This window comes from Schistocerca nitens, chromosome 9 (genome assembly GCF_023898315.1).
Source record: "Schistocerca nitens isolate TAMUIC-IGC-003100 chromosome 9, iqSchNite1.1, whole genome shotgun sequence".
NCBI classification, from domain to species: Eukaryota; Metazoa; Arthropoda; class Insecta; order Orthoptera; family Acrididae; genus Schistocerca; species Schistocerca nitens.
The window spans coordinates 329,807,165-329,929,060 of NC_064622.1; the positions used below are offsets into that span (position 1 = coordinate 329,807,165).

Genomic DNA, 121,896 nt, shown 5'->3' on the forward strand with positions numbered 1-121,896 from the left:
GTTCTATAAAGTTTCCTAGGTGGAGCGTAATGTTCGGTTAGAGGTAACATATCCCACATAAAACGCCACTTCGAGTTATACGATAAGACAGTTGGGAATAATTGTTTAACGTGGACGATCTCTAATTCAAGGGCAAAACTTATCATCATCAACATCATCATCATCATCATCATCATCAGTTCTCTGCTACATTAGCAGATTCTTTGCCTCTCAATTTTCTGTGATCCATTCCTTCCTTCTTAAGGCTGCTGTATGTTGTACCGTCCCTCACGTCATCCAGTATCTGAAATCTCTTCCTTCCTCGCATCCTTTTCTCTTCTACGTAACCATCTAAAACTGTTTTTATCAGTTTGTCATTCTTTCTTAATATATACCTAATCCAGTTTCTTTTTCTTCTTTTTATTACATCTAGCAAAACTTATATGAGATATTTATATGTAAAATCACAAGATTAGGAGTGAGCATAATTATTGGTATCCACGTTAAGATTTTACAAACTGTCTAGACATGAGACTACGATAAACTTTAACGTCTTTCTTGGATAAATAAAATGGTATTAGCAGACTGGAAACCACTACCGAGTGGATCGCGTGCATGATCATTGTGGAGGACTCTTTAGATATATAGGCTATGAGTTGTATCTTCCTTTTCAACTACTCTGTTATGGGATATAACTACATTACTTCGACAGTTACTGGTAATTCTCTATAGCTATTGCTGCTGTAATCATATTATTTCGTGCCTGTTTTCTATCTATTATGACGTCGATATTTTCGTCTGTGCAAACCGACAATGTCATGCTGACACACTGCAATACTGAAGTAATATACCTCGTATTATATACAGCCATTTTGTTTAAGCTTTGCTTATTGGATGCCTGTACACGAATGATGTGGTTGAAGACTTGATATTAAGAGTATATTTCGGTTAGAGCTGCATTAACGGTTGATAGGATTTCTGACGTTGTCTTCGGTAGCGACCGTCTGAATTTTGGAACACAATTACTTCCGTATCTACATCTACGTATCTGTACGTTATAGACATAGAAGCATTTTAAAACACGTTGCGGCATTTGTTTACCATTTAGAGCAATGGAGGGTGGTCATAAAACGGCGAACCTACAGAGAATGTCTTGCATTGTGTGGTGAGCTTATCAGATGCAACGTCAGAAATTCTATCAATCGTTAATGCATAATGAAAGATTATTTTTGCTCGAATTTTTCTAGAGTCTTGCTTCTATTAAGATTAGCAGGTATATTAATGTGTTACACAGATAATTTAGAGGCAACTATTTAATTTTTGGATCTTCAGTGTGCTCTGTGAGTCATCACACTTTACTTATTTTCCTGATATATACTCTGACACTGCCTGTGGAAATGTTGCATCTGTCACTGTTACCATCTTTGGTCAGCTCTCTCGTGAGTATGTGTTAACAAACAATTCCTTTCACTGTGCAGTTTAGCTGATATATCATAATAGAGCACGTTATTCCTTCCTTCCGTTATAAGACAACTGTGTTGAGCATGGGTGTGTGGTGTAGTTGATCCCACATTTTATTATTTTCACGGGCTTTAGTTTCCCGAACTGTAGCTACACAGACTGAATACTCAGTTTAGATACACTATGTGATCAAAAGTAATTGGACACCTGGCTGAAAATCACTTACAAGTTCGTGGGGTCCTCCTTCGGTTATGCTGGAATTTAATATATTGTTGGTCCACCCTTAGCCTTGATGACAGCTTCCACTCTCGCAGGCATACGTTCAATCAGGTGCTAGAAGGTTTCCTAGGAATGGCAGCCCATTCTTCACGGAGTGCTGCATTGAGGAGAGGTATAGTTGTCGGTCGGTGAGGCCTGGCACGACGTCAGCGTTCCAAAACATCCCAAAGGTGTTCCATAGGATTGAGGTCAGGACTCTGTCCACGCCAGTCCACTACAGGGATGCTATTGTCTTGTAACCACTTCACCACAGTCCGTGCATTATGACCAGGTGCTTGATCGTATTGAAAGATTCAATCGCCTTCCCCAATTGCTCAGTGGGAAGTGGGAAGTAAGAAGTTGCTTAAAACATCAATGTACGCCTGTGCTGTGATAGTACCACGCAAAACAACAAAGGGTGCAAGCTCCCTCCATGAAAAACACGACCACACCATAACACCATCGCATCCGAATTTTACTGTTGGTAGTACATACGCTGGCAGATGACGTTCACCGGCCATTCGAAATACCCACACCCTGCCTTCGGATCGCCACATTGTGTACCGTGATTCGTCACTCCACACAATGTTTTTCCACTGTTCAGTCGTTCAATGTTTACGCTCCTTACACCAAGTAAGACGTCGTTTGGCATTTACCAGAGTGATGTGTGGCTTCTGAGCAGCTGCTCGACCATTAAATCCAAGTTTTCTCACCTCCCGCCTCACTGTCATAGTACTTGCAGTGGATCCTGATGCAGTTAGGAAAACCTGTGTGATGGTCTGGATAGATGTCTGCCTATTACACATTACGACCCTCCAGAGCTGTTGTCGGTCTCTGTCAGTCAACAGACGGGGTCGTTCTGTACGCTTTTGAGCTGTACGTATCCCTTATCGTTTCCACTATCATGTCCGAAACAATGGATCCAGGAATGTTTAGCAGTGTGGAGATCTCACGTACAGACGTATGACACAAGTGACACTCAATCACCTGACCACGTTCGAAGTCCGTGAGTTCCGTGGAGCACCCCATTCTGCTCTCTCACGATGTCTAGTGATTACTGAGGTCGCTGATATGTAGTACCTGGCAGTAGATGGCAGCACAATGCACCTAATATGAAAAACGTATGTTTTTGGGGGTGCCCGTATACTTTTGATCACATACTATACTTAGATACTGATGCAACGTAAGCATTAAATTTTTCTGACGCATTTTAAAAACATTGTGACATCATAAACGTGGTAAAGTAATTTAGAGCTTATAGTGCATTTAACCTCAACTACATCTCAGATAATGATTTGAACATCGCATTTTTCGCATTACCATACTTCACAGACATTTTAGAATATTGTGGTATCATAGTTGTGGAAGATAATACTGTCAATAAAGCTTTTAGAGAGCCATGGCACCATTGATTTGGTTACTAACTTCGTCGAAACTAGGTCTGGATCATTTGTAATAACAGGAATAACTGGCAATCAATATCACCGATTATACTTCTTTTAGTTAATAACATAATGTCTGTGTCCCTCCATACTTGGTGCTTCAGAACAATATAAATACGGAAATATTTAATCTGAGGGTGTATTGTGACTTCCATCAAGGGTAGGCCTAATTAATTAGATACAGGCTGCCAATTTTGTTGCATGCCTGTATGCTTAGCGAGCACGTATGTTTCCCACAGTGATAAGCCTGGTCGGGTCAATTTCAGTTGCGACATTGGTTCCCTAGGCCTACCTCCTAAAGTGTCAACTGTTATTAGGTATAGAAAAGTAGCATTTCAGTATATACTTCGATATTCTGGATGTTAATTTGATGACTTCTCCACTGCACTGCAAACAGCTGACTGCTGAGCACGATCATGCGGGGGGTGGTAGTGGGCGTCCTCTCCCTGCCCCTTCCCCTCCATTGGACTTTATACACTCCTGGAAATGGAAAAAAGAACACATTGACACCGGTGTGTCAGACCCACCATACTTGCTCCGGACACTGCGAGAGGGCTGTACAAGCAATGATCACACGCACGGCACAGCGGACACACCAGGAACCGCGGTGTTGGCCGTCGAATGGCGCTAGCTGCGCAGCACTTGTGCACCGCCGCCGTCAGTGTCAGCCAGTTTGCCGTGGCATACGGAGCTCCATCGCAGTCTTTAACACTGGTAGCATGCCGCGACAGCGTGGACGTGAACCGTATGTGCAGTTGACGGACTTTGAGCGAGGGCGTATAGTGGGCATGCGGGAGGCCGGGTGGACGTACCGCCGAATTGCTCAACACGTGGGGCGTGAGGTCTCCACAGTACATCGATGTTGTCGCCAGTGGTCGGCGGAAGGTGCACGTGCCCGTCGACCTGGGACCGGACCGCAGCGACGCACGGATGCACGCCAAGACCGTAGGATCCTACGCAGTGCCGTAGGGGACCGCACCGCCACTTCCCAGCAAATTAGGGACACTGTTGCTCCTGGGGTATCGGCGAGGACCATTCGCAACCGTCTCCATGAAGCTGGGCTACGGTCCCGCACACCGTTAGGCCGTCTTCCGCTCACGCCCCAACATCGTGCAGCCCGCCTCCAGTGGTGTCGCGACAGGCGTGAATGGAGGGACGAATGGAGACGTGTCGTCTTCAGCGATGAGAGTCGCTTCTGCCTTGGTGCCAATGATGGTCGTATGCGTGTTTGGCGCCGTGCAGGTGAGCGCCACAATCAGGACTGCATACGACCGAGGCACACAGGGCCAACACCCGGCATCATGGTGTGGGGAGCGATCTCCTACACTGGCCGTACACCACTGGTGATCGTCGAGGGGACACTGAATAGTGCACGGTACATCCAAACCGTCATCGAACCCATCGTTCTACCATTCCTAGACCGGCAAGGGAACTTGCTGTTCCAACAGGACAATGCACGTCCGCATGTATCCCGTGCCACCCAACGTGCTCTAGAAGGTGTAAGTCAACTACCCTGGCCAGCAAGATCTCCGGATCTGTCCCCCATTGAGCATGTTTGGGACTGGATGAAGCGTCGTCTCACGCGGTCTGCACGTCCAGCACGAACGCTGGTCCAACTGAGGCGCCAGGTGGAAATGGCATGGCAAGCCGTTCCACAGGACTACATCCAGCATCTCTACGATCGTCTCCATGGGAGAATAGCAGCCTGCATTGCTGCGAAAGGTGGATATACACTGTACTAGTGCCGACATTGTGCATGCTCTGTTGCCTGTGTCTATGTGCCTGTGGTTCTGTCAGTGTGATCATGTGATGTATCTGACCCCAGGAATGTTTCAATAAAGTTTCCCCTTCCTGGGACAATGAATTCACGGTGTTCTTATTTAAATTTCCAGGAGTGTAGTTTTCAGAGTGTTTACCAAGGCAAAATATTTTGTTTTGATGACATTAAATTCCAGTTAAGGCCCTCTGAGGGCTTAAATTAACTCCTGGGAGAGAGATAATTTTTTATTGCTTCTGCGAAGAACCATATCATCAGTGAAAGGTAATACTGGATTTATAATTTTTAATGTCATGTCCCTATTTCGTTTGCTAATGTGTTGTTTATTTTTTATTGCTTCCTCTATTATATACTAGAACAGGTAGTAAAATAATATGTAAGTAATTTTTTAATTTTGCTCATAAAAGTGGCATTTTCTATGAATATTATATTTCGACACACATGGAGGAACTAAATTGGTGAACACATAAGAGACCCATTTTAATAAATTATTAAATGATCGAAATATTTATACAAGAACACAACAACTGAATACCAAACCACTGAACTCTATGTAGAGGCTACAGCCAGTGATAAAGTTTAGCATAAAAAATTAAAGAACAAGTATAGATGCAGTTTCTTCATTCCATCAGAAACTGTAAACTAAGAACTCCCCAGCGTTTCAAATCTCTGTCAAGCCATCTAAGTGTACGTTTCCAGTGGTTTCCATAAATTTCTTAAGACAAATGTGGAGTGGAAGTTGGTTGAGGAGACATGGAGCTCTGTTTAACAATAATTTATGTAGCATACAAACATATCAATTAATAAAGCTGACAACACTTAACAGTAAACACAATAATTCTCTTTAGCCTGAAAGAAATTAACTAGGCTAGAAAAACAGCAAATGGATTTGACTCCACCCAAAATTGGCTTCTACCATCTCACTCCAGAAATTAGTACACCACTGTCTCTCCAAGCACATTCTGAGGCACAAGCTTTGGCTGCCGTCACGGGCCTTCCTCACCTTAAGTGCTGACTATTGTCTATACGCCACCGATCATTGACGCTGCGCTAGTATTCGGGAGACGTTCGTAGTCCCGATTTCTGTAGCTGACTCCACCCTTTCCCAAACAAAGGCTGAACCGCTATCTTCGGCTGCCGCCATAGGCCCTCCGCACCTTGCCCTAACTGCCGATGATGAGACACAAGTATCAGCCGTGGACAATGACACTTGTTTCCAGGAAATATTGCTCGTTACAGTGGCTCCAGACAGTTGCCCACCACCGCCTATGCCTGCCACTAGCTCGGCTGTGGGGCACTCTCGTCCATAACATGAACCACTCCATCGAACCTCCTGTGGCACAAATATACCATGACTTGACAGGAAGTTCTCGAAGTGGGGAATATCAACCGTGTTGTTCTACAGAGCACGAGTGCTGGATAGTTCTTTCAAAACGACGTGGCTGATTTCCTTCTCCATGCTTCCCCAGTCGGACCTTGTGCTCCATCTGTAATGACCACTTCATCGACAGGATGGTAAACTCTAATCTTCCTCTATTATAGAAAATCAGACCTGGATCAAATACCTGATTGGCAGAAAGTACTCATATGCCCAATTTATAAATAAAAAGATGTTTCTATACAAGTTTACTCAGACATGCCTCTCAGGATTCAGAAGACAACTACGCGGAAACTACAAGCCATACCGAGAAATGGCACACATCAACTGATAGAACATCTCTCCAACATTTTAACCCACATTATAGGTGCTCAGTATGGGCACCATTTCTGAAGCGACAAGTGTCAATATTTGTTTGCAGGCCACATTGAAGTATTCACTGCTGGTGCAACGTCTGCAGCCCCTGTTGAATATCTTATCTTTGGGTTGCATACAAGCAGCCATGAACTAATTCGATGCAACAATAAGGAGCGGGTGCTTTGTCTACATCTTCTGACATGACTGCCCCTAGCGGTGAGCTCTGCAGCTACACCTTAGCCCTTATTACGAATCAGAAATTTACCTTTCATACATATCTGTCAAGCACCACACATGTAGTAAAAAACATTCAAGAACACCTGAATGTGTAATATAAATTGCCCATCGCCAATCTACTTAACCTCCTGGAATAATTAGAAATTTATTTTCATAGAAAAATGGCCCTGGAGTACTGCTTAACGAGTAAAGTGAATTCAGTTATTGTTCTTATTTTAGTATCTTTCAAGACTTGCTCGTATAAGGATGACAGGCGAAGTCGATAAGCTATGGAGGTAGAAAATGGTGTGTGGTTGTGGGCTGTGGGTTCCAGTGTATGCCGCATACTACACGGAAGTGAAGAAAACAGCATGACATAGGCTATTTGATAAAAATAACGTTCCCAAGCACCACAAGACGAAGCTCAGGTAACAACATGGAAAAAGAAATTGAAACTAAACAATTAATAATATTTTTAAAAGAAAATATGTGTAATCAAACATTCTTGAATTAATTTTGAACCATAGGGCTTGTTTCACCTTTTTCCACTATTTTAATAAAAACGTGTTAGTATGCATTCTCTTCACTATTTTACTTTTTTTTTAATTTTGCTGTATTGTAGTGAGAGAGAACGAGTCACTGCCTCACTATTTTTCATACTCAAGGCTACTATTTAATGTTACTTTTACACCAAAGACATCATTTTTGTGAAGCGACAGGAGTTATCAACGTGAGCAGTCATTGATGGGACGATATACTTCGTTAATGCATGCAGGTTCTTTATGTTGAGTCCCCTTCCAATAGTATTTTCTGGAGCTGAGAACAAGCAGGCAATTTGGTCACTTAACACAAAATTTTGCGGTGGACATTTGGGACTTGAAAGCCACGTGCAGCTATCAGGAAAAGGAACAATGCGAAGCACTTACTAGGGACAGAACACTGGTCCCAAAAATTTCTCGCAGCAGTTTGCCGACAATGATTTCGGCTGAAGAGACGAAAAAACTGCCTACCTGTATCTACCAGTCAGGCGCCTGTAGCAATGATAGGGGCAGAGACGTAAGAGACGTGTAGGTCGCCCAGCCAAGATGTACCAACAGTGTCATAAATGCCCTTTGTGAACATAGATGGCGGCCATAAAAATTCGCGTGTTTCCATATTCACCTTTCTCCAGACGCTATCAAGGGACCAATCAGGTTGTGTCGTTCCTCCGCCTGCCGAGATTTTTAGGAAGCCTCAGACCTTCCAAAAATTTCTAGAACATAACATTTGTGGTACCTCTGGAATGGTCTATGTTGGGACACAAAAGTACTTCTCTTAGTTTAGTCGAGGCCCCTGATTAGACATGCTGTAATGTTCAGCCCATCCAGACAATGATCTCTGTGATAAATTTGTTGTGCACTTTAGGCTTAAACGAAAACTCAAAACATGCTGCTTAAAGTGGCCATGGGAAAAAACAATTCAGGAGCACATCTTCTCCTCTCTGCATGGAAATTTATCAATCAGAGATTGGCTGTTTCTCCAGAAAAGACAAAAATATTATCAACTTTGATTAGAAATGGCTGTTGGGTAGAGCAGGTGAGTTAGAGGGGAGACATGTAGCTTGTAGAGTCTTGTGATTGGCATGAAACCCCTGTTGGGAGGGGGGGAGGGGTTGCATAAGCGCTTTTGGGCATGACTTTGCACTGGCATTGGTCTTGAGTGGGGAGCCTATGGTGAGGACTAAGCTGCACTGACAGTTTAAACCTCATTCATCTCAGACAACTCACTGTACTTTGTGTCAGGTCTGCCGCCTTGATATTTGATCTCCTTGTGCACACTGCTGGATAAGTGAGTCAAATTGGTACATGGTAAGACTGGCGAACGGTAATGTCTCACGCTGGAATCTGCAGAGATTTCAGGGCTCCATTACAGAGTAATTGCGATTCATCTAACAGAATGCCAGCAACGACTTTGCATATTTCATGCCTGTGATAACGAATTACAGGCACCGCACATCGCTACTCTTTGGATGTTTGCACGACTACCGTCACCTGAGACAGTGCTGCGCATCCAGAAAGGGATGTAGAACTGCTAATCCAGCTTGTCAGGGTAAAAATAATCACAGTCTCGCCACTTGTTCTCAGCTGCACCAACGTAGTATGACTTCTGTGAAAGATAAGCCCATCAACATCTAATCAGCGTTACATAATTTCAGATTGTGTTATCCATGTTCTGAGCCAGAGTAAATAGATTAATCAGACAAACACTAGTCTTTGCCAACCTATCCCCACCTATTGGAGTGTTTAGTATTTGTTGCGTCTCTTTGTGTTGCCAAGAGTTCATGATTTATTTGTCATCTCGCTTAACTTGTATTGTTTTTGCTGCTTTATGATCAACAAACTTTTGCCATAACTTTTTTTATAAAAGATCAATCCCATGTTGATATATTAATCATCCATAAGTAATTGACTACAATAATGACATATCTCCCATTTTATTAACTTATTTCAGCATTCAAGTTTATTTAGATCCTGATAAAATTGATAACCTGTAATGCACGCTTACAACAACAAGTTCAAATCAATTCAGCAGACACATGGACCAGGTAGGCAAGTGCAAATCTTACTAGTTCAAGTGAATGGTGTCAGGGTGTAAACTCCTAATCGCTTGTAGTCTTTCAAACCATACCACAAGACCAGTGTAGTCTTACAATAATTATAATATAGGGAAAAGCATATGGAGAAGAAATGAAAACTGTGAGTTGTGCCGACGAGATGATGATTCTGGCAGAAATAGCAAATCACCTTGAAGATCAGTATTTGAAAAGAGGTTGTAAAATGAACATCAATGAATGTAACACAAGTGTAACGAAATGTAGTCGAATAAATCAGGTGATACTGAAGGAATTAGAGTAGAAAATGAGACACTAGAAGTAATAGATGATTTTTGCTATGTGGATAGCAAATTAACTGATGATAGACGAAATAGAGAGAATAGAAAATGCAGACTGACTGCAGCACGAAAAGCACTTTGAAAAATAGAAATTTTTATGATCTAATATAAATTTAGGAGTCAGGAAATCTTTTCAGGAGGCACCTGCATGAAGTGTAGCCTTGTACAGAAGTGAAATACGGGTTGTAAGAGTTTGAACAAGAACAGAGTAGAGGATTTTGAACTGTGATGCCATAGAAGAATGCAGAAGACTGGATGGGTAGATCGAGTAAGTAATGAGGAGATACTGAAACAAAGTGAGGAAAAAAGGAACTTGAGTAAAATAAGGTACTGGTTGACAAGACACATTGAGACATGAAAGAATCATCATTTGGTAATGGAGGAAAGTGGGGCGAGTTAAAATTATAGAGGAGACCAAGAGATGAATACAGTAAGCAGTTTCAAATATATGTAGGTTGCAGCAGTTGTTTGGAGATGAAGAGGCTTGAACAGGGTAGAGTAGCCGTGATAACTGTCTGATGTTCGTAGCAACAACAGTTGTAAAACATAAATCAATGAAAGTGTATGCAATTTTTAAACAATTGTTTATTTTAAAGTTATGTAATTCAGTATACCAGACATTTTGAAATGCACCACCTCTCTTCTCAATGCGTAATTATATAAAGATGTCAATATTATTGTCTATGTATGTAAAGATGCAACTCTCATTCACCTGCAGCAGTTGTAAGTGGTAATATGTATATGTAGTAGAGAAAAACTTTGAGCAGTGGGGGATACTGGTATGTTTTGACACTGTAGCTCCAATACTGGTAGAGGCTATACAACTGTGGCTTGTAGTTTATTGTATTTGTTGTGATGGCAAAAGTTTGTTGATAATAAAGCAGCAAAAACAATACAGCCGGCCCTGGTGGCCGAGCGGTTCTAGGCGCTTCAGTCTGGGACCGCGCGACCGCTACGGTCGCAGGTTCGAATCTGCCTCGGGCATGGGTGTGTGTGATGTCCTTAGGTTGGTTAGGTTTAAGTAGTTCTAAGTTCTAGGGGACTGATGACCTGAGATGTTAAGTCCCATAGTGCTCAAGCCATTTGAACCAAAAACAATACAAGTTATTTAAAATGTTTGTTTTATATTTGCTGTAATAGACCTGTTAATGCCAGAATTAATAATCATAATGAAGTACATATGCGTTCAATGACTGAAAATAATTGTACTAATATGTTTTTCGCACGTAGGGTCCAAACTGTAAATTTGGAGAAACGAAAATATTTCTAGTGCAAAGTAGACATAGTACATAATCTGCTTTTTAAGCGATACGCAGTTAATTAGTTTCGTAGTTTCTAAGAGGCGCAATTTGTTTCGTTGAATATTTATTATTACTGGCCTACAAGTATTGGTCTGCGTGCTATCTATGCTCACTTGCGGTTCTACGATAACAGATCACACGAAAACGAGCAAATAAACGAATCTTCGTGGGAAGAGTTGTTACAAGATCTGCAGGCACACAGAAATTATCATTCAGTTTTTCGTTTTGAAGCAATAGATATATCGACAAAACTTTCAGTGCTTTTAGGAGGAATTTAGTACACTATTGAATGTTAAAATTCATTTATCCGTTTGTAATTTATATTCGTTTGGAAGATGGGGACTAATAGCTCTCCACATAGGGTCACAAGCAGTATCGATAAGTTTTTGATACTTGAGACAGAAAACTTTAAATGAAAAAGAAACATCTGTTCTTGCATTTGCCGGTAGCTCGCTCAGAAGATAATGGGGTGGAAGCGTATCCTGCGGTCTTCCAAATCCTCCGTGGGAGGTTTGGCGCCCACTGCAGTCTGTATCCTCTCCTGGTAGCTGACGTCTCCGCTAGGCAGCACTGGTCGCGGCACCTCTACAGAATCGTGTGGCATCGCGGCCACCACCTGCAGATACAGGAATAAGTCGTTATTGAAACTAGCACTGCTGAAAGGAAAAGTAAGATGAGGGTTCAACATTCTGGCCGTTACTTTTGGAAAGGAACCATCCCGCAGGACACTTTCAAGCGATTTAGAGAACTTGCGAAAAACTAAGTATGGGTGATCAATTTCAATCGCTGTCATCGCAAATTCGAGTCCAGAGTGTTACCACTGCATAGCTCCAAGTAGTATAACTGACAATATAGTGGAGTATTGTTTTCATCATCTTCTATCATGCCTCAAGACAACTGGAATCAAGGCACAATCAATTACTTTAATAATTCTAGACATTTCTACATCTTTACACTACATCTATATCTTGTAAACGACTGTGAAGAACATAGCAGAGTGTATTTCCCCTAAAAAATTTATTAGGATTTCTCCATGTTCTTTTCACGCATGGAGTGAGGGAAGAATTTTTGCTTAAATGCCTCGGTGCACTCTGCAATGAGTCTAATTTTATCTCTGTTGTCTCCGTGGGGTATTAGTAGCAGAGAAAACTATTATTTGTACAAAATGTACCGTGTGGCTATTCGTCATACTGTGGCAGATGGAGGAGAAGACAGTGACAGGTTGCTCTTTCAGTAGAACCATATAGCTTCATCAGCTTTTGTACAACGCACACAGTTTCGCCAACACACACACACATACATTTTTCTCTCTTAGTCGCAGCCCACTATTTTCCCAGCCATTAGAACGTAACAGCGACTCAATGTATACCCCAGAGTCGACTACCTTCTTCTCAGCAACCCACTTGGTTTCCATACAGGACTGGCTTTGGTCTTTGTAGCGACTTGGTAGAAGACGCAATAGGCCCTCAAATTAAGTGCCACGATGTTATTTTCACGAATGAGTTCGCTGTATTTAATATGAAAATACGTACAGAATTGATCTATAACACATGCACGGCTTGCTTATTTGTATTAGTGATGTACCTCACAAGTATATTGTCGACATTGTCGACAAGATCATCAGTACATAACATGAACCGCGAAGGGCCAAGACACTTCCCTGTGAGATACCTGAAGTAACTTTCTTATCCATACATAACATACTGTCATAGATAACTTGCTGTGTCCTTCCTACAAAGAAATCCTCAGCCAAGTCATAACTTTCGTTTGATACCACATTTGATTGCGTTTTCGTTAACAAGTGAAGGTGTGATGATTAGTCAAATGCTTTTCGGAAGTAAAGAAATACTCCATTTATTCGATTGCTTGGTGCATGCTTTCCAGGATCTCATGTGACGCAAGCGCGAATTGGGGTCCAAGTGACCAATGTTTTCGGAAACCATGCTGGGCGATAGCATGGGAAGGCACAGTCCGGTGCAGGCCTTAACGATTTTTCTACCCAGTAACAGCTCCTGGCACCTGGTACAAGCGATGGATAAAGTCATTTGAAACGGGGATAACGGAAGACTTACCGTGAAGACCAAGCAGAGAAGCACAATATTTCTGGCAGAGGCAGCCATCTCGAATCATACAGCAGGACGTCTGCCTACGGCTTATATTTCTCCCCAGTTCTGCGCGTTTGCTGCGGCACAAAGTGGCTGCGTGTTATATCCTGTGTTGCACCGCCGCGTCTGTCGTGACTGCTGCTTGTTTTGCATGTCACTGCTTCAGGGAAAACACATGTGGTAAAGCAGTATCTTGCATACCGATTGATTCGTTATACTATAGATCTACTTTCGGTTTAATGGTAGCTAATTCAGGATTACCAGTAACTCCCCTCCCACACATTCCATTCTTAAAAAATCGAACTCACATGTACAAATCACACCAGTTTCATGAATCTCAGAGTTCACATCGTATCTCCTGAACTATCTGTTGTACGGCGATATGACTTTGCAGGTACATTCAGTGCTATATCTGGATACTGTCAGTAAAGTGTTTTCAGAATTGGGTCATACCTGATGTTGAAGTTTTAGTGCATGAACTGCTAAAATGTAGTAAGCGGTAAACGTTATCCTTGTTTTGTAGTGGTATCAGCGAGAAAAAGTTTCGAAAAGGTTTGAAATTATGAGCAAAGTTTGTTAGAAGTCGCTGAGTGCCGTCATTCTCAAATACTGGTTGAATATAGCCTGGGTAATTTGCGCGCCGTGAGTTACCCTGCCCCAAGAAGTACACAGTTTCTTACTTCCACTATTTTGTCCAAATTTTAACGTAAAACCATAGCTCTTAATGAGCAGATTAAGACAGCATTTTGTATTTTTAAATTTGGCCAACAGTCATCTGAGATACTGAAAACGAAATTTTTGTAACCCCTAGAGAGCATTAGGAAGGCAATCTGCGACTGTTTCTGCCGCTTTGTAATGTTCAGGGTGTCTGAAACCTTCTGGGTCCAAGTGAAACAGGTGAAAATGGGTCCACAATCTATTATATTCAGATAGGACACCATTGGTTGGAAATCCACATTTATTGTGTGTGTTACAAACATACACGGAGTACACCGCATAACAACGTAGAGCATAATAATTGTTCCAAGCGACGACTGCCAGTCTCAAAGCACGCATGAAAACGGCGTATGAAGTTCTGCTGCACTCTCTCAATGATCTCTGGTGTACCAGGACACTGGCGGCTTGGACCCTAGCAAGCGGGTCTTAATCCGTTTCTACGGGGGCTTCACACACCAACGTCTTGATGTAACCACAGATGAACACGTTCTGAGGTGTGAGGTGCGAAGATCGCTTTGGCCATGGGATAGGACCTTCCCTTCCAAATCAACGATGAGGGTACGTGTTGTTTAACTCCTCGTGGACATTAACATCCAAGAAGGCTGGTGTACCATCTGTTGAAAACACATCTTTTTGCGGACAGCAGGGGGTATAGTCTCCAATAACTGTGGCAACACATCTCGCAAAGACACCACATAACATGGACCAATTGTGTGATTGGATTGAGTAGTTCCTAGATAACAGAACGCAGCATGTCATTCTCAATGGAGAGAAGTCTTCCGAAATAAGAGTGATTTCAGGTGTGCCGCAGGGGAGTGTCATAGGACCGTTGCTATTCACAATATACATAAATGACCTGGTGGATGACATCGGAAGTTCACTGAGGCTTTTTGCAGATGATGCTGTGGTGTATCGAGAGGTTGTAATAATGGAAAATTGTACTGAAATGCAGGAGGATCTGCAGCGAATTGACGCATGGTGCAGGGAATGGCAATTGAATCTCAATGTAGACAAGTGTAATGTGCTGCGAATACATAGAAAGATATATCCCTTATAATTTAGCTACAAAATAGCAGGTCAGCAACTGGAAGCAGTTAATTCCATAAATTATCTAGGAGTACGCATTAGGAGTGATTTAAAATAGAATGATCATATAAAGATGATCGTCGGTAAAGCAGATGCCAGACTGAGGTTCATTGGAAGAATCCTAAGGAAATGCAATCCGAAAACAAAGGAAGTAGGGCACAGTACGCTTGTTCGCCCACTGCTTGAATACTGCTCAGCAGTGTGGGATCCGTACCAGATAGGGTTGATAGAAGAGATACAGAAGATCCAACGGAGAGCAGCACGCTTCGTTACAGGATCATTTAGTAATCGCGAAAGCGTTACAGAGATGATAGATAAACTCCAGTGGAAGACTCTGCAGGAGAGACGCTCAGTAGCTCGGTACGGGCTTTTGTTAAAGTTTCGAGAACATACCTTCACCGAAGAGTCAAGCAGTATATTGCTCCCTGCTACGTATATCTCGCGAAGAGACCATGAGGATAGAATCAGAGAGATTAGAGCCCACACAGAAGCATACCGACAATCCTTCTTTCCACGAACAATACGAGACTGGAATAGAAGGGAGAACCGATAGAGGTACTCAGGGTACCCTCCGCCACACACCGTCAGATGGCTTGCGGAGTATGGATGTAGATGTAGATGTAGATGTAGACCAGTCAAACGGGGAGGCAGCAGATAAGGTCCTGTTAGGAGACCCACACTGAGGAGAGTCGTTGTTGGGGGCCATCGATGTAGGTGGCGTGGGTATTGTCCTCGCTCCAGACGTGGCTGTTGAAAACACCATCACGGATGAATGAGGCCTCATCCATGAACAGTACAAACCGAACGAATTTCAGTACTACAGCACTTCAGTGGGAAATCCATTGACAGAAGTGAACGTGGTGCACAAAGTCCGTTGGTCTTAATGCTTCTTTCTTTGTGATTGAGGCGCAATACCAGTTCCACGAGTACTCTCCACACTCTATGCGTTCCACGTGCAAGTTGACAGAAGCTTATTGCTGGGTAGTCGGCCATGCGATCCAATAGCACCTCCTCGAAATCTCATACTCGGATATGTCTTTGGCGGTTTCCTTGGTAGGTTCTCTGTGGCGTGAAGACCTGGTGTCTCGTAAGTTGATATTCACAGAGATAAACATCTTCTAGGCAGAATGACGTTTGTTGGGAAAGCGTTCTCTATACATTCGTGCTGCTTTACGGGCACCACATCCTGCCGCACCGTACGTTAAATGCATGTCTGCCAACTCTCGTGACGAGTGACGATCCACCTTCGACTACGTGAGGTACACTGTACACAATAACACACCTCGTCATGGACACATCACAAGCTGCCTGAACAATGCACAACTGTCACCAGGGATACTTGTGTGCGTGCGCCACGGTTTGATGCGCCGATGCGGTGCCTGCAGTCGTCACATGACACACGTGGTACGGCTATGTCGTGTACAGTATGCCTGGTGGTCAGGTGCGTGCGCTATTTATCACCCGCTGCCTGTTCCAGTGTACAACAGACATCCGGGAACTTTGCGAGAGTACGGTAGAACTGCGTGCGCCGTTGCAACACATGGATTGAGACTGGCGATCGTCCTTTGAACAATTACTATGAGTTACGTTGTCGTTTTACGGTGCACTCCGTGTGTGTCCATAACACAATAAAAATGTATTTTTGACCTTTGGTTCTTGATCTCAATATAATCGGTTGTAGACCCACTGTTATCTGTTATAGTCTGACCCAGAAGGTTTAAGACGCCCTGTCGATTCCCATTAATGGGCAGGCTGCTAAGGACTTTGTGTTGATTTTCTGTTGATGCAGATTTATATATTCGACTATTTTATTTCGATATTATTTTCATTGCTCCACTTGGATCTCTGAACTCATCAAAGAAAGCATGGAATTTTTCAGATGTATGACTTTTTTACGACCCATTTCCCAGCAGTCTCCAACAGTACTGAAGTTAGCTCCTTAATGTTTTTCGCATTAAACGCGCCTGTCATAGTTCGAAAAATTGAAATGCACACGACTGTAAACTTTCTGTTTAGACTCAGCGGAAGCTAAATTTTAGAAAATCCATTTTGTTTACCAAGAGCACTCCAAACAATTTTTTTCTTCTATCCACTTCTGCTGTGGTCCTTACAGTCACCTCTTCAACTACAGTTGCGGTACTTCCTTTAGAACAATGTAATATTCGACGCAGACTTAAGTAAGAATCTAGGAGAAGGATAGGACTTCAGTTAAGGTAAATAATGTAGTGCACACGTAACACTGGAGATCACCCTTTATTGTTTGCGTCTTAATTATTCGTTAATCTTACAACAATATTGTGTTGAGTCAGACATTTCAGAAAATCTCGTCGGCTCCTTTATCCTTCATAAGGTCCTTTTTGGTTTTTTGTGTCTTGGCTTCTTTCAACGATATTTACGACAAAGGCCAAAATAAGCAATTACTCTGCCGTATCGCTCGATCCGAATACAAAAATAGTCATGTAGAAAAACTAAAAAATATATTATTTTTTATTAAGATTAAATTACAATGGTATTTTATGCGGTTGTCGAGAATTTTATTGATTATCTTATACACTACGGAAAATAAGTAGATAAGTTATAGTTATTGATATCTTATGTGACTCCTTTCTTGCCACATAGAATAATTCCAGTTTTGGGGAGTTGTCTTCGTCAGATACTGTGTGAACACTTTTGCAAAAAGCTTTCTGCATTAGCTTTCCTGCACCTTTAATCATAGCTGTTGACAGGGTCTCAGCCCTAGATGTTTATCTTTTCTAGACGATTTGTTTTTATAACTCCGTCTTCTGTCTTCTCACCTATTTCTTGTGCAGACAAATTTCGTTGAGGGCCATCTTATGTGGGTCATCTTCATTACCGTAAAAATACAGTACTGTTTTAAGCTGTTTGTAATATCATTATGATTGACTCAAATGATGCGATTACGTGTATTTTTGTTGTTGTTGGTTACCTTATAGCGTCCCACTTATATTTCAGTTATGAAAGGATGAATTTCTTAGTTAGAATATGCGTTGACACCACGTTATCTCGAAATAAAGGATGGAATAATCGGTTCTTCTGCTCAGTTTTTTTTTTTTTATGTTTCGTTTGGAAAGGCTAATGGTAGTGTCCGTATCATAGGTGCACTTGATGGCTTCTTTTTATTCTGTGGTATGTGCCGCATTTTGTAAATATTATTTTTTCACACCTGTAGACATTTCGTTGTTACCTTGGTTTCCTTATTGTAAGTTTATAAATCTGTAAAGAAACCTTAGGAGACAAAGCTCGAAGTGAGACGATGTTTTGCTGCTTCCACTGTTTACTTGCGTCGCCATCTTCAGTTTTTTTTTCAATATTTTTACCGAAATAGATGAAGTAAGACTAGCATTCCCCCAGTTATGATAACAGATGTCTTTTGCGCAGTGCCCAGCTACACAGACATGAAAAAATATACCTAATCTTCCAATGCTTTCAAACAAATCAAAATGAATAGGACTCATTAGGGACAGATAGGATACGAATTTTATACAGACGAGTGGAAAAACTGGTAGAAGCCGACCTTGGGGAAGATCAGTTTGGATTTCGTAGAAATGTTGGAACACGACTCATCTTAGAAAATAGATTGAGGAAAGGCAAATCTACGTTTCTAGCATAGAGAAATGTGGTGCTACAAAAGAATGCTGAAGATTAGTTGGGTAGATCACATAACTAATGAGGATGTATTGAATAGAATTGGGGAGGATTTTGTGGCACAACTTGACTCGAAGAAGGGATCGGTTGGTAGGGCATATTCTGAGGCATCAAGGGATCACCAATTTAGTATTGGAGGGCAGCGTGGAGGGTAAAAATCATAAAGGGAGACCAAGAGAGGAATACACTAAACAGATTCAGAAGGATGTAGGTTGCAGTAGGTACTGGGATGAAGAATCTTACACAGGGTAGAGTAGCCTGGAGAGCTGCATCAAACCACTCTCTGGAATGAAGACTACAACAACAACAGGATTCGATACCAGCTTGTATGACAAATGGTTCAAATGGCTCTGAGCACTATGGGACTTAACATCTATGGTCATCAGTCCCCTAGAACTTAGAACTACTTAAACCTAACTAACCTAAGGAAAGCACACAACACCCAGCCATCACGAGGCAGAGAAAATCCCTGACCCCGCCGGGAATCGAACTCGGGAACCCGGGCGTGGGAAGCGAGAACGCTACCGCACGACCACGAGATGCGGGCGCTTGTATGACAATGATGCATGACATGACATGACAGTGATTCTAAGTACTTCAAGCAGTATAATAAACTTCATTAATAACACTTGCCACTCACATGACCTTGCTTATCACATAATTTAAAGGCTCTATAATAAAGCTGGAAACTAAATGAAGTCGAATTTACTAGTGACAATGACATTTTCATCAAGTAACTCCAGTGATCGACATAACCGACACAGGTCGTAGAGGCATTAAACGGAGCAGGAGAATATAAACACAAAGGCGAAAGGGGAGATCGTAAGATTTTTGGGACTGTCTCGGACGAGAAGACGGATGACGGTAGATGAAATCGTTGCAGAGGTTACATGTAGTGTTTTCCCCACGAACAGTCGGGTATTAATTACTTGAAACAGGGTTGATTTCAAGAGCTGCCACGGTCGGTTGCCCCGACAGACATCAGAGACTAACATGGTGTAGAGCCACTGTGATCTGGGAAGCGAGTGTCATACTTGGGTGTTCAGTGAGGAGTCTCATTTCGTTACGTGGCTGTGAGACCAAAACCAACATTGACGAAATGATCAGAAGTCACTAGATGCATCGATTCTGGCGACCCACACCTCTCCACCACCTGTAATAGTGATGTGTTGAGCTGTTAGATATGAGCTGTTAGTGATGACAACATTGAATTGGAAATTGTTGAAGGGAGCTGAATGAACTCCATTATTTGGCGAGAATGGTAAACCCTTCTGTCATACCCATAATGACCTGGATGCCAAATGGCATATTCCATTGAAGTAATCCAAGACCTCACAAAAGTTCACACCACAAGCATTTTGAGTTATTTAAGGATCCTTAACTGGCGTGCCCATTCACTCGATTTACCACCCACAGATCACGTCTGGGGTGCGATGGAAAGACATTCATTTTTATACCAGCAATCTGACACAGCGTAGGTTTCGAGCCAAGCTGAAAATTCCTTAACACAGCACTCACAGGCTGTTGGTTTCCATCCCATAATGAACACTAGAGCATATTTGTACCTGTGGTTGTCACACGTCATAACGATGTTGTCCGCAGCTCGTAGTCTAGTTACTAGCATTGATGCCTCTGGATCACGAGGTCCCGGGTTCGATTCCCGGCCGGATTGGGGATTTTCTATGCCCAGGGACTGGGTGTAGACAGTGGCTAGATTGGGTTGTGTAAAACATTGGACTGTGTAAAAATTGTGACTTTGTACGGGCGCTGGTGACCGTGCAGTTGAGCGCCCCACAAACCAAAACATCATCACAACGATGTTGATGATGGACATGGATTCCAAATGGGATAAATGTTATGTCATTTAATATCCCTTATGTGATGAACATCTCCGGAAATACTGATGAATGTCAGGCTTGTGCATCATGGTGTAACGTTTTCTACCCCCATCAGTGAATGCTTAGCGTTATGTACCGCCTCTACTGTCATCTAGGAGGAGACCAGACGAAAACCAGAAAATAAGCAGAGTTGTGTAGCAAACATTATTCTAAAATTTGCTTCTGTGTTGAAAATTATCTTTCATTTTACTCTAGGGATAGCAGTTAAATTGCCAAAATTGAAAAATCGCATGAAATCAGCGGGAGAAAACTCTCGATTTCCAAAATACTACCAGCAGTCCAGCTAGAACAATGACTGTGTGTTGGGAGTTAAAAATAAGGGGTACAGTGGTAGAGTAGCTCGTCATGAGCCGCACATTTCTGGAGTCAGACGACTGAGGTGAGTCAAGAGCGGCGCCAGTGGGCAGTGGATGACTGAAAATGAGCGATCTGCAGTGATGAATCACGCTATACCCTGTAGCAATCCGACGGAAGGATTTAGTTTTGCCTGATGCCTGATAACATTACCTGCCTCGTGTGTAGTGTCAACAGTGAACTACTGTTGGAGGTTCTGTTATGTTATAGACGTACTATCCGTGCTTGGGGTGAGTAGGAACATGCTAAACGCGGAAAGAACTGAACGCATTTTATAGCTTTGTGGATTGCGTATAATAGAGAAACAGTTAGGGAGCGGTGATTATATTAGTATGAGAATATACACTGTCACAGATCAGCATCTGTGAGGCAGTGGTCTGACAATAACATTAGTGAAATGGAATGGCATGCCCAGAGTGACGACATCAAGTCGATGGAAATTTTCGGGTGAGTTAGACATCGACTTATTTCCAGACTCCTCACTATCTTCCCTGGTTCCTGCTCTCGAGCAAGAAAGGGCTGCCATTCCTCCATATTCACACGTCTCGATGAAAGTGTCCACAGCGGAATTCATGCCGTCATAATGGCGAAGGATGGACACACTCCATATTAATGTCCACTAATATTGTATGTGGCCTGATACTATTGTTCATGTACTGTAGGTGGTTGGCTAGATCGGTTCAAAAGTCATAGGAATTCAACAGCATACCACCTCCAATAGGGCTATGACTACTGAGACACTGTGGGGTCAAAACCAAATTTCCAGTTGATGACAGGTTTACATTTTTATGTGGTATAATCAATGGCCGTAACTTTGAAAACTGTATCGATATTCCACTATTTCTTATTACTAGACATGAAAATTCTGTTATCAAATTCATGCCTCGTATTTCAACTGTAATACAGTGAATTTTATCCTTAGTGGATGCTGTTGAACTCCGTGACTGTTCCTTTGTAGGGTGTAGAAAAATTTCCGCTATTAGTCGCAATAAGAGATTATTTATTCGTCACACAGCCGGTTCTGGGCTTTTGCCCATCCTTAAGTGTTTATACATTCCTGTACATGCTTATATTGCTTCGTCTTTATTGATCTCCAGCAATATAAACACGTACTTGAATGTATAAACTCCTTAGGATGGGCATAAGCCCGAAGTCGGCCGTGTGACGAATAAATAATCTTCTATTGCGACTGATAGCGGAAATTTTTCTACACCGCGTAACAGAGTTTTTGTTACCAGGAGTAATAAGATTCTTACCGCAAAGGCCAAGCAAAGAAGGAGAATGGTTCTGGTGGAGATAGCCATCTTCAGTGATACAGTAAGACGTCTGCCTACGGCTTATATTGGTCCGCAGAGCTGCGCATTTTCTGCCGCACAAAGAACATGCGTGTTATGTTCTCTGTTGAACTGAAACACTGCATCTGTAGTGACATCTGTTTAACTTGGAGGCCATTTCTTCTGGGAATAGAACAGGAAATGAGACTAGTCTCCACACCTGCGACAAACAGTCGTAGACAATAGCACTAGGTAACATCTATAGTGTGTTTGCATTTGTTATATCGAAGATCTATTTTCAGCTTGAGGACTTTATTACTGTCAACAGTTGGCAAGGCCCATAGAAACTGCATCGCATCTAACTTGATTCGCGTCTAATGAGCTGCAGATATCATTTCGAAAGATGGTTTTGTTTTACAAGTGGCTTATCAGAATTATTGAGACAACTGCAAATTCTTCCACGAGTTTGACGTCTACTCGCAGCTATGGCACTTAACTGATGAGCAGACTAAAATAGTGAGGGTACGTTTTGAAACATTTGGCTGGATAGATCAACATATTCAGCTGAGAGAATTCTTAAATGATAGACGAAACATCCCGTAGACTCTTTGCATCAAGTAAGGCAAGTTTGGTAGAGAGGTTATATCTCGACGTAAGCCTTAAAATATTGAGATCTTTATCGCCATCGCCTACTTTTGCCGTCCAGCTGTCAACCCTATGGTCTGTACAGCTTTCTAGTTTTAATCCATTGCATCCACCTTCTGTTTCATTTACCAACATATCGTCTTACTCCTGTGAGATTGTAGCTATTGTCTGGTATGGCAATAAGTGAACAGTTTGTTGCGGAACAGACAAGGGCATTACAAACTCCAGAAATCTCTTATACTTCTTATCAGCTGTGACAGCAAATCATATGCCCGTACTCAGGAAATCAAAGCCATAGAATTTCTGCACAATGCCCATTCTTGAGTGTAGTCATGTGGAGAGGGTAAATGGCGACTTTCTGGAACTTTAAATCTAAGGAAGGTAATGCTGACAGTAATCAGACAGGTCTAGACGCTCCAAGATTGTGGTCTCAGCACTTGACTTTCTTATCACGGGCTACATATTCTTTTTTGTGAGAGGCGAAAAAGAAAGCTTGTAAGCTTCAGGCCGGTAATGGAAATGAGCTGTTTTTTCTAGCATTGTCTCTGTCTCTCTTTTCCTTTCCGAATGTTTGATAGACACAAGAAGTCAGGTGTGTGAATTATGTATGATATTATTGCAGTGATAATTAATAATGCTGTTGTTAGAGGAACGTGACCTAAATTGCACGCCCTCCACTAAAGCGAACCCCCTGGTTCTTGGTTCTGTATTCTCCAAAACTCTAGTGGGACCAATTGTAAATTGTAGTTTAGGCTTTCACCACTCCGCAGTGGAGTGCAAAAGTCACACGTTTCTAATTTTACTTATAAATTAGCCATTACGTGTTTTGACAAAAAAGGTTTTACACTCTCTTGGCTGTTAGTAGGCAAGCCTTTCAAAATAAAAAATTATTTAGTTAACAAAGTATAGGCCACAGTTGCGTAAACTGGCTCCTTGTAGTTTCTTAAAGTGGATCCCTTACTTTTTCATGTTTAAAGTCTGCCTGTATTAGTAAGCTCTCTTATTCTCTTGTAATTCTGCGCAGATTCGAAGAGAATAATAAGGAACATTGATCAAAGAAAGTGTTCTCAAATAACTAAAGTTATTGTTGTAGTTTATAAGAATAAGATGTGTTGGAAAAAGGAAAGTAAACGGTTTAATGTTTCAAAACCACCATTTCTGAGGTTGTCCAACAAAAAGTATGGTATATATGAGGAAGTAGAAAAATCAAAGAGAGGCAGACCTACAATTTCGGGCAAATATTTTGAAGACGAGCTTCTTTAGTACTGTTATAGAAGTGTCTTTCTTTGGGATTACACATAATGAGTTGTGAAGAATGGCCGTACAATTTCAACACAGAAATAATATCGAACACCTGAGAAGCATATAGCAAAAGAAGGGGAGTGGGGGGGGGAGGGGGGGAAGTGACTCCAAGCAGTCCGGAACACGCAGTCACCTAAACGACATTACGCACGACCTACTTCCGTTAGCGAAATTGAAATATATTTTGATTTTCGGTAATATAACGAAAAACGGATATGCACCATCGATAGTCAGCAAGGCCACCGATAGATTTGAAAAAAAAAAAAAATGGCTCTGAGCACTATGCGACTTAACTTCTGAGGTCATCAATCACCTAGAACTTTGAACTAATTAAACCTAACCAACCTAAGGACATCACACACATCCATGCCCGAGGCAGGATTCGAACCTGCGACCGTAGCGGTCGCTCGGGTGCAGACTGTAGCGCCTAGAACCGCACGGCTACTACGGCCGGCGATAGATTTGAACTACACTCATGCTCATAAATTAAGAATAACGCTGAAACATGGTGAAACAACGCTCTGGTGGGCGGTTTGCGAAGTATGACCATGCAGAGCATGGTCATACAAATCTAAACGCTGTACATTCAACTAAATACTTAGAGATTACAATTACGAATAACTTAAGTTGGGATGACCACATAGATGTGGGTGAAGAAAATCAAAGACTGCGATTTATTGGCAGAATACTGAAAAAAAAATGCATCAGATCTACATAAGAACTGTCTACACCACGCTTGAATATCCTATCGTGCTGTGACTTAACTTCTGAGGTCATCAGTCCCCTACAACTTAGAACTACTTAAACCTAACTAACCTAAGGACATCACACACATCCATGCCCGACCGTAGCAGTAGCGCGGTTCCGGACTGAAGCGCCTAGAACCACTCGGCCATGACCATGGTCGCACGATGGCGCTGGCAGCAGTTCACATACGCAGAGGTGTGTTGGTGCATGTCAGAGTGCGGTGCAGCGAGTAAGTGTGCAGACGTTTTCAGACGTGCTAATGGTGACTGTTTGTTGAAAATGGCTCAAAGAACACATGTTAATGACGTTATGAGGGGTAGAATACTAGGGCTACTGGTCAAACACAGCAGGACGTAGCACGGGCCCTCCGTGTGCCACAAAGTGTGATCTCAAGATTATAGTAACGATTCCAGCAGGCAGGAAACGTGTCCAGGCGCTACAGTACGGGACGTCCACAGTGTACAACATCACAAGAAGACCAATATCTCACCATCAGTGCCCGCAGACGGCCACAGAGTACTGCAGGTAACCTTACTCGGGACCTTACCGCAGCCACTGGAACAGTTGTCTCCAGACACACAGTCTACAGACGACTGAAGAGACATGGTTTATTCGCCCAAAGACCTGCAGGGTGCATTCCACTGACTGCTGGTCACAGGAGAGCCCGTAAAGCAGTACATGGTCACTGGAACAGTGGTCCAAGGTTATGTTCACAGACGAGTCCAGGTATAGACTTAACTGTGATTCTCCCAGGATTTTCATCTGGCGTGAACCAGGAACCAGATACCAACCCCTTAAAGTTCTTGAAAGGTACCTGTATGGAGGTTGTGGTTTGATGGTGTGGGGTGGGATTATCATTGGTGCACGTACACTCCTGCATGTCTTTGACAGAGGAACGGTAGCACGTCAGGTGTAGTGGGACGTCATTTTGCACCAGTATGTCCGCCTTTTCAGGGGTACAGTGGGTCCCACCTCCCTGTTGATGGATGATAGCGCACAGTCCCATCGAGCTGCCATCGTGGAGGAATACCTTGAAACAGAAGATATCAGGTGAATGGAGTGGCCTGCCTGTTCTCTAGACCTAAACCCCATCGAGCATGTCTGGGATGCTCTCGCTCGACGTATCGCTACGCGTCTTCAAACCCTTATGACACTTCAGGAGCTCCGACAGGCACTGGTGCAAGAATGGGACGCTATACCCCAGCAGCTGCTCGACCACCTGATCCACAGTATGCCAGCCCGTTGTGCGTTCCGTGTACGTGTGCATGGTGATCATATCCCATGTTGATGTCGGGATACATGTGCAGGAAACAGTGGCGTTTGGTAGCACATGTGTTTCGGGGAGGGGGGGGGGGGGTTCTCAACTTATCAACAATACCGTGGACTTACAGATCTGTGTCGTGTGTGTTCCCTATGTGCCTATGATATTAGCACCAGTTTTGTGTAGTGCCACGTTTTGTGGTACCACATTCTGCAATTATTTATCTTTAACTTATGAGCATGAGTGTAGAATCCAGTTAACAGGCAAGCTTTAGAAGCCTTTGATACTGTGTTGCTTTTCTGTTGTTTTAGTTAGTTGCTTACTTACATGTTCCATGGATCATTTTGCACAATAGATCGTAATGGTGGGTAATAAGCCATTTTACATTCACATCGCAAATTACACACGGTTACACCATGACCATTTCTAAGATTTTTTTTTTTTACCAAACGAAAAGAGATAGATATGAGTTATTAATTCCTAACCACCACCTTTTACACATTACAGTAATAGAAATTCTTCTGTGAAACAGGAGTTGTCAAGGAAAAACTTTCTCAGTTTGTTACCAAATTTTTCTTTACTGCTTGTCAGACCTTTTGTATCAGTTATCACATAACATTATTCCATATGAAATTATTGACTGAAAAAATTGGAAAACATGTCATCTACTGATTTGTCTCTCTCCAAGATTTGCAATGATCCTAAGCGCAAATGTGGCTGAACCAAGTTGTTTTAGGAGTTCCAAAAGATGTTTTTTCCCAATTTAAATTTTCATCAGTACAAACCCCTAAGAATTTTGAAGTTTCTGCTCAACTTTTTATTTCCTCACCTTGTGTTTCACTCATCATTGGTGTAGTATATCTAGATGTACAGAACCGAATACGTTGTGTCTTTTTAAAAACATTTACAGAAAATGATGCAATGATACTTTTAAGAACTTTGTTTACCATTTCTTCTGTTTCTGTGCATATGCTTGGATTGATTACAATAGTAGTGTCATCTGCAAAAAGAACAAATTCTGCTTGTTGTATACTAGATGGAAGATCGTTTACACACATGAGGAACAGTAACGGACCTAAGACTGAACCTCGGAGAATCCCAGACATGATTTCTTCCCAGTCTGAATTATGTCCCTGGACTGTATTGCTTAAATTACTGAGTACAACTTTCTGCTTTATTTTGGTCAGATATGACAGTATCCAATAGTTGGCTATACAATCATTCCCATAAACATCAGCTTATCTAGGAGAATAGTGTGATTCATACAGTCATATGCCTTAGAGAGGTCAGAGAAAATTCCACCCGGCGATATCTTACTATCTAATGATTGTTAGATCTGTTGAGTGTTTAAAAGGAATTCTCAGTCGAGTAACCCTTCTGAAACCCAAACTGTGATTTGCTAAGGATGCTATTGTTGCTTAAGTGAAATACTATTGTAGAATACGTCATCTTCTCAAAAAATTTTGTGAATAATGTTAGCAGTGAAACAGATCGGTACTTATTGACATTCTCTCACTACCTTTCTTAAAGACGGGTTTAACAATGGCACATTTCAATCTCTCTGGAAAAATATCTTGAGTTAGTGATGCATTACATATTTCGGATAAATCTGGGCTTATTACATGTGAATAAATTTTCAGTGCTCTATTGGAAACAGCATCAAAACCAGATGAGTTTTTAATTTTTGAGGCAATGTATAATTTTCTTAATTTCAGAAGGAGAAGTTGGTGATACGTTCTTTTGCTCTTGAACTGTATGTCCATATGCTTTGTACTATCTTTAAGAAATGATTGTTAGACACATTTGATACCTGTGACTCATTATTTATAGCCCTTTCATTCAGTTCAACGGTGATGTTTTCTTGCTCTGTGGCTGTTTGTCCTAATTCTCGTTTCACTGTATTCCATGTAGCCTTAAGTCTGTTGTCAAAAGTACTGATTTCTGACATTATGTACATGTTCTTCGATTTTTCCAATAACTTTTCTTAGTAACTTCGAGCAGCTTCTGTAGTGTGCAAATACTGCAGGTCCCTACTTGTTGGCCGGCCGGGGTGGCCGAGCGGTTGCAGGCGCTACAGTCTGGAACCGCGCGACCGCTACGGTCGCAGGTTCGAATCCTGCCTTGGGCATGGGTGTGTGTGATGTCCTTAGGTTAGTTAGGTTTAAGTAGTTCTAGGGGACTGATGACCTCAGAAGTTAAGTCCCATAGTGCTCAGAGCCATTTTTGAACCCTACTTGTTCTTGCCAAAAGATACATTTCCCTTTTCCTTTCACAAGATACTTTAATCCCTCTAGTGCTCCATGATTTTTATGTGGCTATTTAGTGTCCTTTCTGATTAGATTACGTGGCAAATTATTTTCAGATAATGACTTGAAACTATCATGGAATAGGTTAAATTTTATGCCAGCATTTGTTTCATTATAATTTACATCATATGTCCTCTCCAGTGAACTATCCTTAAAAACATTTGTTCTGGAGCCATTAATTATTCTGATTTTCACTGAGGAGTATCCATACTGTAAGGCGCTGTGCTACGTATTTATCCCAACTAAGTGTAGATCGTGGTCATAAAGAGCATCTGTTACTCATGAAATTACACAATTTCAGAGACTTTACTGGTCTAATACAGATATTATTTTATGTATCCGGACTGAAGCTGCGAGTGGAAATTTATACCAAAGTCAGGAATCGAAGCCAGGTCTGCTCCTTCCGACTATTGTGGCGGCAGTGAGAATTTGGATCAAGGAGGGAGGCGTGCCAGGATAATCCATGCAGTTACCTGAACCGCAGTGACAAGGTGGCTTAGTGGCTAAAGTATCTGCCTAGTAAGCAGCAGACCTCGATTCGATTCCTGCCTTTGGATAAAATCATTTGTTATTGGGTAAACAGTTATTTTCTTATTGTGAGCTTCATCAAAGAAAACATTATCAGTTACCGCCCTACCGTCTTTATCCACTCGTGTTGGAAAATTAATTACTGGGACGAAATTGTAGGATCCAAAAAAAGTTTTGCAGGTCATTTTTCCTATGAGAATCTTTTAGAAGTTCTACATTGAAGTCTCCACAGACAATTAACTGCTCTCTGATGTCTGACAGATAGCACAGCAAAAAATCAGATTCCTTATAAATAGTTCAGGACTACACAGTGGGGTTTATATACAGTTTCTGTTAAAAGTGAACTATTTTTCAGTATTAATTCACAAACACACACTTCTAGGTGCTGATCATTGCAAAATCTACTTGTCTCATTGTTTTTGAATTTGTGTTCTGTCTTAATGTATGTAACAACTCGTCCTTCTCCCATGTTATTTCTGCACGAGTAAGTTGCAACACTGTATTCTTTTATATGTAACGTATCTAACCCTGTGGTTATGTGGTGCTCATACAGGTACAGGGTGTCTTTCTTTTCAGAGTTCTGTAAATTTTTCAAACAGACAAGAAGCTCTTCTACCTTATTACTGAATCCTCTAATATTTTGATGAAATAAGCTAAATTTATTTTTGTGTTCTTAATTAAGCATTTCGTGGGGCTGTTCTGTTATTTTTACTTCTTTCAAATCAGGGCGCCTGAAACGTGATTCTGACCTAAAAAAGGTCCTCTCCGACACCAGTAACCACAGGGAACTTGCTGTATGTGATGGTGGACCCCTGTACATTACCTGCAAGAAGCTCAGCCAAACTATTTTTCCCTCTCATATTCAGGTGTAGGCCTCATCTCCCAATTGCAACACGTATTGCACTCACATGGGATTTCGCATCAGTCAGCAGCGGCCTGCTCAAGTCTGTTCACACAGCTGACGGCAATGTTTACCCATAGCTGGTCATGGCGCTACAGGACTTCCACAAAACTCACATTTCTGTCTGTAGTTGATACTCCTATTTCATCCAAGTCACCTCTAATGTTTGGAATACTGTTGTTAGCCAGGCTGCTCCCTGCTCCACCAATTATAAAACCATGGTCCTCTTTGTCAAAACCTTTGCACATATTTCGTATGTCCTCTGTCATCAGCCGGCCGTTGTGGCCGAGCGGTTCTAGGCGCTTCAGTCCGGAACCGCGCTACTGCTACGGTCGCAGGTTCGAATCCTGCCTCGGGCATGGATGTGTGTGATGTCCTTAGGTTAGTTAGGTTTAAGTAGTTCTAAGTTGTAGGGGACTGATGACCTCAGAAGTTAAGTCACAGCACGATAGGATATTCAAGCGTGGCGTAGACAGTTCTTATGTAGATCTGTTGCATTTTTTTTTTCAGTATTCTGCCAATAAATCGCAGTCTTTGATTTTCTTCACCCACATCTATGTGGTCATCCCAACTTAAGTTATTCGTAATTGTAATCTCTAAGTATTTAGTTGAATGTACAGCGTTTAGATTTGTATGATTTATCGTGTAACCGAAATTTAGCAGATTCCTTTTGGTCCTCATGTGGACGACAGCACACTTAATTACTTAGAGACAATTGCCACTGTTCGCACTAGACGGATATCTAGTCTAAATCGTTTTGCAATTTGGTTTGACCATCTGATAGCAGTCTAAGACGGAAAATGAGTGCATTATCTTGAAAAAATCTATGACTGTTATTCAGATTGTCTCCTAAATCTTTTATCTAGATTAGGAACAGCAGAGTGCCTGTAACACTTTCTTGGGGAACGCTAGATATTGTTTCGGTTTCACTCTATGACTTTCCGTCAATTACCCACACGTTGTTACCTTTCTGACAGGAAATCATGAATCCAGTCGCACAACAGGGGATAGTCCATAAGCATGCAGTTTGATAAGAAGTAGCTTGTGAGGTACTGTGACAAAAGCCTTCTGGAAATCTAAAAATATGGTGTCAATTTGACATTCCCTGTCAATAGCACTCATTACTTCCTGCGAATGAAGAGCTAATTATGTTTCACAAGAACAGTATTTTCTGAATCCGTATTGGTTGGTTGTCAGTAAATCGTTTTCTTGGAGATGACTCATAATGTAACTATAACTCATAGTATTTGTTACAAAATCCTACTGCAAATCGACGTTAGAGGATTACTCCTTTTTCTGTTGGTGTGATTTGTGCTACTTTCCAGTCTTTAGGTACGGATCTTTCAACGAGCAATCGATTGTATATAATTGCTTAATATGGAGCTATTGTATCAGCATATTCAGAGAGGAACCTGACTTGTCTACAGTCAGGACCGGTGGCCTTGTCTTTATTAACTTGTTGATCCTGCTTTGCTACCCCGAGGGTATCTGCTTCTAAGTTACTCATGTTGGCAGTTGTTCTTGGTTCGAATTCTGGAATATTTAATTCGCCTTCTTTGGTGAAGGAATTTCGGAAGACGGTAGTTACTAACTCTGCTTTAGTGACACTGTCATCAGTAATATCACCATTGTTATCGAACAGTGAAGATATTGGTTGTGTCTTTCCACTGGGGTATTTAACATAGAACCAGAATCTCTCAGAATTTTCTGCCAGATTTCCAGAGAGAGAGTTTAGTTGTGGAAACTGTTCGAGCTTCTGTAAAACATCGAGAGTCTTCAGGGTTTTGCATGCTTTTAAATATGGCTTGCTTTTTTCTTTGCTTCTGTAGCGGTATTCTGACATATTTAGTGTGCCATGAGGGGTCAGTACCCTCTCTAATTAATTTGTTTGGTATCCGGAATGGACAGTGTTTTGAAAGGAGGACATAAGGTGAACATCAACAAAATCAAAACGAGGATAATGGAATGTAGTCGAATTAAGTCGGGTGATGCTGAGGGAATTAGATTAGGAAATGAGACACTTAAAGCAGTAAAGGAGTTTTGCTATTTGGGGAGCAAAATATGATGGTCGAAGTAGAGAGAATATAAAATGTAGACTGTCAATGGCAAGGAAAGCGTTTCTGAAGAAGAGAAATTTGTTAACATCGAGTATAGATTTAAGTGTAAGGAAGTCGTTCCTGAAAGTATTTGTATGGAGTGTAGCCATGTATGGGATTGAAACATGGACGATAAATAGTTTGGACAAGAAGAGAATAGAAGCTTTCGAAATGTGGCGCTACAGAAGAATGCTGAAGATTAGCTGGGTAGATCACATAACTAATGAGGAGGTATTGAATAGAACTGGGGAGAAGAGAAGTTTGTGGCACAACTTGACTAGAAGAAGGGATCGGTTGGTAGGACATGTTCTGAGGCATCAAGGGATCACCAATTTAGTATTGGAGGGCAGCGTGGAGGGTAAAAATCGTAGAGGGAGACCAAGAGATGAATATACACTAAGCAGATTCAGAGGGATGTAGGTTGCAGTAGGTACTGGGAGATGGAGAAGCTTGCACTGCATGGAGTAGCATGGAGAGCTGCATCAAACCTGTCTCAGGACTGAAGACCACAACAACAACAACAACAATGTCTCTCAACAGCCATCGACAGTGTTTCTTTGAACTTAAACACCTTACATATTCATATTTGAAGGAGTGGAGTGTGCCGCTTAGGAAGGCCTGAAGCGAATTTTTATCTGGTTTTATAAATAGGTGTATTTTGCTTTTATCTTTGGTGAATTTGGACATTACGGTAGTCAGTCGCGCTACAATAACCTCGTGGTCACTAATCCCGGTATCAGTTTGTTGTATCATCAAAGAAAGTAGGGAATTAATAAAGGAAATGAATTTCCTGTATGTGTCCGCGATCGTTGAGACTCTGAACTTCGTTCTGCAAGCTATAAACCTTTTGGTATCTGATGATGACAGTAGCATAAACAGCCTTTTAACTCACTGGCAGATATTTTTTTCTTTTGTTTTATTCTTCCTCTTCACACCTGCAGATATTCCACTGTTACCTTAGTTTCATTATTGCACGTTAGAAACCTGCGAAAGACATTAGGACACAAGGCTCGAAGAAGTTTGATTTTAACTGTTGTCGCTGTTCACTTGTCCCGTGGTTGAGTATTTACTACCAAAATGATTTCTTCCATGTTGTACTTCATACATTATAGTATAAAAAATAAAGAAGAAAGAAAGAAAGTAATTATGTTCTGCAGAATACGAAGCTAGAGGAAACCACATTTCTTTCGTAAGCATGAATTAGGAAAGGAGTTTCAGTGTTCTTCGATATGATTATTGTACCATCATTCCAAAAGTATACAGGGTGTTACAAAAAGGTACGGCCAAACTTTCAGGAAACATTCCTCACACACAAAGAAAGAAAATATGTTATGTGGACATGTGTCCGGAAACGCTTACTTTCCATGTTAGAGCTCATTTTATTACTTCTCTTCAAATCACATTAATCATGGAATGGAAACACACAGCAACATAACGTACCAGCGTGACTTCAAACACTTTGTTACAGGAAATGTTCAAAATGTCCTCCGTAAGCGAGGATACATGCATCCACCCTCCGTCGCATGGAATCCCTGATGCGCTGATGCAGCCCTGGAGAATGGCGTATTGTGTCACAGCAGTCCACAATACGAGCACGAAGAGTCTCTACATTTGGTACCGGGGTTGCGTAGACAAGAGCTTTCAAATGCCCCCATAAATGAAAGTCAAGAGGGTTGAAGTCAGGAGAGCGTGGAGGCCATGGAATTGGTCCACCTCTACCAATCCATCGGTTACCGAATCTGTTGTTGAGAAGCGTACGAACACTTCGACTGAAATGTGCAGGAGCTCCATCGTGCATGAACCACATGTTGTGTCGTACTTGTAAAGGCACATGTTCTAGCAGCACAGGTAGAGTATCCCGTATGAAATCATGATTACGTGCTCCATTGAGTGTAGTTGGAAGGACATGGGGCCCAATCAAGACATCACCAACATGCCTGCCCAAACGTTCACAGAAAATCTGTGTTGATGACGTGATTGCACAATTGCGTGCGGATTCTCGTCAGTCCACACATGTTGATTGTGAAAATTTACAAGTTGATCACGTTGGAATGAAGCCTCATCCGTAAAGAGAACATTTGCACTGAAATGAGGATTGACACATTGTTGGATGAACCATTCGCAGCAGTGTACCCGTGGAGGCCAATCAGCTGCAGATAGTGCCTTCACACGCTATACACGGTACGGAAACAACTGGTTCTCCCGTAGCACTCACCATACAGTGACGTGGTCAACGTTACCTTGTACAGCAGCAACTTCTCTGACGCTGACATTAGGGTTATCGTCAACAACACGAAGAATTGCCTCGTCCATTGCAGGTGTCCTCGTCGTTCTAGGTCTTCCCCAGTCGCGAGTCATAGGCTGGAATGTTCCGTGCTCCCTAAGACGCCGATCAATTGCTTCGAACGTCTTCCTGTCCGGACACCTTCGTTCTGGAAATCTGTCTCGATACAAACGTACCGCGCCACGGCTATTGCCCCGTTCTAATCCATACATCAAATGGGCATCTGCCAACTCCGCATTTGTAAACATTGCACTGACTGCAAAACCACGTTCGTGATGAACACTAACCTGTTGATGCTACGTACTGATGTGCTTGATGCTAGTACTGTAGAGCAATGAGTCGCATGTCAACACAAGTACCGAAGTCAACATTACCTTCCTTCAATTGGGCCAACTGGCGGTGAATCGAGGAAGTACAGTACATACTGACGAAACTAAAATGAGCTCTAACATGGAAATTAAGCGTTTCCGGACACATGTCCACATAACATCTTTTCTTTATTTGTGTGTGAGGAATGTTTCCTGAAAGTTTGGCCGTACCTTTTTGTAACACCCTGCATAGGACGTTTTTCAACACGAGAGGAATACACTGACGTTCGTGTCGCAATGTGAAGTATCTGATAAAGGCTGTATCTGTTTTCCCAACAGAGTTTCTTATTCGTCATCACATATTATTAGTCTTCCTGTTATGCTGCGCTGTGCTTTTCACTGGATATGTTCGCGTGTCTAATAAACAGAGTGGCTGTTCTCTTCGAGCAGGTGGCCCAAATGAGTCATCTTCGCGGCAACACGTGACGGATGAATGGCGTCACCGTAGAGGAAGACAACAAGTAAGCTTCGGCCTGAGGTTCTGTCGACATCGACGTCATTGGAGAAGGAGCACTAGCTCCTCTGCAGCCCTGCTGGAAAAGTCATTCTAGCATTCATGTCAAGTAATTTAGGGGAACTTCAGGAAACTAAGATCAGAGTTTCCAGATTCAAATATGTCATACTCTTCTGTTTGTTGTCTTATAAGTGCGATGTTCCCGGTCTACGAAACAGAAGCAGAACAGAAAATAATTTCGAAATAATAATTCTGTACTGTCCATGCAAACTATTTTATAATACCATAATATTATTGAAACCTCAGTGAACAGAAAAGAACCAGTGAGTATTACGCAGTACGTAACAGCGACACCAAGAGCTTTAAAACATATTAGGTCGTAGTTTAGCTACCTATACAACAACCAGAATCCATAATCATCGTAAAAACAAACGGATCTACTAATTTATCCAAAGACTGGAAAGTTGCACAGATCACATCAGTATTCAAGAAAGGTAATAGGAATAATCCACTGAAGTACAGGTTGAAACTTCCCCTTAAAAAAATTTATGAATGATTGTGCTGATAAACCCCTTACGTTATTTGTTTTCAAACTGCTGACCAAAACTGAACGTACTCAGACATTTCTCTCTTTACTTATTCTGAACAACACTAAACTGACACACAATATTTTTAGCGCAACGCAATCTGACTTTCAATAATCCCTACAAAAGAATGGCCCTGACTAACAATAACCTATACCTTTCATGAATCACTTACCTCACAAAAATCTTCGTTACTCGAACTACCGTAATACAGCGAGCGCCAATACTGCCAGCTAAATAAAAGATCCTAACTACTGAAGTCACTAACTACTGATAGGCATAGTTAGCAAATGAAAGATTTTGAAAGAGAACAAACAATGTATTTACCTTAATAGTGTTTAAAAGTCATAATATATATATATATATATATATATATATATATATATATATATATCAGTTCATGACATCCAGTCTTGCAAATTTACTGTCTCTGATGGACACACGTCCAGATCATCCTCTCTCAAAACTCTGCCATCTCTCTCCCAACATCCACCACTGCTGGCGGCTCACCTCCAACTGCGCAACGCTACGCGCTGTTCACATCCAACTGCCCAACACTACAATAGCGAGTATTACAACAATGCCAACCAGCAAAAGACTGCACACTGCACAGCCAGTGATTTTCATACAGAGCGCTAGGTGGCGCTACCAATATAAAAACCTAAACAGCCTACTTACAAGGTACATATCATTAACGTCGATATGCAGCAGGATTCTGGAACATACGTTGTGTTCGAACATTATGAATTACCTCGAAGAGAACGGTCTATTGACACAGTTAACAAGGATTTAGAAAATATCTCTCTTGTGAAACACAACTACCTCTTTACAGAGGAAGTTTTGAGTGCTATTGACAAGGGATTTCAAATTGATTCCGTATTTCTAGACTTCTAAAAGGCTTTTGACATTATGCCGCATAAGCGGCTTGTAGTGAAATTGCGTGCTTATGGAATATCGTGTCAGTTATGTGACTGAATTCGAGATTTCCTGTCAGATCACAGTTCGTAGTAACAGATGTAAAATCATCGAGTAAAACAGAAGTGATTCCTGGTGTTCCCCGAGGTAGTGTTATAGGCCAACTGCTGTTCCTTTTCGATATAAACGGTATAGGAGACAATTTGAGCAGCCGTCTTAGGTTGTTTGCAGATGTTTCTGTCGTTTATCGTCTAGTTAACTCATCAGAAGATCAAAACAAATTGCAAAACGACTTATAAAAAATATATGTATGGTACGAAAATTGACAACTGACCCTAAATAATGAAAAATGTGAGGTCATCCACGTAAATGCTGAAAGAAATCTGTTAAATTTCGGTTACACAATTAATCAGTCTATCTAAAGGCCGCAAATTCAACTAAATACCCAGAAATTACAATTACGAATGATTTAAACTGGAAGGCACACACAGAATTGTTGAGGGGAAGGCAAATCAAAGATTGCGTTTTATTAGCAGAACTGTTAGAAAATGTAACAGATCTATTAAGGAGACTGCCTACACTACGCTTGTCTGTCCTCATTTGGAGTACTGCTGCGCGCTGTGGGATCCTTACCAGTGTGTCCTTGTGTTGCTGTAATGCAAAAATTTCCTAATTTCGACATAAATTATGCTCATTAAAATTTAAAATTTGATCCGGACACCGCTGTTTCTGCACTCAACTGGTTTTTACAGACAGCTGAAAACTTGGAAAAAGGTAATCATTCATTTAAAGTTTATATTTTTTCACATTATATCAAAAATGAAGTTACAGTATTGCAAAGTTATCAAAAAACAGGAATATAACAAAGTAAAACGCTCTTAAAATAGATCATTCTCGGCCATTGTATCATTTTCGTGTGCAGTGGTTGGCCAGATAAATAGTTCATCAAAAGAACACTTTGAAGTTTTCAGGAATATGAATTACCGTCTTCTTGATGTCTTCCATTTTCTTGATGTTGATTGGAACTTTCCCTGATAGGTAGGCTGGAATACTTGAAAGAAAATCAATATCTACCTTCAGGGAAGCAGGTTTCAGCAGCTGCCAGCTGTGCTTTTGTAATCCATCAATGAAAGTGTATGCTGCGATTACCCCTTTTTCTTTAGAGTTATAGCGCAACTCTGTCTATCGAGTGAAAGCAAACTTGAATTTTGCTTCTTTTGGCACGGTCCTCCCTCGACATTCTCTGGCTAAATGGTTTTTTGTGTAATATTCCTTCCACCAACTATCAAAATATTTTGCGTCAATGGCTTGACGATGTGAAAGTTGAAACTTCCTGGCAGATTAAAACTGTGTGCCGGACCGAGTCTCGAGCTCGGGACCTTTGCCTTTTGCGGGCAAGTGCTCTACCGTCTGAGCTACCCAAGCACGACTCACGCCCCCTCCTCACAGCTTTACTTCTGCCAGTATCTCGTCTCCTACCTTCCAAACTTCACAGAAGCTCTTCTGCGAACCTGTGGCGAAGTCATGTCTCCTCAATATCCTTTCTTCCGGGAGTGCTAGTCCTGCAGGTTCGCAGAAGAGCTTCTGTGAAGTTTGGAAGGTAGGAGACGAGATACTAGCAGAAGTAAAGCTGTGAGGACAGGGCGAGAGTCGTGGTTGGGTAGCTCAGACGGTAGAGCACTTGCCCGCGAAAGGCAAAGGTCCCGAGTTCGAATGTCGGTCCGGTACACAGTTTTAATCTGCCAGGAAGTTTCATATCAGCGCACACTCCGCTGCAGAGTGAATATCTAATTCTGGATGTGAAAGTTGTTATTGGACTGAGGACACAATTCATCATATTCATCAGGTGTATATATCCGATCATTTTTACGTATCATCCTCTTAAAAGTACCAAAATTGCGATCGTTTGGAAGATATGTGAGCCGTGGCTGGCTCATGCTATGCGCTGGATTAAACCTTCATTGCGATTCTGTCTTTAGGCTCTCGCGGTTATCGCGATTCTGCTGTTATCCTCTCCTTCCGCGGCTTGCAACAGCGGTGTGTATCGATATTCGCACCTTGCACCATCTTTGACCTGGCGCTTATAGTTTCCGGCTGGGCGGTGTGCAAGTAGAAGGTCGGTTGGCGTGGAGGAATTCTCCCCGGGTCGGAGAGTGTGGCGCTGTTCCCATTGCTGTGAGGTCCGTGGCTCACCGCCCCTGGATACGAAAGTTGAGTTTTGATTTAACCTACCAGCAAGTCAAGACTGTTCACATTGTGTCGTTTGAAGTTCGTTGTCGGCTGTTGGGATATTACCGCGCACAATAACGTGGTTTTCAAGTTAGAAAATTCTAGCTACCCTCCGGTGGAGTTTCACTGTATTTGGTTATTTGAATTGAAGTGCGCCAGCGGAATCTTCTGCCTTGTGGCCGTTAACGTTCCGGTTACCTGCCCTGGGCGTTGACGTAAATTTCCGGCAGTGTAGTTTCCTCATCGTGTTGTTGCTGTCCAGTACGGTGTGTAGTTTGACAGCTCCGTGTATGATTTGTTGTGGGCGCCAATATCTGCAACGTTGTTCCGTTGTACTCTCTGTTGTGCCCTGGTCGGGTGAAGTGAAAGTTATCTTGTCGGTGGGTCCGCTGACTGTCGGTCGGTTGGGTTGTCGTCGGATCGTGAATGGTTGGCCCGACTGCTTGTCTCACCTAAGCGAGCGTTAGTGTTTGAATTACAAGCCGACCCACAAACATCTGTGCGGACTGCCTTTTTTTTTTTTTTTTAATTTGTTCTTGTTGGTGGTACTTGTATGGCTTCTAGCCGGTTTTGTGTTTTAAATTAGAGTTGGTTCACTCTTAAGGCTTCAGCCTAGTTTCAAGTACTGTTTCACGTAAGCCCTTCGGCATTTTAAATTTTTTTTGAATTTTTAAGTTTTCGGCCTCCAGCCGATTTGAATTTAACTTGTTTACTTCAGCCTAACTAAAGAACTGTTTTAAAATACGGCTTAAATTTTAAATTTCTGATCATGCTTGCGTTTTAAGTTATTGGCCTTCAGTCGTTTTAAAATTAAAGTGGCTTTCAGTTGGTAATTAAGTCCCAAAGATTAACGCTGTGTGTTTAAAAATTTTATTTTGGTCTCTTGAAAATCAAATAATGAAGTTGTATGTTCGAGTGTAACTGACAGCCCCTTATTTTGGCCCCTTTCCACAATTTATTCTATCCGTCCTGTCCTGCGGGTTAAGCAGGGCATGAATGCCCTCGAACCGGAAAGAAATGGAAAAATTTGTTCAAAACGTCCTGTATCCGCAAGAGCAAGGCAGAATCATCTTATGGTGTGATTCCGATTCTGTCTGCAGGTACCATCGGAAAAGTAATACAGATTTTTAACATTTGATGGAATGTTAGTGTCAATGTATTTCAATAGCATGCTGCATATCTCATTGGCTCCTTTGGTGGTACAATAATATTTCAGATTTCATAGCTTTTAGGTTTTTTATCCCAATACAGTGCACTAAAAGGTGCCTCATGTAAAACATATCCTCAACTAGGATTGTTGGAAGGGGGAGATTTTGCATAAAATCAAATGAAAGTACGACTGTGTCTTCACATTGTGCACATAATTTGGAGATGCTTTGAAGTTTATTGTAAACTTTCTTGGCCCGTCTTTTGGAGATAAGTTCAGCAAGAGCGGGTATCTACCTGTGGACGTACGAACCGTAATGAAAAGTTGTCTTGAAAATATGAAATATTCAGTTTTTACTCCAAATTTGGGTACTTTTCTTTAAACAAGGAACGCATTTTTTTAACATCAAGGCGGGCACCAAGATAACTGATATCTTTGGTGCCATAGTGGGTAATCTTGGTGGAGAATGATGAAATGTGCTCATATATTTTAGAACAAACTTCGGCAAAAATCGTGTTCTTCTTGAGCTTTTTACGTCGTTTATCTCGAGGTGATTTATCCTCTATTATGAGATCAGTAAGCCTTCGAACCTTGCCCTCAGTAATGCCATAGAATGAAATAAACGCTTTCTTAAATACCCTTTTCCATATATTCAGAACTGGCTGCTGTTCTTCTAGGCTGTTCAGAACGAGGCCTACAGTGCTTAATGGCACGTTTTTCAATCAGTTGTTGTAAGAAAATATCTTGCTCGTCTTTTGATTTCAACTAATTAAACTAGCAACAAATTCAGATTTTTAATCATCACTAAACTTAGTAAAGCATTGTAATTTACAGTTACAAGCAGCAACCGTTCTAGATGAGATGAGACGCCCATTCCAGTTGATGTGTTCAACTCCACGAACTTAGAGGTTCTAATGACGTTTCTTCGATGTTTTTCTTCATTTCTTCTCCTTTTCTTAGGAGCTGTTTAACGGTCACTTTCACTGCTTCTGGTACTCAGACATATTGAACATAGAACAGGAAACGTTAAGCACAAACTTGGGACACGTTGAAAACAATCAACAAAACAGACTTCGATAAGAGCAGCTGTTTAGACTGCTCAACACATGGCGCATGGTGGAGAAAAGGCGCAAGACTGGTCATGTGATCAAGCCATGGGAGCAGAAACCACACCATGTTATTTCTGGGCCCAGCGTTCGAAAAAGATACCCTGTATCCATGGATCTACTCAAGACTGACGTGGTTCTTGCACTCAGCACGCATCTGGTCTTTCTAAGCATCTTTTCATCGAAAATTATTTTTCGCTTTTTTGTGACTAAATTGGTTTCTGCATTAACCAATGCAATTATTCGGTTGTCACACAACTGTCGTTGGAAAAAGTTAGTGATTTACTGTCATTCTGATGAGTGCTACGTTGGAAACAACTTTACTAATGCATTAGACAGTAGACTTCTTTCTACTAACATTAGGTTCAAATGGTACAAATGGCTCTGAGCATTAAGGGACTTAACATCTGAGGTCATCAGTCCCCTAGAACTTAGAACTACTTAAACCTAACTAACCTAAGAACATCACACACATCCATGTCGGAGGCAGCATGCGAATCTGCGACCGTAGCGGACGCGCGGTTCCAGACTGTAGCGCCTAGAACCGCTCGGCCACTTAGGCCGGATTAGGTTCGATCGGGCTTACACAGTTACGTAGTGGCGATGGAGGAATGACGCTCTACGCCTCTGTATGCGACTATATCTCTTTCTTATTCCCATGATCACTACGCAATGAAAGTAAGTCTGCCTCGAACACTTGCTTTTAAATTTACTCTATTCCCTATGTTTTTTAATTCGCACAAAGATCAAGCAGTAATTAAGACAAGAGATTTTGAAAAGTAATTAAAGTTCTTGGCGAATAAGAAAACTAAGTTGTTTTAAAAAACATCTGACTGTAAAAATGTTTATTCATAAAATTCGCTATAGCTATGGGGTCATTATCAAGTAGAGTACTTCGATAATTGTGCTTCAAAATGTGTCATAACTTTAACAAGTATCGAGCAAGTAAAAATGTCACCTCCATACGCTGAGATTTAGCATTTTTGTCATCTTTTCGTAAATAACATCAAAATACTACACATGCTCATTACATTAATCGCAAATGAATAAATATTTCAGACAAGAGCAACCAGGTACCACTGAAAAAATTATTTGACTGTGAACACCCATGAAATGCCAACAAACCTACGGTTTGCTAATGAAGCTGTAATTCTATCAAAGGCGGCAAACGACTTTGGAGATTATTTGAACAAAGATAGAAAACATATTATTAGATGACCATCCAGCAATGTAAACCAATGGTAATGGTGTCTAATAGAATTATACAGGGAGATTTAGAGGAAATTAGGTCAGGATATGAATCATTAAAAGTAGTTGTCGAGTTATATTATTTGAGAAGCAAAATAACTGACTGTAGCCGAAGAAACGAGAATATTAAATACAATCTGATAATAGCTGAAAAGCTTTGCTGAGGAAGAGGAATGTGTTAACATTTAATAAATTGAAGGTATTAAGAAATTCGGCTCGAGCATAGCAATATGCGGAAGTGAAACTTAGGAACCAACGAGAAATCTGAATCAGCCCGGAGCACATAGCGGAGGCTGCCATTTGTCAGAAGAACATCTAGTTAGCAGGTCCGGTTAACTTGAGAGTAAATTTTAGCTTCCTACTGGTGCATCCTTTCCGGTTACTTAGTATGCTATGATAGGAAGTGGTGAGTAACGAATGATCGGTCACTTACGAAAGGCAGTAGATAGACTTTGACACTATATTTTAGTATACTTTATATAACATACAGAGAACAGGTCCTTCAAATTTATAAGTAGTGTTAGTCTTCCTACGAAAAGCCGGCCGCTGTGGACGAGCGGTTCTAGGCGCTTCAGTCTGGAACCGCGCGACCCTTACGGTCGCAGGTTCGAACCCTGCCTCGGGCATGGATGTGTATGATGTCCTTAGGTTTGTTAGGTTTAAGTAGTTCTAAGTTCTAGGGGACTGATGACCTCAGATGTTAAGTCCCATAGTGTTCAGAGCCATTTGAACCATTTTCTTCCTACCATTTTTTGGTAGGTCAAAATGGATATCTGATGCGCAGTATTTTTTCTTTTTTTAAGGAGAGAACCAAACACCCAAACACAAGCAGTTTGTAGCTTGTGTGAGTGGTTCTAGGCCATAGTCACTTAAAACTATGCTACAAACGTTATTGTAATAATCTGGGGAAAAAATTGAATCAACTCTAGAAATATGAAAAGGAAAGCGGGTATGGGACTACACCAGCGTCGGCACAGCCCTTTAACTAAATGAGCCATCCCAGTATTAGCAAGGGTCATAGGCTGCACGTCGCAGTACAGGTCGGCACAAATCATGGGCTAAACGCGTCAGTCCAATATCGACACGAGCCAGAGGAGAAACGGGTCAGTCCAGTGTCAGTATGATTCATGGGCCAAACGGGCCGGCCTGGCAATGGCACAACCCAAGGGCTAAATGGGCCAACCAGGTTTCCAAATTGTTAACTTAGAAAATGGAGTGCTTTCCTGTACTGTCGCACATGACATATGTGGATTTTGGTAATACTGTTATAAAGCAGTACGCTCTAGAAAATGTTGTAGCAGATATTGAGACATGAGATGCAGATATACGCAAAAAGTTCACAAATTATTGGCTCAGCATGGACCAGAAACTAATAGCTTCTTGGAAACTAAACCACGACGCCTCTGTATCAATTTTTCCCGCCAAACACATTTTTCCTTGAACTATGCTGTTTGTCATGAATTTATTTAATAAAAACGGTAATGCGACAATGGTGGCAGCTGTTATGGGTTTTAAGCACGACATTAATAACTTCCACTTGTCTATTTCACTACGTGACTCTGCTGGAAACACTTCTCAGGTACATGCAGCAAGTTCCTGAAATTGATTTACTCACTTCAGATACCACACTTATAAAAACATGGTCCAGTCACACTAATGTGACCACTGCCTACGTCCGACGACAGCGTGCAAGCACCACTCACAGATGGTAGGTATCAATAGCAGTTGAGAATACATAAAGCTTGTTAGGGGGACGCACAAAACTGAGCAGTCGTCACCATAACGCGGAAACGGAGCGATTTATCTAACATCCTAAAAGGAATGACCATTGGCTTTCGGGTCCAGTGTGGAAGCATTTCTGAGCCTGCTAAGTTTGTAAACTGTTTGAATGCCTCTGTTGTCGAAGTATACCATGCATGGCGAAATCGCGCTATCCAAAACCGACGCCGATGTAGCTGTGGTACACCACAGGCCATAGAATACAGGGGTGTGGAGATGTGTATGGGCGAATAGAAGTGGAACTGTCAAGCAACTAAGCAACTGATGACCCAGGTGAACCAAGGGGCTACCAACAGTATCTTCTCAACGACCGTTCAGCGAATGTTGCTGTATATGTACGTCTGCTGCAGCCTGCTGGTTCGTGCACCATGCTGACCGATGTTAATTGGCGACGAGAGCTGAAATTTACTCGACAATACTGCATGTGGACGTCTACTAAGTGGCAACAGGTGGCCTTTAAACAGATGAGAGATGGTAGTTGGCGTGCGTGGCTTTAAACGTCTGAAAGCAAACAGCCTGAACCAACAGGGTCCAGGCTCGAGGAGCGAGCGTTATGGTCTTGGGAATGTTTTTGTGGCATTCCCTGGTTAATCATTTGGTTCCTGGAAGCTCAATGGATCAACACAAGCGTGCATCTACCCTTGGGTACTATGTCTATCCCTAGATGCACCTATCAGCAGGACAATGCATGTGTCACATAACTCACTGAGTATGAGCACCAGGACGAGTTTAATGTACTCATCTGACCAACCAAACTCCCCGGATTTAAACCCAATCTAGAATATGTAGGATCAACTCCATCAGACTGTTTGCATCGTTGATCCTCATCCGAGAAAACTTTCACCGGTGACCATGGCACTTGAGTCAGCATGGCTCCACATCCCAGTCGGTACCTTCTGGAACCTCCTTGACTCTCTTCGTACATTTCTCACAGAGGTCTGCGCTGCAGAAGGTGGTTATTGAGGCTTTTGAAAAGTGGTCACGTTAATGTGACTCGACAGTATATATGTGCCTCGATGGCAATTAAAGATCGTACTGAGCAGCTGCACTCTTCATCTGATCTCTTCCGTGAGGGTACGAACAGTGGGGAGAATGGTCAGGAGACACTGTGTATGTTGTGTACGACAAGTTGAGAATTTAGGTTGGACGGGAAATGTGGTCGAGTAGCCGAAGCGGCTGAGGCGACCACTAACGTAAGGCAAGAAATTGGGGTTCGAGTCAGAGTCTGGCACAAATTTTTTGCTTGTCGCTGTCCAATTCATTTCAATGCCCAACCGAGTGACGTGGCGTAGTTGTTAGCACACTAGATTCGCTTCCGGGAGGACGACGGTTCGAACTCGCATCCGGCTATCCTGATTTAAGTTTTCCATGTTTTTTCTAAATCGCTTCAGGCAAATGCTGGGATGGTTCCTTTGAACGGGTAAGGCCAATTTTTATCCTCATCCGATGGGACCGGAGGCATGGCTATTTGGCCCCGTCCCCCAAATCCAACCAACCAATTTACATCTACAACTACATTTAAACTCCGCAAGCCACCCAACGGTGTGTGGTGGAGGGCACTTTACGTGCCACTGTCATTACCTCCCTTTCCTGTTCCGGTCGCGTATGGTTCGCGGGAAGAACGACTGCCGGAAAGACCCCATGCGCGCTCGAATCTCTAATTTCACATTCGTGATTTCCTCTGGAGGTATAAGTAGGGGGAAGCAATATATTTGACACCTCGTCCAGAAACGCACCCTCTCGAAACCTGGACAGCAAGCTACACCGCGATGCAGAGCACCTCTCTTGCAGAGTCTGCCACTTCAGTTTGCTAAACATCCCCGTAACGCTATCACGGTTACCAAATAACCCTGTGACGAAACGCGCCGCTCTTCTTTGGATCTTCTCTATCTCCTCCGTCAACCCGATCTGGTACGGATCCCACACTGATGAGCAATACTCAAGTATAGGTCGAACGAGTGTTTTGTAAGCCACCTCCTTTGTTGATGGACTACATTTTCTAAGGACTCTCCCAATGAATCTCAACCTGGTACCTGCCTTACCAACAATTAATTTTATATGATCATTCCTTCAAATCGTTCCGTACGCATACTCCCAGATATTTTACAGAAGTAACTGCTACCAGTGTTTGTTCCGCTATCATATAATCATACAATAATGGATCCTTCTTTCTATGTATTCGCAATACCTTACATTTGTCTATGTTAAGGGTCAGTTGCCACTCCCTGCACCAAGTGCCTATTCGCTGCAGATCTTCCTGCATTTCGTTGCAGTTTTCTAATGCTGCAACTTCTCTGTATACTACAGCATCATCCGCGAAAAACCGCATGGAACTTCCGATACTATCTACTAGGTCATTTATATATATTGTGAAAAGCAATGGTCCCATAACACTCCCGTGTGGCACGCCAGAGATTACTTTAATGTCTGTAGACGTCTCTCCATTAAGAACAACATGCTGTGTTCTGTTTGCTAAAAACTCTTCAATCCAGCCACACAGATGGTCTGATATTCCGTAGGCTCTTACTTTGTTTATCAGGCGACAGTGCGGAACTGTGTCGAACGCCTTTCTGAAGTCAAGGAAAATGGCATCTACCTGGGAGCCTGTATCTAATATTTTCTGGGTCTCATGAACAAATAAAGCGAGTTGGGTCTCACACGATCGCTGTTTCCGGAATCCATGTTGAATCCTACAGAGTAGATTCTGGGTTTCCAGAAACGACATGATACGCGAACAAAAAACATATTCTAAAATTCTACAACAGACCGACGTCAGATATGTAGGTCTATAGTTTTGCGCATCTGCTCGACGACCCTTCTTGAAGACTGGGACTACATGTGCTCTTTTCCAATCATTTGGAACCTTCCGTTCCTGTATAGACTTCCGGTACACGGCTGTTAGAAGGGGGGCAAGTTCTTTCACGTATTCTGTGTAGAATCGAATTGGTATTTCGTCAGGTCCAGTGGACTTTCCTCTGTGTGATTTCAGTTGCTTTTCTATTCCTTGGACACTTATTTCGATGTCAGCCATTTCTTCGTTTGTGCGAGGATTTAGAGAAGGAACTGCAGTACGGTCTTCCTCTGTGAAACAGCTTTGGAAAAAGGTGTTTAATATTTCAGCTTCACGTGTGTCATCCTCTGTTTCAATGCCATCATCATCCCAGAGTGTCTGGATATGCTGTTTCGATCCACTTACTGATTTAACGTAAGACCAGAACTTCCTAGGATTTTCTGTCAAGTCGGTAAATAGAATTTTACTTTCGAATTCACTGAACGCTTCACGCATAGCCCTCCTTACGCTAACTTTGACATCGTTTAGCTTCTGTTTGTCTGAGAGGTTTTGGCTGCGTTTAAACTTGCAGTGAAGCTCTATTTGCTTTCGCAGTAGTTTCCTAACTTTGTTGTTGAACCACGGTGGGTTTTTCCCGTCCCTCACAGTTTTACTCGGCACGTACCTGTCTAAAACGCATTTTACGATTGCCTTGAACTTTTTCCATAAACACTCAACATTGTCAGTGTCGGCACAGAAATTTTCGTTTTGATCTGTTGTGGCTAATGTAGGAATTTCTGTTTCATCACCTAAGCAAGTGCATGCAGAAGTTTCTTGCGCAAGTTACTTGATGGTTGAGATTCATCGTAACGAGCTGCTTCTTTAGTTGGACGTCTAGAATCGCTACCTCTGTGTACAGACGCGCGGGGTAGCCGCCTGGGAACCGCGAGACCGCTACGGTCGCAGGTTCGAATCCTGCCTCGGGCATGGATGTGTGTGATGTCGTTAGGTTAGTTAGGTTTAAGTAGTTCTAAGTTCTAGGGGACTAATGACCTCAGAAGTTGAGTCCCATAGTGCTCAGAGCCATTTAGCCGCCCGGTCTAGACATGTTGTCACGGTCCACGCGGCTTCCCCTGACGGAGGTTCGAGTCTTCCCTCGGGCATGGGTGTCTATGTCGTTCTTAGCGTAAGTTACTTTAAGTTAAATTAAATAGTGTGTAAGCTTAGGAACCGATGACCTCTGCACTTTCGTCCCATAAGACCTTACCACCAATTTTTTCTGTGTGGGACCCAGACTGGAGACACATCTATTGGTACATTCGTTAGTTCAGAGTGTAAGATGTCGTGGTCTCCTGACCTTCATTGCGTACATATTCCGGCCTCACAGTCATATTCCGCACATCAAGACGCTTCATTCGAACCAAACCTCGATAAGATAAAGTCAACGTTGTATGAATTCATGTAAACGATATGCAAATAACAAGTAAGCGCACCCGTGGAGCAGACAGCGTTTGCTCGAGTGAAAGGAAGAATGACCCCGTGTTCAGCTTAAAAGCAAATTCCGCTACATTGTGTGGGAGCGCCCAGCGTACGCATTCTTTACAAACAGAGCATGCAGTTTCAGAGGTTTTCACAGGGAGACAGCAAACGCCAAACGCCAATGCTACAGATTTCCGGATTGGTCGCCTTAAACGAAACGTCATCCTTTCGTTTTAGAAGAGCAATGCTAATTGGCCGACGATATTCCTGACGCCTTGAGCTGAAGAAGTAATGGAAGAGACCGAAATATATACCCCTTCATGTCTGGCGTGGAGAGGGGCCGTTCCGTTGTTGCTCTTGGAGCGAGAACATGTAACGAGGGCGTGTGCGCTCGTACGTGTACTCAAAGAGCGAGGAACAAGTCTCTCCTCAGTACTTCACTGGGAGAGCACCTGTGTCGAGAGCGAATCGGAGTGCGACTCTATATTGAGTCCTTGTGATTAAGTGTTGTTCACTGTGTCGGCCGCCACACTTATTGTGCGGTGTGAATGGACAGAGTTATAGTTAAACGCCTGCCAGCGAATTTTGAGTGGCATCGCGGTGGACTGGTTATTTGACCGGTGTACTACGCCAATAGACTAGGGGCGAATAGGAGTCCTTGACTTCATCAAGGCGTAGGGAGAGTTTGATTGGCGAAGGTCAATCCAGATAGAACGAGAGTTATCTTATTTGTCAGCAGCGAGCGGCACAGACAGCAGTCATCGCAGCTTACGGTATTGTGCGCTACAGCTCTTGCGAGCCCCATATTTCCTCCACAACAGTACACTTCACTGCATTTCACATGCGACAGCCTCGACCGTACCTAGCAACATTCTAACGGATAATTTTTCAAGTTGAGGAGGCGCGGCTCTCAGCCATTCTGTCAAGTCAATAACTATCTTAAACTTTGTATAGAAATTTCATTAGCGAATCCTATCCTTAAGAGGTAACTTCACATCCCGAAAAGAACCCGGAAATAATTTGTTCAGTTCATAACTAAAATTGCCATTGTGATTTCTCAGAATTTTTGCAAAATAAATAATAATTTTCGTTAGTTTAATGTTTTTCTTACACTAACTAGCACTACTCCAGTACCCAAGTATCCCACTCGTTACGTAAGAAATTTTGTGAATTTTTGTGTCATTTCCTTACAGCAGACGACTCCAGAAGATATTTATTGCTGAAAGTTTTTCAGGCATTTCTCTTTAGAACGTTAGGAGCGCCTGTCTGACTTCTGTAGTAGTGTGGGGGTGGAAATTGCATCTTGCAGGAGCCACAGGGTAAAGGGTACATCTCAGATTAATCTGTTGCGCAGAATGACACTCACAAGGATAAAGCTCTATTTACGATCACCCACAGATGCACCAGCAGCAGCAGCAGCAGCACGCTACGCTGGCAGAGGTGGAGGCGACTCTGCAGCCGTATGTAGGCGGCCTGCGGCTGCTGGGCCAGTGGTCTCTGCCCGGTGGCGGCCGGCGCCTCGCCTCGCTGTGTGCAGTGCTGCTGGCGCACGGGCTCCTCATCACCACCTCCTGCCTCAACCTCCTCATGGACCCCCCGCGGGACCTGCAGGTGCTCACCGTCAACGCACACTCCACGCTCACCGTACTGGGCCTCGCTGTCAAGGTACGCTCAGTCCGAGAAAGCCCGCACTGCATGAGGTGACAAAATTTTCTGAACTCCCCATATATCGACGTATTAATCAACAAATTGAGTGACATCGATACTCGCCATGCATAATAGATAAAATAATAATGGTTCCGAAATCTCGATAGATTGTATACAGGGTGTTACAAAAAGGTACGGCCAAACTTTCAGGAAACATTCCTCACACATAAATAAAGAAAAGATTATATGTGGACATGTGTCCGGAAACGCTTAATTTCCATGTTAGAGCTCATTTTAGTTTCGTCAGTATGTACTGTACTTCCTCGATTCACCGCCAGTTGGCCCAATTGAAGGAAGTTACAGTTGACTTCGGTGCTTGTGTTGACATGCGACTCATTGCTCTACAGTACTAGCATCGAGCACATCAGTACGTAGCATCAACAGGTTAGTGTTCATCGCGAACATGGTTTTGCAGTCAGTGCAATGTTTACAAATTCGGAGTTGGCAGATGCCCATTTGATGTATGGATTAGCGCGGGGCAATAGCCGTGGCGCGGTACCTTTGTATCGAGACAGATTTCCAGAACGAAGGTGTCCCGACAGGAAGACGTTCGAAGCAATTGACCGGCGTCTTAGGGAGCACGGAACATTCAAGCCTATGACTCGCGACTGGGGAAGACCTAGAACGACGAAGACACCTGCAATGGACGAGGCAATTCTTCGTGCAGTTGGCGATAACCCTAATGTCAGCGTCAGAGAAGTTGCTGCCGTACAAGGTAACGTTGACCACGTCACTGTATGGAGAGTGCTACGGGAGAACCAGTTGTTTCCGTACCATGTACAGCGTGTGCAGGCACTATCAGCAGCTGATTGGCCTCCACGGGTACACTTCTGCGAATGGTTCATCCAACAATGGGTCAATCCTCATTTTAGTGCAAATGCTCTCTTTACGGATGAGGCTTCATTCCAACGTGATCAAATTGTAAATTTTCACAATCATCATGTGTGGGCTGACGAGAATCCGCACGCAATTGTGCAATCACGTCATCAACACAGATTTTCTGTGAACGTTTGGGCAGGCATTGTTGGTGATGTCTTGATTGGGCCCCATGTCCTTCCACCTACGCTCAATGGAGCACGTTATCATGATTTCATACGGGATACTCTACCTGTGCTGCTAGAACATGTGCCTTTACAAGTACGACACAACATGTGGTTCATGCACGATGGAGCTCCTACACATTTCAGTCGAAGTGTTCGTATGCTTCTCAACAACAGATTCGGTGACCGATGGATTGGTAGAGGCGGACCAATTCCATGGCCTCCACGCTCTCCTGACTTCAACCCTCTTGACTTTCATTTATGGGGGCATTTGAAAGCTCTTGTCTACGCAACCCCGGTACCAAACTCTTCGTGCTCGTATTGTGGACGGCTGTGATACAATACGCCATTCTCCAGGACTGCATCAGCGCATCAGGGATTCCATGCGACGGAGGGTCGATGCATGTATCCTCGCTAACGGAGGACATTTTGAACATTTTCTGTAACAGTGTTTGAAGTCACGCTGGTACGTTCTGTTGCTGTGTGTTTCCATTCCATGATTAATGTGATTTGAAGAGAAGTAATAAAATGAGCTCTAACATGGAAAGTAAGCGTTTCCGGACGCATGTCCACATATTTTCTTTCTTTGTGTGTGAGGAATGTTTCCTGAAAGTTTGGCCGTACCTTTTTGTAACACCCTGTATACTAAGATGGTATCTGTTCTTTCGGACATGTCCATGCAGCTCGTTAGAATGAAATTACAATTAAATGTACACCCTTAGCTGCTTACAGGCGTTGACATACGTAAACGGGGACAGATGAAAATGTGTACCCCGACCGGGACTCGAACCCGGGATCTCCTGCTTTCATGGCAGACGCTCTATCCATCTGAGCCATCGAGGATAGCGCCACTGCAGGGATACCATCTTAGTATACATAGAGTTAAGGCTTACCGGCCGTTTGACCATCTTCTTCTGTGTGAATGCACAAACAGTGCCCGAACTCTTACAGGAATCGGCAACGCGCCGCGAGTAATGAGTGTAATGGGCGGGGGCACTACGAATGTAGTGCGGGACAATACGTTGAGAATGTGTGTTTCGCGGGAGGCGTGCCAGAGATAAATCCCTACCGTCACACTATCCTCTGTGTCCTCGATGGCTCAGATACAGCGTCTGCCATGTAAGCAAGAGATCCCGGGTTCGAGTCCTGGTCGGGGCACACATTTTCATATGTCCCCGTTGACGTATGTCAACGCCGTAAGCAGCTAAGGGTGTTCATTTAAATAGTAATTTCGATAGATTGTACTTTCGATAAACACTGTCTGATCAAAAGTATCCGGACACGCCTATGTGATGCGCAAGTGACGCTAGATGACACGAGATGCGGACCCGACAGTAAAAAAATGGCGAGGGGCGGGTAGGAGGCACAATCAGAGTGTTCTGTACAAACTTAATTACGTACACAGACAGTTAATGCACCCCAGAAATTGACAGGCTCGACGATTTTTACCTGTTACCGATGCTTACACTGGCAGGATATCGGTCCTGGGAATTCCAAGTCTTTTTTGAGAATGTCTTAAGATTGAAGTCGAATAAGAAATGACGAAGAAAATAGCTTTTTGTGTTATATAATTACCACTTCACAATTTTCGGATTTATTTTTTCCTTTACTTCTACTGTAAATCCTTGATTCTTTGCGGCTGGTCCCGGCGGAGGTTCGAGTCCTCCCTCGGGCATGAGTGTGTGTGTGTGTCCTTAGAAGAATTTAGGGTAAGTAGTGTGTTAGCTTAGGGACTGATGACCTTAGCAGTTAAGTCCCATAAGATTTCACACACATTTGAACATTTGATTCTTCCCAATTTCCATGATTCTAGGTCAACGGGAGGTACTCGATAGGTTTTAGTGAGAGAGTTTGCGAGTATCAAAATATGGTACATAAATGGCCATATATTTCGATTGCATTGATTTAGAAGCTTAACGTTTTTACACAGTCAAGGGACCATAGGCCGTAGTATGTCACAAATTTCAACCTGATACGTCTACCCGTTTCCCAGAAAAGAGGTCTTAACAGACGGACAGGCAGTCGGATAGCAAATGACAAAAAACTTTCATTCGTGTGATATAATTACAAACTAGCGCTTTCGGATTTTTTTCCTTTACTTGTAGTGTGAAATCCTATTTACTGCCAAATTTAAAGTTTCTCGGTCAACGGGAAGTATCCTACAGGTTTTGACAAATGAGTTCTCGGGCCGTATATTTTGACAGCATTGACTTAGATGCTTCAGTTTTCACCACCACCAAGGGACCGTAGCTCTTGGTATGTGACATGAAATTCAACTTAGTACGTCAATCAGTTACTGAGAAAAAAGTATTTTAACAGGCTGACGGGTAGTCCGACTGACAGATAATATAGTAGATCTATAATCCTCCCGTTTTTACCAGTTGAGGTTTGAAACCCTATAAAGGAGATGGGGAGTATTGTGGTGTTAGTGGAGAACCAGTAACAGCAGAATAGGTCAGTCTGGAGAGAAGTGTTTTCGAATGAAGACTAGTAATTTGGATGTTACCTAAGTAACAAATACAGCAGTGACATTTCAGCTCTTCGAAAGCTGCTCAAGTCGAATGATGGTGATGTGATAACGACGAAGGAACAACCGCAGCTAAACCGAGGGCAAGCAGATCTCATTTGCTGTCGGACAGGGACCGTCGAGTATTCTGCAAGATGACTGTCAAGGTAGCATTAAATGAGCGGAAGGAATCAGTTGTGAGTTGCAAAGTGCTACTAGCAGTGCACCTAGCATAATGAGTGTGCACAGGGAGTTAAGAGCAATGTGATACAATGATCGAGCAACTTCTCATAAGTCGCATATTTCGGTAGCCAGAGGTAAACGACGCCTCATCTGGTATAAAAAGCCGTCATTGATCAGTGTATGACAGCAACCAGTGATTTAGAATGAGAAATAATATTATACCATGCGACAATGCGATGGAAGGGTTTGAGTGTGGTGAATGCAGGATAACATTACTGTCATCACGCCATCCATGAAATACGGAGGTGGTGTTACTACATGGGGGTGTTTGTCGCGGTTAGGATGTAGCCCCCTTATTGCGCTTAAGAAAACTCTAAATACCGAAGGATATGAACACATTTCACAGCACTGTGTGCCACGTAAAGTGGAGGAACAGTTCGGAGACAATGACTGGTTGTATTTAATATGACAATTTCCCTGTCATAAAGCAGCATCTGTAAGCCGATGGTTTGTGAACAATGAGGATTTTGAAATGATCTGCCATGCCCAGGATCCCAAACTGCACCGAATGGAACACCTTTGTGATGAATCATTGCGTTGACTTCACTCCAGACGACAGTGTCATAAATCATTACCATATCTAATTCTGGCTCTTGATGAAGAATTATCAGCCATTTCACCAGTGAAGACACCTCACTGAAAGTATCCCCAGAGAGTTCATGTCGCCATAAAGACGAAGAGTGTACACACCACATATTAATGCCCACTAATAGAAGCCCGAAAACTTTATATCAGATAGTGTATTTTCTTTTTATACAAAAACACATTTTAACGTTTTTATTGCTCTCATATTAAAGAAATTTTAATGAGCTAGCTGATTACACTAAACTAGCTGTAGCATAGGTATCTGAGAGACAACAGTTTCTCTAAACTGACAGTAGCACAGGTGGAGGTAATTTAAAATGTAAATTCACAACAACAATAAAACCGTTCCCGAAAAGGAGAAATATTTAACTTTGGATGTCAATTTCAATGTTAGGTATTTGCCTCGAGTGTATTCTTACAGGGCAATGGGCCGTGGACGATAAACATTTCACACAAGAAGAGCATAGAAACTTTTGAACGCAATGCTACACAATGATAATGAAGGTTAAATGGGTATAACAAACAACTATGAGGTACTGAATCGAACTGGGCAAAAAATACATTTATAGCACAATCTGACTGAAAGTGTGGATCGGTTGATCGGACACATTCTAAGGCATTAAGCGATGGACAACTTAGTACTGGAGGGAAATATGGGGACGTAAAAACTGTTGCGGGAGACCAAGCTGTAAGCTGGTTCCCTGTAGTGACGAAAGTCATGGGGTACCTCCCAATATCGTGCCGGACCTCCTTTTGCCCGGCGCGGCGCGGCGCGGCGCGGCGCGGCGCGGCGCAGCAGCTCCACGTGGCATGGACTTGACAAGTAGTCGAAAGTCCCCTGCAGAAATATTGAGCCAAACTGCCTCTCTGGCAATCGATAACTGTGAAAGTGATGTCGGTGCAGGATTTTGTGCACGAAATGTCGTCTCGATAACCTCCCACAAATGTTCGATGGAATTCATCTCGGGCGATATGGTTGGCCAAAACATTCCCTCCAGTTGTCCAGAATGTTCTTCGAACCAATGGCGAACAATTGTGGCCCGGTGACATGAGGTCGTTGTTTGGAAACGTAAAGTCCATGAGTGGCTGCAAATGGTCTACTCCAGTCAATGATCTGTTCAGTCTGACCAGAGGACCCAGTCCATGTAAACACCAGCCCATATCCTTATGAAGCCACGACCAGCTTGCATAGCGCCTTGTTGAAAACTTGAGTCCATGGCATCGTGGGGTCTGCGCCACGCTCAAACCCATCAGCTCTTACCTAATGAAATCGGGACTTATATGACCAGGTGACAGTTTTCCAGTCGTCAAGGGTCCAACCGATATGATCATGAATCCAGGAGAGGCTCTGCAGGCGATGTCATGCTGTTAGCAGTCAGTCATCTGCAGCCATAGCCCTTTAATGCCAGATTTCGCAGCACTGTCAAAACGGATACGTCCGTCGTACATCCCACATTGATTTCTACGGCTATTTCACGCTGAGTTTGCTTGTCTGTTAGCACTCTACGCAAACGCAGCTATTCTCGGTCATTAAGTGAAGACCAGCAGCTCCTGCATTGGAGCCGGCTAGTGTGGCGGAGCGGTTCTAGGCGCTTCAGTTTGGAACCGCGCGACCGCTACGGTCGCAGGTTCGAATCCTGCCTCGGGCATGGAATTGCGTGATGTCCTTAGGTTAGTTAGGTTTAAGTAGTTCTAAGTTCTAGTGGACTGATGACATCTGATGTTAAGTTCCATAGTGCTCAGAACCATTTGAACCATTTTTGAATCTGCATTGGAGTATCTAATTCCCTAACGATTTCCGAAATGGTGTAATGTGTATAGCTCCAACTACCATTCCGCGTCCAAAGTCTGTTAATTCCTTTCACATGAATCACCTGAATACAGTCCGCCCCCGGTAGCTGAGTGGTCAGCGCGACAGCCTGTCAATCTAAAGGGCCCGGGTTCGATTCCCGGCTGGGTCGGAGATTTTCTCCGCTCAGGGACTGGGTGTTGTGTTGTCCGAATCATCATCGTTTCATCCCCATCGACGCACAAGTCGCCGAAGTGGCGTCAAAATCGAAAGACTTGCACCTGGCGAACAGTCTACCCGATGGGAGGCCCTAGTCACACGACCCGAATACAAATGACAGCTGCGCCAATTCACTGCCATTTTATATCTTGTGTACGCGATATTACCGCCATCTGTGTATGTGCATATCGCTTTCCCATGACTTCTACCACCACAGTGAGGGTTGCAGTAGCTCTGCAGACATGGAGAGCCTTGCAGTGCATAGACCACAGTAGACGGTTGAATCAAACCAGTCTGAAGATTACAGCAATAAATAATCACACCAAACAATGTGTTAATCACCCCCAGAAGACATAATGTTAACACCGTATAACTGCCTCTGGCCTCGATAACTAACTCATGGTTTTTGAAGCCATTTTGACTATTTTTCGGCTGTGACAGTCTCAAGAAATATGTAAAGGTTTTTTTTTTTTTAAAATTACCGCTACCAGTCACACGCTTTATCAACTATTGTATTACATATTTATTTAGCGGCATGTTTCGAGGGAATACCTCATCTTCAGGCTAAATGACATTACAAAAACAACTTTTACAATAAGGTCATACTGACTTCACTTAAAACTTCCGGGCTGATAGGCCGTGGTCGAAGTATAAAACTGTCTCCTAACGTTTCGTCTCCGACTGCGGGAGACATCATCGGAGGTAAAACGGCGAACTGCAGTTCGCCGTTTTACCTCCGATGTTGTCTCCCGCAGTCGGAGACGAAACGTTAGGAGACAGTTTTATACTTCGACCACGGCCTATCAGCCCGGAAGTTTTAAGTGAAGTCAATACCGGCCGTGAAAGTTTACATTGTAAGGTCATACTGATGTTACACAATCTTTTCGTAAATGCTGTGGTCATCCTGTAGAAGAAGAGAAAACTTAGTAAGAGGCGATGTCACTGTGGAAGCTGGACTGATGTTTGCGGGAAAATGTTTTGTAACGGTCGCTCACTTTGTTCTTCTGGCGTGGCAGTCTCGTTGTGATGCGCTGAAGTGTTTCCATTTCCGTGGCTCCATTGGTCACTGCTCACAAATTGTTACTAACATAGCAGTAACTTGGAAACACGATCACAAACAGTTCTGTAGTGCAGTGGACAAGATGGCGGTCGAAATACAGCTGGTTTCGATGTGACTATCGATTTGTCGATCTATGTTGTATCAGATGTTTACACATGTCTTCTGCACGTCTTGTTATCGTGTTACAGATGTAGGTTGACGAAATACATTACAAATTGAGCACCTGTTACAATATTATTGAACACATCATGATATAAACTATTTATTTTACATACTTCTAAGCTACTGCTGGGGCTAGAGTCAAACCACTGTAATGTTATGTATCTTTTATTCTAGGAGTACTGTAGTGACATTGGAAAAGAAATGTGTGTTTTTGAAGTCTGTCATTTCATTCAGGATCTCGTTATTCCCCATGTGGCCATGGATGAATATTTCCATATCTTGCAAGATGTCCATTTTCCAGCTCTTTTCTAAATTATGTGGTGCTTTGAGATCGTTGTCTATTGTAACGCTGCGTCCTGTTTCTTTTATATGTTTCGCTATAGCTGATTTATTCGGTCCGCCAAGTCTGAAACAGTCAATATTGACATGCCGCTAAATAAATAATAGAATAGTTGTCAAAGTTTGTAACTTGTAGCGGTAATTTAAAAAAAAAACTTTACGTATAACTCATGGTTATCTGAATAATGAGGCCAGCGTCATTGTATGGAAACAAACCAAAACATCACAGAAACATTTACAACCTGAACTACATCTTCCATACACTTTGCGTTGAACGCCTCAGGTGACTTTCCTTATTTGCGAAGAGGCAAAGTCGCGACTCCTAGGATCAAGCCAAACGCCTCCATTTAACTACTATGGAGTTTCTATGTCATCTCGCCGATTGAAAAAAAAATCCAGTTTTATGTGCTACTATGACCAATGGTTCAAATGGCTCTGAGCACTATGGGACTCAACTGCTGAGGCCATTAGTCCCCTAGAACTTAGAACTAGTTAAACCTAACTAACCTAAGGACATCACAAACACCCATGCCCGAGGCAGGATTCGAACCTGCGACCGTAGCGGTCTTGCGGTTCCAGACTGCAGCGCCTTTAACCGCACGGCCACTTCGGCCGGCACCAATGGTTTTACGTGAGTTACCAGACTCCAAATATTCGCTGTACACAGCATGTTTACTCGCAGACTATAAGGTTTGAAACCTGCTGTCATTGACATTCTGTGTTAGTCGTCTCCGGCCCCTGATGTATAGGATCTTTTAATGACCACTGATTGTACGTCGTGTTAGATGGTTGCGAGTCGAACGCCATTTCTTGTAGACCCGTCGGAAAGTCTGCGGCGATACACCAACAAATCGGACAGCTTCATTCGCCACGTGGTTTTGGTACTTCCAAACACGATAGCTCCTTTCTGCCACCGTCTCACGTCTCTGCATCGACTAATCATACTATGCTAATTCCATACAGCAGACTGGCACATTTACACCATTTCACAACCATAACTTACGTAAGCGACGGACAGCCACATGATCGCCTAGTGCCAGTTGTACACGATCTACGGCACTCCAGAGAGACTATTATGTTTTTAAGTAGAAAACTATTTCGTGTGGCGGAATTATTTGGGAATCAGCAACATTAACATTGTTCCAATTTCGACTTAATATGTCAGTCCAGCGTTGCCTCAAAGTATCTATCTTCAAATGTGATGTCAGTTTACACACACACACACACACACACACACACACACACACACACACACACACACACACACACACACTATTGTTGACAACTGACGTACTCTTAAAAATTTGGAAATGTGTATATCATCGTATCATACATCAAAACCGAGAAAAGTAAGTTTTTGCGCCTTCACAGGAGGCCCATGGCTCTCTGTTATAAAAATGTGTGTGACATCGTTCTTGTTCATATTTCGCGATTTACACTAAGAAATAAAAAATATTTACTTCCAATATTTTTGAGGGACCCGATTTAAAAGAAGGAAATTCGATAAGACCCTTCACACAGTTCACTTTTCTTCTCAGTGACGACGCTGCCAGCATTTTTAAAATAGCCTGTCAGCTCAACCAAACTCAAGTACTGTTTTCATAAAACAGAGTGTCGGGCACACATATCTGAGATTTTTTCCCGTATCTCTTCAGAATCCGCTTTGCAACTGACAGCTACAGGTGCTGCCAAGTGATACCTCTATTGAGCCAGGGTTCACAGTACTGGACAAAGGCGCCCCCATTTTCTTGGTAGTGTTCAGTCCGAACACCTTGTAATGTGAGATTAGGCTACGTCTGAAGAAACTGTCATTGTATCCACACCAACCTCTCCCTCCGTTATCGTCGTCATGTAACACGAAGGTGACACTACATTATACACGCGTCTATGATACTCAACTACAGAAAAACAGATAGGTGGTGTGTTAGATGTGAACGAACGGTTACAACTCTGTTCTTGCACATTTGACTCACCACCTCTTGAGTATTTTTTTATTCTTTTGATGTTCAGTAGTTCCGATGGGACTGTATTAATGTGTGTGTGAAATCTTATGGGACTTAACTGCTAAGGTCATCAGTCCCTAAGCTTACACACTACTTAACCTAAATTATCCTAAGGACAAACACATACACGCATGCTCGAGGGAGGACTCGAACCTCCGCCGGGACCAGCTGCACAGTCCATGACTGCAGCGCCTTGGACCGCTCGGCTAATCCCGCGCGGCTGGGACTGTATTAATAACATTCCCTTATTGATAGGAGATGACAAAATACGTAAATAATACACGAACTTTTATACTGTGACGCTGGTTACTAACCAAAACCATTAATGATAAAAAAAGACACAGACCGCTGCGTGTCATGCATTTCATAAAATATATAGCAGCTTTCGGCAATCATTTTAGAAACTGTCAATAGAAAATTAAGAGGCATTGGAGAAACTGTTTCACGAAAATGTCCGATAATCAGCTTTCGATGTAAGATGATGACCTCCGACTTCTTAGAGTTTAGTTCAAGACCCAGGTTTGGTGGCATGTATATGTGGATTGAGCTTTGTTTTTAATGTGTACAGTGTCCTTCTAGAAGTGATGCAAGAATGAATAGAACCCAGTACGTAGTCCTCGATGGGAGTGTTCATCAGAGACAAGAGTTTCATCAGGAGTGCTCCAGGAAAGTGTGATAGAACCGCTTCTATTCTCTATACACATAAATGACGTCACGGACAGGGTGATCAGCAATGTAAGGCTGTTTCCAAATAACGCTGTGGTTCACGGGAAGGAGTCGTCGTTGAGTAGCTATAGGAATATACAACATGACTTAAAGCGTGTGAGTAGGCAAAAACAGTCCTGTAACGTTCGAAAACAGCAGTAATTGGGTGCAGCTTTACACGGTCACTTCGATAAAATATGTAGGCGTACGTTCCAAAGCGATATGACATGCAGTGAGCCCGTCAGGTTGGTAGTAGAGAAGGCGAATGCTCGACTTCGTTTTGCAGGGAGAGTATTGGGAAAGTGTAGCTCATCCACAAAGGAGACGGCGCATAGGACGCTAGTGCGATCCATTCTTGAGTACTGTTCAAATGTTTTGGGTTCCAACCAGTTCGGATTAAACGAGGACATCGAAGTAACTCAAAAGCAGGCTGCTAGATTTGTTACCGATAGGTTCGATCAGAAGGCAAGTATAACGGAGATGCCTTGTGAACTCAAACGGGAATGCCTGGAAAGAGGACACTACTTTCCGCAGCTCACTATTGCTCTATTACAGAATCTGCATTTTAAGCTGAGTGCAGAACGGTTCTACTGTAGAGATGGGTCGTTCGCGAACTATCGGGTCCAAAGGAACGGTTCATAAAGATGAACGGAACGAGCGATGAACGAATTCTAAGGAACGGTCTTTCATAGTTCACTTCGGTCGCGGCTTTCTGCTTATAGTTCCCGGGAGCGGGAAACAGTCGGTCTCGTTCCCGCAACGGCACGCCGGCCGGTCTCGTTCCAGCCTCGGTCCCGTTCCCGTCTATCTCGGTCTCGGTCTCGGTCTCGCCCGGCCGGACTCGTCCTTCTTCGCGTGGCCACTCGTCACAGTTCCACTGCCGACTGCTCATAGTTCAGTATAGAATTGTTCGTTTCGTCCGCTGCACACGCCCATTCTAGATATGTTTCAAACCTTTTTTGGACTCTGAACTTCTGGTTCTTTTCGTATTCTATTCAGCGTCCATGACAGGTAATTAAAATGTATTTTATAATTACGTAAATTACATAAAATTACGTGGTATGTAATACATACATCTTTTCAGGTAACAATACGGCATATCAGCTTACTTTCGTATTTCGATAAACAGCAGAAGAAATACTTGTAAAAATGCAATATTTTTGTTGTTGTTACACATGCAAAGGAAGTCGGCACGCCACACACGTGTGACCTTTTCGTATTTTTTGGATCCAAGGTAAAAGAGAATGTTCATTGTTATGGAAGGCAGACCGACTCACAACCGAATGAAGTCCGCGTTCCATAATAGTGTATGGTGTCACATTTTGTAAAGAGAATATGATAACTCATACAATATTATTTCAGTGGTACAGGGTGGCGCACGAAATATCGGCCCCGAGTACTAGACTGCTCATCGTCGCCTACCAATCGTCATCTATTGTTTCGAAGTTGTTTGCATTAGCTTATTTGTTATTTATTCACTGCCTAATTATTAGATGCTTATCTATTCTGCTCCGAGCGGTCAACAAATCCTGCGTAATTGGCGAGCAGTCTGTACTCGGGGCCGGTTTTTCGTGCGTCACCTTATATTATTTTACTGCGATCAGCCACATAACGCTGCCGTTGGCTAAAATAGAGGTTTTGCAGAATCACGAAAATTACAAGAGTGTGAGAATTCTGTTATGAATAAAAACTCTGTACTCCAGGGTGGAGGCAAGTGCCCCTCTTGGCGCCTTCCATCTTCAGTCACCTATGCTACTAATTTTCAGTTTTTCGTATACCAAGCACAAATGAACGGTGAACGAGTAAAAATGACCAGTGAACTAGTTCCCAAGGAAGAACGAGTGGTTCAAATGGCTCTAAGCACTATGGGACTTAACATCTGAGGTCATCAATCCCGTAGACTTAGAACTACTTAAACCTAACTAACCTAATGACTTAGGAGAGACAGCATTGCTCGTATTTTTTTTGTTTTATTAACCGCAAAGCTCTAAGCTTGTTGACTCCAGTGCCTATCAATTTAAATTGTATATTTCAGCACTGAGGATGGTCACTAAGTGACCGAAAATAGATTTTGCGGTTAATAAAACAAAAAAATACGACCAATGCTGTCTCTCCTTCTAAGTATATCCATTATCTGGTCGTGGTGCACAGGACACTCCATGGAGTCGCCAATCAATAACCTAATGACATCACACATATCCATGCCCGAGTCAGGATTCGAACCTGCGACCGTAGCAGCAGCGCGGTTCCGGACTAAAGCGCCTAGAACCGCTCGGCCACAGCGGCCGGCTAAGATGAAAGAGTTTGCCCATCTCTATTCTACTGGCGCCACTGTAGTTTTCGCCTAAGGACAAGTCTAGTGGCTAGCGTTGCTGTCTCTGGATCACGGGGTCCCAGCTTCGATTAGCGGCCGGATTGGGAATTTTCTCTGACCTGGAACTGGGTGTTGTCCTCATCATTTCATCCTCATGATCATCATTCTTGACGGTGGCTAAATTGGAATGTGTAAAAATTAGACTGCGTAAAAACTGGGACTTTGTGTGGGCGCTGATGACCGTGCAGTTGAGCGCCGCACAAACCAGTCATCCTCATCGCGTAAGGACAATGAAGATAAGACGTGAGAAATTAGGGCTCCTAGGGAGCGAGTGGAATACAACCGGAAATGAGTAGTCGTGGTACAAGGTATTCCCCGTCACTCACGTACTGCGATCTGCGGACTGTGTATGTAGATGTAAAATAAAACAGGTACTAGTGACTAGTGAGTACAGTGTGTACATGCATTTCCGGCAGGTGGTGTCGTTCTCGCTGGACGGGGCGCGCCTGCGCAAACTGCTGCAGCTTCTGGCGGAGGCGCGCGCAGCCTTTCCGGACTCGGCGGCGAGGCGCCGTCGCTATGGCGACGTCGGGTTCCGGCTCTACATCTTCCTGCAGGTGCCGCACCACTACCTACAGCAGTGCTTCCCAATCACACCACCGAGCAAGATCAGATACTGCACAGTTGTTGTTCTTGTTATAGTCTTCTGTCCGAAGAATGGTTTGTTGCAGCTCCCCACGCAAGGCATTCCTGTGTGAGTCTCTTCGTCTATGAATAACTGCTCTACCTTACATCTGCATCAACCTGAATACTGTGCTCGAACCTCCGTTCCCCCTCTACATCCCTCCACTTCATCACTCAACTCACGGTTCCATAAATAAATAAATGTCGTGTGACTAGGGCCTCCCTTCGGGTAGGCCGCTCGCCGGGTGCAAGTCTTTCGATTTGACGCCACTTGCGCGTCGATGGGGATGAAATGATGATGATTAGGACAACACAACACCCAGTCCCTGAGCGGAGAAAATCTCCGACCCAGCAGGGAATCGAACCCGGGCTCTTAGGACTGACATTCTGTAGCGCTGACCACTCAGCTACCGGGGGCGGGACGGATCCATCATTCCTCTGGATGCGTACTGTCAGCCAATCCTCCTTTTAGTCAAGATGCGCCATAAATTTCTTTTCTCCTTAATTCGAGTCAGTACCTCCTCACTAATTACTCGATCTACCCATCTAATATTCAGCATTCTTCTACAGCACCACATTTCAAAAGAGTCTGTTCTGGGCTCTTCAGGGTCAAGGTTTCACTCCCATACAAGGATACACTCTGCTGTGTTCAACAAATACGCTTGGCGTCCAACATAAAGGTGGCAAGGAGAGAACCCTCAACCACAAAATGTAATTGCTACACTGAGTTGGCTTGCTAAGTACGCAGCGACTAATCAGTTCCGTCACAGTGCAAAATGAGACTACAACAAAAAAATTTTGGCTACACAGATAAAAATACAAATAACAATGATTTACAGAAAGGTTATGTACATTATGTGCCTTCAGTATGTTGGTGATGATGAGGCGTGGCAACGTGATTAACATTCTGAAAACTAGTCTGTTCCCGAATACAGTGAATGTTGACTAAGTAATTCAGTAGTACGTAGGTTGGAACTTAAATACTGGCAACACTATGCAGTGGGATCTACTATTTGAAGATGGTATGTGTTCTTTCGGACATGTCCGAAAGAACAGATACCATCTTCATATAGTTAAGGCTAAGCGGCCATACACCTTCTTCTTCTGTGTGGATGCACACTTATTGCCCGAACTTTTGCGGGACTTGGTAAGATTGTCTGCCGCGAGCAATGAGTGTAACGGGCAGGGGCACTACGAATGTAGTGTGTGGACATTAAGTTGGGAATGTGGGTCTCACGGGGAGCGGGCAAGGAATATTTCCCTGCAGTCGCACTATCCTCTGTGCCCTCGGTGGCTCAGATGGATAGAGCGTTTGCCATGTAAGCAGGAGATCCCGGGTTCGAGTCCCTGTCGGGGCACACGTTTTCAACTGTCCCCGTTGATGTATATCAACGCCTGTCGACAGCGTAGGGTCTTGATTTCATTATCATTGTGGCTGATAGCACACGTTGTTGACATACCTACCTTACCTCCGTGCAAATGGACTCGCCCGTCCCACGTCACCGGCGAGCGCACAATCGAGGGAAACACAGTCACTTGTCAGCGAGCGCTCCAACGTAACGGTGTTCCTATGTTTTCGAAACAGGAACAGTGGAGTTGGATCAAGATTGAATGTAGCAGAGGTCGTACAGCACGTACAGTGTCATCAAGAGGCTTGCGGGCAATCGGCATTGCCGTACAGAACAGTGGCACGTTGGATAATTGTGCAGAAGGTCGGCAGACTGTGGCAAATATGCATGGGGTAGGTCGTCCTAGCGTCTCTGAAGAAGAAATGCATGCTGTTGCCGCGTTAGTGGACAGTGATCGACGCGATACGATTCGTGATCTCGACCACGAAACCGGATTAGCGCCTACGACTGTGCTTCACATCCTGAGGGAACGGCTGGGCATGCGAAAATTTGCATCACGATTGGTTCCACATGACTTGACGGAAAGCCGGCCGCGGTGGTCTCGCGGTTCTAGGCGCGCAGTCCGGAACCGCGCGACTGCTACGGTCGCAGGTTCGAATCCTGCCTCGGGCATGGATGTTTGTGATGTCCTTAGGTTAGTTAGGTTTAAGTAGTTCTAAGTTCTAGGGGACTGATCACCACAGATGTTAAGTCCCATAGTGCTCAGAGCCAGCAACTTGACGGAAATGCGGAAATGGATGCGTTACGACGCTGCTCAGAAGCAGCTGGAGCGCTATGAGCGCGAAGGAGAGGCTTTCTTTCGCCGTGTCGTAACACTGGATAAGACATGGGCCACATTGTACGAACCAAAACTGAAACGCCAGTCCAACGAGTGGTGTCATTATGGGTCGCCACGAAAGTCGAAAGTGCGTCAGAGCCCCAATATGGTGAAAGTTATGGTGTTACTCGTGTACGACTGTGATGGTGTCCATCCTAACGCAATACGTTCCTCCACGGCAGACCTTCAATGGACAGTATTACTGTTCGTTTTTGGAGCATCACCTGCGACCGGCTTTGCGAAAGGAGCGGCGATACTTTCTGCGCTACCCACTCATCATTTTTCACGACAATGTGCGGGCACATACAGCGCAAGCTGTGCCTGCTCTGTCGGTCGATGGGACTGGGAAGTACTGTATCATCCACCATTTAAGTCATTGTGACCGATGTGAATCCGAAGATGAAGGAACCACTTCGTGACATTCGCTTCAGAACTGTTCCAGAGATTCGACAGGCAGTGGACCGCTCCATTCGCACCATCAACAGAACAGGCTCTGTTATCGGTATACTACGCCTTCCACATCGTTGGCATCGGGATCTACACAACGCTGGTGATTACTTTGGAGGATAGTAACAGGTGCAAACATGTAATTCTTTTGGATCGGTTGTGAATGAATGGTTGCCACTATTTAAGTTCTAACCCTAGTATGTCCAGTCTGGCTCTGCTGACAGTGACAATATGTATGTCACCGCGGCATCCGAAAGAGACTGCGACACTGTGAGACTATGTACATGAAACGTATTGGCAGTTGCGAATACGAACGGTCATCAGCTTTATAAGCGAATAAAAATGAAAATTATTGTCGAACCAGGACTCGAACTCAGATTTCTCGCTTTACGCGAACGGTCGCCTTAACCGCTTTGGGTGTTCGTGTACGATTCACGGCCAGACCCAAACTTCCATATGTCGACGTTCATGTGTCACAACCTGCACTCGCACACACACATTATGTAATTCCCGCACAAGGGTCAAGACTTTAATTGAAAGTCTCTGCCCGGTATGGGCGGATAAATACGATATTGCAGTGCCTGTTTGGTTAAGAACAACACGCTTTTCCGAAGGAACGTTGTGTCGTATTTCTTAACAAAACAGCACTGCTATATCGAGTTGTGAGACACTGGAAATCCTCTGCTACACCTGACTGAGTAGAGCCATTTGTTCGTTTCATTTGCGTTAGGTGCGAGCAGGATATAGTCCCTGTTAGTTGAGCCCTCTCTGACGGCTGACCAGAACTATTGCAGATTCATTGAACTATTTTAATGACGTATGGCGGAAGCGTAACATAGTCCGTTATGTGCGCCCTCTAAGACGTCTGACCATAACTATAAGAGGCAGTCAAATGAAAAGGAGATAAATGGAAAAAAAGTAAGTAAACTCTGTATTATTTCTAAAGTAATCGCCATAAATACCAATAAATTTATCTAATTGTGAGTCAAGGCGGTCAATGCCTTCATGGAAAATCTTTGCAGTTGCCTACGGATCATGACTGTACTCAGGTGCAAAAATGGCTCTAAGCACTATGGGACTTTAGAACTACTTAAAGCTCATTAACCTAAGGACATCACACACATCCAAGCCCGAGAGCCGGCCGGAGTGGCCGAGCGGTTCTAGACGCTACAGTCTGGAACTGCGCGACCGCTACGGTCGCAAGTTCGAATCCTGCCTCGGGCATGGATGTTTGTGATGTCTTTAGGTTAGTTAGGTTGAAGTAGTTCTAAGTTCTATGGGACTAATGACCTCAGAAGTTAAGTCCCATAGTGCTCAGAGCCATTTGAACCAAGCCCGAGGCAAGATTCGAACCTGTGACCGTAGCAGCCGCGCGGTTCCGGACTGAAGAGCCCAGAACCGCTCGGTCACAGCGGCCGGCTGTACCCCGGTGAACACCTCCTCGTCCGAAGCAAATTGACGGCCACGAATGTCTTTCTTAAGGGATCCAAAAATATGGGAATCGCATGAGGAGACATCGGCACTGTGCGGAGGATGTGTAACGGCTTCCCAGAGAAACTTCTGCATCGTACTCGAAACAACCTATGTGCGTGCAACGGAAACATTTTTCCATGAGGGCATTGACTTCCTTGTCTCACAGAGGGATAAACGTATTAACAGTTATGGCTACTGCTTTCGAAATAATAAATAGTTACTTACTTTTCTTCCATCTGTCTCATTTGACTGGTCCTTATATGTGACACCATAGTGGTGACTAGTCTTGCTGTGTAGCGTCTTCTGTGTGTAGTTGTGTACCGTCTCTACCGGTGGGCACAACACACTCCAAACAAATATCTTCAGAAAAGACCTCGATCTTAATATATTTCTCTTTTTCAGAATGTCCGTACAACCTGGGACGTCTAGCAGCTCGGACTCTGAGATTTTTCGTAACATCATCTGGCAGACAGGAATTCTTCAATAGCTCCATGGTTTTTCTGCTGTACATCAAAGTTCCGGTCTGTCCGAGCTCCTAGACCTCCCAGGCTGTACGGACTACCGAAGATCCACAAGGGTAATGTTCCATTGAGACCTATTGTCAGTGAAATTGGTTCTCCTTCCTACAAGCTGGCCAAATACCTAACAAAGTTGATGACTCCTATAGTCGGCCGGTGTGAATATCACATCAAAAATTCCCAGATGTTCATTGAGAAAATTAAACAGATTAGAGTTGGTCCAAATGACATTTTAGTCCGCGCGGATGTGGTATCGCTGTTCACCAAAGTTCCTGTGGAGGACACTTTGAAAATGCTGGCGGATCTTTTTCCTCCAGAAACTAGAAAGTCTTTCCGACATGTGATGACGATCACCTTCTTCTTGTATGGTAATAAATTTTGTGAAATGACGGATGGTATGGCGATGGGCTCTCCTTTGTCTCCATCACTGGTTAAAATGTTTTTGAGGAACGTGCATTAGATTCGGCTCCCCTCCGTCCATCCTTATTTTATCGTTATGTTGACGATACATTTATGATCTGGCCACACGGCGCAGAAGCTCTCGAACAATTAATGGAACACATGAACAGCATACATTCGAACATCCGGCTCACTGTCGAGATGGAGAAGGAAGGAAGGTTGCCATTCTTAGACGTATTAGTACAACGACAGGGGAACGGGCGTCTCGGCCACTCTGTGTACCGTAAGCCGACGAATACCGATTTATACCTCAATGCACAGAGTTTCCACCACCTTGTTCAGAAGAGAGCCGTTTTGAACACGTTGGTACATAGAGCAAAAACTGTTTCTGACGAGGACCACTTGAAGTCCGAAATTAACCATCTGAAGTACTTGTTCCGAAATAATGGGTATGGTGCATGCGATATAAAGGCAGCGTTCTCCAAGAAAAGGAAACGTGAAAATGCTGCATACTCACAGGATGAAACACCGATTGCAGTTCTTCCTTTTTGTGGCGCTATATCCAGCAAAATCGGAAGAGTCCTGGGTAGACGGAGTATAAGACCGATTTTTCGTCCTCCTAAGAAAATTAAGGAGATGATGATCACTGTTAAGGACAGTCTCGACCTCAGGGTCCCTGGATTTTGTAATATCCGCTGCGAGTGTGGAAGCAAGTATATTGCTCAGACCATTCTTACCGTTTCCGACCGTTGTGAAGAACACCAACGGCATATTAAAAATAAAGAACTGGAGAAATCGGCAATTGCGATGCACAGCCTCACTAACAATCATAAAATACTGTTCTATGAAACAAAAATTTCGTTCCAGGCCTCCACATACTGGGATTCTGTTATTAAGGACGCTGTTGAAATAAGAATGAGCGAGAAGAATTTTAACCGTGATAGCGAATACTGTCTGAGCGGTGCATGGAAACGAGCGCTCGATGCAGAGAAGCAGCAGAGGCATTCCTTCCAAGGTTTACGTTCCAACGGAATTGGTGGCGCCACCAGCGCACATATTGACACCGTCTGCGACAGCAATACGTAATCGCCGACCAATCACAAGCCGACGATTCAGAAGCCATCCACGGGCTATATAATGGCCACAACAGGAGCAGTGAAGACAGTCAGCTGCTGCTGACGATGACGATGGAGGCTATCATCGATAGCTTGAGATTTTATCCCGAATTGACGCGGCAAGAAAACTGAATGTTTTACATACATACCTCTGCTGTCACAAATGGTTGTTGTACACTACCGGCCATTAAAATTGCTACACCTCGAAGATGACGTGCTACAGACGCGACATTTAACCGACAGGAAGAAGATGCTGTGATATGCAAATGATTAGCTTTTCAGAGCATTCACACAAGGTTGGCGCCGGTGGCGACACCTACAACGTGCTGACATGAGGAAAGTTTCCAACCGATTTCTCACACACAAACAGCAGTTGACCGGCGTTGCCTGGTGAAACGTTGTTGTGATGCCTCGAGTAAGGAGGAGAAATGCGTACCATCACGTTTCCGACTTTGATAAAGGTCGGATTGTAGCCTATCACGATTGCGGTTTGTCGTATCGCGACATTGCTGCTCGCGTTGGTCGAGATCCAACGACTGTTAGCAGAATATGGAATCGGTGGGTTCAGGAGGGTAATACGGACGCCGTGCTGGGTCCCAACGGCCTCGTATCACTAGCAGTCGAGATGACAGGCATCTTATCCGCATGGCTGTAACGGATCGTGCAGCCACGTCTCGATCCCTCAGTCAACAGATGGGGACGTTTGAAAGACAGCAACCATCTGCACGAACAGTTCGACGACGTTTGCAGCAGCATGGACTATCAGCTCGGAGACCATGGCTGCGGTTACCCTTGACGCTCCATCACAGACAGGAGCGCCTGCGATGGTGTACTCAACGACAAACCTGGGTCCACGAATGGCAAAACGTCATTTTTTCGGATGAGTCCATGTTCTGTTTACAGCATCATGATGGTCGCATCCGTGTTTGGCGACATCTCGGTGAACGCACATTGAAAGCGTGTATTCGTCATCGCTATACTGGCGTATCACCCGGCGTGATGGTATGGGGTGCCATTGGTTACACGTCTAGGTCACCTCTTGATCGCATTGACGGCACTTTGAACAGTGGACGTTACATTTCAGATGTGTTACGACCCGTGGCTCTACCCTTCATTCGATCCCTGCGAAACCCTACATTTCTGCAGGATAATGCACGACGGCATGTTGCAGGTCCTGTACGGGCCTTTCTGGATTCAGAAAATGTTCGACTGCTGCCCTGGCCAGCACATTCTCCAGATCTCTCACCAATTGAAAAAGTCTGGTCAATGGTGGCCGAGCAACTGCCTCGTCACAATACGCCAGTCAGTACTCCTCATGAACTGTGGTATCGTGTTGAAGCTGCATGGACAGTTGTACGTGTACACGCCATCCAAGTTCTATTTGATCCAATGCCCAGGCGTGTCAAGGTCGTTATTACGGTCAGAGGTGGTTGTTCTGGGTAGTGATTTCTCAGGATCTATGCACCCAAATTGCGTGAAAATGTAATCACGTGTCAGTTCTAGTATAATATATTTGTCCAATGAATACCCGTTTATCATCTGCATTTCCTCTTGGTGGCCAGTAGTGTAAATAGCATAGGTGTCTAAAGAAGTTCATACAAGCTGCACGGTAGCATCACAACGTCAGCATGGGTACGTTACCACGTCTTGGAAGAGTCATAAACGTTTCCAGAGTTACAGGTTTTGTCTGTTACAATTGAACGACACCTATACGTATATGTACATGGAAAACTGTAAGATTTCTTCACATATGATACACAGTATCGTCATGTCACCAGCTCAGCTACACTACCGTGTCGAGACAAAGTCATAAATGTTTGCAGCGTTACAGTATTTGTCTGTGTCTAACTTGAACAGCCGTTATATGTATGTGTAAAAACTGTAAGATATTAGGTCTGATGTAAGAGAGATGTCGAATGTTGAAATCTGGACAGGATAAACAAGAATAAACAAATAAAAAATGTAGTTTTACGCAGGTAATAGGTTGGCAACACTGCTGTGTGTCGGCAGGTGTCGCACGTGGTTTGCTACATCTCGTGGGGCGTGGCGCCGCTACTCAGCTCTGCTGTGGCCCCAGCGACCAATGGCAGCTCCTACGAGAACCGGGGCTTCCCCGTGGCCGCGTGGTTACCGGGAGTGGACGTGAGGGCCTCCCCCACCTAGAGGTAGTCTACGGCCTGCAGCTGGTGTTCACAACCCTGACCACGCAGTCCACAGTCTTTCTGGACAGCACCCTGCTGGCACTCATGCTGCACCTCACTGCAGAGCTGGAGGTCCTCAACGACAACATGGCTGCAGTCCAAGTTTCTGCCGAGGTGGCAATAAACAGTTATCGACACGGCAATGACGGTGGTACCAAAACAAGTAAAATGAACAGACAGATCAAAACAAGTGGAGGTGGCAGCACAGAGGCGTAGATGTATGAGAAGATAGTGGAAAATGTCAGACACCGTCAAATAACTATAGCGTGAGTACTACAGGTAACTGCACCAAGCTGCACTATTAGTCATGGCTCCTATTGAGATGATACGATATGCCATACGACACGTCGTAATAAAGGTCTTGTGATGTTTATCCATACGACTTTCGTGTTCCCATTGGAGCGATACAACAAGAACAAGACTGCACAATTCATGTTTCTTCCTTAGCTGCAATCAGAAGCTCTTCTGAAGACAGCATTGTTGTGGTTTACCATTACTTCAAGCTCAGGAAACTGAAATAAAAGGAAGTACAGGGTCCACCAGCACAGTGCTGTAAATACCAAATATAGCTCACCTGTGATTTCTCATGAGCTCTCACAACAGAAACACAATTTCCATTAATTACACAGCTCTACAAAATAAAATTTTTTTTTCGTTGCCAGGGAAGTTTGAACGAAAATGGGATATTGTTATGATACTCATTCCGAGTATATTTGTACTTTTTCCAAATTGGCTCTGGTTTTTGAGATATAGGTTATTTGTGGAAATGAGAGTTTCATGTGGATAATATAGACTGCAGGGTCCATATATGGTGTAATGTATTTGCTACCTGTTTTTTAATTAGTGATATTGTACTATCTTTATTAAACAATTGTGCTCAGGGAGTGCATCTGTGTGGTTGAGGATTACATCATGCAAACATCACACTGTCAGCATGTGTTCAGTCCTGTTGTGCGGTGCGTGTGTTGAAGATATTGAGGGTTGTGCAGATTTGAATTCGGCGGTACTCGACATTCATTTGTTGGCCGAGGTAATCCCCGCAACAGCCGATAGGTAGCGTTCAGTGTAAACAAGAAAAATGGCGATGGTCGAAAGTCACACACATGTGCAGTGCAGCTTCAAGGAGATAGAACCTTTTCATCGTGACGTAGCAAATAAGAGGTGAGTATTCATTTCACACAAAACAATTAATGATGTTTGTTGGATGTGATTGACATGCAAATACAAGAAAGTTCTGCATAATATGTAGTATTTGTGCAATTTTGTTTTAGGAAAACATGAGTTCTTCACGCCGTCTTTGCGTGAACCATCCAGATGAGTTCTGCTACATTTGTGGTGAATACGTTCTTCAAAAGAACAGGAAGAATATCACTCCTTTTGTGAAGGAAGCGTATCTGGCATATTTCGGAATTAAACTTGGAGATCAAGACAAGGCGTGGGCACCCCATAAAGTTTGTAAATGCTGTGTGGAGTGCTTACGGCAGTGGACAAAACGAAAAAGGAAAAGCTTAAACTTCGGAGTGCCTATGGTATGGCGAGAGCAGAAGAACCATACAGATGATTGCTATTTTTGCATTGTTAATGTGAAAGGTTTTAATAGGTTCAAAAAACGAAAGTGGGAATATCCCGATTTGGAGTCAACAAGAAGACCGGTGGTGCACAGCAACGATGTTCCTGTACCAACCTTCACAACATTACCCACGCTAACATCATCAGATGACGATGTGCACGGCGAGGAATGTACAAGTAGTGGTTCGGAATACGAAGGACGTGAGACACAACCCCAGCAGTTCGACCAGAAGGAGCTCAGTGACTTGATACGAGAACTCAATCTTTCAAAGCAAGCATCAGAACTCTTAGCATCCAGGCATAAGGAAAAGAACTGTCTTCATCCAAGTGTTAAAATAACACCTTACCGGACGAGAGAAGAAAACCTTCTTCCATACTTCAACCAAGAAGAGGTTATAGTGTATTGCAGCAATATACCTGGACTTTTACTTGAATTGGGGCTGCCGGAATATAGACCAGAGGACTGGCGTCTCTTCATAGACAGTTCCACTAGAAGTTTAAAATGTGTTCTCCTACACAATGGCAATCGTTACGCATCTATTCCAATTGCCCACTCAACAAAACTTTGTGAAGCATATGCTAACATCAAGATGGTTCTGCAGAAAATTCAGTATATGCAGCACCAGTGGTTGATTTGTGTTGATTTGAAAATGGTGAACTTCTTGCTTGGACAACAAAGTGGATACACAAAGCACCCATGTTTTATCTGCATGTGGGATAGTAGGGCAAAGCACGAACATTGGAAGCAGAAAACATGGCCTCCAAGGGAACAAATGGCTGTTGGTGAAGCAAACATCATTAATGAACCTCTGGTTAGTAGGGACAAGATTGTTCTTCCACCATTACATATTAAGTTAGGACTAATGAAGCAATTCACCAAAGCTTTAGACAGAAATGGTAATTGCTTCACATACATCTGCAATACGTTCCCTGGACTCAGTAGTGAAAAACTTAAGGCAGGAATATTTGATGGTCCTCAAATTCGCAGGCTCATCAACGATACCAATTTTACAAGTGTCATGACTGTCACTGAAGCATCGGCCTGGAACAGTTTTGTCGCTGTTGTAAAATGTTTTTGGGCAATCATAAAGCTCCCAATTACGAGGAACTGGTCAAAAACATGCTCACTAACTTTCAAAACTTAGGAGCTAACATGAGCATAAAATTGCACTTCCTTCACAGCCACTTGGATCGATTTCCTCGTAATCTAGGTGATTTCAGTGAGGAACAAGGAGAGCGGTTCCATCAAGATATGAAAGGAATAGAGGAAAGATATAAAGGAAGATGGGACAGGCATATGATGGCAGATTATTGCTGGAATCTGCAACGTGACTGTTCTGAAGAGACCTATAAAAGGAAAGCGTGCAGGAAGCGGTTCGTCATGGACGGAAAATGATATACTTATAGAGAAACTTTTCAATTATGTTTTATACGTGGACAAATGCCTATCAGGTTTTCATAGAAGCTATTTATAAAGATTATTTTCTTTTTTCATTGTAGTTTGTAGCGCTCGAGTTCAGTATTAGCAATTTTTTCTAATTTTTTGAATAAATCATGCATTATCTCAAAAACTAGAGCCAAACTGCATAAATGGTTGCTATATTCGTCCTCAGCACCACTAACCCATCCTAAAGCCACTCAAATATCCTTGGCAAGAAAATGAGTGTTGACCAGTGTTATTAGTTCTACTTAATGAGTCCAGATAGTTTACACTTTTTGGTGAAAGTAGTATTGGCTACTCCGATAAAGTAGGGCTGTGTCAGACTTTTCGTCTTGATATTTTTCCTGCTGAGTAGCTACTTGTTACGAGAAAGTAAGTCAGTGCAAGTGTTTCAGTGACGTTAAAAATGCCACTATAAAAAGTTTAGATTTGGTAGGACCACCTAGTATGGTAGTTAATGCAATATCGTAAATGTATAAATAATGGATACAAACTAATACATTTGAGATAGAATTTCCACGGCTCATCAGTTGATCAAGCTGGTATACGATTCGGTTTTAGATGCGTTCAGAAGAAACATTACTGGGTTTGAAGTGAAATCAATCACCGCTGATTGTTTAGCAGTGAACTCTGCACAAGTGCTGATGTCCTTCCAGACTGTAAGCACATGTGAAGGTCTACGGTTCTTTGCTTTGAATCGACAGCGTAAGAAGAAAAGTAACACAAGATATCTCCGCATAGCAGACAACAGCTTCATGCATGGCGACCTCATCACAAGCAACAGTATGCATCACGCAGTTTATTTGAGATTGAAAAGAGAGGTGTCTTTCCTTCCGGAATTAAAAACTATTTCATTATTTTAGCTACATTTCGTGTACATCAGTGTATGACCGCAAACCGTAAAGTCTTCAGCTGCTACATATTTCACTGCAAAGTTTTCAGAATATGCGCAGTGATATACTTAATGTCGAAGTATCACAATAACTGTGGGCAGTTCATTATCAAGCTGTGATACGATAGTATAGGGTGCAAAAGAATTAATTTCTTTTACTGAATAGTTTCCTTGGAATCGAATGAGAAAGACTGCATAGCGCACATGCGGATCTAAAAACGGAAGTTTTTAATTTTTTTACACAAAAAATGAAAGATTTACTGAGAAACCAGAGAGAGAGATACCGGTGCAGCTTTGCTTTATTTACATAAAGCAGTTTTTTTCGAAGCACATCAGATGACTTGAAATTTAGCTTTCCTCCCCCCTGTATCGTAAGAGACTGTTGTGTGAAGTAACCGGCATTCTGTGTTGCGCCGGGCGATACAATAGAGGTATGGGTGGATGTGATATCGCTTTCATCCATAGTGTGAATCAGTTAACTCGATTCCACTACGTTCCCATGCGCCCTACCAGTGTGGGTCGTTTCTGCGTCGTATCACAAGTCGCATATCGTATCGTCTCAGTGAAAACCGCGCTTTCGAAATAGTGCGCTGCAAAATAACAATACCGAACAAAAAATTTAGTCACCTCCAGAAGACGACATGCTAATGCCGTGTATTACCGTCTCTGACCTAGCTAATGACTTCAATTCGAAGAGAAAATGAGTCCAGTAGTCTCTTCGAGTATGCCACTTCCAACAGAACCTGCTCATCGATGATTAGATCCGACATACCTATTAATCTGGGGAGATGTTGATTGATACGTTTTATTCAGTGTTCCTACTAGCGACAGAAATTTGCTATACGATGACGACTGCGTGATTTAGCAGGTTAGTAGAGCTTCGATAGGTTGCCTGAGTAAAACCAGGAATGTAAGCATGCAGCCCATCTGTTGCCATCTTGGAAAACGGCAGTAAGGATAATGAAGATATAGAAGAAACGGCAATACTTGGCATCCGAGAATGTTAAAATAAACACCCTGGTTCACGGTCATAGCAATTTAAACGAGTAGGGCATCAAGTCATCAAACGAAAGAAAGCAAAAAGAGAAACATCACAGAACCACCTCTTGCGTAAGCTATACTCCCCACAGACTGCCCGTTAAAAGCCTAATTGGCCTTCGGTGCATTCACCACCTTCCATCAGCTGAAAAGTAGCAAAATCGCGACTTGTCGAACCACAGTAGATGCCTCCAGTCATATACCAAATCTTTTCCGTGTTGTTTATTCACTGAAGACGTACAGGCTTATGTCCTGTGTGAGTAATCACGCATGTCGAATTGCCCGACTGCAAACTCCACAGCATGCAATTCCCTTCGCAACGTTCTGTGGGAAATTGGTTGAGATGGACCTGTATTCACAAGCAGCATTAATCCGTGTCTAGTTTGAAATCGACTGTCACTGACAAGGCGTTACACTCGGCTCTGGTACTAGTAGATCACGACCTTTTCTTACGCCATGTTATTTGACCGAGTGGTACATCATTCCTTGCAGTAAAGTTCTGCAGTCCTCGTTGACACACTAACTAATCGGGTCCTTTCTGCTAATAATAGCAAATGTCCCATTTTACTGCAAGTTACATACAAAAGACAGACAAATACACTCACTTTACTGCCGTGATCTACTCCACGATGGAAGGTCAAATGACCACAACGTACCGGCTCTTCGCCGTCCACACTGCTCAAATGCGACTTGCATGGTATTTTAAAGGTTAGGCTAATATTTTGTCCGGTGAAATATACAGGGTGGTCCATTGATAGTGACGGGGCCAAATATCTCACAAAATAAGCATCATACGAAAAAACTACAAAGAACGAAACTCGTCTAGCCTGAAGGGGGCAACCAGATGGCTCTATGGTTGGCCTGCTAGATGGCGCTGCCATAGGTCAAACGGATATCAACTGCGTTTTTTTAGAATAGGAACCCCCCATTTTTATTGCATATTCGTGTACTACGTAAAGAAATATTAATGTTTTAGTTGGACCACTTTTTTCGCTTTGTGATAGATGGCGCTGTAATAATCACAAACCTATAAGTACGTGGTATCACGTATGCTGCTCGGTATTCTGGACCACATCATCCAAGTGTCCGGACCGTTCGCCAGATAGTTACGTTATTTAAGGAAACAGGAAGTGTTCAGCCACATGTGAAACGTCAACCACGACCTGCAACAAATGATAATGCCCAAGTAGGTGTTTTAGCTGCTGTCGCGGCTAATCCGCACATCAGTAGCAGACAAATTGAGCGAGAATCTGGAATCTCATAAACGTCGGTGTTGAGAAAGCTACATCAACATCCATTGCACCCGTACCGTATTTCTATGCACCAGGAATTGCATGGCGACGACTTTGAACGTCACGTACAGTTCTGCCACTGGGCACAAGAGAAATTACGGGACGATGACAGAATTTTGCACGCGTTCTATTTAGCGACGAAGCGTCATTCACCAACAGCGGTAACGTAAGCCAGCATGATATGCACTATTGGGCAACGGAAAATCCACGATGGCTGCGACAACTGGAGCATCAGCGACCTTGGCGGCTTAATGTTTGGTGCGGCATTATGGGAGGAAGGATAATTGGCCTCCATTTTATCGATGTCAATCTAAATGGTGCAATGTATGCTGATTTCCTACGTAATATTCTACCGATGTTACTACAAGATGTTTGACTGCATGACAGAATGGCGATGTACTTCCAGCATGATGGATGTCCGGCACATAGCTCGCGTGCGGTTGAAGCGGTATTGAATAGCACATTTCATGACAGGTGGATTGATCGTCGAAGCACCATACCACGTCCCGCACGTTCATCTGATCTGACTTCCTCGGATTTCTTTCTGTGAGGAAAGTTGAAGGATATTTGCCATCGTGAGCCACCGACAACGCCTGACAACATGCGTCAGCGCATTGTCAATGCATGTGTGAATATTACGGAAGGCGAACTACTCGCTGTTGAGAGGAATGTCGTTACACGTATTGCCAAATGCATTGAGGTTGACGGACATCATTTTGAGTATTTATTGCATTAATGTGGTATTTACACGTAATCACGCTGCAACAGCATGCGTTCTCAGAAATGATGAGTTCACAAAGGTACATGTATCACATTGGAACAACCGAAATAAAATGTTCAAACGTACCTACGTTCTGTATTTTAATTTAAAAAACCTACCTGTTATCAACTATTCGTCTAAAATTGTGAGCCGTATGTTTGTGACTATTACTGCGCCATCTACCACAAAGCGAAAAAAGTAGTCCAACTAAAACATTAATATTTCTTAACATAGTACACGAATATGTAATAAAAAATGGGATTCCTATTTTTAAAAAACGCAGTTGATATCAGTTTGTCCTATGCCAGCGCCATCTAGAGGGGGGGCAACCATAGCGCCATCTGGTTTCCCCCTTCAAGCTAGACGAGTTTCGTTCTTTGTAGTTTTTTCGTTTGATGCTTATTTCGTGAGATATTTGGCCCGGTCACTATCAATGGACCACTCTGAATATATATATATATATATATATATATATATATATATATATATATATATATATATAGAGAGAGAGAGAGAGAGAGAGAGAGAGAGAGAGAGAGAGAGGTAACAAAAGTCATGTGATGGCGATGTGCACATATACAGATGACAGTAGTTCCACGTTCACAAGGTATAAAAGGACAATACATTGGCAGAGCTGTTTTCGTGCTCAGTAAATTCATATGATAAGGTTTACGGCGTGATTATAGCCCCACGACGCGAATTAATAGACTTTGCACGTGGAACATTCCGTTTCAGACACCATTAGGTAATTCGATATTCTGAGATCCACAGTGTCAAAATTGTGACCACAATACCAAATTTCAGGCATTACCTCTCTGCAAGGATAATGCAGTGGCCAACAGCCTTCACTTAACGACCAATAGCAGTGGCGTTTGCGTGAAGTTTTCAGTGTTAACAGGCAAGCAACACTGCATGATATAAAGGCAGAAATCAATGTGGTACGTACGACGAACGTACCCGTTCGGAGAGTGCGGCTAAATTTGTCGTTAATGGGCCGTGGCAGACAACCGACGCAAGTGCCATTACTAACAGCAGAGCCTCTCCTGGGCTCCTGACGATATCAGTTGGATCCTAACAATTGGAAAACCGTGACCTGATCAGGTGAGTCCCGATTTTAGTTGGTAAGAGCTGATGCTAGGGTTCTAGCGTGGCACAGATCCCACGAAGCCATAGACCCAAGTTGTCAACAAGGCACTGTGCGAGTTGGAGGTGACATCAGAATGGTGTGGACTGTATTTACATGGTCCTCTGCCCCAACTGGACCGATCACTGGCTAGAAATAGTTATGTCCGGCTAATTGGAGACCATTTACAAAACACCGATGGAATTTTTACGAATGACAATGGGCCATTTCACCGGCCGACAATTGCTCGCGATTAGTTTGAAGAACATTCTCGATAATTCGAGCGAATGATTTGGCCACCCATAACGCCCGACGTGGATCCCGTCGAACATATATGGGACATAACCGAGAGGTCAGTTCGTGCACGAAATCCTGGACCGGCAACACTTTCGCAGTTATGGACGGCTATAGAGGCAGCATGGCTCAATGTTTCCGCACGGGACTTCCAACGACTTGTTGAGTCCATGACACTCCCAGTTGCTGCAGTACGCCCGGAAAAAGGAGGCCCGACACGATATTAGGAGATATCGCACGACTATTGTCACCTGTGTGTCATGTTAATAAAATAGCGTCATTGAATCGTTCCGGTCACTCACACCACTAAAAATATCTAGGTTCACTGACAAGTGGCGCAAATGCATTACGTCACAGGCTCACCAGATCTTTATACGCAAATACTGTACTTCTTTAGCGGAAATTACCTACCTCAGCCCAAATACCATCCAACAAACTGTGATCAAAACTGATATCTTATCACTTGTTTGACGAAATTAAAAACCCTACGTTTGAGTTCAGCTACTTATGCAGTAAGGGTCATTGCAAATTTTGGTGATAAACATCTTAGTAAATTAGCTTACTACGCCTATTTTCACTCATTGCTTTCATATGGCATCATATTTTGGGGTAATTCATCACTGAGGAATAAAGTATTTATTGCACAAAAGCGTGTAATCAGAATAATAGCTGCAGTCCACCCAAGATCATCCTGCAGACATTTATTTAAGGATCTAGGGATATTCACAGTAGCTTCTCAGTATATATACTCTCTTATGAAATTTGTTATTAACAACCAAACCCAATTCAAAAGTAATAGCAGTGTGCATAACTACAATACTAGGAGAAAGGATGATCTTCACTATTCAAGATTAAATCCAGCTTTGGCACAGAAAGGGGTGAATTATACTGGCACTAAAGTCTTTGGTCACTTACCAAATAGTATCAAAAGTCTGACAGATAACCAACAAGTATTTAAGAAGAAATTAAAAGAATTTCTGAATGACAACTCCTTCTACTCCATAGAGGAATTTTTAGATATAAATTAAGAAAAAAATACACAATAAAATAAAGTTGTTATATTAACTTAAGTATGTTGTTAAATTAACCTAATTATGTCATGTATTGGAAAATTCGACTCGTTCCACATCATTACGAAATATCGTATTCATGATCCATGGAACTAGTATTAATCTAATCTGTCACCTACGGAATTTGGACGTACGTGGAGGAATTTACTAGGACATAAGTGTATATGATAGAATACTGGGTTTAGGAGGAGCAATATAAAACGGAAATCATAGAAGCAGACAAAAATTAGAATATTCAAATCAGATTTTTGAGAATGTTGTGTATAGTGAATATTCAGAGAAAAGGTTTGTACAATACAGTATAATAGGAATCGGATGTCGGACAGCAGTCATGCAGGCGAACGAATGAGGATATATACGAGGTGTCTTTCTTAAGATACATTAGGCGCAGATTCTCTGGTGATACGGCTGATATTTGCAATTTTGATTTTTTGATGTGCAGTTAAAGTTAACTCATACCAACCGTGTTTCCTATGATACTCAATGAAAGCCGTAGACGTCGGTTTGTTTCTCGTTACACAAAAAATTATTCTTTAAACACTTAGTAGAACGGTGCCAGATTATTCTTGTGCGATGTTCAATTTGACGATATGTTTTAACAAGGACAGCAAAACTCGAACAACCAGTTCTCCAGCAGCAACGGAGTTGCGTTGCGACCCTCTACTTACTTGAGCAGAATGTCTACTGTTCCTGCCAGTGAACTTCACTAATTCCCTTATATCTAACTTCGACCTCTCCGTTTCTCTTTTTAAGTTCTCTAACCAAACTGTCTGATTACTCCTCGAACGCCAGATTTGTTTTTCTCGATGACAGCATCCTCTTGAATAGCCCCCGCTCAGAGATAAGAATAGTGACTTCGTTTCCAGAATGCTTTACCTAAGAGGATTCAATCATTACAGTGGAGTTACATATCCTCGGGAAATATTAAAATAGAAGACGAATAGGTAACTTTCTAAAAATAGATATGGAAGGCAGCAGAGGATCACATTGGTAAAATGACAAGGCCTAGTAGATATTAATGGATAACGTAGGTGATATTGAATTTGCTTGACGACCGGAAAAAAATACGCAAATGCAACAAACGAAGCAGGAAAAACGGATTACAGACATCTAAAACACGAGATTCACTGGAAGCGCAAAATGGGAAACAGGAATGGCTGGAGGACATATGCAAAGCTGTAGCAACATACATGACTTGGGGAAAGACAGACACCGCCTACAGCAAAGATAAAGAGACCTTTGGAGAAAAGAGAAGCGAGCGTACCAGCATCAAGCGCTCAGATGGCAAGTCAGATTTAAGCAAAAAAGTGAAAGCTGAATGGTGAAAGGAATATACAGGATGGTTATAATTAAACTTTCCTTACTTCAACCAGTGTAGACGGAAAACTATTTCCGGTATGGGTACCCAACTTTATAGGAATGATGTTCGGGCTATATGCCGCAGGATTTGCGTTTTTAGTAGTGTTAGTGTCATGACTTGCCATTAGACACCGGTACTGGTTCGGTGATATATGGTTGAAACGCATGCATCATTGTGCATTACAGTTGCAGACAGTCAACAGGGGGGGAGGGGGCTCTACAAGGTGGAGAGGCCTCTCGTAAATAAGGCTGTTTAATCAAAAAAACAGTAATAGCGCAGCTGCTCGTCACGATTATCGACCCATTAAAGGAATATGGAGAGGTCCTCTTTCAGCACCGGAGAAAAAAAAAAAAACGTGATTCGGAGTTTCGAATTAACTGGTGATTTGGGGAACTGTTATTGGCAAAGGTCGATGGCTCATTGTGCCACGAATTGTTGAAGAAATTACTGTTGCCATGGCTCAGAATGATGGCCGCAATGTGCTATCCTGAAGCAGTGCAAGAGCTGTGTCATGCCTGTTGAACGTTCCATGCCGCCCCCCGTTCGAAAATCGCTGCGACAGCTGTAAAATGGAATTTTTAGTGTAGTTTCAGGCTGTTGTAAATGCAGGTGGTTGTCAAACTATGTGACGTTTTTAACCTGGAACGTAAACTTAGTACGTAATCAACAAATGTTATCCTGTCATGTGGAAATTAAAACGTGTTTGTTTCAATGTTTTATTCGTTATTTCTCAAGCCCTCTCAAGTAGCGGGCCTTCTCAAGTAGTGAAAGTTTAATTATAACCATCCAACATAGGAAGTTCATATAAGCGGAACAACTCTGAGAACAATGCTATAGACAGAGAAGGGGAAATACGTAAATATGAGATGGGAGCCTTGATACTGCGAGAAAATTTGGCAGAATACTCAGACCTATACGGAAATAAGGCCCCTGGCGTGGAGGACATATCTTCAGAATGCACTTGTGACAGCCAAAATGGTTCAAATGGCTCTAAGCTGGTCTGAGGTCATCAGTCCCCTAGACTTAGAACTGCTTAAACCTAACTAACCTAAGGACACCACACACATCCATGCTCGAGGCAGGATTCGAACCTACGACCGTAGCAGCAGCGCGGTTCCGGACTGAAGCGCCTAGAACCGCTCGTCCACAGCGGCCTGCAGCTTGGGACACAGTCATGACGAAACTGTTCTACCCGGTGTGAATTATACAAAATGAACTAGAATTCCATCGACAATGTTTCGGAGCTTGTTCATAAACATTTTCTGAATATTTTTATATAAGGGAGCTGGGGGTCTCCTGTGTCTCATTACATAGTGATAATGTAATTATGATTTATTCTGCTTCGTTAACAGACTTCTCTTTGTTTCTGCGAAAATACTTTTAAAACAGTGGAAAAGCCTGTAATACGCAATCAGCAAAACACAGTAGCACAAATGGATACGATTATTGATGGGTGCTTATGTACAGATGCAAAACCACTGTGATGTGGCTGCATTCACTGTGGGAACAGATAAGCATAATGTCGTCGTACGGCTTTTCCATCGTATCCAGTGAACGCGTACACGAGGCGCATATCTATCAACCCCTCATCACTTATTTACATGCTACTGTGTGTCATTGTTAAAATACAACTAACACTGTCAGAAATACGAAGCCGAGACAGAAGCGAGTGGTACTGAACGCAAGTTCGAGGGGGAAAAGTAAAGTTGGCTTTACTGTTGTACGTGAATGGATCAAGTTTGTTACCAAACAAGACACACAGCGCATATCTTCGACATTTGCAGTGTTGTGCAGAGATTTTCAGTGCAATACCAATACAAGCGATAAGAAATCAAACGAAATGTTATTAAAGATAGCATTAAGAGTAAATGATACGTTGGTAGCAGATTTGTGCAGTGTTGCAAAACTTTTTAACAAGCATTTCACAACTGTTACTACAAAGGCTCGGTTGTCAGATTCAGTAGGAGATGCTGCCATGGAGTACCTCAGCCCAATCATTACAAATAATTTCACTTATGTAAATATGATCCTCACTACACCAGTAGAAGTAATGTCCACCATAAAATCTTTAAAATCAAAAAAGTCTAGTGGTTAAGATAAAATATCTACAAAGTTAATTAAAGAGTGTGCTTCTGAGTTCAGTAACTATTTAAGTAACCAGTCGTTTATAAGTTGGACATTTCCTAAACGGTTAAAATATCCTGAGGTTAAGCCTTTGTTTAAGAAAGAAGATAAGGAAATACCGCCAAATTTCCGTACAGTTTTACTTTTTCGAGTATTTTAGAAAATTGTAGGAAGGTGACGTATAATCGGATTCTTATCCATCTGACAACAAATAAATTATTGTCAAAGTCGGTGTTCGAATTTCTAAAGGGTTCTGATACTGGGAAGGTTCAAATGGCTCTGAGCACTATGAGACTCAACTGCTGAGGTCATTAGTCCCCTAGAACTTAGAACTAGTTAAACCTAACTAACCTAAGGACATCACAAACATCCATGCCCGAGGCAGGATTCGAACCTGCGACCGTAGCGGTCCTGCGGTTCCAGACCGCAGCGCCTTTAACCGCACGGCCACTTCGGCCGGCTATACTGGGAAGGCTTTATACACATATTGGAGAATGTACCGGGCGGTTATGATAAAACTGACGGTGTTCCCAGTGCTGAAGTGCAGGCTTTATACCTCCCATGACGCTGAAACAACTACATCTACATTTACATAGTCCAAAAGCCAACGTACGTTGCGTGGCGGAGGTACCCTGTATCACTACTCGTCACTTTCTTTCCTGTTCCACTCGCATACAGAGCGAGGGAAAAACCACTATCTGTAAGCCTCCGTGTGAGCCTTAATTTCTCGTATCTTATCTTCGTGGTCTTTACGCACAGTGTATGTTGGCGGCATTAAAATCGTTCAGCAGTCAGCTTCAAATGCCGGTTCTCCAAATTTTCTTAATAGTGATTCTCTAAAAGAAAGTCTCCTTCCATCCAGGGATTCCCATTTGAGTTCTCGAAGCATATCCGTAACACTTACGCGTTGTTCGAACGTACAGGTAACAAATCTAGCAGCCCGCGTCTGAATTACTTCGATGTCCTCATTCAATCCTACCTGGTACAGATCCCGTAACACTAGAGCAGTACTCACACCAGCGTCCTATATGCGGTCTGCTTTACAATATACCGCACCTTCCTAAGACTCTCCCAATAAACTGAAGTCGACCATTCCCCTTCCCTACGGCACTTCTCACACGCTCGTTCCATTTCATATCGCTTTGTAACGCTACGCCTAGATATTTCAACGACTTGACTGTGTCAAGCAAGACACTAGTAATATTACAACCGAACATTGCAGGTTTGTTCTTCCTATTCATCCGCATTAACTTAAATCTTTCCACATTTAGAGCTAGGTGCCACTCAACACACAAAACAGAAATTTTGTCTAAGGCATCTTCTATCTTCCCTACAGTCACTAAACTTCGACACCCTACCGAACACTACGGCATCATCAGCAAACAACCGCAGATTGTTGCCCATCCTGTCCGCCAAACCATTTACGTATATAGAGAACGACAACAGTCCTATCACACTTTCCTAGGTCACTCTTGACGATACCCTTGCCTCTGGTGAATGCTCGCCGTAGAGAACACACTGGGTTCTATTACTTAAGAAGTCTTCGAGCCACTCATTATCTGTGAACTTATTCCATTTGCTCGTACGTTCGTTAACAGACTGCAATTAGACATCGTGTCAAATGCTTTCCGGAAAGCTAGAAATATAGACTTTGCTTGTTGTCCTTCATCCATAGTTCGCAGCACATCATGTGAGAAAAGGGCAAGTTGAGTTTCGCTCGAGCGATCCTTTCTAGAACCATGCTGACTAGTGGACATAAGCTTCTCATTCTCAAGATGATGTTCAATGATTCTGCAGCAAACCGAAGTTACGGATATCGGTCTGTAATTCTGCGAGGCCGTTTATTTACCTCTCTTATATACTGGAGTCACCTGCGCTTTTTTCCGGTCGCTTGGGACTTTTCGCTGGGCGAGAGATTCACGATAAATGCAAGCTAGGTAAGGGGCCAATGCTGTAGAGTACTAACTGTAAAATCGAATTGGGATTCCATCCGGACCTAGTGATTTAGTTGCTTTCAAATCTTTCAGTTGTTTCTCTACGCCAGGTATGCTTATTACTATGCTGTGTTTACGAGAGTGTGTCTAGTGGTCAAATGACGGTATGTTTGTACGATTGTCCTGTTTGAATGATTTCATGAACATGAAATTTAAAACTTTGGCTTTCGTTTTGCTATCTTCAGCTGTCACAACAGACTGGTCAACAAGGGACCGAATGGAAGCCTTAGACCCGCTTAGAAATTTTACATAAGAGTAGAATTTTCTCGAGTTCTTTGCTAGATCTTTTGCTAAGGTGTGACGGTGGTAGCTGTTTGCTTCGCGCACGAATCTCTACTAATCATTACCTGTCATGTTTGTGCGCTGGCTTTTGAACCGAGAGTGCAACAGTCTCTGCCTCCTCAGCATCTTCCCAATTTAGTCATTAACCCATGGTGGTTCTTTTCCATCCTTTATCCACTTGCCAGACACATAACTCTCCAGACTATGAATTACAATTTGCTTAAACTTTGCTCATAATTCCTCTACGTCCATATTACTGGCAGTAAGTTATGACAATTCACTGTCTAAGTGAGATGCTAACAACTATTTATCTGCTTTATCTAGCAGAAACGCTCTCCTGGCTTTCTTGACTGATTTATTAACTTTCGTAATCATAGTTGCTATAATGACCTCATAATCGATAATTCCCGTTTTTGTACGGACATTGTCGATACATCCGGCCTACACGTAGCTCCGATATCTAAGATATTTCCATATCGTGTGATCTGCCGAGCTGTATGCTCAAGACAGTTTTCAGAACACGTGTTCAAAAGTATTTCGCGTGATTGTCTGTATGTACCCCCTGCAATGAATCCATAGACATCCCAATCTATACTCGGTAGGTTAAAGTCGCCTTCAACTAGTTCTGCATGATCTGGGTATTTCGGCGCTACTGACCGTAGACTTCCTTTGAATGGCTCTAGAACTGTCACAGCGGAGTCAGGTGGCAGGTAAAACCATACAACAACTAATTTGTTTTCAATTAGACCTGCTATACGCTACCAGACAACTTCACTGTCACCTTCGACTTCTTCTTCAATAGAGACAATATTTTTGTCAATTTTGACATTCGAAGTGTTGTTACTCTGAACCTCGTCTTGCTTGCTCCGTATCGATACTACCGTCAAGCCTAAAAAACCCTCATGTGCACTACACTACGCTACCCGTAGATTTGTTCATTAATAGATGCGCTCGTGGAGTATGCTGAAAAAAATAATACTTCCACTGGCTGTCACGAGGTGAAAATATGGCGCTGAAAGCAGTCAGAATGTGAAATGTTTCCTATCTTGACCGGAGTATGCTGTTTGTCGCTTGACAACGCGTTCTAATTTCTTTTGTGAAGTGACTGTTGGCGCAAAAGGTTAGGAAGGTTGAAATTTTTCGCAAGAACGACCGTGCACTGCTGGTAAAGTCGTTTTACCAAAAGATCTTCAATAGCACAGAAACATCTGCAAAGAGACCCCATCTCAACGAAAGGGCTAATGAATATGATGAAGAAATTTGAAGAAACAGGTGAATGAGGTGATGCAGCAGGGAGAGGGAGGCGCTCCATTCCCATGGCAGTTGTCGATGACGCTGTTTGTAGCTGTAGCCGACAGCGCAGCACATGGCGCAAAAACTGCAGCCAGTACTGGAGCTGCGTCACGGGAATTGTCTCTCCAATGGTCAACAATTCAAAAGATTTTGCGGCGCATCTTACACTTGTGTCTCTGCAAGATTCAGAACGTGCACCAAATGAAGCGCTGAGATAGTCTACAACGCTGTGCCTTTGCCCTTTGTTTTTTTTGGCACGCATGGGAATGGATGACATGTGGCCGGGAATATTCTTGGATAAACGAGCCACGTTTTACTTTGAACAACGCCGTGAATGTACAGAACTGTCGCATGTTAGGTTCCACTCCGCCACATGTGCAGGAACATCTATTGCATTCAGCTTACGTGACTATGTGGTGTGTTTTCACAAGCTTCTTCATCCTCGCTCCGCTTTTCTTCGATGAGATGGCACCTCACCAGCTTGTTAGGTCTACAGTGACGCATGCACGTTGTAAGGACCTCTTTGTGCAACATCTGCACGTTGTAAGGATCTTCTTGTGCAACACGTGATTCCAGTTTTCCAAGAAGGCAACTGGGTCCACGCAATTATTTACAAGCAAGATGAAGCTACACCACATGTCGCTTGTGAAGTGAAAGATTTGTTTCGAGGATCCTTCAGTAACGATTACGTCTTCCCTAGGCGATTTGAAGATGGGTGGTCTTCCAGATCACCAAACCAAATCCTTGTGACTTCTGATTGTGGGAATGTCTGAAAGATCACGTCTATCAGGGATGTTTCCGGACACTTACCGACCTGAAGGACAGCAAACGATGACATAGCCCTCTTATTACACCAGATATGCAGCGAGCAACTGTCGACTATTCCGTATTACGGATGCAGCATGTTGCGGAGTCAGGAGACCATATTGAACATATGTTGCAGCTCGTGACAATATCCTAACAAACGTGACAGAATCATCGTTATCCGGCACCAAAACCAAATTTTGATTGCTTACGGCACCATGATTTCCCCTGGTGGCAGAAAGTGGAACTATCATTTTTTCAGCGTACTACGCGAGAGCACCAATTAATGAACACACCTACGATGTTTCAGCGACCTGTGATGTATACCGTCCGCAACGCAGCACTCGGAACACCACCAGTTTAATTGTAAACACCCGGTACTTAATTCATTAGACAGTAAATTATAGGCAACTGGTATATCTTGCGATTTGAAAAAAAGTTGACTGTGTAATGGTAATATATTTTTAAGTAAATTAGAATTTTACAGTGTAACAGGAAATGCTGCCAAATAGTTCAAATCCTATATCTCTGGCCGGAAACAAGGCTGTTATTCGCAAAGGGACATGTATTAAGCTATCGATCATCATCCAAATGGAAATTAATTACATGTGGCGTACCATGAAGTTTCGTCGTAGGGCCTTTACTTTTTCTTATCGATTACCTTTCACCTCAAACATTGCAAGATGCCAAGTCTGTTTTGTTTGCAGGTGACACAAACAATGCAATAAATAGAAAATCAACTGTAATCTCAGAAATATCTGTTAATGAAATCTTCTTTGTCACTGAACTTCAAATAACAGTCTGCATGCAGTCCAGAACTTGGAAGAGGCTTCCTGCGAGTATACACGTATAATATGACGACACATAGACAGAAGAATCTGACAGCGTTAAACCATTGGGAAAAACAGCCTAATAATAAATTCCACTGGCAGGAGTATTCTAAAGAAATCCAAACAAATCCCTATTTTCAATGCAAACTCTCTCATACATAGGCGATATAAAAATAAAAAAGCTAACATAATTGCTCACTTTCATTCCAAAATATCATACAGGATAATTTTTTATGTAACTCATCAAGTCAAGCTAAAGTTAATCACGTCCAAATAGGCGTAATAAGAATTATTTCTTGTGTGAACTGAAGGACGTCTCGCCAAGGACTGTTTAGGTAACTAGGGCTACTAGCTACTGATCTACTACTAGTTATCGTTTACTTAATTAAGTTCAAAACATCTCTTTTTGAAACCAACAACTCATTTCATGGAAGAAAAACTAGAAATTAGAATAATCTTCACAAAGATACAAAGTCAAATGGCTCTGAGCACTATGGGACTCAACTGCTGTGGTCATAAGTCCCCTAGAACTTAGAACTACTTAAACCTAACTAACCTAAGGACATCACACACATCCATGCCCGAGGCAGGATTCGAACCTGCGACCGTAGCAGTAGCACGGTTCCGGACTGCGCGCCTAGAACCGCGAGACCACCGCGGCCGGCGATACAAAGTCACTTTGGTCCAGAAAGAAATCTGTTATTCACGGACACACATTTTCAATAACTTGCCAGCAGTCATAAAATGTTTAGCCACAAATAAACTTCATTTTAACAGAAGCCTAAAGGATTTATTAGTGGCCATCTCCTTCTACTCCACTGACGAAATTTTTCACTAGAACCAACTTATGTATATATGTTACTAATAATAAAGTGAGTATTAGTAGAATCTGACCTGTACAAATTCACTACAGTAAAGCTATGATTGTAAATAAGTGTGATAAAACGATATTTCTAGTTGGTAATGCACGCCTACATAGAGCCTAAGAATTATGATCACAAATTCAGTGCAGTAATGCAATGACTGTAAATAAGTGTTATAAAAAGATATTTCTATTTGACGATGCACAGCTACACTGTGTGACAAAAGTATTCGGAGACTTGGCTAAAAATGATTTACAAGTTCGTGGCGCCCTCCATCGGTGATGCTGGGATTCAGTATGGTGTTGGCCCACCCTTAGCCTTGATGATAGCTTCCACTCTCGTCGGCATACGTTCAATCAGCTGCTGGAAGGTTTCGTGGGGAATGGCAGCCCATTCCTCACGAAGGGCTTCACTGAGGAGAAGTATCGATGTCGGTCGAAGTCGGCGTTCCAAAACTTCCCAAAGGTGTTCTATAGGATTCAGGTCAGGACTCTGCACAGGCCAGGCCATTACAGGGATGTTATTGTCGTGTAACCACTCCGCTACAGGCCGCGTATTATAGACAGGTGCTCGATCGTGTTGAAAGATGCAGTCTCCATTCCCGAATTGCTCGTCAACAGTAGGAAGTATGAAGGTGCTTAAAACATCAGTGTAGGCCTGTGCTGTGATAGTGCCACGCAAAACAACAAGGGGTGCAAACCCCCTCCATGAAAAATACGACCAAACAATGACACCACCGCCTCCGAATTTTACTTTTGGCACTACACACTCTGGCAGATGACGTTCACAGGGCATTCGCCATACTCACACCCTGGCATCGGGTCGCCACATTGTGTACCGTGATTCATCACTCCACACAACGTTTCTCCACTGCTCAATGGTGCAATGTTTACGCTTCTTACACCAAGCGAGGCGTCGCTTGGCATTTACCGGCCTTATGTGTGACTTATAAGCAGCCGCTCGACCATGGAATCCAAATTTTCTCACCTCCCGTCTAACTGTCATAGACTTGCAGTGGATCCTGATGCAGTTAAAAATTCCTGTGTGATGGTCTGGGTAGATGTCAGCCTATTACACAGTACGACCCTTTTCAACTGTCGACGGTCTCTGTCAGTCAACAGACGAGGTCAGCATGTCCCTTCACGTTTCAACTTCACTATCACATCGAAAACAATGGACCTATGGATGTTTTGGAGTGTGGAAATCTCACGTACAGACGTATGACACAAGTGACACCCAATCACCTGACCACGTTCGAAGTCCGTGAGTTCCGCGGAGAGCCACATTCTGCTCTCTCACGATGTATAATGACTACTGAGGTCGCTGATATGGAGTATCTGGCTGTAGATGGCAGCACAAAGCACCTAATATGAAAAACGCGTGTTTTGGGGGGTGTCCGGGTACTTTTAATCGCATAGTGTACATATAGCCTAAAAATAATCGTATGCACTTCAGTATATTAAACATTTATATGTTTTGTGACAAGTTATTTATTAACTCTTTAAATTAAAACATGTTTAAGATTTCTTTTTACTTATTCCAAATCCATGAGGACTATTGCAGTCTTTGAAAGGTATTTCATTTTTCTGACTTGTTCTGAATCCTGGAGGGTCTCCTCACTGTAGGTTTATAGAAACGAAAATAACATCTAATCTAATCTTTAACGAGCCACCAGAGATCCATTATACCAAAATACACATAAATTATCCCCGAAAAGCCTCAGAAATTTTGCCGGCCGCTGTGGCCGAGCGGTTCTAGGCGCTTCAGTCCGAAAACGCGCTATTGCTACGGTCGCAGGTTCGAATCCTGCCTCGGGCATGGATGTGTATGATGTCCTTAGGTTTGTTAGGTTTAAGTAGTTCTAAGTCTAGGGGACTGATGACCTCAGATGTTAAGTCCCATAGCGCTTAGAACCATTTGAACCTCAGAAATTTTATTGTTAGAGTTCTGGTTCACGCTGTATATGAGACAGAGGAAACTTCTCGGGGAAGTTCAATTTGAGTTCCAGAGAAATATAGGAACATATAGGTCAATGTTGACCCTACGTATTATCTGAAAAGATTGTTTGATAATAGGCAAACCTACATTTATATACCATTTGTAGATTTAGAGAAAGTTTTTTAGGATATTGACTGGAATACACCCTTGGAAACTTTAAAGGTAACAGGGATAAAGAACGGGTAACGATAGATTCTTCACAATTTACACAGAAGCCAGACTGCAATCATAAGAGTCGAATGACATAAAAATGAAGCGGCAGTTGAAATGGGAGTGAGCCTCAGTAGTAGCGTATCCCCGAAGCTATTCAATCTGTAGATTGAGAAAGTAATAAAGAAAACTGAGAAGAAATTTGGAACGGGAATTAAAATTCAAGGACAAGAAATAAAATAAAACAACTTTGAAGTTAGCCGATGACACTGTAACTCTGTCAGAGAGGCCAAAGGACCTGAAAGAGCTGTTGAACAGAATGGAGACTGTCTTGAAAAGAGACTGTAAGATGAACATTAATAAAAGTAAAAAGATGATAATTGAATATAATCGATTTAAACGAGGCGACCTTGAGGGAACTAGTTTGGGAAATGAAACAGTAAAAATAGTCATGAGTTTTGTTATCTGGGCAATAAAATAACTGATGATGGCTGAAGGAGAGAGGACCTAAGATGCAAACGAGAAATAGCAAGAAAAAGGACTTCTGAAAAAGAGGAATTTATTAACATCAGACGTAAATTTAAATGTTAGGAAGTCAGGAAGTCATATATGGAGATATTTTTATGTTGTGTAGCCTTGTACGGAAGTGAAACATGGACAATAAGCAGTCCAGACAAGAAGAGAATAGAAGCTTTTGAAAAGTGGTGCTGCAGAAGATGGATAGATTGAATGACTAATGAGGAGATATTCAAATGAACTGAGGAGAAAAGAAATATATGGCACAACTTGACTAAAAGAAAGGATCGGTTGATAGGACATGTCCTGAGGCATCAAGAAAAAGTCAGTTTGCTAATGTAGGGAAGTGCGTGTGTGGAGAGGCGGGGCGGGGCGGGCGGGGGGGGGGGGGGGGTTAAAATTGTAGAGGGAGACCAAGGGATAATACAGTAAGCATTGATCCAGGTTTTAATAGTTATTAAGAGATGGTGGGCTTGTATAGGACACATTATCTTGGAGGGCAGCATCAAACCAGTTTTCAAACTGAAGACCACAATAACAACTTCATCAAGAAATATAATGGCTGTTGTTGCCCCCTTGCTTTCAGTAGTTTGCTGGACTAAGATATTAGGGTTATGTTTTCTCATTTTACAAGTCTGTCATCTATATTGCGCCTACGTTACGGTTATCCGTAACATCGAGGCAAGGGAGCTATCACTACAGCAGCAAGCTGAATGGTTTGTGGAGACAAAGAAATAGTTAAAGTTAAAATTATTACATTCTTATAGTAATAATATCAGTTTATAGTTGTACTGCACCTGTGACTTACCTTGTGTGGTATAGGCCTACATTGCCGTTATTGAGGTTAGTGAGACCTATACAAGCTGTGCTTTTTGTGACGCAGAAGTGTTAACTACTATAACTATTTTGCAATTAAATTACCTTACTAATAGCTACGATGAACTATTGGTATGAAATTTCATATTTCACCTTACAGTAAACTCATATTTCCTTGAACATGTGCTCAAATTAGCGTAAACACATAATACGTAAGTTCTCTAATACAAAACAATATTTCTTAGCAATCGTCTAATCGGAGGAGTGTGTGTGTCATACATGTAGTGCTTATGTCTATAATTTTTATGAAAGAGTGTGCTCAACTGTTTCTTATTATACGAATAGTTGATAGTAGTTTCGTTTTGCTCTGCAGATGTATCAGACTGTTGGAAGAGCTGATGAGTCGGGCTGTTTTCGTTCTTCTTCTCTGCAATGTGCTTTGCATCTGCCTGCACATCTTCTCGACAATTGTGGTAAGAACTACGTCCACTTTTGTTGCAGATGTCGTCAGTTGTAAGGCCCATTACCTCTCACGTACTCACCCCTAGATGTTAATGAGGTGAATATGGTGAACCTATCAGAAAATGAGAGGGCAAGAGAGATTTTAGTAAATTCCGCCAGATAAGGATTGTTTTCGTAGTTCAAGCTTTGTTTTATTCCAAGAAACAGATCTTACAAAATTAGCTCCTATTCAGTTGTACCACGTATAAAGATAAACTCGCAGATTCAGCAGGTGCCACTACGCCAAGGCGTTCACTTATCAAAAATTAAAATCCTTATATGAACACGTAATGGCATTTTTCTTCTCTTCTGCAGCCAATTGTCATGATAATGTAATTAAGAAGATGTTATTGCTGATATCTGTGTTAAGGTCATAAGGGCGTGGTGCAAGGTATAATTCTACGTCAAAAGTTTCGTCTTCCAACGATGGAGACGTCATCAGAGGCTTTAACGACTCATAAAGCCGTCAAAGTCTCAAACTCAGTTCAGCAAGTCGAACTGTTTATATCTGTCCACGCAACAGTCGATTTGTGACGTTCAGTGGATGCATATAAACAGTTCAGCTTTCTGAACTACTTTGAGACTGTAACTGCTTTCCGAGTCGTTAAAGTAGGTAATGATGTCTACTGCATAGAAACATGAAACGTTAGGCAGAGAATTAAGCCATGGCGCACGACCTTATGCCCACAAAACATCAGCAATAACGCAAATTCCTGTCGTGATAGCTTGCTTTTTATGATGATAATAACATGTTTTACAACCTATGAAGTGCATAGGCACTGAACTTTTCTGCAATTTTTGCAATTTCAGTTGCTACAAGAAACTATGGATCCAGTGGAGACCATCAAACTACTGACTGGTTTCTCTCTCTTCGCCTATCAGACAGCGTTATTCTGCCTCGTCGGGCAGAGGATCATAGATCAGGTGAGTGAAATGAAGGTCGATCGCAGAGAATGGCTTGTTGACATTTCAGAGAGATGAGACTAGTCAGAAAATGATTCTCTTAGAGGCTCCTATAATATGCCAGGGGATACAGTCAAGGTATACTGTCGCACCATAAAATAGTCAGAGGTGTTAGATGGTTTCAGTTTAAGTACCTATAAACGTTTAACCGAATAATGTGACTCGTGTCATGAGCAAATATCTATTCGACACTGAATGTGGCCAATGCAATCGCACATTTCTTACTGTTCTAATTATGGTTACTCGTGAAGATGACTAACGAAGATGGCGCAACTAGTAACGATATCTCAAATGTACTTGCGTATAACAGTCACGGCGGAACGAGCAACGGAACTATATATTTGATTGTATTGAAAACTATGGTGTCCTTGTAAACGAATGCAGTTATCATATTATCGAAACAAAAAGTGATTTCTATTATATTGAAACAAACACTAGTGTTTGAAAGTAGAATATAATCATAAAATGCATACAGCATTTCCTGGACATTACATCAGAAGGGTGATGGAACAAAGTTGAAGCACAAGGCATTTGGCATGCAACAGTCTCCAAAACATGTCCCTGCGAAATTTCTGAAATCGATAACACAGTTCTCAAAATCGAAAGATTGGGAGAGTCATGTTATAAAAATGGTACAAAAATAAAAATATTTAGTTAGTTCACTGATCAGTATAGATTGCAAATATGTAAAGGAGGGCTTTTCAGGAAGACTCAAATGCAAAACTTGCAAAGAAGTCAACGCTACAATCTGACGATGGGCTCAGGCCTGAAACTACTAACTGTGCAATGAAAACATTTCAGAAAAACTTGTGGTTGGGTGCAGTGTTTCCTACATGTAATTTACGAAAACAAGTGCGGTGTTCTGTAACCAAAATGGATAAAAGAAGACCGAAATACTGAATTCGTGTTCCGGAATTGTTTCACCGCGGAAAGCCGTAACGCATCCGTCCTTTCATCGTACGGATGTCGAAATGGCAGATATTGAGATAATCGACTGCGGAACAGTTAATCACCTACAATCGTTTCGTAATGGAAAGCCATCAGGACCAGACAAAATACTTGTTAGATTCTACAAAGATCATGGGAAAGAACTTGCTCCTCCTCTAGAAGCAGTTTATCGTCGTTCTCTGGAACAACGGAAGGTATCTAGAGACTGTACAATTTCGCAGGTCATTCCCGTTTTCAAGAAGGGCAGTAGGTCAGATGCACACAATTGTAGGTTTATATCGCTGACACTTGTAGAAATATGCGACATGTTTTAGGCTAAAGAAATGTGACGTTTTTAGAGACCGAAAGTCTATAAAAACATGGATGCCGCGAAGAGAGATCTTGCGAAAGTCGGCTCTCTCTGTTCCCACGTAAGATCCATAGCGCTTTAGACAACGGCTCTCAAGTTGATGGCGAATTCCTTGTATTCAGGAAGGCATCTGACATTGGCCCATGCTGCCGTTTAGTGAAAAAACACGAGCTTATCGAGTATCAGACCAGATTTGTAACTGGATTCAAGACTTCCTTGCAGACAGAACACAACACGTCGCTCTTAACAGAACAAAATCGACGGATGTGAAGATAGTTTCCGTTGCACAACATGATGTCCGATAGGACTGGTATTGTTTACAGTGAACATAAGTGATCTACTATAAATCATCCCATGCCCTTTAATATAACTTTAAATAGAATAAGAAGCTAAATACTGCAGTCAGTTGCGACCTGTAGGATTGGTAAATAATATATCCTTATTCTTATTAATTAATTGAAGCCAAAAAGAGGCGTATTACTGTTAATAATATAATTGAACTATAAAGTTCCAATTAAGGAAATATAAAGCCAATATGAAAGCTGCTAATTTTTATATTAGCGGTTAAACTCCGTTTTAGTTTAAATAAAAGATTACATTTTTACTGTAAAATAATATAAATTATATTTATAAATACCTAAAAGCAAAAATACCTCCTTAATATCTTCATTGTCGCGCTCTAATTATAAGCTATTTAAGTATAAGAAATATAACATTACTGAAATAAATATTCAATAACTAAAGTTAAAAGATAAATCTTAAAATTCGAATCATCTCAACCTTGAATATAACTGATTAAATAAACAAATAATCTATAAAAACCCTGACCATCGAATAACTCACCCCAGCCATAATCAAATGACTTTGATGAATAATAACCCAACTTCAAAGGTATGTATCTACCGAACTTAGTTGAAAAAAAGGGTATAAATCACATATCACCAACAAACCTAACAAAATAAAGTATACTTAAAGAAAACAAGTTATGAAAAAAATCAAACTTAGAAATAAGATAAATTAAATACGCACCTGAAACAACAACTGTAACTGTCAAAGGAGTATATAGAATGAAATGATAATTAAATCAAGACCCTACGCTGTCGACAGGCGTTGATACACATCAACGGGGACAGTTGAAAATGTGTTCCCCGACCGGGAATCGAACCCGGGATCTCCTGCTTACATGGCAGACCCTCTAGCCATGTTTTTTTTATCGTCACAAGAGGAATAGGAAAAATTAATCAAGATAAAAGACTACCACCAAAATAGCAACAAACAATAAACCGATTGTACCAAATGAAATACAATAACCCTTATCGTCAAAAGAAATCTTGAGTAAAAATTATTATCTCCAGATATTGAATAAAATAATTCAATTCGCAGATGATGCGTTTGTCTATAACAATGTAGCAACACCAGAAGACAGTACCAAATTGCAGAATGGCCTGCAGAGGACTGATGAATAGTGCAGGCTCTGGCAGTTGATCCGAAAAGTAAATAAATATAACGTATTGCGCATACATAGGGAAAGAAATCTACTGCTACACAACCACACTATTGATGAAAATCTGCTGGAAACAGTATCTACAATAAAATACCTAAATGTAAAATTCCAGAGCGACCTTAAGAGGCATGACCAAACAAAGCGAACAACAGAAAAAGCAGATGCCGGACTGAGATTCATAGGAAGAACCTTACGGAATTGTAACTCACCCAGGAAGAAAGTGGTTTAGAAGACGCTTGTTCGACCAAATCTAGAGTACTGTTCATCAATCTGGTACCATCACCAGGTAGTACTGGTAGAAGAGATAGAGAATATCCAAAGAAGAGCGGCGCTTCTCGTCACGGGATCGTTTACTCTGAAACGTCCCCTTTTGAACAATTCTACACGACTGTGCTTAAACTGACACACAATATTTTTTAGCGCAACGCAATCTGACTTTCAACACACAATATTTTGTTAGCGCAACGCAATCTGACTTTCAAAATTCTCTACAAGAGAATGGCCCTGACTAACATTAAACTATCTCTTTCACAAATCACTTACCTCACAAAAATCTTCGCTGCTCAAGCTACTGCAATACAGCGAGCGCCACTACTGCCAGCTAAATAAAAGATTCAAACTATGGAAGGCACTAACTACTGATAGGGATAGTTAGCAAATGAAAGATATTAATAGAGAACAAACAATGTATTTACCTTGATATCATGACAAATTACAAAACTCCACCATCTCTCTCCCCACACCCACCACTGCTGGCGGCTCACCTCCAACTGCCCAGCGCTACGTGCTGTTCACAGCCAGCTGCCTAACACTACAATGGTTGAGTATTACAACAATGCAAAGCAGCCACAGACTGCACACGGCACAGCCGGTGATTTTCATACTGAGGTGGCGTTATCAATAAAAAAACCTAAACAGCCTACTTACATAGCCCCCATGCTCCCCACAAAAAAATTTTACAAATTTTGTTGGGCACTGGCCAATACATATTTGTTAAATTTTTTTTTCACAATTACAATAACAAAGAAATCAAATGCACACACTTATTGATACAATGTTGGTCAAAAGCTAAAATTTTCTCACAGTCCATAAAGACAGTTCTGATCATTCATCACATTGCAGTGTTTTTCTCAAAGTCTGAGCAGTAAACGAAAATGCACACGGAAGTAGTGGATTTCCATGCAGTCTTGAAGAAGTATCGTTGTCCTTCCAACGGAAAGACAGTGCTGACTCGACATGCAGACAGGTAATGGGCCACAACAGAGCAAACCCACAGCAGAGTCAGTCGAAGTTTTGAAGAGTATTGGTGGGTAGGTCATCACAGAGCAGACCCACTGTAGTCCTGGTAGAGATTGTGGTATTGGTGGGCCACCAGAGGTGCAGACCCACTGCAGTCCTTGTAGAAATAATGGTACTGATGGATCATCAAAGATGTAGACCCACTGTAGTCCTTGTAGAGATTACGGTACTGGTGAGCCACCAGAGGTGCAGACCCACTGCAGTCCTTGTAGAGATGGCCAGCAGCCATCTGTTGTGACTGTGCAGGTGCACAATCACCATCTTGCGGATAATATAACAAGTCCATAACCACCACTTGTGCACTCACAAAGTTGTTGGAATTGTCCTTAGAACAAGCAATGCTGTTATCCAGTCCCTTGCTGAATTATTAACACACGTGCAAACACTAACAGTCCCTACTCCTCACATATTGTCCATATACTATGACCAATAGAAACGTGTGCAGTGAAATGTAACTTACAAGTTGCTTAATTTGATGACCTGGTGTCAATTACAATTTTATAACATAAGAACACAATAACAAAGATACAAAACACATCATTCAAGAACATAACAATACAAATAACAGTTGCGGTAATAGGGGCTTTACAAAAGAATAGAAATAAACATATACATCAGTGTTACAAAAATAATGACATAAGTACATACATAAAGATCAGAATAACTTTTGAAACATCACCTCCACATATGAGCAACAAAACAGAATTTACCAAGTAAATAACATAGTATTAGAAAAATTCTACAACATAGCTCTAATCAGCTAAACACATAAAGACAGGAAAAACACAAATACACAAGGGTACACAAACACATAGAGGCATAACACAAAAGGAAAGGACAGGGTTTGTTTTCAGTGTAACATTTGGTACTGCAGTCCAACCCAAAACTTCATTCCATAGATCTTTCGTCTTATTTCAACCTTTGCTTCTACCAAAAAAAATCCTATCCAAGCATGCTTTCTGTATTTATTTCACATATTTCTTACCTCATTATTTATTCCCAAGAAAATCCTACCTATACCTGCTTTCTGTACTTTACTCGTATAGCTTCTCAATGCATTTTTTTTTAATTAATCGCTACTCATTATCTTATAGGCTACCCCCTCTTAAGCTAACTTATATCTACTGAGCTCAGATGCTAAACTAAGGGACGAGGCAATGCAGCATCACATAAAACAATTAATATAAACAGCAATAAAAAAAACGCAGATTTGCGAAGCAAGCAGTATTAAGAAATTAGCAAAGCAATTGTAATATTACAACTAATCTAAGGCAATGTGCAGCAAACAATAAAAATATAAAAATAAATCATTAGTAAAACTGGCTTAACAGAATAATACAAAATCAAATTCAATAACACTATGCCTGGCAAACAGCAGCAACTTATACCTAAATATGACATAGCTCAAGCAGAAAAAATAGTACACTAAAGATAACAATGCAGATAAGGGAAATGTATAATCACATCTTAATGTCTAAGTAATTAAAGTGGTGCACCACAAAAACTAATTCTACAAAAAAATTACTAAGTACTAGAAAAGAAAATTATGTATGCAGTTCCTGTGAAGGTAAATGATTTTTTTTTTTTGCTCCATCATTGTTTTTTAAATTATTATTTACTCGATCTGTAGACAGAAAATATTTATATTAGTACATCTATTTGAACCAATGCTGCAGTGCAGCTAGAAACTAGATATCAAATGAAATAAGCAACTATGTACAAAGCAAAGCATAAAAATATCATTCAGTAGTCATGAGGTATTTCATAAGTTAGTAGAAAAATCTCTCAACTAGAGAGACAGTAGTCATAATCAGGTGTATAGACATAAAAATATTTCTCGTCATTTCATTAGGCATCCAGTGTAATCATATGTTTTCAAGTTCGACCGTGTCGTTTTTGCGATGCTTTCTACAAAAGAATGTCAATAGCGATTATAATGGCCTCCCCCTTTTTTTTTTCTTCTACCTGTGCCGCTGGAAGGCTAATGGCTTTTTTTTTTTTTTGTTCGGGCGGCTGTCGCCCAGGTGGGTGCCCGCGACGCATTACGTGCAGGTGGTCACTGAACTTTCTTACCGAAATATTTACGACAGCAGTTTCCGCTACGACAGTCTCACATAAAAATATTTCACAGGTCAAGAATTAGCGTTGCAAATCTGTAGAAACAAAATCCTATAAATATAACAGCGTCCAAAAAAAATTTTCGTCGGCATTGTGATACATTCACGCATTTACACACATTTCATAATTCTAAAAGTACGATTCTCGGTTTCCAACATACGTCTTCACAAGGCAGAGTTCCTAACCGTTACTCATTACTCCTTACCTTATTATACATATATATATTCGTCGACGCTTCTTTAATATTTCATTACATGAAATACGTAGCATAATCAAATTCCTCATATAGCATCAGCTTCTTGACCATAAACATACCTCAGCAGCACAAAACACATCGTCGTCGTCAAAATAACATCATAACACCTCAGTCAAATCTCAAAATCGTCGTAGCTTTCTAATTTCAAAACCTAAAAAAAATTCTCTGCTCATGTCAAAAGTGTCATCTGCCTCAAACGTACTTTAAAAATCATGATTCCATACCAAACACATCATTCAAAGCTCACATAGTATCACAATGGTTCCAAAAAAATATGAACAGTTTACAAAGTACAAACAAAATACAATTTCATAAGTGTGAAGTTATTCAACTGTGTAATTACGTAAGCATCTGTCACTAATGTAGTAAAAAAAATGTTTGTCTCTCTCAGTTAAATGATCTGATAGCTGTGTAATACTGTGTTGGAGAAATATGGTACCGATGTGTAAAGTTGTATAAGCAAATACCATATTAGCTAGGGTTCCTTGTGGTTGCCACACACATGGTACACAAAGTAAGCGTGTACCCCCCTGAGGATTAATGTAATTATACCCTCAGGTGTTACAGATTACAGCAATGGAATGAAATGTATCACGGAAAACTTTCTTTGTAAAAAAAAATCTTTAAAATAAATGTTTTAAGTATAAAATTAATCACTCAAATACGTGTCCTGTAGCGCTAAACTGTGCGTCATGTTGTAAGATAATTCTATGAAACTGTCGTAGTTATCGTCCTCTGTAAGCAAAGTTCTGCTAAAGTCAATGTACTTACCTCATAATACACAAAAGTGAAATGCTTTGTGTATAGATATCGTAGTTATTACGCTTATTGTTGTGATGAAGAAAGTACTGTACTGTAACGTATTGTTGTGCTACGAAAAAGGCTGTCTCATTGTAGCTATACCACAAAAGTTACTACAAAAACATGTTTTACTTTCCAGAAGAAGTCAGAAAAACTGTGCAGATATAAAACAGATACACCGCAAAAGCAACAAGGCAAATTGTGTCACACATTAGTAGCGTCGTGATATAGTCGTGTAGCTGTCAAATAAACTAACCACTGTGTCACCTGGTACCTCTCAGAAAGCACCTTGAATCCATAATGTATTTGCAAGTAAACCAAAATGTTGCATTAAAAAAAACAGATTATCTTTCAATAAACGGTTTTACGTGTGAAATGTGGTGTAAACCTTTACTCTTCCTAGTACGCAGAGTTTGAACAATGCAATTATCATGCGGTATACGTCGTTAAAGAATACTGGAATTTTTCTCAAGGTTAGCGTCTATGTTATTTTTCTCGGAGCCAGCCGGCGCACGCGGCTCCCTGCGGTGCGGGTCATTGTCTGTTGGCGCGCGTCGTTAATGGGATTCGGAGACCGAACCTCTACAAATTCGCCTTGCCGAGAGGGCCCAGCTCTGTTATAATCCCGCCAGTTCTGATGAAATTCAGGTCTGTCGTTATATCGGTAGTTTACATAGTTTCTTGTTTGTCGGTCATGTGGTGGAGAATTTCTCCCGGAATCGTAACTGCGCGCTGAACTGTTGCGTCTGAAGTTATTCTGCCCCCTTTTTTTTTTTTTTTTTTTTTTAACAGCTTATAGTAAAAATCATTGTGTCGGCGAGTAGCATATCGGTCATTGTTAGGTCGTGTCGGCGGTTCCATCTTAAAATTCGGTGCACATTGCCAATTTCTTTCATAACTTCCGAAGTGTCCTGTGTCACTATTTTGTGGCTGTTCCGCACTTCCATGTCCCTCCTCCAGCACTGGGGCGCGAGCGTCCTCTGAAATACGCAATTCTTGTATTACCTGTGTCAGCCGATCTTGTACTTCGCGGATTTCTCTTTGGTGTTGCGTACTAATCTGATTCTGATTTTGTTTGAATTTCCCAACTTGTTCATACTCCTCTGCGTCAGTAAAAGCTACAGGTCTCGTGTCATTCAGATCATCATCCACCTTTGTAGATAAGTCAATGACCTGATCCGAAAGTTCAACTACTTTCTCCGATAATGCACTAATTTCCTCCATGTGTCTTTCTACTGTGTCCTTCAAATTCTCCTGAGTTTCCGCAAGCCGCACAACCGAATCGGTAGATGCAACTGAGTCAATTTCAGCCTGCAAGGTGTCGTGATTTTCATGAACAATAGTTTGCAGCTCCTTTATGGCCGCTTCGCAATTCTGTAATGCATCTTCATGACGCGAAAAAATAGGTTGGAAACGCTCACAAATCCGTGCCTTTACGTCATTACAGACCTTTTGACATTTCGATTCGATGTTATGCAACTCAACAGCCAAATCTTCACGTGTTTGTTCAAGCGTGGTGTGAAGATTTTGTTCCATTGCGTCTAACTTTTGTAGCTTTTGCTGTATTTGTCTCTCATTTTGTTCCATTTGTTTCTGACTTTGTTCAATTGTGTCTAATTTTTGAAGCTTTTGTAGTGTTTGTCTCTGATGTTGTTCCATTTGTTGCATTAGCTGTAATAACAATGCATTAGTGTCTGGAATCTGTTCCTCTACGCTTTTCGGCAGTGCATTTGCACCGGCAACATTCACATTTTGACAAGCAGAAAATGTGTCTTGACTTATTTGAGAAAACGGTGAGTATCCAAAACCTGAATCTACAGTATTTGTGAGATCGTCTCGTGTCATTTCGGATTCCTGAGCCGAGCTATTGCCGACCGATCGATCGATAATGCTTCCCTGTTCTCTAATTGTTTCGCTGTCTACACCATTGTTTGCAACCCGCTCCATTTCCCTATGCACAATTACCAAATTACTACTTTGAACGTCTGTTAATTCATTACACAGTGGTGCTGGCAAACTACGTTCGTCGTCACTATTATTTCTCAGTTTGCTTTGGAGCCTAGTGTTACGTTTTTCACACGCCATTATTGTCACAGTATTTCACACGACAACACAGAAAAACACAATTTCAAGAGCAAAAATAAGAGAACACATTAACATAACACTGAAAATAATATCTAGTTAATTGCAGCTGCGAAATACTTGGTGCAAATCTACATGCATACCACAACTGTTTTATTGTACAACAATGAAAAACTACAACTACAAAGGAGATTTTCTCTAAAATTACGCGCTAGCAATAAACAAAAGCTACACTAATTACACAAACTACAAGAAAAAATCAGAAGATTCCAGTGAGGTATCCTAGGCTAAGGGTCGACATATGAAACGTCCCCTTTTGAACAATTTTACACGACTGTGCTTAAACTGACACACAATATTTTTTAGCGCAACGCAATCTGACTTTCAACATACAATATTTTGTTAGCGCAACGCAATCTGACTTTCAAAATTCTCTACAAGAGAATGGCCCTGACTAACATTAAACTATCTCTTTCACAAATCACTTACCTCACAAAAATCTTCGCTGCTCAAGCTACTGCAATACAGCGAGCGCCACTACTGCCAGCTAAATAAAAGATTCAAACTATGGAAGGCACTAACTACTGATAGGGATAGTTAGCAAATGAAAGATATTAATAGAGAACAAACAATGTATTTACCTTGATATCATGACAAATTACAAAACTCCACCATCTCTCTCCCCACACCCACCACTGCTGGCGGCTCACCTCCAACTGCCCAGCGCTACGCGCTGTTCACAGCCAGCTGCCTAACACTACAATGGTTGAGTATTACAACAATGCAAAGCAGCCACAGACTGCACACGGCACAGCCGGTGATTTTCATACTGAGGTGGCGTTATCAATAAAAAAACCTAAACAGCCTACTTACAACTCGACGCGAGAGAGTTACCGAGATGCTCAAGAGACTCCATTATCAGACGTTACAGGAGAGGCGTTGTATGTCACTTAGAGGTCTACGATTGAAATTTCGCGAGAGCACTTGCCAGGAAGAGTCGGACAACGTATTACTTCCCACCACATACGTGTCGCGTAAGACCATGACGAGAAAATTCGAGAAATCGAGCTAAGAGAGGCTTACCGACAATCATTCTTCCTACGCACCATTTGCGACTGGAATAGAGTAGGGGTACCAGAAGTACCCTCCACCACACAACGTTAAATGTCTTGTGAAATATGTTGCAGATAAATGCGTTGAAAATCTATGATTGCCAGAAAAATTCTACCACAATACCAAAACGGATGGTGCAGCAAACGATTATGGTTATCTGTTATACATTCCTGATAACGCCACACCATAGCAGTCTGTATAACAGAGAACCACCTATATGAATATCAAGAGCTCAGATGGAAAACCAGTCCTAAGCAAAGAAGGGAAACAGAAAGGCGGAAGGAGTATATAGAATTAAATGATAATTAAATCAAGACCCTACGCTGTCGACAGGCGTTGATACACATCAACGGGGACAGTTGAAAATGTGTTCCCCGACCGGGAATCGAACCCGGGATCTCCTGCTTACATGGCAGACCCTCTAGCCATGTTTTTTTTTTTTTTTTATCGTTGTTTGGTCGTTGCGGACGTCGCATGACATGCGTTAAAGTTAGTTTGTTGATCCTTCCACTCAGTTTTTTATTACAGAGGCCAAACAGCTCTCTGACAGAACCCGTCGAGCTACAGTGCCGGCATCCATCTGAGCCACCGAGGGCACAGAGGATAATGCGACTGCAGGTATTTATCCGTTGCACGATCCCCTTGAGACCCACATTCCCAACTTAATGTCCAACCACTACATTCGTAGTGCCCCTGCCCATTACACTCATTACTCACGGCGGACAACTTACCGAGTCCCAGGCAATGCGTGTGCATCCAGCACAGAACAAGATCAGTGTCCGGTTAGCCTTAACTAAATGAAGATAGTATCTGTTCTTTCGGACATGTCCGAAAGAACAGATATCATCATCATAGAGTATATAGAACGTCTATACAAGGGAGATGCTCTTGAGGAAAATATTATCAAAATGGAAGAGGAAGTAGAGGAAGATGAGAAAGGAGGTATGATACTCCGTGAAGGATTTGACAAAGCACTGAAAGATTTAAGTCGAAACACGGCCCCGGGAGTAGACAACATTCCACTAGAGCTACTGAAAGCCTTGAGAGGGGCGGTCATAACAAAACTCTTCCATCTGGTGAACAAGGTGTACGAGACAGGCGAAATACCCTCAGACTTCAAGAAGAATATTCAATCATCCTAGTTCCAAAGAAAGCAGGTGCTGACAGGTGTGAAAATTACCGAACTATCAATTTAATAAGTCACAGCTGCAAAATACTAACACGAATCATTTACAGAAGAATGGAAGAACTTATAGAAGCCATCCTCGGGAAAGATCAGTTTGGATTCCGGAAAAATGTAGGAACACGCGAGGCAATACTGACCCTACGACGTAACTTAGAAGCTAGGTTAAGGAAAGGTAAGCCTACGTTTCTAACATTTGTAGACGTACAGAAAGCTTTTGACAATGTTGGCTGGAATCCTCTCTTTCGAATTCTGGATGTGTCAGGGGTCAAATACAGGGAGCGAAAAGCTATTCACAATTTGTACAGAAACCAGATGGCAGTTATAAGAGTCGAGGGGCATGAAAGGGAAGCTGTGGTTGAAAAGGGGGTGAGAGAGGATTTTAGCCTATCCCCGACGTTATTCGATCTGTATATTGAGCAAGCAGTAAAGGAAACAAAAGAAAGATTCGGAGTATCCATGGAGAAGAAATAAAAACTTTGAGGTTTGCCGATGACATCGTACTTCTTCCAGAGACAGCAAAGGACTTGGAAGAGCAGTTGAACGGAATGGACAGTATCTTGAAAGGAAGACATAATACGAAATTCAACGATAGCATAACGAGGATTATGGAAAGTAGTCGAATTAAATCAAGTGATGCTGAGGGAATTAGATTGGGAAATGAGACAAAGTAGTAAATGAGTTTTGCTATTTGGGAAGCAAAATAACCGATGACTGTTGAAGCAGGGAGGATATAAAATGTAGACTGTCAATGATAATAAAAGCGTTTCTGTAGAAGAGAAATTTGCTAACGTCGAGTATAGATTTGAGTGTCAGGAAGTCCTCTCTGAAAGTATTTGTATGAGTGTGGCCATGTACGGAAGTGAAACATGGACGATAAATAGTTCAGACACGCAGAAAATAGAGCTTTTGAAATGTGGTGCTACAGAAGAACGCTCAAGATTAGATGGGTAGATAACGTAACTTATGAGGAGGTACTGAATAGAATAGGGGAGAAGAGATTTTGTGGTAGGCCGGCCGCGGTGGTCTCGCGGTTCTAGGCGCGCAGTCCGGAGCCGCGCGACTGCTACGGTCGCAGGTTCGAATCCTGCCTCGGGCATGGATGTGTGTGATGTCCTTAGGTTAGTTAGGTTTAACTAGTTCTAAGTTCTAGGGGACTGATGACCTAAGATGTTAAGTCCCATAGTGCTCAGAGCCATTTGAACCATTTAGATTTTGTGGTACAGCCTGAACAAAATGGTTCAAATGGCTCTGAGCACTATGGGACTCAACTGCTGAGGTCATTAGTCCCCTAGAACTTAGAACTAGTTAAACCTAACTAACCTAAGGACATCACAAACATCCATGCCCGAGGCAGGATTCGAACCTGCGACCGTAGCGGTCTTGCGGTTCCAGACTGCAGCGCCTTTAACCGCACGGCCACTTCGGCCGGCCCTGAACAAAAGAAGGCATCGGTTGGTAGGACACATTCTGAGACGTGAAGGGAAGCGGGTGGGGTGAAAATCGTAGAGGGAGACCAAGAGATGAATAAAATAAGCAGATTCAGAATGATATAGGTTGCAGTAGTTACTCGGAGATGATGAGACTTACACAGGATAGAGTAGCATGGAGAGCTCCATCAAACCAGTGAAATATCAAATATGTCATGTATGTGTGAGATCCTAAGGGACCAAACTGCTGAGATCATCGGTCCATAGACTTACACACTACTTAAACCAACTTAAACTGAATTATGCTAGGAATAACTGGCACACCCAAGCCCGACGGAGGACTCGAACCGCCGGCAGGAGGGGCCGGGCAATTCGTGATTGGTCCCGGCGGAGGTTCCAGTCCACCCTCGGGCATGGGTGTGTGTGTTTGTCCTGAGGATAATTTAGGTTAATTAGTGTGTAAGCTTAGGGACTGATGACCGTAGCAGTTAAGTCCCATAAGATTTCACTCACATTTGAACATTTTTTTTTTTTTTTTTAATTTGTGGCTAGCGCCTCTTACCGCGCGGCCACTCCGCACGTCCAAAATGCGAGCTTACGGAATATCAGAACAGGATGCGACAGTACTGTAAATTGCTCTTCGGGAACAGAACACCGCGTTTCATCCTCAACGGAGAGACATCGTCTGGCGTAAATGTATCTTCTGGTGCCTCCCCAAGGCAGTATTATAGGACCATAACTGTTCCCGATAATAATGAAGCGCCAATGAAATTTATATAGGCTTGCGTATTCGAATATAGAGATATGGAAACAGGCAGAATACGGGGCTGTGGTCGGCGACGCCTATATTAGACAAGTGTCTAGCGCAGTTGTTAGATCAGTTACTGCGGCTGCAATGGCTGGTTATCAAGATTTAAGTGAGTTTGAACGTGATGTTATAGTCGGCGCATAAGCGGATGGGACACCGCATCTCCGAGGTAGCGATGAAGTGGAGATTTTCCCGTACCACCATTTCACGAGCGTACCGTGGATATCAGGAATCCAGTAAAGCATCAAATCTCCGACATCGTCGCGGCCGGAAAAAGATCCTGCAAGAACGGTACTAACGACGACTGAAGAGTGTCGTTCAACGTGACAAAAGTGCAACCCTTCCGCAAATTGCTGCAGATTTCAGTGCTGGACCATCAACAAGTGTCAGCGTGCGAACTACTCAATGAAACATCATCGTTATGGGCTTTCGGAGCCGAAGGCTCACTCGTGTGCCCTTGGTGACGGCACGACACAAAGATTCATGCCTCGCCTGGGCCCTTCAACACAGACATTGGACTGTTGAGGAGTGGAAACATGTTGCCTGGTCGGACGAGTCTGGTTACAAATTATATCGAACGGATGGACGTGTGCGGGTATGAAGACAACCTCGTGAATCCGTGGACCTGCATGACAACAGGGGACTGTTCAAGCTGGTGGACGCTCTGTAATGGCGTGTGGTAATGGAGTGGCGCTTGTGCAGTTGGAGTGACATGGGACTGCTGATACGTCTAGATGTGACTCTGACGGGTTACACGTACGTAAGCATCCTGTCTGATCATCTGCATCCATTTATGTCCATTGTGCATTTTGACGGACTTGGGCATTTCCAGCATGACAATGCGACACCTCACACGCCCCAAATTGGTACAGAGTGGCTGCAAGAATACTCTTCTGAGTTTTAACACTTTCGCTGGTCACCAAACTCCCCAGACCAGAACATTATTGAGCATATCGGGGATACCTTGCAACGTGCTGTGCAGAAGAGATCTCCACACCCTCGTACTTTTACATGTTTATGGAGAGCCCTGCAGTATTCATGGTGTCAGTTCCCTCCAGCACTACTCCAGACATTAATCGAGTCCATGCCACGTTGTTTTGCGGCACTTCTGCGTGCGCGCGAGGGCCCTACGCGATATTGGGCAGGTGTACCAGTTTCTTCGGCTCTTCAGTGTAGACTAATGTCCTACGGATAACTTAGGACAATTCCATGACACTGTTCGCAAATGTTGCTGCTATGTACAGAAAAGTTGCAACTCTAGAAAATTGTAGCGAAATGCAAGACGACCTGCAGAAGGTAGACTCTTTGGTGCAAGAATTGGCATTTGACCCTCAGTATAAACAAGGTAAGTAAATGTAACGTGTAACCCATAGATAGGCGGAAAGACCCTTTATTGTTTTATTACACGATTGAAGAACAGTCATTGGGAAAAGCCACATCAGTTAAATGTCTGGGAGTCTGTATAGACTACGGAGTAATTTACTGTGAAACCACATAAAAGTTATGGCATGAAGCTCAGGCTGCCGACAAGTAAACGGAAGAATCCTCAGGACATGTAGTCTACCCACAAAGCATGCAGTTTACAAAGCTTTTGTTCGACCGATACTTTTGTATTGCCTCTGACGCTGGGGTCGTTACAAACTGGGATTGATAGGTCAAACATAGAAGATCCAAAGAAAAGCAGCGCGGTTCGTCACAGGTTCGTTTAGTAACTGCGAAAGCCTCAGCGAGATGCTCATCCAACTCCAGACGCTAAAGGGGAGGGGTAGTGTATCACAATGTGGATTGCTGTTAAAATTTCGACAGTGTACGTGCATGCTGATTTCTCCTCATATTTCTCGCAAAAATACTCTAAAGGTAAAATCAGAGATGTTTAATCTCGCACAAGGATTACCACTCACTATTCGCGATTGGAACACGAAAGCGGGAAGTGATACTGAAATACGAAGTACTCTCTGCAGATATCGAAAGGTGCTTTGTGTAATATATCTGATCGAAAGTATCCGGACACACATCAGTGGACACTGCTAGGAGTCTGTCCACCCTTCACCTGCTAACTGTTCCTCTAGTGTACGCAGTACACAATGGTGTAAAATGTCTGTCCTCATTTAGCCTTTTCTTAAGTGCTCTAAGAAAACCATAACAACCACATACTGTAATATCACCACCTCTGCACCTCACTTGGCACTACAAACGGTGGAAGATGGTGCTCCAGGCATTCACCAGACTTATGTAAATCGTAAAAGAAGAGACTCGAATGTGATGCGATAGAAGAACGTTGATAATTAGATGATCTGATAAAAAAAGAAATCAGGAGATTCTCTGCATAATCAATGAAGAGATGGATATGTAGAAAACACTGACAACACAGCCTGACAGGACATGTGCTAAGACATCAGAGAGTAACTTCCAGGTACTAGAGGTAGTTGCAGATGGTAGAAACTTTAGATGAAGACACAGGTTGGTATGTTGTTGTTGTGGTCTTCAGTCTGAACACTGGTTTGATGCAGCTCTCCATGCTACTCTATACTGTGTAAGCCTCTTCATCTCCGAATCACTACTTCAACCTACATCCTTCTCAATCTGCTTATTTTGTTCATCTTTTGGCCTCCCTCTACGTATTTTACCCCCCACGCTTGCCTCCAATACTAAATTTATGATCCATTGGTGTCTTAAAATGTGCCCTATCAACCGATCCCTTCTTCTACTTAGATAGAGCCACGAATTTCTTTGCTGCCAAATTCTATTCATTTTCTGCTCATTAGTTACGTACTCTACCCATCCAATGTTCAGCATTCTGTTATAGCATAACATTTCTAAAGCTTCTATCCCCTTATTGTCTAAGCTGTTTATCGACCATGTTTCACGTCCGTACATGGCTACAGTACAGACAAGTACCTTTACAAAGACTTCCTAACACTTAGGTCTATACTCGATGTTAACAAATCTCTCGGAAACGCTGCCATTGCCAGTCTACATATCCTCTCTGCTTAGGCCTCATTAGTTATTTTGCTGTCCCAAGAGCACAGCTCATCTACGACTTTAAGTGTCTTGTTTCCTAATCTAATTCACTCACTGTCACCTGATTTAATTCCATTATATTCCATTATCCTTGTTTTTCTTTTGTTCAAGTTCATCTTACATCAGCCTTTCAAGACGCTGTCTATTCCACTTATCTGCTGTTTCAAATGCTCTGCTCTCTCTGACAGAATTGAGATGCTGTCGGCAAACCTCAAATTTTCTATTTCTTCTTCCTAAAATTTCATTTCTACACAAATTTTTCTTTCTTTTCCTTTACTTCCTGTTTAGTGCACAGATTGAATATCATCGGGGACAGGTTAAAATCCTGTCTCATTTTCTTCTCAACCATTGATTACCTTTTATGTCAGTCGAGTCTTAGAACAGCTGTCTGGTTTCTGTACAAGTCGTGCAGAGCCGTTCCCTCTCTGTATTTGACCCCTGCCACCTTCAAAATTTCAAAACGAGTATTCCAGTCAACATTGTCAAAAACTCTCTCGAGGTATACAGATGCTATAAAAGTAGTTTTGCCTTAACGTAACCTATATTTTAAGGTACGTTGAAGTGTTAGTATTGCCTCGCCTGTTCCTCCATTTCTCCTAAATCCAAACTGATCTTCTCCGAGGTCGGTTTCTACCAGTTTTTCTATTATTCTATGAAAAATTTGTGTTATTGTTTTTCAACCACGACTTACGAAACTGATAGTTCGGTAATTTTCACAACTGTCGCAACTGCTTTCTTTGGAAATGGTATTATTACATTCTTCTTGACGTTAGATGGTATTTCAACTGTTTCAAGCGTCTTGCACACCAAATGGAAGAGTTTTCCAACAAATAATTGAGGACATTAGAACTAAGTGTTATTCTGAGATGAAGTGGTTGGCGCGTCAGAGAAAGTGCTAGCGAGTCGTATAAAACTAGTCAGCTGGCTGATGACACCACCTCCCACCCCCAACCCAAAAAAAGACAGACAGAATGTCCAGAATACAGCGGAGACACGAATTACACTCCATCAGAAACACACAAAGACTCTTCCTAATGAAACAACAAATCTGTGATACAAGATACTATTGGCCGATGGTAAAGCATCTGTGCCCAGATGGACTATCAGATCAATTGTGTGACTGGATTGAAGAGTTCCTAGATAACAGAACGCAGCATGTCATTCTCAATGGAGAGAAGTCTTCCGAAGTAAGAGTGATTTCAGGTGTGCCACAGGAGAGTATCGTAGGACCGTTGCTATTCACAATATATATAAATGACCTTGTGGATAACATCGGAAGTTCACTGAGGCTTTTTGCGGGTGATGCTTTAGTATATCGAGAGGTTGTAACAATGGAAAATTGTACTGAAATGCAGGAGGATCTGCAACGAATTGACGCATGGTGCAGGGAATCCAATTGAATCTCAATGTAGACAAGTGTAATGTGCTGCGAATACATAGAAAGAAGCTTCAGTCTAGAACCGCGCAACTGCTACGGTCGCAGGTTCGAATCCTGCCTGGGGCATGGATGTTTGTGATGTCCTTAGGTTAGTTAGGTTTAAGTAGTTCTAATTTCTAGGGGACTGATGGCCTCAGATGTTGAGTCCCATAATGCTCAGAGCCATTTGAACCATTTGAACGTAAAAAGAAAGATCCTTTATCATTTAGCTACAATATAGCAGATCAGCAACTGGAAGCAGTTTTCCATAAATTATCTGGGAGTAGGCATTAGGAGTGATTTCAAATGGAATGATCATATAAAGCTGATCGTCGGTAAAGCAGATGCCAGACTGAGATTCATTGGAATAATCCTAAGGAAATGCAATCCGAAAACAAAGGAAGTAGGTTACAGTACACTTCTTCGCCCATTGCTTGAATACTGCTCACTGGTGTGGGATCCGTACAAGATAGGGTTGATAGAAGAGATAGAGAAGATCCAACGGAGAGCATCGCGCTTCTTACAGGATCATTTAGTAATCGCGAAAGCGTTACGGAGATGATAGATAAACTCCAGTGGAAGACTCTGCAGGAGAGACGCTCAGCAGCTCGGTACGGGCTTTTGCTTCGAGAACATACCTTCACCGAGGAGTCAAGCAGTATATTGCTCCCTCCTACGTATATCTCACGAAGAGACCGTGAGGATAAAATCAGAGAGATTAGAGCCCACACAGAGGCATACCGACAATCTTTCTTTCCACGAATAATACGAGGCTGGAATAGAAGGGAGAACCGATAGAGGTACTCAAAGTACCCTCCGCCACACACCGTCAGGTCGCTTGCGGAGTATGGATGTAGATGTAGAAGCGTTCAGCCTGCTGAGCATGACAGATGTGTCCCTACAGCACAACAGGTGAGAGTTCATACTGTTTTGTCCAACCTCTAAAGTTCACTCGTTTGGGTTGCTGTGCAGAGCGAGCGCCTGGTCCACTCGGCCTTCAGCTGTGGCTGGCCGGACGGCGACGGGCGCTGCAAGCGGCTGCTGCTCGTCTTCTGCCTGCGCTCTTCCAGAGCCGCCAGCCTCAAGGTCGGCCTGCTCTACCCGCTGTCCAAGGAGATGGTCATCCAGGTCAGTAGCGTGCGCGGTGTCGCTGTTATAAAAGGGGCGCTCACGAAACCTAAGCTTATCAGGCGTAAAGAGAAACCTTGTTGTTTCACACTGAGGCGACAAAAGTCACGAGATACTTCCTAATATAGTGTCATACCTCCTTTTGCACGGCGTAGTGCAGCAGCTCGAAGTGGCATGGACTCAGCAAAGCGTTGGAAGTACCCTGCAAACATACTGAGCCCTGCTGCTTCATAGCTGTCCATAACTGCGAAAGTGTTGCCGGTGCAGGAGTTCGTGCACAAACGGCTCTCTCGGTTATGCCCCATAAACATTCGAGTGGGATTCACGTCGGGCGATCTGGGTGGCCACACCATTCGCTCGAACTGTCCAGAATGTTCTTCAAACCAATCGCGGACAAATGTGGTCTAGTGACACGACACATTGTTGTTGTGTTGGCAGAAGAGCCAACACCGTGTTACTAGTGGAGGCAGAAATGCATGCGATTTAGCTCACGCAGGCTGGCGTGAGGAGGGAAGAACTATACTGACGTCAGGTCTGGAACATGACAAGGAATTAGAATTCAGAAAGCGGACGTAATTAGTTTGATACTTAACTTTAATCCATTAATGATGAACGTCGCTCTTGACGGTACATGATTCACAATATTATCTGTTCAGAATACATTCATAGTAACTGAATATGACGCTTTGCTAGGTCGTAGCAAATGACGTAGCTGAAGGCTATGCTAAACTGTCGTCTCTGCAAATGAGAGCGTATGTAGACAGTGAACCATCGCTAGCAAAGTCGGCTGTACAACTGGGGCGAGTGCTAGGGAGTCTCTCTAGACTAGACCTGCAGTGTGGTGGCGCTCGGTCTGCAATCACTGATAGTGGCGACACGCTGGTCCGACGTATAATAACGGACCGCGGCCGATTTAAAGGCTACCACCTAGCAAGTGTGGTGTCTGGTGGTGACACCACAACTGTCATGAATAAAAATTCCACCGTTGTCTGGGAAATTAAGTACATGAATAGCTGCAAATAGTCTCCAGACAGACGAAGATAAACATTTCCAGTCAATAATCGGATTCAGTTCACACTATTACAGAGCCACCGCCAGCTTGCCAGCTTGTTGACAACCAGGGCCCATAGCTTCGTGGGGTCTGCGCCACATTCGAACCCTATTATCAGCTCTTACCAACTGAAGTCGGGACTCATATGACCAAGCCATGGTTTTACAGTCATCTAGAGTCCATCCGATATGGTCACGAGTCCAGGAGAGGCACTGCAGGGGATTTCGTGCTGATAGCAAAGACAGTCTCGTCGGTCGTCTGCTCCCATAGCCCATTAACGCCAAATTTCGCCGCACTATCCTAACGGATACGTTAGGATAGTTTGCTATCTCTGCGATTTGGAGGGAATCTGAATATCACTCATCTGACTGTTGTTTCTGCTTCATAAAAGTTAAGGTGACAATGTCAAAATCAAAACATACAGTGGTGTACCCCAAATTGCAATATGCAATGACACCAGTTCCACACTGCGAAGAACCGCCCATACCAAAGCCTACAGAACACGTGACATCTGATGAAGAGAATTCAGATTCTGATGGAAGCAAGAAATGAAAATAAACAGTTTTATGACGCAGCTTATGAACAAATCTGTTCGCCTGAGCCTTGCTTATCGACTTAATAACATGTAAACCATCTCATACGAGATTTAAAGTTATCCGAAAAGAGGTCGAAATGCTTGGTTCCCGGCTGAAAAGACGGAATCTTCTTCAAAAGAACACAAACGTATGTCTTATCGTAATCGTCATTCTCAATTTAAAGACTGTTTTTCTGAACAAATTGCCTTACTGTTTTGTACTGGCATTTCTTCTCTTATGGACACATTTCGTATTGAGTATAGCCCAAAAAAATGTCTCTTGTTCATTGACTCCTCTAAAGTCAATGCAGCTTCTGCGGAGCGATAACGAATTCCCATCATGCCTGTAGCTCACTCTGCTAGTATGAAAGAAACATGTGGGAACTTTAAATTTATATTGGGAAAGCTTGAGTACCTAGTGTAGGAAAAGGAATGTGTGAGGTGTTTTGAAGGTAACTACAGTTCTTTTTGGTGTGCATCTTGGTTACAGAAAGTTCTGTTATTTTTTGTGTCAATGGGATAACAGGGACAGAAAAAACCATTACTTTATAGGCGAATGGTCAACGTGCGAGTCATTCACTCCCGGACAGAAAAATCTGAAGTATGATGTACTGTGTAATCCTAAAATACTCGCCTACCTCCGTTACATATCAAATTAGTAGTACTGAAGAATTTAGCCAAATCCTTGCATAATACCTTGGTTTCATGTACTTAAAAAAGATGTCTCCTAAAATTAGTGAAGCAAAAATTAAAGAAGAAATATTTGAGGATCCACAAATACGATCACTGATTGATGATGAAATGTCTGAGGAACTATTGAATCCACTGGAGAAAGCAGCTTGGGAACCATTCAAAAAATTACTCATATTTTAATGGGAAATAAAAAGGCAGAAAACTGACTTGATAATGTCAATAATCTTATAACATCTTATAAAAATTTGAGTTGTGATATTACTTACTGCTCCAGTCGCAACTACAATTCTTTCCGAAAAATCTGGGCGCAGTGAACGATGAGCGAGGAAACACTTTCATCAGGAGATTGCAGCTATGGAAATGAGGTATCAAACCAAATGGAAGCCTAATTTCTGGGCCATTATTGTTAATACCATTAGGAGGGGTGTTCCATAGGTGAAATATAGCGTAAAATAGTAGTTTTTTACTTTCTAGATGGGTCAAAATGTATGAATATTGTATAGTTAAGATTTTAGAAAATATTAAACAGTTCCAAATTATAACCGCCTGTCTCTCGAAAACCTTGAGTAATGGGGAAAAACTGATTCTTGAATCCAGGAGAAAAACTACTATCAGCATCACATCTTTTTTGTTCTTCAGAGCAGTTCTACATTTACATCTGCATATATACTCCGCTAGCCACCAAGTGGTGTGTGGCAGAGGGCACAGTTCGCGCCAAAGTCATATTTCCCCCCCACTGTTCCACTAGCGAATCGCGTGAGGGTAAAACGACTATCTGAACGCCTCAGTACGAGCTCTAATTTCCCTTATCTTTGAATGGTGATCACTGCGCGATTTGAAAGTTGGTGGCAATAATATATGCTCTACATCCTCGGAGAAGATCAGATTTCGGAATTTAGTGAGGAGCCCCTTCCGTTTAGCACGTTGTCTAACTGCAAGTGTGTCCCACTTCAAACTTTCTATGAGATTTGTAACGCTCTCGCGATGGCTAAATGCACCAGTCACGAATCTTGCCGCTGGACCTCATCAATCTCTTGAATCAGACCCAACTGGTAAGGGTCCCACACAGACGAACTAACGTGTTGTAAGCTATTTCCTTTGTTGAAAGACTGCATCACTTCAGGATTCTACCAAAAAAACGCCGTCTAGAGTTTGCCTTACCCGTCACTTGTGTAATCTGATCATTCCATTTGAGATCATTTCGAATAGCCACACCCAGATACTTGACGGATGTTACTGCTTCCAAAGACTGGGCATTTATTTTGTGCTCGTACATTGATGGGGATTTCGTCCTTGTTATACGCAGTAGGTTACTCTTACTGATACTGAGAGATAACTGCCAGTCATTATACCACGCATTAATTTTCTGCAAATCCTCATTGATTTGTTCACAACTTTCGTGTGATACTACTTTCCTGTAGACTACAGTATCATCGGCAAACAGTCTAATACCGCTGTCAATACCATCAACCAGATCGTTTATGTAAATCGTAAAAAGCAGCGGACCTATTACGCTGCCCTGGGGCACACCTGAAGTTACGCTTGTTTCTGTTGAAGTCACCCCTTTCAGGACGACATACTGCTCTCTGTCTGTCACAAATCTTTCTATCCAACCGCATATGTCATCGGATAGACCGTAAGCGCGCACTTTTTGGAGCAAGCGACAGTGTGGAGTTAATCCGCGACACCTTATTTATGATTATGACAAGAGCTTTGTGTCCTCAGCAGATAAGCCTCTAACTTGAAAGATATTTGCTGTTATTCCAGGTATACTGAGCAGCTGTCTGGTCGAACATGCTTTACGGCATGATTTTATTTTCCAGGTGCTGAACACTTCGTACACGCTGTTCAATTTCCTGTATCACACGGAGCGTGCGAGAGCGTCACTGGATTGAGCACAACGGCAAGCTACTGCTGTCGTGGATCGCACGAGAGTGATTCTATATAAGTACAGCAGTTGTCACCTTGGAATAAAAGTTCCTTTCCCGCTGAGCATTCCAATGATCGAGTCTGTGGAACAACGGCGACATTTCCTAATTAAAAATAACCCTGTTTCCTTCCTATTTACAGTTTTTTACATTGTTAGTACAAACATTTCTCTAAGAAAAGACACTGCTTAATGATAAAAATTACATACATCTCTCGTTGTCATCTCTCTATCGAAATTATCTTTCCGGAAACTATAAAATGTTGGCTATTACTACAGGAAACTTAGTGGAAGTGTATCACCGGGGACAACAATAAATACTGCTTACATCCTTGAACTCATTTATTTATAGTGAGCGTAACCAGTCATACAATCCCACTTGATCATAATGCAGGTAGGTTCAATATTCACCACAGCGTTCATTCCTTCCTTCATTCATTCATTCATCGTGTTCCGTTGAAACCACCAAGGATGGCTTGCAGAGATGTCGAACGAGTGAAAGTATGCATTACCATAAGACCAACACATCGCAGAAACTTAATACTCTGTATATTTTGCTTACAATAAGCTATCACAACACAGTTTAATGCTGTTAAGGTTTGTGTCATCTGAATTAAATCGAGTAGATTATAAAGAGAGCTGCTACTTTGGAAAACATCTGATGTCTTCTTAGCTTCAATGATACTATTTTGTTTTACAGCTGCAGGCTTTCAGTTAATAGAAAAATGAGTGGTGAGTGGCCCTCAACTACATACCCACATAGAGTTGAAATATTAAAATTTTTTGCTGGTTCCGTTGCCTCGGGCTGGGATACGTAGTTGCCTCATTACAAGCCAAATACTGCTGAGTCTACAGTTTGTTGTTGTTGTTGTTGTGGTCTTCAGTTCTGAGACTGGTTTGATGCAGCTCTCCATGCTACTCTATCCTGTGCAAGCTTCTTCATCTCCCAGTACCTACTACAACCTACATCCTTCTGAATCTGCTTAGTGTATTCATCTCTAGGTCTCCCTCTACGATTTTTACCCTCCACACTGCCCTCCAATACTAAATTGATGATCCCTTGATGCCTCAAAACATGTCCTACCAACCGATCCCTTCTTCTAGTCAAGTTGTGCCACAAACTTCTCTTCTCCCCAATCCTATTCAATACCTCCTCATTAGTTACGTGATCTACCCACCTTATCTTCAGCATTCTTCTGTAGCACCACATTTCGAAAGCTTCTATTCTCTTCTTGTCCATACTAGTTATCGTCCATGTTTCACATAAACATGGCTACACTCCATACAAATACTTTCAGAAACGACTTCCTGACACTTAAATCTATACTCGATGTTAACAAATTTCTGTTCTTCAGAAACGATTTCCTTGCCATTGCCAGTCTACATTTTATATCCTCTCTACTTCGACCATCATCAGTTATTTTACTCCCTATATAGCAAAACTCCTTTACTACTTTAAGTGTCTCATTTCCTAATCTAATCCCCTCAGCATCACCCGATTTCATTTGACTACATTCCATTATCCTCATTTTGCTTTTGTTGATGTTCATGTTATATCCTCCTTTCAAGACACTGTCCATTCCGTTCAACTGCTCTTCCAAGTCCTTTGCTGTCTCTGACAGAATTACAATGTCATCGGCGAATCTCAAAGTTTTTACTTCTTCTCCATGAATTTTAGTACCTACTCCGAATTTTTCTTTTGTTTCCTTTACTGCTTGCTCAATATACAGATTGAACAACATCGGGGAGAGGCTACAACCCTGTCTCACTCCTTTCCCAACCACTGCTTCCCTTTCATGCCCCTCGACTCTTATAACTGCCATATGGTTTCCGTACAAATTGTAAATAGCCTGTCGCTCCCTGTATTTTACCCCTGCCACCTTCAGAATTTGAAAGAGAGTATTCCAGTTAACGTTGTCAAAAGCTTTCTCTAAGTCTACAAATGCTAGAAACGTAGGTTTGCCTTTTCTTAATCTTTCTTCTAAGATAAGTCGTAAGGTTAGTATTGCCTCATGTGTTCCAACATTTCTACGGAATCCAAACTGATCTTCCCCGAGGTCTGCTTCTACCAGTTTTTCCATTCGTCTGTAAAGAATTCTACAGTATACAATATGAATACGCACATGAATCGAATGGT

The 121,896-nt window shown here is 42.4% G+C and overlaps 2 protein-coding genes, 1 long non-coding RNA gene and 1 other non-coding gene across 4 annotated transcripts; 2 read left to right on the forward strand and 2 right to left on the reverse strand.

The window, feature by feature from the left end:
• Window positions 1–11,385: 11,385 nt before the first annotated feature.
• LOC126203528 (uncharacterized) lies at window positions 11,386–22,229 on the reverse strand. The gene is made up of 3 exons (XR_007540288.1): window positions 22,183–22,229; window positions 13,173–13,365; window positions 11,386–11,716 (listed from the first exon to the last, which is right to left on the reverse strand). It is a non-coding gene; the product is annotated as an uncharacterized LOC126203528 (long non-coding RNA).
• A 382-nt stretch (window positions 22,230–22,611) lies between these two features.
• On the forward strand, window positions 22,612–63,723 carry LOC126204221 (uncharacterized). Its single transcript, XM_049938618.1, has 4 exons — window positions 22,612–22,722; window positions 49,748–50,014; window positions 63,498–63,589; window positions 63,639–63,723. The coding sequence occupies exons 2-4, from the start codon at window positions 49,748–49,750 to the stop codon at window positions 63,721–63,723; spliced, it is 444 nt and encodes a 147-aa protein (XP_049794575.1). The 5' UTR covers window positions 22,612–22,722.
• On the reverse strand, window positions 51,866–51,939 carry Trnas-uga (transfer RNA serine (anticodon UGA)). Its single transcript has one exon. It is a non-coding gene; the product is annotated as a tRNA-Ser (tRNA).
• A 23-nt stretch (window positions 63,724–63,746) lies between the features above and the next one.
• On the forward strand, window positions 63,747–119,727 carry LOC126204222 (putative odorant receptor 71a). The gene is made up of 5 exons (XM_049938619.1): window positions 63,747–63,775; window positions 94,967–95,066; window positions 95,905–96,018; window positions 115,359–115,514; window positions 119,656–119,727. The coding sequence occupies exons 2-5, from the start codon at window positions 94,992–94,994 to the stop codon at window positions 119,725–119,727; spliced, it is 417 nt and encodes a 138-aa protein (XP_049794576.1). The 5' UTR covers window positions 63,747–63,775; window positions 94,967–94,991.
• Window positions 119,728–121,896: the final 2,169 nt, after the last annotated feature.

Bases quoted from the DNA above. Each gene is read 5' to 3' on its own strand.
- LOC126204222 (XM_049938619.1), top strand. From the start codon at position 94,992: ATGAGTCGGGCTGTTTTCGTTCTTCTTCTCTGCAATGTGCTTTGCATC. The intron at 95,067-95,904 runs GTAAGAACTACG...TTGCAATTTCAG, and splicing joins ACATCTTCTCGACAATTGTG to TTGCTACAAGAAACTATGGA. The intron at 96,019-115,358 runs GTGAGTGAAATG...GTTGCTGTGCAG, and splicing joins GGCAGAGGATCATAGATCAG to AGCGAGCGCCTGGTCCACTC.
- LOC126204221 (XM_049938618.1), top strand. From the start codon at position 49,748: ATGCACCAGCAGCAGCAGCAGCAGCACGCTACGCTGGCAGAGGTGGAG. The intron at 50,015-63,497 runs GTACGCTCAGTC...CATTTCCGGCAG, and splicing joins TACTGGGCCTCGCTGTCAAG to GTGGTGTCGTTCTCGCTGGA. The intron at 63,590-63,638 runs GCGCCGTCGCTA...ATCTTCCTGCAG, and splicing joins TTTCCGGACTCGGCGGCGAG to GTGCCGCACCACTACCTACA.